The 144,179-nt window shown below is 43.7% G+C and overlaps 3 protein-coding genes across 5 annotated transcripts; 2 read left to right on the top strand and 1 right to left on the bottom strand.

The window, feature by feature from the left end:
- Positions 1-41,871: 41,871 nt before the first annotated feature.
- Positions 41,872-50,326, bottom strand: LOC129864891 (transmembrane protein 178B-like). Of its 2 annotated transcripts, none has more exons than XM_055937197.1 (2): positions 49,938-50,326; positions 41,872-49,301 (listed from the first exon to the last, which is right to left on the bottom strand). In XM_055937197.1, the coding sequence occupies exon 2, from the start codon at positions 47,975-47,977 to the stop codon at positions 46,142-46,144; it is 1,836 nt and encodes a 611-aa protein (XP_055793172.1). In that variant the 5' UTR covers positions 47,978-49,301; positions 49,938-50,326; the 3' UTR covers positions 41,872-46,141. The 2 variants fall into 2 exon arrangements, with proteins under 2 accessions (XP_055793172.1, XP_055793173.1); XM_055937198.1 differs by having other exon boundaries at positions 47,974-49,301; positions 49,938-50,310.
- Positions 50,327-62,909: 12,583 nt separating this feature from the next.
- LOC129864897 (globoside alpha-1,3-N-acetylgalactosaminyltransferase 1-like) lies at positions 62,910-93,916 on the top strand. Its single transcript, XM_055937211.1, has 7 exons — positions 62,910-63,387; positions 69,853-69,891; positions 69,976-70,035; positions 74,343-74,396; positions 78,630-78,662; positions 78,989-79,123; positions 92,909-93,916. Exons 1-7 carry the CDS (start codon positions 63,320-63,322, stop codon positions 93,597-93,599), a joined length of 1,080 nt encoding a protein of 359 aa, XP_055793186.1. The 5' UTR covers positions 62,910-63,319; the 3' UTR covers positions 93,600-93,916.
- A 17,622-nt stretch (positions 93,917-111,538) lies between these two features.
- On the top strand, positions 111,539-124,061 carry LOC129864895 (uncharacterized). Of its 2 annotated transcripts, none has more exons than XM_055937205.1 (13): positions 111,539-111,710; positions 112,100-112,149; positions 112,796-112,938; positions 113,128-113,256; positions 113,406-113,517; positions 113,699-113,765; positions 113,863-113,909; positions 115,283-115,464; positions 115,599-115,712; positions 120,502-120,788; positions 120,914-121,012; positions 122,739-122,817; positions 123,645-124,061. In XM_055937205.1, the coding sequence occupies exons 2-13, from the start codon at positions 112,101-112,103 to the stop codon at positions 123,654-123,656; spliced, it is 1,320 nt and encodes a 439-aa protein (XP_055793180.1). In that variant the 5' UTR covers positions 111,539-111,710; position 112,100; the 3' UTR covers positions 123,657-124,061. The 2 variants fall into 2 exon arrangements, with proteins under 2 accessions (XP_055793180.1, XP_055793179.1); XM_055937204.1 differs by having other exon boundaries at positions 111,540-111,710; positions 120,914-121,018; positions 123,645-124,060.
- Positions 124,062-144,179: the final 20,118 nt, after the last annotated feature.

The following is a 144,179-nucleotide window of genomic DNA, read 5'->3' as shown; positions in this document are numbered from 1 at the left end:
CCCCTTAATACACTATAAATACAGGACACCCCTTAATACACTATATATATACAGCAGTATGTGGACACCCCTTCATACACTATATATACAGCAGTATGAGGACACCCCTTCATACACTATATATACAGCAGTATGTGGACATCCCTTCATTCACTATATATACAGCAGTATGAGGACACCCCTTCATACACTATATATACAGGACACCCCTTCATCCACTATATATACAGGACACCCCTTCATACACTATATATACAGGACACCCCTTCATACACTATATATACAGCAGTATGTGGACACCCCTTCATCCACTATATATACAGGACACCCCTTCATACACTATATATACAGCAGTGGACACCCCTTCATACACTATATATACAGCAGTATGAGGACACCCCTTCATACACTATATATACAGGACACCCCTTCATACACTATATATACAGGACACCCCTTCATACACTATATATACAGCAGTATGAGGACACCCCTTTATACACTATATATACAGCAGCATGAGGACACCCCTTCATACACTATATATACAGCAGTATGAGGACACCCCTTCATATACTATATATACAGTAGTATGAGGACACCCCTTCATACACTATATATACAGCAGTATGAGGACACCCCTTCATTCACTATATATACAGGACACCCCTTCATACACTATATATACAGCAGTGGACACCCCTTCATACACTATATATACAGCAGAATGAGGACACCCCTTCATTCACTATATATACAGGACACCCCTTCATTCACTATATATACAGCAGTATGAGGACACCCCTTCATACACTATATATACAGCAGAATGAGGACACCCCTTCATACACTATATATACAGCAGTATGTGGACACCCCTTCATACACTATATATACAGCAGTATGAGGACACCCCTTCATTCACTATATATACAGGACACCCCTTCATTCACTATATATACAGCAGTATGAGGACACCCCTTCATACACTATATATACAGCAGAATGAGGACACCCCTTCATACACTATATATACAGCAGTATGTGGACACCCCTTCATACACTATATATACAGCAGTATGAGGACACCCCTTCATACACTATATATACAGCAGTATGTGGACACCCCTTCATTCACTATATATACAGCAGTATGAGGACACCCCTTCATTCACTATATATACAGCAGTATGAGGACACCCCTTCATACACTATATATACAGCAGAATGAGGACACCCCTTCATTCACTATATATACAGCAGTATGAGGACACCCCTTCATACACTATATATACAGCCAGCAGTATGAGGACACCCCTTCATACACTATATATACAGCAGTATGTGGACACCCCTTCATACACTATATATACAGCAGTATGAGGACACCCCTTCATACACTATATATACAGCAGTATGAGGACACCCCTTCATATACTATATATACAGGACACCCCTTCATACACTATATATACAGCAGTGGACACCCCTTCATCCACTATATATACAGCAGTATGAGGACACCCCTTCATACACTATATATACAGCAGTATGAGGACACCCCTTCATATACTATATATACAGCAGTATGTGGACACCCCTTCATATACTATATATACAGGACACCCCTTCATACACTATATATACAGGACACCCCTTCATACACTATATATACAGGACACCCCTTCATACACTATATATACAGGACACCCCTTCATACACTATATATACAGCCAGCAGTATGAGGACACCCCTTCATTCACTATATATACAGCAGTATGAGGACACCCCTTCATATACTATATATACAGCAGTATGAGGACACCCCTTCATTCACTATATATACAGCAGTATGAGGACACCCCTTCATACACTATATATACAGGACACCCCTTCATATACTATATATACAGCAGTATGAGGACACCCCTTCATACACTATATATACAGCAGTATGTGGACACCCCTTCATACACTATATATACAGCAGTATGTGGACACCCCTTCATACACTATATATACAGGACACCCCTTCATACACTATATATACAGCAGTATCATTATGTGGACACCCCTTCATTCACTATATATACAGCAGTATCATTATGTGGACACCCCTTCATACACTATATATACAGCAGTATGAGGACACCCCTTCATACACTATATATACAGCAGTATGAGGACACCCCTTCATACACTATATATACAGGACACCCCTTCATTCACTATATATACAGGACACCCCTTCATTCACTATATATACAGGACACCCCTTCATTCACTATATATACAGCAGTATGTGGACACCCCTTAATACACTATAAATACAGGACACCCCTTAATACACTATATATATACAGCAGTATGTGGACACCCCTTCATACACTATATATACAGCAGTATGAGGACACCCCTTCATACACTATATATACAGCAGTATGTGGACATCCCTTCATTCACTATATATACAGCAGTATGAGGACACCCCTTCATACACTATATATACAGGACACCCCTTCATCCACTATATATACAGGACACCCCTTCATACACTATATATACAGGACACCCCTTCATACACTATATATACAGCAGTATGTGGACACCCCTTCATCCACTATATATACAGGACACCCCTTCATACACTATATATACAGCAGTGGACACCCCTTCATACACTATATATACAGCAGTATGAGGACACCCCTTCATATACTATATATACAGTAGTATGAGGACACCCCTTCATACACTATATATACAGCAGTATGAGGACACCCCTTCATTCACTATATATACAGGACACCCCTTCATACACTATATATACAGCAGTGGACACCCCTTCATACACTATATATACAGCAGAATGAGGACACCCCTTCATTCACTATATATACAGGACACCCCTTCATTCACTATATATACAGCAGTATGAGGACACCCCTTCATACACTATATATACAGCAGAATGAGGACACCCCTTCATACACTATATATACAGCAGTATGTGGACACCCCTTCATACACTATATATACAGCAGTATGAGGACACCCCTTCATTCACTATATATACAGGACACCCCTTCATTCACTATATATACAGCAGTATGAGGACACCCCTTCATACACTATATATACAGCAGAATGAGGACACCCCTTCATACACTATATATACAGCAGTATGTGGACACCCCTTCATACACTATATATACAGCAGTATGAGGACACCCCTTCATACACTATATATACAGCAGTATGTGGACACCCCTTCATTCACTATATATACAGCAGTATGAGGACACCCCTTCATACACTATATATACAGCCAGCAGTATGAGGACACCCCTTCATACACTATATATACAGCAGTATGTGGACACCCCTTCATACACTATATATACAGCAGTATGAGGACACCCCTTCATACACTATATATACAGCAGTATGAGGACACCCCTTCATACACTATATATACAGCAGTATGAGGACACCCCTTCATACACTATATACACAGCAGTATGAGGACACCCCTTCATACACTATATATACAGCAGTATGAGGACACCCCTTCATACACTATATATACAGCAGTATGAGGACACCCCTTCATACACTATATATACAGGACACCCCTTCATTCACTATATATACAGCAGTATGAGGACACCCCTTCATACACTATATATACAGCAGTATGAGGACACCCCTTCATACACTATATATACAGCAGTATGAGGACACCCCTTCATACACTATATATACAGCAGTATGAGGACACCCCTTCATACACTATATATACAGCAGTATGAGGACACCCCTTCATACACTATATATACAGGACACCCCTTCATACACTATATACAGCAGTATGAGGACACCCCTTCATACACTATATATACAGCAGTATGAGGACACCCCTTCATACACTATATATACAGCAGTATGAGGACACCCCTTCATATACTATATATACAGCAGTATGAGGACACCCCTTCATATACTATATATACAGCAGTATGTGGACACCCCTTCATTCACTATATATACAGCAGTATGAGGACACCCCTTCATACACTATATATACAGCAGTATGTGGACACCCCTTCATACACTATATATACAGGACACCCCTTCATACACTATATATACAGCAGTATGAGGACACCCCTTCATACACTATATATACAGCAGTATGAGGACACCCCTTCATATACTATATATACAGCAGTATCATTATGTGGACACCCCTTCATCCACTATATATACAGCAGTATGAGGACACCCCTTCATACACTATATATACAGGACACCCCTTCATACACTATATATACAGCAGTATGAGGACACCCCTTCATACACTATATATACAGGACACCCCTTCATACACTATATATACAGCAGTATGAGGACACCCCTTCATCCACTATATATACAGCAGTATGTGGACACCCCTTCATACACTATATATACAGCAGTATGTGGACACCCCTTCATACACTATATATACAGCAGTATGAGGACACCCCTTCATATACTATATATACAGCAGAATGAGGACACCCCTTCATTCACTATATATACAGCAGTATGAGGACACCCCTTCATACACTATATATACAGCAGTATGTGGACACCCCTTCATTCACTATATATACAGCAGTATGAGGACACCCCTTCATACACTATATATACAGCAGTATGAGGACACCCCTTCATATACTATATATACAGCAGTATGTGGACACCCCTTCATACACTATATATACAGCAGTGGACACCCCTTCATACACTATATATACAGGACACCCCTTCATACACTATATATACAGCAGTATGTGGACACCCCTTCATACACTATATATACAGCAGTATGTGGACACCCCTTCATACACTATATATACAGCAGTATGAGGACACCCCTTCATACACTATATATACAGCAGTATGAGGACAACCCTTCATACACTATATATACAGCAGTATGAGGACACCCCTTCATATACTATATATACAGCAGTATGTGGACACCCCTTCATATACTATATATACAGGACACCCCTTCATACACTATATATACAGCAGTATGAGGACACCCCTTCATCCACTATATATACAGCAGTATGAGGACACCCCTTCATACACTATATATACAGCAGTATGTGGACACCCCTTCATACACTATATATACAGCAGTATGAGGACACCCCTTCATACACTATATATACAGCAGTATGTGGACACCCCTTCATTCACTATATATACAGCAGTATGAGGACACCCCTTCATTCACTATATATACAGCAGTGGACACCCCTTCATACACTATATATACAGCAGTATGAGGGACACCCCTTCATTCACTATATATACAGCAGTGGACACCCCTTCATACACTATATATACAGCAGTGGACACCCCTTCATACACTATATATACAGCAGTGGACACCCCTTCATACACTATATATACAGCAGTGGACACCCCTTCATTCACTATATATACAGCAGTGGACACCCCTTCATACACTATATATACAGCAGTATGTGGACACCCCTTCATACACTATATATACAGCAGTATGTGGACACCCCTTCATATACTATATATGCAGCAGTGGACACCCCTTCAAGTTAGTGGATACGGCTCTTTCATCCACACCCGTTGCTGACAGGTGAAAACAATCGAGGACACCGCCATGCAATCTCCATAGACAAACATCAGCAGTAGAATGGCCTTACAGAAGAGCTCAGTGACTTTCAACGTGGCACAGTCATAGGATGCCATCTTTCCAACAAGTCAGTTCGTTAAATTTCTGCCCTGCTTTAGCTGCCCCCGGTCAACTGTAAGTGCTGTTATTGTGAAGTGGAAACGTCTAGGAGCAACAACGGCTCAGCAGCGAAGTGGTAGGCCACACAAGCTCACAGAACGGGACCGCCGAGTGCTGAAGCGCGTAGACATCTTCTGTCCTCGGTTGCAACACTCACTACTGAGTTCCAAACTGCCTCTGGAAGCAACGTCAGCACCAGAACTGGTTGTTGGGAGCTTCATGAAATGGGTTTCCATGGCCGAGCAGCAAGCCTAAGATCACCATGCGCAATGCAAAGCGTCAGCTGGAGGGTGTAAAGCTCGCTGCCATTGAACTCTGGAGCAACATCTGGTAATCCGAAGAACTAATCTGGGTTTGGCGAATGCCAGGAGAACGCAACCTGCCCCAATGCATAGTGCCAACTGTAAAGTTTGGTGGAGGAGGAATAATGGTCTGGGGCTGTTTTTAGTGGTTCGGGCCCCTTAGTTCCAGTGAAGGGAAATCTTAACCCTGCAGCATACAATGACATTCTAGACGATTCTGTGCTTCCAATTTTGTGGCAACAGTTGGGGAAGGTCCTTTCCTGTTTCAGCATGACAGTGCCACCGTGCACAAAGCGAGTTCCATCCAGAAATCGTTTGTCGAGATCGGTGTGGAAGAACATGACTGGCCTGCACAGAGCCCTGACCTCAACCCCATCAAACACCTTTGGGATGAATTGGAACGCCGACTGCAAGCCAGGACTAATCGCCCAACATCAGTGCTCGCCCTCCCTAATGTTCCTGTGGCTGAATGGAAGCAAGTCCCCCTGCAGCAATGTTCCAACATCTAGTGGAAAGTCTTCCCAGAAGAGTGGAGGCTGTTATAGCAACAATGTTCCAACGTCTAGTGGAAAGCCTTCCCAGAAGAGTGGAGGCTGTTACAGCAGCAATGTTCCAACATCTAGTGGAAATCCTTCCCAGAAGAGTGGAGGCTGTTACAGCAGCAATGTTCCAACATCTAGTGGAAAGCCTTTCCAGAAGAGTGGAGGCTGTTACAGCAGCAATGTTCCAACATCTAGTGGAAAGCGTTCCCAGAAGAGTGGAGGCTGTTATAGCAGCAGTGTTCCAACATCTAGTGGAAAGCCTTCCCAGAAAAGTGGAGGCTGTTATAGCAACAATGTTCCAACATCTAGTGGAAAGCCTTCCCAGAAGAGTGGAGGCTGTTATAGCAGCAATGTTCCAACATCTAGTGGAAAGCCTTCCCAGAAGAGTGGAGGCTGTTATAGCAGCAATGTTCCAACATCTAGTGGAAAGCCTTCCCAGAAGAGTGGAGGCTGTTATAGCAGCAATGTTCCAACATCTAGTGGAAAGCCTTCCCAGAAGAGTGGAGGCTGTTATAGCAGCAATGTTCCAACATCTAGTGGAAAGCCTTCCCAGAAGAGTGGAGGCTGTTACAGCAGCAATGTTCCAACATCTAGTGGAAAGCCTTCCCAGAAGAGTGGAGGCTGTTATAGCAGCAATGTTCCAACATCTAGTGGAAAGCCTTCCCAGAAGAGTGGAGGCTGTTATAGCAGCAAAGTTCCAACATCTAGTGGAAAGCCTTCCCAGAAGAGTGGAGGCTGTTATAGCAGCAATGTTCCAACATCTAGTGGAAAGCCTTCCCAGAAGAGTGGAGGCTGTTATAACAGCAAGGGGGGACCAACTCCATATTAATGCCCATGATTTTTGGAATGAGATGTTCAACAAGCAGGTGTCTACATCCTGTTGGTCATGTGGTGTTTGACCATGTCGTAGTGCTCATGCAATGTGGATCTATAGTGAAACACGAAGGTCAATGAGTCAAACTTAAAAAATAAATAAAAAATTAACCTTTATTTAACCAAGTAGGCCATTTGAGAAGAAGTTCTCATTTACAACTGCGACCTGACAAACGGGGGAATTGAACAACATCTGCATATTAATAAAGGTCACCTTAAGACCACAGGTAATGAACAAAAGATGATCGTAGGAAACTTTCAGGATACTCCAGCCCATAAAGTGTCAGCTAGGAGCTCTACCTGTAAAGTCTGTAACAATACGACGTATAGCACCAGTCAGTCAGCCAGTCAGTCAGCCAGTCAGCCAGTCAGTCAGTCAGCCAGTCAGCCAGTCAGTCAGTCAGCCAGTCAGCCAGTCAGTCAGTCAGTCAGCCAGCCAGCCAGTCAGCCAGTCAGTCAGCTAGGAGCTCTACCTGTAAAGTCTGTAACAATACGACTCCTGTCAAGAGGGTTTCAACATGAGCTCATAGTCACACCAAAACACACGTATAGCACCAGACAGTCAGCTAGTCAGTCAGCTAGTCAGCAAGACAGTCAGACAGCCAGTCAGACAGCAAGCCAGTAAGTCAGCCAGCCAGTCAGACAGCCAGCCAATTAAGTTTGTAGAAAAGTTTAAATAATGTAGGAGACTATAACACAATAGATATGGTAGGAGAAAATCCATAGAAAAACCAACCAAATATAAAAAAATTTGAGAGCCCGTGCTCTTACAATGGAACGTATAGGCCACGTATTGGTCCACCCACACAGACAGCGTTGTGAATAAGCCTCAGGAGGCTGAAGAAATTCGGCTTGTCACCAAAAGCACTCACAAACTTCTACAGATGCACAATCGAGAGCATCCTGTCGGGCTGTATCACCGCCTGGTACGGCAACTGCTCCGCCCACAACCGGAAGGCTCTCCAGAGAGTAGTGAGGTCTGCACAACGCATCATCGGGGGCAAACTACCTGCCCTCCAAGACACCTACACCACCCGATGTCACAGGAAGGCCATAAAAAAGATCATCAAGGACAACAACCACCCGAGCCACTGCCTGTTCACCCCGCTATCATCCAGAAGGCGAGGTCAGTACAGGTGCATCAAAGCTGGGACCGAGAGACTGAAAAACAGCTTCTAGCTCAAGGCCATCAGACTGTTAAACAGCCACCACTAACATTGAGTGGCTGCTGCCAACATACTGACTCAACTCCAGCTCACTTTAATAATGGAAATTGATGGGAATAGATCAAAAATGTATCACTAGCCACTTTAAACATTGCCACTTAATATAATGTATATGTATATACTGTACTCTATATCATCTACTGCATCTTGCCATCTTTATGTAATACATGTATCACTAGCCACTTTAAACTATGCCACTTTTATGTTTACATAACCTACATTACTCATCTCATATGTATATACTGTACTCGATACCATCTACTGCATCTTGCCTATGCCGTTCTGTACCATCACTTATTCATATATCTTTATGTACATATTCTTCATCCCTTTACACTTGTGTGTATAAGGTAGTAGTTGTGGAATTGTTAGGTTAGATTACTCGTTGGTTATTACTGCATTGTCAGAACTAGAAGCACAAGCATTTCGCTACACTCGCAATAACATCTGCTAACCTTGTGTATGTGACAAATACAATTTGATTTGATTTGATTTGATTTGAATTTGTATAGGGAAATAATTCAATCCAGCTCCCAGTATGCAATTCCTATGGCTTCCACTGGGTGTCAGAGCTCAATGTTCAAGGTTTCAGACTAGTTTCTTCCAAAACGAGTAAGAATAATGAGTTTTAGTACAGGGACACAGTCTTGGAAATGCGTGTGTGCGCGCCATGAAGACAACGTGCACCTGCTAATATCGGTTTCCTAATGAACATACTTCTTTCCGTATGAAATATTATAGTTTCATTACATTTTAGGGAATCTGAGGATTAAATAGAAACGTATTTTGACTTGTTGAAACAAAGTTTAGGGGTAGATTTTCGGATTCCTATCTTGGCATGTTGAACGAGTGTATTACTCAAATCGATGGTGCCAACTAAACTGACTTTTTGGGATATAAAGATGGATTTTATCTAACAAAACGACATGTTGTAGCTGGGACCCTTTGGATGACAAATCAGAGGACGATTTTCAAAAAGTAAGTGAATAATCGCTATTTGTGAATTTATGAAACCTGTGCCGGTGGAAAAATATTTTGGGGGCGCCGTCCTCAAACAATCGTATGGCATGCTTTCGCTGTAATAGCTACTGTAAACCGGACAGTGCAGTTAATTTAACAGGAATTTAAGCTTTCAGCCGATATAAGACACTTGTATGTACCTAAATGTTTAATATTCGTAATTTTTATGATTATTTATTTGAATTGCGTGCCCTGCGTGCCCTCCAGTTTCACCGGACGTTGTCCCACTAGCGGGACGCCTAGCCTGAAGTTAAGACAGTCAACACAGAGAGATAAAGAAAGTGAAGGGGGGATGAAGTGAAAATGTAGCTGGTGCTTGTATCAGGGAAGAAACATTTCAGCTCAATGCCTGTTTCAGGGCATTTCAGTGATCAGATCGACACCCATTTCCAGCCTGAAATGGGTGTCGATCTGCTCACTGACATGCCCTGAAACAGCTCCACTGCTTCCAGCCTGAAATGGGTGTGGATCTGCTCACTGAAATGCCCTGAAACAGCTCCACTGCTTACAGCCTGAAATGGGTGTCGATCTGCTCACTGACATGCCCTGAAACAGCTCCACTGCTTACAGGCTGAAATGGGTGTCGATCTGCTCACTGACATGCCCTGAAACAGCTCCACTGCTTACAGGCTGAAATGGGTGTCGATCTGCTCACTGACATGCCCTGAAACAGCTCCACTGCTTACAGGCTGAAATGGGTGTCGATCTGCTCACTGACATGCCCTGAAACAGCTCCACAGCTTACAGGCTGAAGCGGTGTAGCTGTTTCAGGGCATTTCAGTGAGCAGATCGACACCTATTACCGGCTGTCAGAGACTAACCCTGATCCAACGGATGTTTCAAATGTCAAAGCCATTTCTCTGACCTGTCAGTCTCAGCCTGCATACCAATGGCACCATATTCCCCTAGGGCACTACTTCTGCTCAGAGCCCTGATAGAGACGAGGGTGTCGTTTGGGACGCGGCTGCAGTCTCAGCCACATGCCACACCTTTCGTTAAAGCTGTCTCACAGGCAGACAGCATCAATCACAATGTTGTGTGTCTTAAAAATGCATGTGTGTTCTATGTGGCTGTGTGTAGTTGTAGATGTGTGTGATGTGTGTAGTTGTAGATGTGTGTAGTTGTAGATGTGTGTAGTTGTAGATGTGTGTAGCTGTAGATGTGTGTAGTTGTAGATGTGTGTAGATGTGTGTAGTTGTAGATGTGTGTAGTTGTAGATGTGTGTAGTTGTAGATGTGTGTAGTTGTAGATGTGTGTAGCTGTGTGTAGTTGTAGATGTGTGTAGTTGTAGATGTGTGTAGCTGTAGATGTGTGTAGATGTGTGTAGTTGTAGATGTGTGTAGTTGTAGATGTGTGTAGTTGTAGATGTGTGTAGCTGTGTGTAGATGTGTGTAGTTGTAGATGTGTGTAGTTGTAGATGTGTGTAGCTGTAGATGTGTGTAGTTGTAGATGTGTGTAGATGTGTGTAGATGTAGATGTGTGTAGTTGTAGATGTGTGTAGTTGTAGATGTGTGTAGTTGTAGATGTGTGTAGTTGTAGATGTGTGTAGTTGTAGATGTGTGTAGATGTGTGTAGATGTAGATGTGTGTAGCTGTGTGTAGTTGTAGATGTGTGTAGTTGTAGATGTGTGTAGTTGTAGATGTGTGTAGTTGTAGATGTGTGTAGTTGTAGATGTGTGTAGTTGTAGATGTGTGTATTTGTAGATGTGTGTAGATGTGTGTAGATGTGTGTAGTTGTAGAAGTGTGTAGCTGTAGATGTGTGTAGATGTGTGTAGTTGTAGATGTGTGTAGATGTGTGTAGTTGTAGCTGTGTGTAGCTGTAGATGTGTGTAGCTGTAGATGTGTGTAGATGTGTGTAGTTGTAGATGTGTGTAGATGTAGAAGTGTGTAGCTGTAGATGTGTGTAGTTGTAGATGTGTGTAGTTGTAGATGTGTGTAGTTGTGTGTAGTTGTAGCTGTGTGTAGTTGTAGATGTGTGTAGCTGTAGATGTGTGTAGATGTGTGTAGTTGTAGATGTGTGTAGATGTGTGTAGTTGTAGATGTGTGTAGTTGTAGATGTGTGTAGTTGTGTGTAGCTGTGTGTAGTTGTAGATGTGTGTAGCTGTAGATGTGTGTAGATGTGTGTAGTTGTAGATGTGTGTAGATGTGTGTAGTTGTAGCTGTGTGTAGTTGTAGATGTGTGTAGCTGTAGATGTGTGTAGATGTGTGTAGTTGTAGATGTGTGTAGATGTGTGTAGTTGTAGATGTGTGTAGATGTGTGTAGTTGTAGCTGTGTGTAGTTGTAGATGTGTGTAGATGTGTGTAGATGTGTGTAGTTGTAGATGTGTGTAGTTGTAGAAGTGTGTAGTTGTAGATGTGTGTAGCTGTAGATGTGTGTAGTTGTAGATGTGTGTAGTTGTAGATGTGTGTAGATGTGTGTAGTTGTAGATGTGTGTAGTTGTAGAAGTGTGTAGTTGTAGATGTGTGTAGATGTGTGTAGATGTAGATGTGTGTAGATGTAGAAGTGTGTAGATGTGTGTAGCTGTAGATGTGTGTAGATGTAGATGTGTGTAGTTGTAGATGTGTGTAGATGTGTGTAGATGTAGATGTGTGTAGTTGTAGATGTGTGTAGTTGTAGATGTGTGTAGATGTGTGTAGATGTAGATGTGTGTAGATGTAGAAGTGTGTAGTTGTGTGTAGATGTAGATGTGTGTAGTTGTAGATGTGTGTAGTTGTAGATGTGTGTAGATGTAGATGTGTGTAGATGTGTGTAGTTGTAGATGTGTGTAGATGTGTGTAGTTGTAGATGTGTGTAGATGTAGAAGTGTGTAGATGTAGATGTGTGTAGATGTAGATGTGTGTAGATGTGTGTAGTTGTAGATGTGTGTAGATGTGTGTAGTTGTAGATGTGTGTAGATGTGTGTAGTTGTAGATGTGTGTAGTTGTAGATGTGTGTAGATGTAGAAGTGTGTAGTTGTAATGTGTGTAGATGTGTGTAGTTGTAGATGTGTGTAGTTGTAGATGTGTGTAGATGTGTGTAGTTGTAGCTGTGTGTAGTTGTAGATGTGTGTAGATGTGTGTAGTTGTGGCTGTGTGTAGTTGTAGATGTGTGTAGATGTGTGTAGTTGTAGATGTGTGTAGTTGTAGATGTGTGTAGTTGTAGATGTGTGTAGCTGTGTGTAGTTGTAGATGTGTGTAGATGTGTGTAGATGTAGATGTGTGTAGCTGTGTGTAGTTGTAGATGTGTGTAGTTGTAGATGTGTGTAGTTGTAGATGTGTGTAGTTGTAGATGTGTGTAGATGTGTGTAGTTGTAGATGTGTGTAGATGTGTGTAGTTGTAGATGTGTGTAGTTGTAGATGTGTGTAGATGTGTGTAGTTGTAGCTGTGTGTAGCTGTAGAAGTGTGTAGCTGTGTGTAGTTGTAGATGTGTGTAGTTGTAGATGTGTGTAGATGTGTGTAGTTGTAGATGTGTGTAGTTGTAGATGTGTGTAGTTGTAGATGTGTGTAGCTGTGTGTAGTTGTAGATGTGTGTAGTTGTAGATGTGTGTAGATGTGTGTAGTTGTAGATGTGTGTAGTTGTAGATGTGTGTAGTTGTAGTTGTGTGTAGCTGTAGATGTGTGTAGATGTGTGTAGATGTGTGTAGTTGTAGAAGTGTGTAGCTGTAGATGTGTGTAGATGTGTGTAGTTGTAGATGTGTGTAGATGTGTGTAGTTGTAGCTGTGTGTAGCTGTAGAAGTGTGTAGCTGTAGATGTGTGTAGATGTGTGTAGTTGTAGATGTGTGTAGCTGTAGATGTGTGTAGTTGTAGATGTGTGTAGTTGTAGATGTGTGTAGTTGTAGATGTGTGTAGTTGTAGTTGTGTGTAGATGTGTGTAGTTGTAGATGTGTGTAGCTGTACATGTGTGTAGTTGTAGATGTGTGTAGTTGTAGATGTGTGTAGTTGTAGATGTGTGTAGTTGTAGATGTGTGTAGTTGTAGATGTGTGTAGATGTGTGTAGATGTGTGTAGTTGTAGAAGTGTGTAGCTGTAGATGTGTGTAGATGTGTGTAGTTGTAGATGTGTGTAGATGTGTGTAGTTGTAGCTGTGTGTAGCTGTAGATGTGTGTAGCTGTAGATGTGTGTAGATGTGTGTAGTTGTAGATGTGTGTAGATGTAGAAGTGTGTAGCTGTAGATGTGTGTAGTTGTAGATGTGTGTAGTTGTAGATGTGTGTAGTTGTGTGTAGTTGTAGCTGTGTGTAGTTGTAGATGTGTGTAGCTGTAGATGTGTGTAGATGTGTGTAGTTGTAGATGTGTGTAGATGTGTGTAGTTGTAGATGTGTGTAGTTGTAGATGTGTGTAGTTGTGTGTAGCTGTGTGTAGTTGTAGATGTGTGTAGCTGTAGATGTGTGTAGATGTGTGTAGTTGTAGATGTGTGTAGATGTGTGTAGTTGTAGCTGTGTGTAGTTGTAGATGTGTGTAGCTGTAGATGTGTGTAGATGTGTGTAGTTGTAGATGTGTGTAGATGTGTGTAGTTGTAGATGTGTGTAGATGTGTGTAGTTGTAGCTGTGTGTAGTTGTAGATGTGTGTAGATGTGTGTAGATGTGTGTAGTTGTAGATGTGTGTAGTTGTAGAAGTGTGTAGTTGTAGATGTGTGTAGCTGTAGATGTGTGTAGTTGTAGATGTGTGTAGTTGTAGATGTGTGTAGATGTGTGTAGTTGTAGATGTGTGTAGTTGTAGAAGTGTGTAGTTGTAGATGTGTGTAGATGTGTGTAGATGTAGATGTGTGTAGATGTAGAAGTGTGTAGATGTGTGTAGCTGTAGATGTGTGTAGATGTAGATGTGTGTAGTTGTAGATGTGTGTAGATGTGTGTAGATGTAGATGTGTGTAGTTGTAGATGTGTGTAGTTGTAGATGTGTGTAGATGTGTGTAGATGTAGATGTGTGTAGATGTAGAAGTGTGTAGTTGTGTGTAGATGTAGATGTGTGTAGTTGTAGATGTGTGTAGTTGTAGATGTGTGTAGATGTAGATGTGTGTAGATGTGTGTAGTTGTAGATGTGTGTAGATGTGTGTAGTTGTAGATGTGTGTAGATGTAGAAGTGTGTAGATGTAGATGTGTGTAGATGTAGATGTGTGTAGATGTGTGTAGTTGTAGATGTGTGTAGATGTGTGTAGTTGTAGATGTGTGTAGATGTGTGTAGTTGTAGATGTGTGTAGTTGTAGATGTGTGTAGATGTAGAAGTGTGTAGTTGTAATGTGTGTAGATGTGTGTAGTTGTAGATGTGTGTAGTTGTAGATGTGTGTAGATGTGTGTAGTTGTAGCTGTGTGTAGTTGTAGATGTGTGTAGATGTGTGTAGTTGTGGCTGTGTGTAGTTGTAGATGTGTGTAGATGTGTGTAGTTGTAGATGTGTGTAGTTGTAGATGTGTGTAGTTGTAGATGTGTGTAGATGTAGATGTGTGTAGTTGTAGATGTGTGTAGTTGTAGATGTGTGTAGTTGTAGATGTGTGTAGATGTGTGTAGTTGTAGATGTGTGTAGATGTAGATGTGTGTAGATGTGTGTAGTTGTAGATGTGTGTAGCTGTAGATGTGTGTAGATGTGTGTAGTTGTAGATGTGTGTAGTTGTAGATGTGTGTAGATGTGTGTAGTTGTAGATGTGTGTAGTTGTAGATGTGTGTAGATGTGTGTAGTTGTAGATGTGTGTAGATGTGTGTAGTTGTAGATGTGTGTAGATGTGTGTAGTTGTAGATGTGTGTAGTTGTAGATGTGTGTAGTTGTAGATGTGTGTAGATGTGTGTAGTTGTCGATGTGTGTAGTTGTAGATGTGTGTAGTTGTAGATGTGTGTAGTTGTAGATGTGTGTAGATGTGTGTAGTTGTAGATGTGTGTAGTTGTAGATGTGTGTAGTTGTAGATGTGTGTAGTTGTAGATGTGTGTAGATGTAGATGTGTGTAGATGTGTGTAGTTGTCGATGTGTGTAGTTGTAGATGTGTGTAGTTGTATATGTGTGTAGTTGTAGATGTGTGTAGCTGTAGATGTGTGTAGTTGTCGATGTGTGTAGTTGTAGATGTGTGTAGATGTGTGTAGTTGTAGATGTGTGTAGTTGTGGATGTGTGTAGTTGTAGATGTGTGTAGTTGGGTTTGTGTGTAGTTGTAGATGTGTGTAGTTGTAGATGTGTGTAGTTGCAGATGTGTGTAGCTGTAGATGTGTGTAGCTGTAGATGTGTGTAGTTGTAGATGTGTGTAGTTGGGTTTGTGTGTAGTTGTAGATGTGTGTAGTTGCAGATGTGTGTAGTTGTAGATGTGTGTAGCTGTAGATGTGTGTAGCTGTAGATGTGTGTAGCTGTAGATGTGTGTAGCTGGGTTTGTGTGTAGTTGGGTTTGTGTGTTTGCCTATGTGCCATCAGTATGTGTGTGAGTAGGGGGATTTATGTGCGCGCATCAATTTTTGTGTGTTTGTGTCTACAATATGAGTACTGCCTGTGTGTATGTGTGTGTCTGTGTTTTTGACAGTTGGAGAAGACAGTGTGTGTGTCTGTGTTTTTGACAGTTGGAGAAGACAGTGTGTGTGTCTGTGTTTTTGACAGTTGGAGAATACAGTGTGTGTCCACTGGCAGGTAGTCCTATTTAACCTCCACTTTGCAGCTCATCTCTCCTCTCCTCTCCTCTCCTCTCTTCCTGTTCCTCTGTCCTCTCCTCCCTCATCTCTTCCTCTGTCCTCTGTCCTCTCCTCCCTCATCTCTTCATCTGTCCTCTGTCCTCTCCTCCCTCATCTCTTCCTCTGTCCTCTGTCCTCCCCCTCTCTTCTACTCCCTCTCCTCTCTTCTCTCTCCTCTCTGTCCTCTGCTCTCCTCCTCCTCTCATCCCTCTCTCCGCTGTCCTCCCCTTCATCTGTCCTCTCCTCTCCTCTCTGTCCTCTCCTCTCCCTCCTCTCTCCTCTCTTCATCTGTCCCTTCCTTCCCCTCTCCTCCCCCTCTTCCCTCTCTCCTCTCTTCCGCTGTCCCCTCCTCCCCCTCTCCTCTCTTCCTCTGTCCTCTCCTCCCTCTGTCCTCTCCTCTCTGTCCTCTCTCTTCTCGTCCTCTGTCCTCTCATCCTCTGTCCTCCCCCTCCTCTCCTCCTCGGTCCCTTTCTCTCTCCTCTCTTCCTCTGTCCTCTCCTCCCTCTCTCCCTCTCCTCTCTTCCTCTGTCCTCTCCTCTCACCCTGTCTCCTCTCTTCCTCTGTCCTCTCCTCTCACCCTGTCTCCTCTCTTCCTCTGTCCTCTCCTCTCCTCTCCTCCCTCTCTCCTCTCTTCCTCAGCCCCCTCCTGCCCCTCTACTCTCTTCCTTTGCCCTCTCCTCTCCTCCCTCTCTCCTCTCTTCCTCAGCCCCCTCCTGCCCCTCTACTCTCTTCCTTTGCCCTCTCCTCCCTCTGTCCTCTCCTCTCTGTCCTCTCTCTTCTCATCCTCTGTCCTCTCATCCTCTGTCCTCCCCCTCCTCTCCTCCTCGGTCCCTTTCTCTCTCCTCTCTTCCTCTGTCCTCTCCTCCCTCTCTCCCTCTCCTCTCTTCCTCTGTCCTCTCCTCTCACCCTGTCTCCTCTCTTCCTCTGTCCTCTCCTCTCACCCTCTGTCCTCTCTTCCTCTGTCCTCTCCTCTCCTCCCTCTCTCCTCTCTTCCTCAGCCCCCTCCTGCCCCTCTACTCTCTTCCTTTTCCCTCTCCTCCCTCTCCCATCTCTTCCTCTCTTCCTTCTTCTGTCCTCCCCCTCTCCTCTCTTCCTCCGTCCTCTCCCTCTCCTCCCTCGTTCATCTCTCTTTTCCTGTTAATTCCCTCTGAACAGCCAGTCCCGAGAGAGAGAGGTGCAGCTGTGAGAGGAATCCGCTAGCGAGAGCAGAAGATGGAGGGAGAGTAGAGGAGAGAGGGATGAGAGGAGGAGGAACTGTGTCAGGTTGCATGTCTAATTGACTGGGTTGCTAGGGAAATCCTTTTTACGGTTTAGATAAAGGGGTTTATTCCTATGTTGATTGTTGATCTGAAGATCCCATCTGGGTAGAGAAGAAGATGATCCCACTGCTAGAACAGCAGGCCTGTGTCTCCTGTCGAACACACAGACAGAAGCACCTGACTATAGAAGTCAGAGGGAATGGCCTGTGACATGCCAACAGAACCTTTCGTATGACGGGACTGTAACACGGTGGTCTGCCCACTTCTGTCATCATCTCCAGAAGGGGATTTTGATTGCTTGTTTGAGACACACACACACACACACATACACACACACACACACACACACACACACACACACACACACACGCACACACACACACACCGTGACTCCCTCCTCTGCCTCTGTGCGGCCCGGCCCCTGACAACACAATACTCCAACATAACATCTGTCAAACAGCAGATCAGAGTTACCATGACAACGCAAACCAGGAATGAGGATATTTTCTCTTCACCCCCCCCCTCCCTGTTCATATCTCCCCCTCTCTATCTATATCTCTCCCTCTCTCCCTGTCCATATCTCTCCCTGTCCATATCTCTCCCTGTCCATATCTCTCCCTCTCTCCCTGTCCATATATCTCCCTCTCTCTCTGTCCATATCTCTCCCTGTCCATATCTCTCCCTCTCTCTCTGTCCATATCTCTCCCTCTCTCCCTGTCCATATCTCTCCCTCTCTCTCTGTCCATATCTCTCTCTGTCCATATCTCTCCCTCTCTCTCTGTCCATATCTCTCCCTCTCTCCCTGTCCATATCTCTCCCTCTCTCTCTGTCCATATCTCTCCCTGTCCATATCTCTCCCTCTCTCCCTGTCCATATCTCTCCCTCTCTCTCTGTCCATATCTCTCCCTGTCCATATCTCTCCCTCTCTCCCTGTCCATATCTCTCCCTCTCTCTCTGTCCATATCTCTCCCTCTCTCTCTATCCATATCTCTCCCTCTCTCCCTGTCCATATCTCTCCCTCTCTCCCTGTCCATATCTCTCCCTCTCTCTCTATCCATATCTCTCCCTCTCTCCCTGTCCATATCTCTCACTCTCTCCCTGTCCATATCTCTCCCTCTCTCCCTGTCCATATCTCTCCCTCTCTCCCTGTCCATATCTCTCCCTCTCTCCCTGTCCATATCTCTCCCTCTCTCTCTGTCCATATCTCTCCCTGTCCATATCTCTCCCTCTCTCTCTGTCCATATCTCTCCCTCTCTCTCTGTCCATATCTCACCCTCTCTCTCTGTCCATATCTCTCCCTCTCTCTCTGTCCATATCTCTCCCTCTCTCTCTCCATATCTCTCCCTCTCTCTCTGTCCATATCTCTCCCTCTCTCTCTGTCCATATCTCTCCCTCTCTCTCTATCCATATCTCTCCCTGTCCATATCTCTCCCTCTCTCTATGTCCATATCTCTCCCTCTCTCTCTGTCCATATCTTTCCCTCTCTCTCTGTCCATATCTTTCCCTCTCTCTCTGTCCATATCTCTCCCTCTCTCTCTGTCCATATCTCTCCCTGTCCATATCTCTCCCTCTCTCTATGTCCATATCTCTCCCTCTCTCTCTGTCCATATCTTTCCCTCTCTCTCTGTCCATATCTCTCCCTCTCCTCTCTCTCTGTTCATATCTCTCCCTCCCTCTCTCTCCCTCCCTCTCTCTCTGTTCATCTCTCCTTCTCTCTCTCTCACCCCCTAGCAGAAAATGCCATCACCCACCACCTCTCACTCAACCAGATAGTTAATTTAAATCTGCTGGTTACAGATGGGGGATCTTTCAGTGGGATATTTGCTAGGGAGAAACAGAAGCCTGTCTTATGAGGAAGACCTACGCTAGGTAATGCTCCTCTGTAGGACATCATTCATAATGTGAGAGAGAGGAGCAGAAGCTAGACTCAGAAGAGGTCTAACCTGAGCTAACGTTAGCTTCCTATCAGCTATACTATAATTATCACTAAGGCTAGGTCTGATCTGAACTGAGCTAACGTTAGCTTCCTATCAGCTATACTATAATCATCACTGAGGCTAGGTCTGGTCTAAACTGAGCCAACGTTAGCTTCCTATCAGCTATACTATAACCATCACTGAGGCTAGGTCTGGTCTAAACTGAGCTAACGTTAGCTTCCTATCAGCTATACTATGATCACCATCACTAAGGCTAGGTCTGGTCTAAACTGAGCTAACGTTAGCTTCCTATCAGCTATACTATGATCACCATCACTAAGGCTAGGTCTGGTCTAAACTGAGCTAACGTTAGCTTCCTATCAGCTATACTATAATCATCACTAAGGCTAGGTCTGGTCTAAACTGAGCTAACGTTAGCTTCCTATCAGCTATACTATAACCATCACTGAGGCTAGGTCTGGTCCAACACATGTTAAAGGTAATACCTAGTCAGTTGCACAAGTGAAAACATTAATCTGCTCTGTAGGACATCCTTTATGTATTTTATGACTAGTCTATGTCACTCCCCAGGCTTTAAGAGGTCTATCTATCCAATGAGACAGCTGCACTCCTCACAAAGTCTTCTTCATTCAAATAAACCGTCCTCCTCTCTCTCTCTCTCTCTCTTCCTTTCAGTCTTTTTCTCCTTCTATATCTGTCTCTCTTTAACAAGAAGGTCAGTCAGTCTTTGGGCTAGTTCAATCAGGGCTTGATCTCTCTCTCTCTCTCTCTCTCTCTCTCTCTCTCTCTCTCTCTCTCTCTCTCTCTCTCTCTCTCTCTCTCTCTCTCTCTCTCTCTCTCTCTCTCTCTCTCTCTCGTGTGATCCAAGCTCTCTGATGAGCCATTGATCAAAGCAGAGGAAGAGGAGGAGGAGGAAGGTGGAATAAACAGGGTCTTGGCATGGACAGAGGGTCATCTGATGACAGAGGTGGACTGTTATGTTAAATAAACTGTCTTTTATCCGAAAGAGCTCAATTAGCCCCTGACTGTGTAGCCCATCAATACACTGAAACTGGCTGAAACGGGATACTGTTTGTAACCCGTTAACATTTAATCTCAATTAGGTAAAGACTTAGGCTGATGGGCCATAGACAGAGTAGTGAAGGTAGAGGCTGATGGGCCCTAGACAGAGTAGTGAAGGTAGAGGCTGATGGGCCCTAGACAGAGTAGTGAAGGTAGAGGCTGATGGGCCCTAGACAGAGTAGTGAAGGTAGAGGCTGATGGGCCCTAGACAGAGTAGTGAAGGTAGAGACTGATGGGCCCTAGACAGAGTAGTGAAGGTAGGCTGATGGGCCCTAGACAGAGTAGTGAAGGTAGAGGCTGATGGGCCCTAGACAGAGTAGTGAAGGTAGAGGCTGATGGGCCCTAGACAGAGTAGTGAAGGTAGAGACTGATGGGCCCTAGACAGAGTAGTGAAGGTAGGCTGATGGGCCGTAGACAGAGTAGTGAAGGTAGAGACTGATGGGCCCTAGACAGAGTAGTGAAGGTAGACTGATGGGTCCTAGACAGAGTAGTGAAGGTAGAGACTGAAGGGCCCTAGACAGAGTAGTGAAGGTAGACTGATGGGTCCTAGACAGAGTAGTGAAGGTAGAGACTGATGGGCCCTAGACAGAGTAGTGAAGGTAGACTGATGGGTCCTAGACAGAGTAGTGTAGATAGAGACTGATGGGCCCTAGACAGAGTAGTGTAGGTAGAGACTGATGGGCCCTAGACAGAGTAGTGAAGGTAGAGACTGATGGGCCCTAGACAGAGTAGTGAAGGTAGAGACTGATGGGCCCTAGACAGAGCAGTGAAGGTAGAGACTGATGGGCCCTAGACAGAGTAGTGAAGGTAGAGACTGATGGGCCCTAGACAGAGTAGTGTAGGTAGAGACTGATGGGCCCTAGACAGAGTAGTGAAGGTAGAGACTGATGGGCCCTAGACAGAGCAGTGAAGGTAGAGACTGATGGGCCCTAGACAGAGTAGTGAAGGTAGAGACTGATGGGCCCTAGACAGAGTAGTGAAGGTAGAGACTGATGGGCCCTAGACAGAGTAGTGAAGGTAGAGACTGATGGGCCCTAGACAGAGTAGTGTAGGTAGAGACTGATGGGCCCTAGACAGAGTAGTGAAGGTAGAGACTGTTGGGCCCTAGACAGAGTAGTGAAAGTAGAGGCTGATGGGCCCTAGACAGAGTAGTGTAGGTAGAGGCTGATGGGCTCTAGACAGAGTAGTGAAGGTAGAGACTGATGGGCCCTATACAGAGTAGTGAAGGTAGACTGATGGGCCCTAGACAGAGTAGTGAAAGAGAGACTGATGGGCCCTAGACAGAGTAGTGAAGGTAGAGACTGATGGGCCCTAGACAGAGTAGTGAAGGTAGAGACTGATGGGCCCTAGAAGGAGTAGTGAAGGTAGAGACTGATGGGCCCTAGACAGAGTAGTGAAGGTAGGCTGATGGGCCCTAGACAGAGTAGTGAAAGAGAGACTGATGGGCCCTAGACAGAGTAGTGAAGGTAGAGACTGATGGGCCCTAGACAGAGTAGTGAAGGTAGAGACTGATGGGCCCTAGACAGAGTAGTGAAGGTAGAGACTGATGGGCCCTAGACAGAGTAGTGAAGGTAGAGACTGATGGGCCCTAGACAGAGTAGTGAAGGTAGAGACTGATGGCCCTAGACAGAGTAGTGAAGGTAGGCTGATGGGCCCTAGACAGAGTAGTGAAGGTAGAGGCTGATGGGCCCTAGACAGAGTAGTGAAGGTAGAGGCTGATGGGCCCTAGACAGAGTAGTGAAGGTAGAGACTGATGGGCCCTAGACAGAGTAGTGAAGGTAGGCTGATGGGCCGTAGACAGAGTAGTGAAGGTAGAGACTGATGGGCCCTAGACAGAGTAGTGAAGGTAGAGACTGATGGGCCCTAGACAGAGTAGTGAAGGTAGAGACTGATGGGCCCTAGACAGAGTAGTGAAGGTAGACTGATGGGTCCTAGACAGAGTAGTGAAGGTAGAGACTGAAGGGCCCTAGACAGAGTAGTGAAGGTAGACTGATGGGTCCTAGACAGAGTAGTGTAGGTAGAGACTGATGGGCCCTAGACAGAGTAGTGTAGGTAGAGACTGATGGGCCCTAGACAGAGTAGTGAAGGTAGACTGATGGGTCCTAGACAGAGTAGTGTAGGTAGAGACTGATGGGCCCTAGACAGAGTAGTGTAGGTAGAGACTGATGGGCCCTAGACAGAGTAGTGAAGGTAGACTGATGGGTCCTAGACAGAGTAGTGTAGGTAGAGACTGATGGGCCCTAGACAGAGTAGTGAAGGTAGAGACTGATGGGCCCTAGACAGAGTAGTGAAGGTAGACTGATGGGTCCTAGACAGAGTAGTGAAGGTAGAGACTGATGGGCCCTAGACAGAGTAGTGAAGGTAGAGACTGATGGGCCCTAGACAGAGCAGTGAAGGTAGAGACTGATGGGCCCTAGACAGAGCAGTGAAGGTAGAGACTGATGGGCCCTAGACAGAGTAGTGAAGGTAGAGACTGATGGGCCCTAGACAGAGTAGTGAAGGTAGAGACTGATCAGCCCTAGACAGAGTAGTGAAGGTAGAGACTGATGGGCCCTAGACAGAGTAGTGTAGGTAGAGACTGATGGGCCCTAGACAGAGTAGTGAAGGTAGAGACTGTTGGGCCCTAGACAGAGTAGTGAAAGTAGAGGCTGATGGGCCCTAGACAGAGTAGTGTAGGTAGAGGCTGATGGGCTCTAGACAGAGTAGTGAAGGTAGAGACTGATGGGCCCTATACAGAGTAGTGAAGGTAGACTGATGGGCCCTAGACAGAGTAGTGAAAGAGAGACTGATGGGCCCTAGACAGAGTAGTGAAGGTAGAGACTGATGGGCCCTAGACAGAGTAGTGAAGGTAGAGACTGATGGGCCCTAGACAGAGTAGTGAAGGTAGACTGATGGGCCCTAGACAGAGTAGTGAAGGTAGAGACTGATGGGCCCTAGACATAGTAGTGAAGGTAGAGACTGATGGCCCTAGACAGAGTAGTGAAGGTAGACTGATGGGCCCTAGACAGAGTAGTGAAGGTAGAGACTGATGGGCCCTAGACAGAGTAGTGAAGGTAGAGACTGATGGGCCCTAGACAGAGTAGTGAAGGTAGAGACTGATGGGCCCTAGACAGAGTAGTGAAGGTAGACTGATGGGTCCTAGACAGAGTAGTGAAGGTAGAGACTGATGGGCCCTAGACAGAGTAGTGAAGGTAGAGACTGATGGGCCCTAGACAGAGTAGTGTAGGTAGAGACTGATGGGCCCTAGACAGAGTAGTGTAGGTAGAGACTGATGGGCCCTAGACAGAGTAGTGAAGGTAGAGACTGATGGGCCCTAGACAGAGTAGTGAAAGTAGAGGCTGATGGGTCCTAGACAGAGTAGTGTAGGTAGAGACTGATGGGCCCTAGACAGAGTAGTGAAGGTAGAGACTGATGGGCCCTAGACAGAGTAGTGAAGGTAGAGACTGATGGGCCCTAGACAGAGTAGTGTAGGTAGAGACTGATGGGCCCTAGACAGAGTAGTGTAGGTAGAGACTGATGGGCCCTAGACAGAGTAGTGTAGGTAGAGACTGATGGGCCCTAGACAGAGTAGTGAAGGTAGAGACTGATGGGCCCTAGACAGAGTAGTGTAGGTAGACTGATGGGCCCTAGACAGAGAGGTGAAGGTAGAGACTGATGGGCCCTAGACAGAGTAGTGTAGTTAGAGACTGATGGGCCCTAGACAGAGTACTGTAGGTAGAGACTGATGGGCCCTAGACAGAGCAGTGTAGGTAGAGACTGATGGGCCATAGACAGAGTAGTGAAGGTAGAGACTGATGGGCCCTAGACAGAGTAGTGAAGGTAGAGACTGATGGGCCCTAGACAGAGTAGTGAAGGTAGAGACTGATGGGCCCTAGACAGAGCAGTGAAGGTAGAAACTGATGGGCCCTAGACAGAGTAGTGAAGGTAGACTGATGGGCCCTAGACAGAGTAGTGAAGGTAGAGACTGATGGGCCCTAGACAGAGTAGTGAAGGTAGAGACTGATGGGCCCTAGACAGAGTAGTGAAGGTAGAGACTGATGGGCCCTAGACAGAGTAGTGAAGGTAGAGGCTGATGGGCTCTAGACAGAGTAGTGAAGGTAGAGACTGATGGGCCCTATACAGAGTAGTGAAGGTAGACTGATGGGCCCTAGACAGAGTAGTGAAAGAGAGACTGATGGGCCCTAGACAGAGTAGTGAAGGTAGAGACTGATGGGCCCTAGACAGAGTAGTGAAGGTAGAGACTGATGGGCCCTAGACAGAGTAGTGAAGGTAGAGACTGATGGGCCCTAGACAGAGTAGTGAAGGTAGGCTGATGGGCCCTAGACAGAGTAGTGAAAGAGAGACTGATGGGCCCTAGACAGAGTAGTGAAGGTAGAGACTGATGGGCCCTAGACAGAGTAGTGAAGGTAGAGACTGATGGGCCCTAGACAGAGTAGTGAAGGTAGAGACTGATGGGCCCTAGACAGAGTAGTGAAGGTAGAGACTGATGGGCCCTAGACAGAGTAGTGAAGGTAGAGACTGATGGCCCTAGACAGAGTAGTGAAGGTAGGCTGATGGGCCCTAGACAGAGTAGTGAAGGTAGAGGCTGATGGGCCCTAGACAGAGTAGTGAAGGTAGAGGCTGATGGGCCCTAGACAGAGTAGTGAAGGTAGAGACTGATGGGCCCTAGACAGAGTAGTGAAGGTAGGCTGATGGGCCGTAGACAGAGTAGTGAAGGTAGAGACTGATGGGCCCTAGACAGAGTAGTGAAGGTAGAGACTGATGGGCCCTAGACAGAGTAGTGAAGGTAGAGACTGATGGGCCCTAGACAGAGTAGTGAAGGTAGACTGATGGGTCCTAGACAGAGTAGTGAAGGTAGAGACTGAAGGGCCCTAGACAGAGTAGTGAAGGTAGACTGATGGGTCCTAGACAGAGTAGTGTAGGTAGAGACTGATGGGCCCTAGACAGAGTAGTGTAGGTAGAGACTGATGGGCCCTAGACAGAGTAGTGAAGGTAGACTGATGGGTCCTAGACAGAGTAGTGTAGGTAGAGACTGATGGGCCCTAGACAGAGTAGTGTAGGTAGAGACTGATGGGCCCTAGACAGAGTAGTGAAGGTAGACTGATGGGTCCTAGACAGAGTAGTGTAGGTAGAGACTGATGGGCCCTAGACAGAGTAGTGAAGGTAGAGACTGATGGGCCCTAGACAGAGTAGTGAAGGTAGACTGATGGGTCCTAGACAGAGTAGTGAAGGTAGAGACTGATGGGCCCTAGACAGAGTAGTGAAGGTAGAGACTGATGGGCCCTAGACAGAGCAGTGAAGGTAGAGACTGATGGGCCCTAGACAGAGCAGTGAAGGTAGAGACTGATGGGCCCTAGACAGAGTAGTGAAGGTAGAGACTGATGGGCCCTAGACAGAGTAGTGAAGGTAGAGACTGATCGGCCCTAGACAGAGTAGTGAAGGTAGAGACTGATGGGCCCTAGACAGAGTAGTGTAGGTAGAGACTGATGGGCCCTAGACAGAGTAGTGAAGGTAGAGACTGTTGGGCCCTAGACAGAGTAGTGAAAGTAGAGGCTGATGGGCCCTAGACAGAGTAGTGTAGGTAGAGGCTGATGGGCTCTAGACAGAGTAGTGAAGGTAGAGACTGATGGGCCCTATACAGAGTAGTGAAGGTAGACTGATGGGCCCTAGACAGAGTAGTGAAAGAGAGACTGATGGGCCCTAGACAGAGTAGTGAAGGTAGAGACTGATGGGCCCTAGACAGAGTAGTGAAGGTAGAGACTGATGGGCCCTAGACAGAGTAGTGAAGGTAGACTGATGGGCCCTAGACAGAGTAGTGAAGGTAGAGACTGATGGGCCCTAGACATAGTAGTGAAGGTAGAGACTGATGGCCCTAGACAGAGTAGTGAAGGTAGACTGATGGGCCCTAGACAGAGTAGTGAAGGTAGAGACTGATGGGCCCTAGACAGAGTAGTGAAGGTAGAGACTGATGGGCCCTAGACAGAGTAGTGAAGGTAGAGACTGATGGGCCCTAGACAGAGTAGTGAAGGTAGACTGATGGGTCCTAGACAGAGTAGTGAAGGTAGAGACTGATGGGCCCTAGACAGAGTAGTGAAGGTAGAGACTGATGGGCCCTAGACAGAGTAGTGTAGGTAGAGACTGATGGGCCCTAGACAGAGTAGTGTAGGTAGAGACTGATGGGCCCTAGACAGAGTAGTGAAGGTAGAGACTGATGGGCCCTAGACAGAGTAGTGAAAGTAGAGGCTGATGGGTCCTAGACAGAGTAGTGTAGGTAGAGACTGATGGGCCCTAGACAGAGTAGTGAAGGTAGAGACTGATGGGCCCTAGACAGAGTAGTGAAGGTAGAGACTGATGGGCCCTAGACAGAGTAGTGTAGGTAGAGACTGATGGGCCCTAGACAGAGTAGTGTAGGTAGAGACTGATGGGCCCTAGACAGAGTAGTGTAGGTAGAGACTGATGGGCCCTAGACAGAGTAGTGAAGGTAGAGACTGATGGGCCCTAGACAGAGTAGTGTAGGTAGACTGATGGGCCCTAGACAGAGAGGTGAAGGTAGAGACTGATGGGCCCTAGACAGAGTAGTGTAGTTAGAGACTGATGGGCCCTAGACAGAGTAGTGTAGGTAGAGACTGATGGGCCCTAGACAGAGCAGTGTAGGTAGAGACTGATGGGCCATAGACAGAGTAGTGAAGGTAGAGACTGATGGGCCCTAGACAGAGTAGTGAAGGTAGAGACTGATGGGCCCTAGACAGAGTAGTGAAGGTAGAGACTGATGGGCCCTAGACAGAGCAGTGAAGGTAGAAACTGATGGGCCCTAGACAGAGTAGTGAAGGTAGACTGATGGGCCCTAGACAGAGTAGTGAAGGTAGAGACTGATGGGCCCTAGACAGAGTAGTGAAGGTAGAGACTGATGGGCCCTAGACAGAGTAGTGAAGGTAGAGACTGATGGGCCCTAGACAGAGTAGTGAAGGTAGAGGCTGATGGGCTCTAGACAGAGTAGTGAAGGTAGAGACTGATGGGCCCTATACAGAGTAGTGAAGGTAGACTGATGGGCCCTAGACAGAGTAGTGAAAGAGAGACTGATGGGCCCTAGACAGAGTAGTGAAGGTAGAGACTGATGGGCCCTAGACAGAGTAGTGAAGGTAGAGACTGATGGGCCCTAGACAGAGTAGTGAAGGTAGACTGATGGGCCCTAGACAGAGTAGTGAAGGTAGAGACTGATGGGCCCTAGACATAGTAGTGAAGGTAGAGACTGATGGCCCTAGACAGAGTAGTGAAGGTAGACTGATGGGCCCTAGACAGAGTAGTGAAGGTAGAGACTGATGGGCCCTAGACAGAGTAGTGAAGGTAGAGACTGATGGGCCCTAGACAGAGTAGTGAAGGTAGAGACTGATGGGCCCTAGACAGAGTAGTGAAGGCAGACTGATGGGTCCTAGACAGAGTAGTGAAGGTAGAGACTGATGGGCCCTAGACAGAGTAGTGAAGGTAGAGACTGATGGGCCCTAGACAGAGTAGTGTAGGTAGAGACTGATGGGCCCTAGACAGAGTAGTGTAGGTAGAGACTGATGGGCCCTAGACAGAGTAGTGAAGGTAGAGACTGATGGGCCCTAGACAGAGTAGTGAAAGTAGAGGCTGATGGGTCCTAGACAGAGTAGTGTAGGTAGAGACTGATGGGCCCTAGACAGAGTAGTGAAGGTAGAGACTGATGGGCCCTAGACAGAGTAGTGAAGGTAGAGACTGATGGGCCCTAGACAGAGTAGTGTAGGTAGAGACTGATGGGCCCTAGACAGAGTAGTGTAGGTAGAGACTGATGGGCCCTAGACAGAGTAGTGTAGGTAGAGACTGATGGGTCCTAGACAGAGTAGTGTAGGTAGAGACTGATGGGCTCTAGACAGAGCAGTGTAGGTAGAGACTGATGGGCCCTAGACAGAGTAGTGTAGGTAGACTGATGGGCCCTAGACAGAGAGGTGAAGGTAGAGACTGATGGGCCCTAGACAGAGTAGTGTAGTTAGAGACTGATGGGCCCTAGACAGAGTAGTGTAGGTAGAGACTGATGGGCCCTAGACAGAGCAGTGTAGGTAGAGACTGATGGGCCATAGACAGAGTAGTGAAGGTAGAGACTGATGGGCCCTAGACAGAGTAGTGAAGGTAGAGACTGATGGGCCCTAGACAGAGTAGTGAAGGTAGAGACTGATGGGCCCTAGACAGAGCAGTGAAGGTAGAAACTGATGGGCCCTAGACAGAGTAGTGAAGGTAGACTGATGGGCCCTAGACAGAGTAGTGAAGGTAGAGACTGATCGGCCCTAGACAGAGTAGTGAAGGTAGAGACTGATGGGCCCTAGACAGAGTAGTGTAGGTAGAGACTGATGGGCCCTAGACAGAGTAGTGAAGGTAGAGACTGTTGGGCCCTAGACAGAGTAGTGAAAGTAGAGGCTGATGGGCCCTAGACAGAGTAGTGTAGGTAGAGGCTGATGGGCTCTAGACAGAGTAGTGAAGGTAGAGACTGATGGGCCCTATACAGAGTAGTGAAGGTAGACTGATGGGCCCTAGACAGAGTAGTGAAAGAGAGACTGATGGGCCCTAGACAGAGTAGTGAAGGTAGAGACTGATGGGCCCTAGACAGAGTAGTGAAGGTAGAGACTGATGGGCCCTAGACAGAGTAGTGAAGGTAGACTGATGGGCCCTAGACAGAGTAGTGAAGGTAGAGACTGATGGGCCCTAGACATAGTAGTGAAGGTAGAGACTGATGGCCCTAGACAGAGTAGTGAAGGTAGACTGATGGGCCCTAGACAGAGAGGTGAAGGTAGAGACTGATGGGCCCTAGACAGAGTAGTGTAGTTAGAGACTGATGGGCCCTAGACAGAGTAGTGTAGGTAGAGACTGATGGGCCCTAGACAGAGCAGTGTAGGTAGAGACTGATGGGCCATAGACAGAGTAGTGAAGGTAGAGACTGATGGGCCCTAGACAGAGTAGTGAAGGTAGAGACTGATGGGCCCTAGACAGAGTAGTGAAGGTAGAGACTGATGGGCCCTAGACAGAGCAGTGAAGGTAGAAACTGATGGGCCCTAGACAGAGTAGTGAAGGTAGACTGATGGGCCCTAGACAGAGTAGTGAAGGTAGAGACTGATGGGCCCTAGACAGAGTAGTGTAGGTAGAGACTGATGGGCCCTAGACAGAGTAGTGAAGGTAGAGACTGATGGGCCCTAGACAGAGTAGTGTAGGTAGAGACTGATGGGCCCTAGCCAGAGTAGTGTAGGTAGAGACTGATGGGCCCTAGACAGAGTAGTGAAGGTAGAGACTGATGGGCCCTAGACAGAGTAGTGAAAGTAGAGGCTGATGGGTCCTAGACAGAGTAGTGTAGGTAGAGACTGATGGGCCCTAGACAGAGTAGTGAAGGTAGAGACTGATGGGCCCTAGACAGAGTAGTGAAGGTAGATACTGATGGGCCCTAGACAGAGTAGTGTAGGTAGAGACTGATGGGCCCTAGACAGAGTAGTGTAGGTAGAGACTGATGGGCCCTAGACAGAGTAGTGTAGGTAGAGACTGATGGGTCCTAGACAGAGTAGTGTAGGTAGAGACTGATGGGCCCTAGACAGAGCAGTGTAGGTAGAGACTGATGGGCCCTAGACAGAGTAGTGTAGGTAGACTGATGGGCCCTAGACAGAGAGGTGAAGGTAGAGACTGATGGGCCCTAGACAGAGTAGTGTAGTCAGAGACTGATGGGCCCTAGACAGAGTAGTGTAGGTAGAGACTGATGGGCCCTAGACAGAGCAGTGTAGGTAGAGACTGATGGGCCATAGACAGAGTAGTGAAGGTAGAGACTGATGGGCCCTAGACAGAGTAGTGAAGGTAGAGACTGATGGGCCCTAGACAGAGTAGTGAAGGTAGAGACTGATGGGCCCTAGACAGAGCAGTGAAGGTAGAAACTGATGGGCCCTAGACAGAGTAGTGAAGGTAGACTGATGGGCCCTAGACAGAGTAGTGAAGGTAGAGACTGATCGGCCCTAGACAGAGTAGTGAAGGTAGAGACTGATGGGCCCTAGACAGAGTAGTGTAGGTAGAGACTGATGGGCCCTAGACAGAGTAGTGAAGGTAGAGACTGTTGGGCCCTAGACAGAGTAGTGAAAGTAGAGGCTGATGGGCCCTAGACAGAGTAGTGTAGGTAGAGGCTGATGGGCTCTAGACAGAGTAGTGAAGGTAGAGACTGATGGGCCCTAGACAGAGTAGTGAAGGTAGACTGATGGGCCCTAGACAGAGTAGTGAAAGAGAGACTGATGGGCCCTAGACAGAGTAGTGAAGGTAGAGACTGATGGGCCCTAGACAGAGTAGTGAAGGTAGAGACTGATGGGCCCTAGACAGAGTAGTGAAGGTAGACTGATGGGCCCTAGACAGAGTAGTGAAGGTAGAGACTGATGGGCCCTAGACATAGTAGTGAAGGTAGAGACTGATGGCCCTAGACAGAGTAGTGAAGGTAGACTGATGGGCCCTAGACAGAGAGGTGAAGGTAGAGACTGATGGGCCCTAGACAGAGTAGTGTAGTTAGAGACTGATGGGCCCTAGACAGAGTAGTGTAGGTAGAGACTGATGGGCCCTAGACAGAGCAGTGTAGGTAGAGACTGATGGGCCATAGACAGAGTAGTGAAGGTAGAGACTGATGGGCCCTAGACAGAGTAGTGAAGGTAGAGACTGATGGGCCCTAGACAGAGTAGTGAAGGTAGAGACTGATGGGCCCTAGACAGAGCAGTGAAGGTAGAAACTGATGGGCCCTAGACAGAGTAGTGAAGGTAGACTGATGGGCCCTAGACAGAGTAGTGAAGGTAGAGACTGATCGGCCCTAGACAGAGTAGTGAAGGTAGAGACTGATGGGCCCTAGACAGAGTAGTGTAGGTAGAGACTGATGGGCCCTAGACAGAGTAGTGAAGGTAGAGACTGTTGGGCCCTAGACAGAGTAGTGAAAGTAGAGGCTGATGGGCCCTAGACAGAGTAGTGTAGGTAGATGCTGATGGGCTCTAGACAGAGTAGTGAAGGTAGAGACTGATGGGCCCTATACAGAGTAGTGAAGGTAGACTGATGGGCCCTAGACAGAGTAGTGAAAGAGAGACTGATGGGCCCTAGACAGAGTAGTGAAGGTAGAGACTGATGGGCCCTAGACAGAGTAGTGAAGGTAGAGACTGATGGGCCCTAGACAGAGTAGTGAAGGTAGACTGATGGGCCCTAGACAGAGTAGTGAAGGTAGAGACTGATGGGCCCTAGACATAGTAGTGAAGGTAGAGACTGATGGCCCTAGACAGAGTAGTGAAGGTAGACTGATGGGCCCTAGACAGAGTAGTGAAGGTAGAGACAGATGGGCCCTAGACAGAGTAGTGAAGGTAGAGACTGATAGGCCCTAGACAGAGTAGTGAAGGTAGAGACTGATGGGCCCTAGACAGAGTAGTGAAGGTAGAGACTGATGGGCCCTAGACAGAGTAGTGAAGGTAGAGACTGATGGGCCCTAGACAGAGTAGTGAAGGTAGAGACTGATGGGTCCTAGACAGAGTAGTGAAGGTAGAGACTGATGGGCCCTAGACAGAGTAGTGAAGGTAGAGACTGATGGGCCCTAGACAGAGTAGTGTAGGTAGAGACTGATGGGCCCTAGACAGAGTAGTGTAGGTAGAGACTGATGGGCCCTAGACAGAGTAGTGAAGGTAGAGACTGATGGGCCCTAGACAGAGTAGTGAAAGTAGAGGCTGATGGGTCCTAGACAGAGTAGTGTAGGTAGAGACTGATGGGCCCTAGACAGAGTAGTGAAGGTAGAGACTGATGGGCCCTAGACAGAGTAGTGAAGGTAGAGACTGATGGGCCCTAGACAGAGTAGTGTAGGTAGAGACTGATGGGCCCTAGACAGAGTAGTGTAGGTAGAGACTGATGGGCCCTAGACAGAGTAGTGTAGGTAGAGACTGATGGGCCCTAGACAGAGTAGTGAAGGTAGAGACTGATGGGCCCTAGACAGAGTAGTGTAGGTAGACTGATGGGCCCTAGACAGAGAGGTGAAGGTAGAGACTGATGGGCCCTAGACAGAGTAGTGTAGTTAGAGACTGATGGGCCCTAGACAGAGTAGTGTAGGTAGAGACTGATGGGCCCTAGACAGAGCAGTGTAGGTAGAGACTGATGGGCCATAGACAGAGTAGTGAAGGTAGAGACTGATGGGCCCTAGACAGAGTAGTGAAGGTAGAGACTGATGGGCCCTAGACAGAGTAGTGAAGGTAGAGACTGATGGGCCCTAGACAGAGTAGTGTAGGTAGACTGATGGGCCCTAGACAGAGAGATGAAGGTAGAGACTGATGGGCCCTAGACAGAGTAGTGTAGTTAGAGACTGATGGGCCCTAGACAGAGTAGTGAAGGTAGAGACTGATGGGCCCTAGACAGAGTAGTGAAGGTAGAGACTGATGGGCCCTAGACAGAGTAGTGAAGGTAGAGGCTGATGGGCTCTAGACAGAGTAGTGAAGGTAGAGACTGATGGGCCCTATACAGAGTAGTGAAGGTAGACTGATGGGCCCTAGACAGAGTAGTGAAAGAGAGACTGATGGGCCCTAGACAGAGTAGTGAAGGTAGAGACTGATGGGCCCTAGACAGAGTAGTGAAGGTAGAGACTGATGGGCCCTAGACAGAGTAGTGAAGGTAGACTGATGGGCCCTAGACAGAGTAGTGAAGGTAGAGACTGATGGGCCCTAGACATAGTAGTGAAGGTAGAGACTGATGGCCCTAGACAGAGTAGTGAAGGTAGACTGATGGGCCCTAGACAGAGTAGTGAAGGTAGAGACTGATGGGCCCTAGACAGAGTAGTGAAGGTAGAGACTGATGGGCCCTAGACAGAGTAGTGAAGGTAGAGACTGATGGGCCCTAGACAGAGTAGTGAAGGTAGACTGATGGGTCCTAGACAGAGTAGTGAAGGTAGAGACTGATGGGCCCTAGACAGAGTAGTGAAGGTAGAGACTGATGGGCCCTAGACAGAGTAGTGTAGGTAGAGACTGATGGGCCCTAGACAGAGTAGTGTAGGTAGAGACTGATGGGCCCTAGACAGAGTAGTGAAGGTAGAGACTGATGGGCCCTAGACAGAGTAGTGAAAGTAGAGGCTGATGGGTCCTAGACAGAGTAGTGTAGGTAGAGACTGATGGGCCCTAGACAGAGTAGTGAAGGTAGAGACTGATGGGCCCTAGACAGAGTAGTGAAGGTAGAGACTGATGGGCCCTAGACAGAGTAGTGTAGGTAGAGACTGATGGGCCCTAGACAGAGTAGTGTAGGTAGAGACTGATGGGCCCTAGACAGAGTAGTGTAGGTAGAGACTGATGGGTCCTAGACAGAGTAGTGTAGGTAGAGACTGATGGGCCCTAGACAGAGCAGTGTAGGTAGAGACTGATGGGCCATAGACAGAGTAGTGTAGGTAGACTGATGGGCCCTAGACAGAGAGGTGAAGGTAGAGACTGATGGGCCCTAGACAGAGTAGTGTAGTTAGAGACTGATGGGCCCTAGACAGAGTAGTGTAGGTAGAGACTGATGGGCCCTAGACAGAGCAGTGTAGGTAGAGACTGATGGGCCATAGACAGAGTAGTGAAGGTAGAGACTGATGGGCCCTAGACAGAGTAGTGAAGGTAGAGACTGATGGGCCCTAGACAGAGTAGTGAAGGTAGAGACTGATGGGCCCTAGACAGAGTAGTGTAGGTAGAGACTGATGGGCCCTAGACAGAGCAGTGAAGGTAGAGACTGATGGGCCCTAGACAGAGTAGTGAAGGTAGAGGCTGATGGGCTCTAGACAGAGTAGTGAAGGTAGAGACTGATGGGCCCTAGACAGAGTAGTGTAGGTAGAGACTGATGGGCCATAGACAGAGTAGTGTAGGTAGAGACTGATGGGCCCTAGACAGAGTAGTGTAGGTAGAGACTGATGGGCCCTAGACAGAGTAGTGTAGGTAGAGACTGATGGGCCATAGACAGAGTAGTGAAGGTAGACTGATGGGCCCTAGACAGAGTAGTGAAGGTAGAGACTGATGGGCCCTAGACAGAGTAGTGAAGGTAGAGACTGATGGGCCCTAGACAGAGTAGTGAAGGTAGAGGCTGATGGGCCCTAGACAGAGTAGTGAAGGTAGAGGCTGATGGGCCCTAGACAGAGTAGTGTAGGTAGAGACTGATGGGTCCTAGACAGAGCAGTGAAGGTAGAAACTGATGGGCCCTAGACAGAGTAGTGAAGGTAGACTGATGGGCCCTAGACAGAGTAGTGAAGGTGGAGACTGATGGGCACTAGACAGAGTAGTGAAGGTAGAGACTGATGGGCCCTAGAGGGGTGGTACACTATATATCCGTTTGCTAATACTAAAATAACATCTGATACTACTAATATAACATCTGATACTACTAATATAACATCTGATACTACTAATATAACATCTGATACTACTAATATAACATCTGATACTACTAATATAACATCTTATAACACTAATATAACATCTGATACTACTAATATAACATCTGATACTACTAATATAACATATGATACTACTAATATAACATCTGATACTACTAATAAAACATATGATACTACTAATAAAACATATGATACTACTAATATAACATCTGATACTACTAATATAACATCTGATAGTACTAATATAACATCTGATACTACTAATATAACATCTGATAGTACTAATATAACATCTTATAACACTAATATAACATCTTATAACACTAATAAAACATATGATACTACTAATATAACATCTGATACTACTAATATAACATCTGATACTACTAATATAACATCTGATACTACTAATATAACATCTGATACTACTAATATAACATCTGATACTACTAATATAACATCTGATACTACTAATATAACATCTGATACTACTAATATAACATCTTATAACACTAATATAACATCTGATACTACTAATATAACATCTTATAACACTAATATAACATCTGATACTACTAATATAACATCTGATACTACTAATATAACATCTTATAACACTAATATAACATCTTATAACACTAATATAACATCTGATACTACTAATATAACATCTGATACTACTAATATAACATCTTATAACACTAATATAACATCTTATAACACTAATAAAACATATGATACTACTAATATAACATCTGATACTACTAATATAACATCTGATACTACTAATATAACATCTGATACTACTAATATAACATCTTATAACACTAATATAACATCTTATAACACTAATATAACATCTTATAACACTAATATAACATCTGATACTACTAATATAACATCTGATACTACTAATATAACATATGATACTACTAATATAACATCTGATACTACTAATAAAACATATGATACTACTAATAAAACATATGATACTACTAATATAACATCTGATACTACTAATATAACATCTGATAGTACTAATATAACATCTGATACTACTAATATAACATCTGATACTACTAATATAACATCTGATACTACTAATATAACATCTTACAGTACAATGAAAACATGATGAAGACAGGCCTTTACAGCTCCAACCAACCAACCAACCAACACATCACAATTCTCTCTAGAACTCCTCAACCAACAATCAGACAGCCAGGAAATCCTGTCACCATGGCAACATCATGCTCACATGACACTTTAGCTTGAGAGGTGGAGAGGTGGAAACAGTTGGAGAGAGGTGGAGAGAGCGGGGGAGAGGTGGAGAGATGGAGAAAGCAAGGGAGAGTGAATGTGTCTACAGAGTCTATTAAAGGGTAGGTGGGAATCAGAGGAAGAAAGTAGGAGAGGAGAAAAGGAGAGAGAGAGCACGATACAGTCTGAAAGACACAGAAAGACAATGACAGCATGAGAGGAAGACAAGGGACTATATAAGAAGTGGATAAGATAAAGAAAGAGAGAGAGTCATTTCCCCCCCTTGCAGCTGGTGCTGTCTTCTCCCTCCCTCTCTCTCTCTCCCTCTCTCTCTCCCCCTTCTCTTTCACTCTCAATCTCTCTCTCCCTCCCCCTTCTCTCTCTCAATCTCTCTCTATCTCTCTCTCTCACTCTTTATCTCTCTCTCACACTCATTATCTCTCGCTCTATCTCACTCTTTATCTCTCTCTCTCTCTCTCACTTTATCTCTCACTCTTTATCTCTCTCTCTCTATATATCTCTCTCTCTCAGTATTTCTCTCTCTCCTCTCACACTCTTTATCTCTCGCTCTCTCTCTCAGTATTTATCTCTCTCACTCTCTCACACTCTTTATATCTCTCTCTCTCTCTCTCACTCTTTATCTCTCTATCTCACTCTTTATCTCTTGCTCTATCTCACTCTTTATCTCTATATCTCACGTTTTATCTCTCTCTCTAGCTCACTCTTTATCTCTCTCGTTATCTCTCTCTTTCTCACTCTTTATCTCTCTCGCTCTATCTCACTTTTTATCTCTCTCTCTCTCAGTATTTATCTTTCTCGCCCTCTCTCACTCTTTATCTCTCTCTTTATCTCACTCTTTATCTCTCTCACTCTCTCTCGCTCTTTATCTCTCTCTCTCTCTCACACTCTTTATCTCTCTCTCTCTCACTCTTTATCTCTCTCTATCTCACTCTTTTTCTCTATCTCGCTCTCTCTCACTCTTTATCTCTCGCTCTATCTCACACTTTATCTCTCTCTCTCTATCTCACTCTTTAGCTCTCTCTCACTCTTTATCTATATCTCTCCATCTCACTCTTTATCTCTCTCTCACTCTCTCTCTCACTCTTTATCTCTCTCTCTCACTCTTTCTCTCTCTCACTCTTTATCTCTCTCTCTCACTCTTTATCAGTATTTATCTCTCTCACTCTGTCTCTCCCTCTCTCCTTCTCCCTCTCTCTCTACTTGTACACTGTGTGACCTCTTAGAGCCAGAGATGGAGTGTAGAAATGTATTTGATTTGATTTAACTAGGCAAGTCAGTTAAAAACCAAAAACAGACTTATTTTTTAAAAAAAGTTAAGGACGTGACTTTAAAAATGTCAGAGGCATTAGACTTGTCAGTCAAAATGAGTCCCGCTGCTCTTCTAGTGTTTAACATAAATCATTTACGTTCAACACATTCTATCTACAGGATCGGTTGGAGACGTACTGTCAGAAGCTAACAACAGAACTCACTCATAGCACTCAGGTCAAAACATGGCTGTCTTTGATTGAAAATGCCCTTTGATCTCTATCATGCTGTGTGTATCTGGAGGGTTATGTGTTGATGTTGGGCAGGTGATGAGGTAGAGAACAGAGGAAAACAGAAAGAGAAGACCGGGTGCCAGTGCTGTGGCCATAGACACCAGTATTCATCTTTATATCATTGGCTGGGGCCATACACACCAGTATTCATCTTTATATCATTGGCTGGGGCCATACACACCAGTATTCATCTTTATATCATTGGCTGGGGCCATGTCTTGGTTGAGGTTGCTGGGTGCAACAGGCAGGGCCAGGAACCAGGTACAGCAGGGCCAGGAACCAGGTACAACAGGGCCAGGAACCAGGTACAACAGGGCCAGGAACCAGGTATAACACGGCCAGGAACAAGGTAGAACAGGGCCAGGTACAAGGTACAACAGGGCCAGGAACCAGGTACAACAGGGCCAGGAACCAGGTACAACAGGGCCAGGAACCAGGTACAACAGGGCCAGGAACCAGGTACAACAGGGCCAGGAACCAGGTACAACAGGGCCAGGAACAAGGTATAACACGGCCAGGAACCAGGTACAACAGGGCCAGGAACCAGGTACAACAGGGCCAGGAACCAGGTACAACAGGGCCAGGAACAAGGTACAACAGGGCCAGGAACAAGGTAGAACAGGGCTAGGAACAAGGTAGAACAGGGCTAGGAACAAGGTAGAACAGGGCCAGGAACCAGGTACAACAGGGCCAGGAACCAGGTACAACAGGGCCAGGAACCAGGTACAACAGGGCCAGGAACAAGGTACAACAGGGCCAGGTACCAGGTACAACAGGGCCAGGAACCAGGTACAACAGGGCCAGGATCAAGGTACAACAGGGCCAGGAACAAGGTACAACAGGGCCAGGAACAAGGTACAGCAGGGCCAGGAACAAGGTACAACAGGGCCAGGAACCAGGTACAACAGGGCCAGGAACAAGGTACAACAGGGCCAGGAACAAGGTACAACAGGGCCAGGAACCAGGTACAACAGGGCCAGGAACCAGGTACAACAGGGCCAGGAACAAGGTACAACAGGGCCAGGAACAAGGTACAACAGGGCCAGGAACCAGGTACAACAGGGCCAGGAACAAGGTACAACAGGGCCAGGAACAAGGTACAACAGGGCCAGGAACCAGGTACAACAGGGCCAGGAACAAGGTACAACAGGGCCAGGAACCAGGTACAACAGGGCCAGGAACCAGGTACAACAGGGCCAGGAACAAGGTACAACAGGGCCAGGAACAAGGTAGAACAGGGCCAGGAACCAGGTACAACAGGGCCAGGAACCAGGTACAACAGGGCCAGGAACCAGGTACAACAGGGCCAGGAACTAGGTATAACACGGCCAGGAACAAGGTAGAACAGGGCCAGGTACAAGGTACAACAGGGCCAGGAACCAGGTACAACAGGGCCAGGAACAAGGTATAACACGGCCAGGAACCAGGTACAACAGGGCCAGGAACCAGGTACAACAGGGCCAGGAACAAGGTACAACACGGCCAGGAACAAGGTACAACAGGGCCAGGAACAAGGTACAACAGGGCCAGGAACAAGGTACAACAGGGCCAGGAACAAGGTACAACAGGGCCAGGAACAAGGTAGAACAGGGCCAGGAACCAGGTACAACAGGGCCAGGAACCAGGTACAACAGGGCCAGGAACCAGGTACAACAGGGCCAGGAACCAGGTACAACAGGACCAGGAACAAGGTACAACAGGGCCAGTAATGAGATAAATAATTCACAGTGTCCAGCTCCAGTTCTAGTGAAGGGAAGATACCTATGTCCACTAGGCTTCACACTACATCTCCAGTAAGAACAACACAGAGCCACAAATCCATCTGAAACACAGGCAACAGTCAGTGTCTGTAACTACAACGAGGAATGTGATAGGGTGAGGGGAAGGGAAAGGGAGGAATCACCCAAAGCCCACAATGCACTGCCCCACGATCACGATCAAAACAAAATTAGAATTAAATTACTATCAATAAATCCATGAACGATTAACCCTAATCCCCACTAGTGGGTGCCTCTTAGATCACCTCAAGCACGGGAGTCTCAGTAGTAGCAGGCTGTGGAGGGTTGCCCCCCCCCCCCCCCCCCCTCACAGGGTGTCCAATTTAACTCCACCAGTGGAGACATGGGTTCCCTAGGGAGGATGGTAATCCAATCCCAGGCTTCGCCTTAGGCCTCAGATGGGAGGCTCCTGGGCAGACTCTCTCTGTCTCTCTGTAACTAGCTAGGATAGAAGGATAGAATGCCATTTAGAGTCTGACTCAGTTCTACAACAGCTCTATATATCACAACATGGCTTGACAAAGACTCAAGAGTATGAAGCAGTCCATGGCTATGGAGGATGGGAGAACGGATGAAAGGATGGTGAAGGCTGGGGAGGATGGAGCGATAGAGGGAGGAGGATGTAGGATCCCAGATACTCTTCTTCCCTTCACCAGGGTGTCTGCTTCAGAATCAATAACAGCTGGAGCTTCCTTTATAGACAGCAACTACAGTGAACTACTCCTCTGACATACTGACATCATTACCAAGCCTGTGAAGTAGTCTACAAAGCACAGGGATCTGACCGTACACATAGGATATAACGAGCCTCTCCATTCAATGGTGGCATAATGGGTGGACTGGCTAGCAGCCACGGTGAGTCTACCCATACGTTTCCAGTCAAACTACCCGGGTTAGAGGTTCCAGGTTCCAGTCAAACTGCCCGGGTTAGAGGTTCCAGGTTCCAGTCAAACTGCCAGGGTTAGAGGTTCCAGGTTCCAGTCAAACTGCCCGGGTTAGTGGTTCCAGTTTCCAGTTTCCAGTCAAACTGCCCGGGTTAGAGGTTCCAGGTTCCAGTCAAACTGCCCGGGTTAGTGGTTCCAGTTTCCAGTTTCCAGTCAAACTGCCCGGGTTAGAGGTTCCAGGTTCCAGTCAAACTGCCAGGGTTAGAGGTTCCAGGTTCCAGTCAAACTGCCCGGGTTAGTGGTTCCAGGTTCCAGTCAAACTGCCCGGGTTAGTGGTTCCAGTTTCCAGTTTCCAGTCAAACTGCCCGGTTTAGAGGTTCCAGGTTCCAGTTAAACTGCCCGGGTTAGAGGTTCCAGTTTCCAGTCAAACTGCCCGGGTTAGAGGTCCAGGTTCCAGTCAAACTGCCCGGGTTAGAGGTTCCAGACAAACTGCCCGGGTTAGAGGTTCCAGTCAAACTGCCCGGGTTAGAGGTTCCAGGTTCCAGTCAAACTGCCCGGGTTAGAGGTTCCAGGTTCCAGTCAAACTGCCCGGGTTAGAGGTTCCAGGTTCCAGTCAAACTGCCCGGGTTAGAGGTTCCAGTTTCCAGTCAAACTGCCCGGGTTAGAGGTTCCAGACAAACTGCCCGGGTTAGAGGTTCCAGTTTCCAGTCAAACTGCCCGGGTTAGAGGTTCCAGGTTCCAGTTTCCAGCCAAACTGCCCGGGTTAGAGGTTCCAGGTTCCAGTCACACGGTCTGGGACATTAGGTTGGATCAGGGCTGTACTGTGTGAGTCCTCCATTCATTAGCTTGCTAAGCACAGCAAGGTCTGAGGCCTGGTGCCCATTACTGCAGATGGCAGGTCATCAAGACTATGGAAGCTGCCTGAAAGGGCCACATATATGAAAGCTTCACTCCCCATCCCACACAAACACAGTCCCTCTAGCAGCCTGTATAGGGTCACATATCTGAAAGCTTCACTCCCCATCCCACACAAACACAGTCCCTCTAGCAGCCTGTATAGGGTCACATATCTGAAAGCTTCACTCCCCATCCCACACAAACACAGTCCCTCTAGCAGCCTGTATAGGGTCACATATCTGAAAGCTTCACTCCCCATCCCACAAAACACAGTCCCTCTAGCAGCCTGTATAGGGTCACATATCTGAAAGCTTCACTCCCCATCCCACACAAACACAGTCCCTCTAGCAGCCTGTATAGGGTCACATATCTGAAAGCTTCACTCCCCATTCCACCACACAAACACAGTCCCTCTAGCAGTCTGTATAGGGTCACATATCTGAAAGCTTCACTCCCCATTCCACCACACAAACACAGTCCCTCTAGCAGCCTGGATAGGGACACACACTCATTTTCACTGACACACAGATGCTGAGATGGGCACACACTGCGCGCACACACACACACACACACACACACACACACACACACACACACACACACACACACACACACACACACACACACACACACACACACACACACACACACACACACACACACACACACACACACACACACACACACACACACACACACACTAATGGTGGACAGTAACCTCCGTCAGAAGCCGACCAATGCCAGGTGACTGCATAGCAACCACACATCACACGCTATAGAACAGAGACTAGCTTCTTCTCCAGAGAAGAGTTTACTCATGATTGATCAACACAACGATGAATAAACATTTGGACATTGGGAATGAACGGTTCTACTCAAGGGTTCTACTCAATGGTTCTAGTCAATGGTTCTACTCAATGGTTCTACTCAATGGTTCTACGCAATGGTTCTGCTCAATGGTTCTACTCAATGGTTCTACCCAATGGTTCTACTCAATGGTTCTACTCAATGGTTCTGCTTAATGGTTCTACTCAATGGTTCTACTCAATGGTTCTACTCAATGGTTCTGCTTAATGGTTCTACTCAATGGTTCTGCTCAATGGTTCTACTCAATGGTTCTACTCAATGGTTATACTCAGTGGTTCTACTCAATGGTTCTACTCAATGGTTCTACTCAACGGTTCTACTCAATGGTTCTACTCAATGGTTCTACTCAATGGTTCTACTCATATAGAACAGTCAACTCTGCACACAGCCTGTATGAATAGCACATATGTTGATGAGTATCCTAGTCTATGGATGAGACATGGTACCTTACTGTCTTTATAGTGCACTGCTGTAGACCAGGTCTCTATAGCTGTATCCTAGTCTATGGATGAGACATGGTACCTTACTGTCTTTATAGTGCACTACTGTAGGTCTCTATAGCTGTATCCTAGTCTATGGATGAGACACGTTACCTTACTGTCTTTATAGTGCACTACTGTAGACCAGGTCTCTATAGCTGTAGCCTAGTCTATAGATGAGACATGGTACCTTATTGTATTTATAGTGCACTGCTGTAGACCAGGTCTCTATAGCTGTATCCTAGTCTATGGATGAGACACGGTACCTTACTGTCTTTATAGTGCACTACTGTAGGTCTCTATAGCTGTATCCTAGTCTATGGATTAGTCTACACTCTTTGAAAAAAAAGAGTATATATTGTGACGGCCCTGACTTTTTCTGAACCGTCTCAGTGCTTCTCCTTCCAATAGGGAGCTTCCCCTTTATTTCCCAATTAAATAGTGCTTCTCCTTCCAATAGGGAGCCTCCCCTTTAATTCCCAATTAAATAGTGCTTCTCCTTCCAATAGGGCGCTTCCCCTTTAATTCCCAATTAAATAGCGCTTCTCCTTCCAATAGGGAGCTTCCCCTTTAATTCCCAATTAAATAGCGCTTCTCCTTCCAATAGGGAGCCTCCCCTTTAATTCCCAATTAAATAGTGCTTCTCCTTCCAATAGGGCGCTTCCCCTTTAATTCCCAATTAAATAGCGCTTCTCTTTCCAATAGGGAGCCTCCCCTTTAATTCCCAATTAAATAGTGCTTCTCTTTCCAATAGGGCGCTTCCCCTTTAATTCCCAATTAAATAGTGCTTCTCCTTCCAATAGGGAGCCTCCCCTTTAATTCCCAATTAAATAGTGCTTCTCCTTCCAATAGGGCGCTTCCCCTTTAATTCCCAATTAAATAGCGCTTCTCTTTCCAATAGGGAGCCTCCCCTTTAATTCCCAATTAAATAGTGCTTCTCTTTCCAATAGGGCGCTTCCCCTTTAATTCCCAATTAAATAGCGCTTCTCTTTCCAATAGGGAGCCTCCCCTTTAATTCCCAATTAAATAGTGCTTCTCTTTCCAATAGGGCGCTTCCCCTTTAATTCCCAATTAAATAGTGCTTCTCCTTCCAATAGGGAGCCTCCCCTTTAATTCCCAATTAAATAGTGCTTCTCCTTCCAATAGGGCGCTTCCCCTTTAATTCCCAATTAAATAGCGCTTCTCTTTCCAATAGGGAGCCTCCCCTTTAATTCCCAATTAAATAGTGCTTCTCTTTCCAATAGGGCGCTTCCCCTTTAATTCCCAATTAAATAGCGCTTCTCTTTCCAATAGGGAGCCTCCCCTTTAATTCCCAATTAAATAGTGCTTCTCTTTCCAATAGGGCGCTTCCCCTTTAATTCCCAATTAAATAGCAAGCATCAGCTACGCAAAAGTGGGGTTGTGATGGAGACGTGAATGAGGACGTGGTCAACCCTCAGTTCCTGAAGCGTCTCACCTCCGTTTGTTGGGTTGCCATTAAAAGTGTGTTTTGTAGCCTAATAGCGAGTTTACCCAGGATTGGATCCACTCTGTGCGTCTGTGGAATACACCTCTACGTTTTTCTTCGTGGCCTTTTCTCCGCCCGGAGATCTGTTAGCGGATTGGTTTGTCTGACTGACTGACTACAACCTTTTTGTACACGGTATTTCATTTGTTTTGGCGTGACGTATACCGTGATGATTTATGTAGTTAGTTGTAGTTGAGGACTTATTAATAAGAGTTGATACTCTTGATGGTTGTGTGGTAAAATAAATTGTTATTTTTGATTGTATGATTTGATACTGGGTTTACGCTACACTTGAAAGAACGGACAAACATTGCGTGACTAAGGTCACTTCAGTTCCATGAACTCCTTTACCGGGCTGGACTCTTTTTAGGCCCGAGGTACAGGAAGTTTCTGGAGGAACCAGAACTCATTATTTGTTATATTGTTATATGTGTGTGTGATCCTTTATGTTGGTAATACAACCCACACAAAAGAATACAGTTTTTGAAGTTCTTTCCAATGTTTTTAAGGGTTTATGAAAAGTGTATTTCCCCATCCTGACTTTTACATAAGCCCTTCGTATTGGTGTAGACTTGACGGACCAGATGGGACTCATTCCCTCCCAAACCAAAAGGAGAAACCAATGTTTTCTCTGGTAGGCACAACCTACCTGGCACCCCTATAAACAATAACATCAAGTCAAAACCTTTACAATATGTATGTGTAATTTATTGTCATAAATAATAACATTTTAAAGACTAAAGAGGCTGGTGAAACCTTTCATAAAGGGGTTTAGGTAGAAGCATACAGGAGGATCTTTGAAGAACCCTAAATAGAGGGTTTTAGGTAAACCCCTCTGCAAAGGGTTCTACCCACATTAGCACCAAAATGGGTTCCCCTATGAGGTCATACCGAAAAAACACTGGATGGTTCTACTTCGCACCTTCTTTTCTCTAAGAGTGTACGGATGAGACTTTATCTAAGTCAAAGGATGAGGTCTGAGTGAGTGTCCCTCTCTTCATAGTGAGGTAGATCTACAGGCTAGGGTGTAACAGTCTCTCTTCATAATGAGGTAGACCTACAGGCTAGGGTGTAACAGTCTACTCTCTTCATAATGAGGTAGACCTACAGGCTAGGGTGTAAGTCTCTCTTCATAATGAGGTAGACCTACAGGCTAGGGTGTAACAGTCTACTCTCTTCATAATGAGGTAGACCTACAGGCTAGGGTGTAACAGTCTCTCTTCATAATGAGGTAGACCAACAGGCTAGGGTGTAACAGTCTCTTCATAATGAGGTAGACCCACAGGCTAGGGTGTAAGTCTCTCTTCATAGTGAGGTAGACCCACAGGCTAGGGTGTAACAGTTTCTCTTCATAATGAGGTAGACCTACAGGCTAGGGTGTAACAGTTTCTCTTCATAATGAGGTAGACCTACAGGCTAGGGTGTAACAGTCTCTCTTCATAATGAGGCAGACCTACAGGCTAGGGTGTAACAGTCTCTATTCATAATGAGGTAGGCCTATAGGCTAGGGTGTAACAGTTTCTCTTCATAATGAGGTAGACCTACAGGCTAGGGTGTAACAGTTTCTCTTCATAATGAGGTAGACCTACAGGCTAGGGTGTAACAGTCTCTCTTCATAATGAGGTAGAGCTACAGGCTAGGGTGTAACAGTCTCTCTTGATAATGAGAAAGACCTACAGGCTAGGGTGTAACATGATACAACCCCAGGTCTACACGTGAGAACCACAGCTTCCTTTATATATTGTGGATAGGGGAGTCATGTTTTAAGAGGTCTGAGTCTCCCTCCTCATAGTGTGGTAGGACTGGCCTAGCCCACAAGACAGGAAGTGGTGACATCATCATTATTTACAGTGTGAGGGTCAGGAGGATATAGCATCCCACAGAATCACACGTGGAGGAGGGTAGACACACACACACACACACACACAAACAGAGAGAGGTAGAGACACAGAGAGATAGCGGCAGAGACACAGAGAGATAGCGGCAGAGACACAGAGAGATAGCGGCAGAGACACAGAGAGATAGCGGTAGAGACACAGAGAGATAGCGGTAGAGACACAGAGAGATAGCGGTAGAGACACAGAGAGATAGCGGTAGAGACACAGAGAGATAGCGGTAGAGACACCGAGAGATAGCGGTAGAGACACAGAGAGATAGCGGTAGAGACACAGAGAGAGACACACAGAGAGAGAGACACACAGAGAGATAGCGGTATAGACACAGAGAGATAGCGGTAGAGACACAGAGAGATAGCGGTAGAGACACCGAGAGATAGCGGTAGAGACACCGAGAGATAGCGGTAGAGACACAGAGAGAGAGAGAGGTAGAGACACAGAGAGATAGAGAGGTAGAGACACAGAGAGATAGAGAGGTAGAGACACAGAGAGAGAGAGAGGTAGAGACACAGAGAGAGAGAGAGGTAGAGACACAGAGAGAGAGGTAAAGACACACAGAGAGAGAGGTAGAGACACAGAGAGAGAGAGAGGTAGAGACACAGAGAGAGAGAGAGGTAGAGACACAGAGAGAGAGAGCAAAGACACAGAGAGAGAGAGGTAGAGACACAGAGAGATAGCGGAAGAGACACAGAGAGAGAGAGGTAGAGATACAGAGAGAGAGGTAGAGACACAGAGAGAGAGAGAGAGGTAGAGACACAGAGAGAGAGAGGTAGAGACACAGAGAGAGAGAGGTAGAGACACAGAGAGAGAGAGGTAGAGACACAGAGAGAGAGAGGTAGAGACACAGAGAGAGAGAGAGAGAGAGAGGTAGAGACACACAGAGATAGAGGCAGAGGTAGAGACACACAGAGAGAGAAAGGTAGAGACACAGAGAGGTAGAGACACATAGAGGGAGGTAGAGAGAGGTAGAGACACAGAGAGAGAGCGGTAGAGACACAGAGAGAGAGACACAGAGAGAGAGGTAGAGACACAGAGAGAGAGGTAGAGACACAGAGAGAGAGAGGTAGAGAGACAGAGAGAGAGAGGTAGAGAGACAGAGAGAGAGAGCGGTAGAGAGAGAGAGACACAGAGAGAGGTAGAGACACAGAGAGAGCGAGAGAGAGACACAGAGAGAGGTAGAGTGACAGAGAGAGAGAGGTAGAGAGACAGAGAGAGAGGTAGAGAGACAGAGAGAGAGAGGCAGAGAGAGAGAAGTAGAGAGACAGAGAGAGAGGTAGAGAGACAGAGACAGAGAGACAGAGAGAGAGAGGTAGAGAGACAGAGAGAGAGAGGTAGAGAGACAGAGAGACAGAGGTAGAGAGACAGAGAGAGAGAGGTAGAGAGACAGAGAGAGAGAGGTAGAGAGACAGAGAGAGAGGTAGAGACACAGAGAGAGCGAGAGAGACACAGAGAGAGCGAGAGAGAGAGAGGTAGAGAGACAGAGAGAGAGAGGTAGAGAGACAGAGAGAGAGAGGTAGAGAGACAGAGAGAGGTAGAGCGACAGAGAGAGAGAGGTAGAGAGACAGAGAAAGAGAGGTAGAGAGACAGAGGTAGAGACACAGAGAGAGGTAGAGACACAGAGGTAGAGAGACAGCGAGAGGTAGAGACACACAGAGAGAGAGAGAGAGAGAGGTAGAGACACAGAGAGAGAGACACAGAGAGAGAGGTAGAGACACAGAGGGAGAGAGATAGCGAGAGGTAGATGTGAGAATGGAGCCGTAGTTACAGCAAGCAGCAGGCCTACCATCTACTGGATCAGAGCTGTGTGTTGCCATGGTGCATCAGCCTCAAATGATAGCCTGTACTCTCCTCCTACAACATGACACACACGACTCAGCTGAAGGCCATTTGGATCCAGCATTACAGAGGTGGTGGTGACGTCTCTCTATCTGACCACGCTCTCTCTGAGAGAGATGCATAACAACGTGAATAATAGGATTCTTCTGGAGCCTAATTGTCCAGCCAAGGGGCTTGTGAAGATGCACAACTAACCACGGTCAACCAAGACAGACTATTTCATCATTTCCCCAATATGAGCGACATTCATAGTGGCTTGATGGTTGGTTAGGTAAACACATAGACTATACACATGTAGACTCCCATAATGTAACAGTAGACTTACTGTCTTATTGTAAACAATTCTGTACTATATTATACGTTTCCTCTCTCTTACCTTTGCGAATGAGGTCTTCTACGTCCTGGTCGAAGTCCAGTCGGTGGCATTTGCTCCACAGTCCCATGTTGGTAGAGTTGTACTGCCTGCTACATTCGTCCGCGGCGGACATAGCGAACAGCTGCCTTCTGTTCCGGGCTAGGAGCAGCTTGTCCTCCCAGCGGTCCAGTCTGGAGCGGCTAGCCCGCAGAGGGAGGCTGTTGTTGGGGATGTAGATAAAGCCTGGGTTCTTACGGCTGGAGAAGCTCCGACAGCGCTCCCGGTACCTCCGCGCGTCAGTCTCGTACCAGTGGTCGGAACAGATTGCCACTGCTAGCATTCCTAGGGCGCACAGAGAGAGGGACAGGCCGGCGTAGAGCAGTAACTTCCCAGCAGCCATGCTCGGTTTCTCTGCTTTTCTCAGAGCCGCCGCATCAGCACCACCAGCCTATGGACAGCTCCTCTGCTCTCCTCGCTCTGTCGGTCTGTCGCTTTGTCAGTCAGCACAGCGCTGCTACGGCTACAACCCACCTCCAACGAATCAGCTTACATCTCCCCTTGGCGCCGATAGTAAGACCATCATCGAGGTTACAACCATGCAAATGGAATTTAATAAGGCTAAGTTGCAAATCATAAAATTCGTTGAATCTACCGAATTTAAGGAAGGTCCTTGCTGTAAAAATTAAGTGTTCCGTTCCGTTCTTTCCTGCGTACGGGAGAGAGTGAGATGGAGAGAGGGAGCGAGCGAGCTCCTGCAGCTGTTCGGATGCTGCCTCGACGAGTCAAAAGATGCGTATCTCATTCCCCGGGTCTCAGCAACCCTCCATCTGCTGCGATTTAGGCGGAATGGGGACGAGACAGGAACACACGTCCACGCAGAACACAGAGTTTTCAAAAGTGTTTCATTTCGAGTCGAACCCTACAGAAAACCAGAAGAACAAGGAATATTATTATTAACCTGAACAATTGCGTGACCCCTCTTTTAGCATGATCTAGGATGTTTACAAGAGCATGCCATTTGCTCTTGTAGGCTATTTTGTAACAGGACACGCTACAATGTAATCTCCCCCCAAAATTAAACGTTGTGCTGCTGGGTGTTCAGTGATGTTGTCGTGCGAATGTGCACATTTAAAAGGTCATGTTTTGTTGTCAGTCAAAAAATCCCTTGGCATGCGGTCACCCCACCCCTGCCATCCCATCTGGACGAAAAGGCTGGCGATACATGAATGTAGAGCCGCCAAATGATCTTCATTTTCACTCGGCCTAAATAATAGGGACATGACCTCATCTAGGACACACAATGTAACATGACTCATTGTCAAATTATTCAATAAAACCGCACGGTCAAAGGGAACGTCCCCAAGATATTTAAGAAATACGTTGCCTCATTACCATAATATATGTACATGAGGTAATTCTACATGAATATCCAAATGACCATGACAAATCAATTAGATGCGTTTGAATACGTCTCTATTTCCATCAGGCTCAACTCAAATAGCTAGCTACATCACATCAGTGTGTGACTAGAGGGGTTGGACGCGCATCAACTCACCGGAACGATGCGACTTTCGGCGTAGCTTTATGTTCCAATGGGATTATTTCAACGCTACGTTCCAAATGTCTTCAAACGTTCCAGTAACCGGAAGAGGCTAAAGTTTCGCCTTCAAATATTAATTGCACGGAGAGACTCTGATCCCTTGCTGCACTAGGCGACATTGACAGGCGCCAGGAAGCGTTGCGTAAAGATGTTATTTGACGCGGCAGATGTCGCCGCTGGGATTAATTCCTCAGAGAGATATATATGTAGGCTAAAACAGTATGCGTTATCGTTACTGTCGGGTTTAAAACCCCTCTGGCAGTTAGGCTCCTAACCCATATAGACTAGTGTGTACACTCCTTTTCGGGTGCACATAGTCTACAGCGGTGACGTCATGGTGTCTAAATTCATTGTTTATTAACAAAAACACCTTATTAAAGAAATAGTACCCCCCCCAACCCCTCTCTACTTGTAAGGCGAGGAGAGGATTTAGGTTTCCAAACATATTACGCCTCTATAGAAAAAATGGCCTGTGCTTTTTGTTTTGTTTTTGACGGAATAGCCTCATAAGAACAAAGTCTACAACCCAACATAGCACCTGCCCAGTCTTCAGTCAGAAATGAAAGGAGTCATTGATCCAAGGGGACCATTTGATATCCATGACTACGTAGTTGTCCACGAAGAAGACAGGGGGCGCTGCTGCATAATTGATGACGAGGCTGAAAGCCAGCTGTCACACCAGTGGAGATGACGGACGGAGAGTCATCTATCTACTGTGACTGACAGTGTGCTACGACAGATATGCCAATACAAAACGGGCTGCACTGATGTAGTGGTACATGTTTTAAAGCTTAATGAAAAACTATATTACTACACTCCATTTCTTCACTGGACTAAAACCTGTTTATTATATCTCATGGGTGCACCCCCCCCCCCCCCCCCCCCCCCACAGGAACAATACTGACTGGTCTGGAGGGACAACATAACAGGAACAATACTGACTGGTCTGGAGGGACAACATAACAGGAACAATACTGACTGGTCTGGAGGGACAACATAACAGGCAGCATACTGACTGGTCTGGAGGGACAACATAACAGGAACAATACTGACTGGTCTGGAGGGACAACATAACAGGAACAATACTGACTGGTCTGGAGGGACAACATAACAGGAACAATACTGACTGGTCTGGAGGGACAACATAACAGGGACAATACTGACTGGTCTGGAGGGACAACATAACAGGAACAATACTGACTGGTCTGGAGGGACAACATAACAGGAACAATACTGACTGGTCTGGAGGGACAACATAACAGACTGACTGGTCTGGAGGGACAACATAACAGGAACAATACTGACTGGTCTGGAGGGACAACATAACAGGGACAATACTGACTGGTCTGGAGGGACAACATAACAGTAATGTCTATGACAGTAATGTCCCTCTGCTTTGACTATGACAATAGTAATGTCCCTCTGCTTTGACTATAACAGTAGTAATGTCCCTCTGCTTTGACTATAACATTAGTAATGTCCCTCTGCTTTGACTATGACAGTAGTAATGTTCCTCTGCTTTGACTATGACAGTAGTAATGTTCCTCTGCTTTGACTATGACAGTAATGTCCCTCTGCTTTGACTATGACAGTAATGTCCCTCTGCTTTGATTATGACATTAATGTCCCTCTGCTTTGACTATGACAGTAATGTCCCTCTGCTTTGATTATGATAGTAATGTCCTTCTGCTTTGACTATGACATTAAAGTTCCTCTGTTTTGACTATGACATTAATGTCCCTCTGCTTTGACTATGACATTAATGTTCCTCTGCTTTGACTATGACATTAATGTCCCTCTGCTTTGACTATGACATTAATGTCCCTCTGCTTTGACTATGACAGTAGTAATGTTCCTCTGCTTTGACTATAACAGTAATGTCCCTCTGCTTTGATTATGACATTAATGTCCCTCTGCTTTGACTATGACAACATGTCTTCTTCCAAGACGGCGTAGCAGTGTAGACGTCTTTGTCCTGTCGTGTCCCGTGTCCCTTGTATATATCTTTTTACATCTTTTTCTTCGCATATCTTTTAAAAATACTTTCTTAAACCTCAACTTCTAAATACTCTCCTGCAACCCGCCTCACCCAATGTGGCGTGGATCTGCTTTTTTCTAAAGTATTTCTATTTACTTCTGATCTGGAATCCATCTACTGAAGATAGCCAGCTAACTGCCTACCAGCTATCAGTTAGCAAACCATTGCTAGCGGTCATCAGCTAACCTTTAGCTCGGAAAGCTCTCGCTAGTTCGAACAACGTGACTAAAACCAGAGCATAACGGACCTATTTCTCTCCATATCCCCGGATTCCTACCGCAAACTCTGAACATTTTCATCTGGATCTTCGCAACTAGCTAACCACAATCCCGGGTGACCACTCCTGGCTAGCGTTTCCATCCCGGAGCAGGCACCGGAGCAGGCCCCAATTAGCCTGAAGCTAATTGGCTAGGGCTCCTGTGCTACCACTGAAGCCCACTCCTGGGCTACAAGACCCGGACCCATTTATTGCCGGTACGGAGCACGGAACCCCGCCTATCCTCTACGACTGGAATACCGACATAATCTGCCCGGGGACTCCAACAGGCCCCTCAGGCGTGACGCCCGCTGAAGGCCCATTCTGCTAACCTACTAGGCCTGTTAGCTACCTAGAGCTACCTGGAACCCTACTAATTCCACGACTGGTCTATCGACGTCACCGCACGAAGAGGCAAAAACAGACTTCCCCCCCATCGCGACGTCCCCAAAGGCTAACTTGCCTGCCCCGGTCTGCTAACTGCTAGCTTATCTTGCAGCTAGCGCAGCCAGGAAGCTAGCACCAGTTAGCAAACACAATTCTACAATTCACAACCTCTCTTTCGCCATCGCTATCCGGCTTGGATTCTCTGTCGACACGACCACGTCTGGTTTGCAGACGTGCCCTCAACCGGTGCCCTCAACCGGCCTCCGTCTGAGCAGACCCCCTCCGTCTGAGCAGACCACCCCCCCGGGCTACTAACTTTAAACGCGTGCTAGCTTAGTGGAGGCCTCACTACTCCATCTACGGCTGCCCCCTGGACACTATGATCACTTGGCTACATAGCTGATGCCTGCTTGACTGTCCATTAATTCACGGTACTCCATTCTGTTTATTTGTGTTTTATCTGTCGGCTCTGTGCCTTAACTCAGGATCAGTGTGTAGTTAATCCGACCCTCTCTGCCCAGTCGTCGCCATTTTTACCTTCTGTTGCTGTGTTAGCTGACTAGCTGCTGTTATTTCACCTGCTGTTTTAGCTAGCTCTCCCAATCATGACCTGCAATCACTTTATGCCTTATTGTATGTCTCTCTCTAATATCAATATGCCTTACATACTGTTGTTCAGGCTAGTTATCATTGTTTTGGTTTGCAATGGACCCCGTAGTTCCACTCTCCGTACCTCTGATACCTCCTTTGTCCCACCCCCCACACATGCGGTGACCTCACCCATTGAGACCAGCATGTCCAGAGATACAACCTCTCTTATCATCACCCAGTGCCTGGGCTTGCCTCCGCTGTACCCGTGCCCCACCATACCCTGGTCTGCACATTATGCCCAGAATCTATTCTACCAGGCCCATAAATCTGCTCCTTTTATTCCTTGTCCCCAACGCTCTAGGCGACCAGTTTTGATAGCCTTTAGCCGCACCCTCATCCTACTACTCCTCTGTTCCTCGGGTGATGTGGAGGTAAACCCAGGCCCTGCATGTCCCCAGTCACCCTCATTTGTTGACTTCTGTGATCGAAAAAGCCTTGGCCTCATGCATGTCAACATCAGAAGCCTCCTCCCCAAGTTTGCCTTACTCACCGCTTTAGCACACTCTGCCAACCCTGATGTCCTTGCCGTGTCTGAATCCTGGCTTAGGAAGGCCACCAAAAACTCTGAGATTTCCATACCCAACTATAACACTTTCCGTCAAGATAGAACTGCCAAAGGGAGAGGAGTTGCAATCTACTGCAGAGATAGCCTGCAAAGTTCTGTCATACTTTCCAAGTCTATGTCCAAACAGTTCGAACTTCTAATTTTAAAAATTAATCTCTCCAGAAATAAGTCTCTCACTGTTGCCGCCTGCTACCGACCCCCCTCAGCTCCCAGCTGTGCCCTGGACACCATCTGTGAATTGATCGCTCCCCATCTAGCTTCAGAGTTTGTTCTGTTAGGTGACCTAAACTGGGATATGCTTAACACCCCGGCAGTCCTACAATCTAAGCTTGATGCCCTCAATCTCACACAAATCATCAAGGAACCCACCAGGTACAACCCTAAATCCGTAACCATGGGCACCCTAATAGACATTATCCTGACCAACTTGCCCTCCAAATACACCTCTGCTGTCTTCAATCAAGATCTCAACGATCACTGCCTCATTGCCTGTATCCGCCACGGGTCCACGGTCAAACGACCACCCCTCATCACTGTCAAACGCTCCCTGAAACACTTCTGCGAGCAGGCCTTTCTAATCGACCTGGCCCGGGTACCCTGGAAGGATATTGACCTCATCCCGTCAGTTGAGGATGCCTGGTCATTCTTTAAAAGTTACTTCCTCACCATATTAGACAAGCATGCTCCGTTCAAAAAATGCAGAACCAAGAACAGATATAGCCCCTGGTTCACTCCAGACCTGACTGCCCTCGACCAGCACAAAAACATCCTGTGGCGAACTGCAATAGCATCGAAGAGCCCCCGTGATATGCAACTGTTCAGGGAAGTCAGGAACCAATACACGCAGTCAGTCAGGAAAGCAAAGGCCAGCTTTTTCAAGCAGAAATTTGCATCCTGTAGCTCTAACTCCAAAAAGTTCTGGGATTACATTTACATTTACATTTAAGTCATTTAGCAGACGCTCTTATCCAGAGCGACTTACAAATTGGTGCATTCACCTTATGACATCCAGTGGAACAGCCACTTTACAATAGTGCATCAGATCTTTTAAGGGAGGGGGGGGGGGGGGGGGGGGCAGAAGGATTGCTTTATCCTAGGTATTCCTTGAAGAGGTGGGGTTTCAGGTGTCTCCGGAAGGTGGTGATTGACTCCGCTGTCCTGGCGTCGTGAGGGAGTTTGTTCCACCATTGGGGGGCCAGAGCAGCGAACAGTTTTGACTGGGCTGAGCGGGAACTGTACTTCCTCAGTGGTAGGGAGGCGAGCAGGCCAGAGGTGGATGAACGCAGTGCCCTTGTTTGGGTGTAGGGCCTGATCAGAGCCTGAAGGTACTGAGGTGCCGTTCCCCTCACAGCTCCGTGGGATACTGTAAAGTCCATGGAAAACAAGAGCACCTCCTCCCAGCTGCCCACTGCACTGAGGCTAGATAACACGGTCACCACTGATAAGTCCGTGATAATCGAAAACTTCAACAAACATTTCTCAATGGCTGGCCATGCCTTCCACCTGGCGACTCCAACCTTGGCCAACAGCCCCGCCCCCCCCCGCTGCTACTCGCCCAAGCCTCCCCAGCTTCTCCTTTACCCATATCCAGATAGCAGATGTTCTGAAAGAGCTGGAAAACCTGGACCCATACAAATCAGCTGGGCTTGACAATCTGGGCCCCCTATTTCTGAAACTGTCCGCTGCCATTGTCGCACCCCCTATTACCAGCCTGTTCAACCTCTCCTTCGTATCATCTGAGATCCCCAAGGATTGGAAAGCTGCCGCTGTCATCCCCCTCTTCAAAGGGGGAGACACCCTGGACCCAAACTGTTACAGACCTATATCCATCCTGCCCTGCCTAGCTAAGGTCTTCGAAAGCCAGGTCAACAAACAGATCACTGACCATCTCGAATCCCACCGTACCTTCTCCGCTGTGCAATCCGGTTTCCGAGCCGGTCACGGGTGCACCTCAGCCACGCTCAAGGTACTAAACGATATCATAACCGCCATCAATAAAAGACATTACTGTGCAGCCGTCTTCATCGACCTGGCCAAGGCTTTCGACTCTGTCAATCACCATATTCTTATCGGCAGACTCAATAGCCTCGGTTTTTCTAATGACTGCCTTGCCTGGTTCACCAACTACTTTGCAGACAGAGTTCAGTGTGTCAAATCGGAGGGCATGTTGTCCGGTCCTCTGGCAGTCTCTATGGGGGTACCTCAGGGTTCAATTCTCGGGCCGACTCTTTTCTCTGTATACATCAATGATGTTGCTCTTGCTGCGGGCGATTCCCTGATCCACCTCTACGCAGACGACACCATTCTGTATACTTCCGGCCCTTCCCTGGACACTGTGCTATCTAACCTCCAAACGAGCTTCAATGCCATACAACACTCCTTCCGTGGCCTCCAACTGCTCTTAAACGCTAGTAAAACCAAATGCATGCTTTTCAACCGTTCGATGCCTGCACCCGCACGCCCGACTAGCATCACCACCCTGGACGGTTCCGACCTAGAATATGTGGACATCTTTAATTATGTACCTAGGTGTCTGGCTAGACTGCAAACTCTCCTTCCAGACTCATATCAAACATCTCCAATCCAAAATCAAATCTAGAGTCGGCTTTCTATTCCGGAACAAAGCCTCCTTCACTCACGCCGCCAAACTTACCCTAGTAAAACTGACTATCCTACCGATCCTCGACTTCGGCGATGTCATCTACAAAATAGCCTCCAATACTCTACTCAGCAAACTGGATGCAGTTTATCACAGTGCCATCCGTTTTGTTACTAAAGCACCTTATACGACCCACCACTGCGACCTGTATGCCCTAGTCGGCTGGCCCTCGCTACATGTTCGTCGTCAGACCCACTGGCTCCAGGTCATCTACAAGGCTATGCTAGGCAAAGTGCCGCATTATCTCAGTTCACTGGTCACGATGGCTACACCCACCCGTAGCACGCGCTCCAGCAGGTGTATCTCACTGATCATCCCTAAAGCCAAAACCTCATTTGGACGCCTTTCCTTCCAGTTCTCTGCTGCCTGCGACTGGAACGAATTGCAAAAATCTCTGAAGTTGGAGACTTTTATCTCCCTCAACAACTTTAAAAATCTGCTATCCGAGCAGCTAACCGATCGCTGCAGCTGTACATAGTCCATCTGTAAACTACCTACCCAATTTACCTACCTCACCCCCATACTGCTTTTATTTATTTACTTTTCTGCACTTTTGCACACCAGTATCTCTTCTTGCACATGATCATCTGATGATTTATCACTCCAGTGTTAATCTGCTAAATTGTAATTATTCGATTTATTGCCTACCTCATGCCTTTTGCACACATTGTATATAGATTCCCTTTTTTCTACCATGTTATTGATCTATTGTTTACTCCATGTGTAACTCTGTGTTGTTGTCTGTTCACACTGCTATGCTTTATCTTGGCCAGGTCGCAGTTGCAAATGAGAACTTGTTCTCAACTAGCCTACCTGGTTAAATAAAGGTGAAATAAAAAAAATAAAAAAAATGTCCCTCTGCTTTGACTATGACAGTAATGTTCCATCCCACAGCCTGAGTGACAGTTTAGCAGTTAAATTTTAATGTCATTTCTGAAATCAAAAGCCCAGACAGGCTGGAGATTCATCTCAAATGGCACCCTATTCCCTAAATGGAGTAGTACTGTTGATCAGTCATAGTGCACTACATAGGAAATAGGGTTCTATTTGTGCTCGGGTCAAAAGCAGTGCACTATATAGGAAATAGGGTTCTATTTGCGCTCGGGTCAAAAGCAGTGCACTATATATTGGGCTCCTGAGTGGCGCAGAGGTCTAAGGCACTGCATCTCAGTGCAAGAGGCGTCACTACAGTACCTGGTTCGATTCCAGGCTGTATCACATCCGGCCCCGGTGATTGGGAGTCCCATAGGGGCGTGTCCTACCGTGGGTAGGCCGTCATTGTAAATAAGAATTTGTTCTTAACTGCCGAGTTAAATAAACAAACAGGGAACATGCTGCCATATGGGTCACCTTCTGGCTCTGCTTGTTGTGAGCTTGTTAGCTGCTCCCCCATTACACCCTTCCTGTCATCTATCTCCACTTGTTTACTTCATACAATATAGCCCATTTGCGGCTAGCTATTGGCTTATGTGTTTACCTTGTCTCATTCTTTATCCCTGGCACTGTCTTTTAAATGGATACATCCTCAGCTGGAGAAGAGGGGACATGACTGTACTACTAATGCTAGTGTGTGTCCTGAATGGCTCCGGGGCCCTGGTCAAAAGTAGGCCTCTGTATAGGGAATAGAGTGCTATTTTGGAGACAGTCCTGTTTATCAGCTGACTCTATCAGCTTCCTGTCTATCAGCTTCCTGTCTATTAGCTGACCTCCACCCTTCTCAAGAAATACATTCATTATTCAATTATTCATTATTTACTGTCATAGTCAAAGCAGACATTGATGACAGCTTTGCACACTCTTGACATTCTCTCAACCAGCTTCATGAGGTAGTCACCTGGATTGGAGGTGTGCTTTCTTTAAGGTTAATTTGTGTAATGTATTTCCTTCTTAATGCGTTTGAGCAAATCAGTTGTGTTGTGACAAGGTAGGGGTGTTATACAGAATATAGCACTATTTGGAAAATGACCAAGTCCATATTATAGCAAGGACAACTCAAATATGCAAAGAGAAACGACAGTCCATCATTACTTTAAGACATGAAGGTCAGTCAATCCGGAAAATGTCAAGAACCTTGAAAGTGCAGTCGCAAAAAACATCAAGTGCTATGATGAAACTGGTTCTCATGAGGACCGCCAGAGGAAAGGATGACCCAGAGTTACCTCTGCTGCAGAGGATAAGATCATTAGAGTTACCAGCCTCAGAAATTGCAGGCCAAATAAATGCTTCAGAGAGTTCAAGTAACAGACACATCTCAACTTCAACTGTTCAGAGGAGACTATGTGAATCTGGCCTTCATGGTCAAATTGCTGCAAAGAAACCACTACTAAAGGACACCAATAAGAAGAAGACACTTGATGGGCCAAGAAACATGAGCAATGGACATTAGACCGGTGGAAATCTCTCCTTTGGTCTGATGAGTCCAAAAGTGAGATTTTTGTATCCAACCGCCGTGTCTTTGTGAGATGCAGAGTAGATGAACTGATGATCTCCGCATGTGTGATTTCCACCGTGAAGCATGAAGGAGGAGGTAAGATGTTGTGGGTGTGCTTTGCTGGTGCCTGTGATTTATTTACAATTCAGGGCACACTTAACCAGCATGGCTACCACAGCATTCTGCAGCGAAACGCCATCCCATCTGGTTTGCGCTTAGTGAGATTATCATTTGTTTTTGAAAAGGACAATGACCCAACACACCTGCAGGCTGTGTAAGGGCTATTTGATCAAGAAGGAGAGTGATGGAGTGCTGCATCAGATGACCTGACCTCAACCCAGTTGAGATGGTTTGGGATGAGTCGGACCGCAGAGTGAAGGAAAAGCAGCCAAAAGGTGCTGAGCATATGTGGGAACTCCTTTAAGACTGTTGGAAAAGCATTCCAGGTGAAGCTGGTTGAGAGAATGCCAAGAGTGTGCAAAGCTTTCATCAAGGAAAAGGGTGGCTACTTTGAAGAATCTAAAATCTAAAATACATTTTTATTTGTTTAACACTTTTTTGGTTACTACATGATTCCATATGTGTTATTTCATAGTTTTGATGTCTTCACTATTATTCTACAATGTAGAAAATAGTAAAAAAATAAAGAAAAACCCTTGAATGAGTAGGTGTTCTAAAACGTTTGACCGGTAGTGTATATATATATAATATTAGTATATTTATTTAATACAGTCTAGCTAAAAAAATAAGTGAAATTATGATAATTTTCTGATCATGATAATGAAAAATGTCAAAGACATAAGTCTGCCCCTCCCTTTTTTAAATTTGTTTCCATGGATCAGACGGCCAAGTGGACACAAGGCTGTTTTGGCTCATCTCATTTGCAAAGATGAATAACTTTACAGATATTTCTGACTGATAAACAATGACATACTGGTGGGAGGTAACATTCAAATAAAACCCAGCCTTGAAACCAAACGTAGGATGACAATAATTTGTATGTCATATAATTGGAAATGACACCGCATTCACATGGTCTTTGCATGGAATGGACAGTTAGAATTTGTCACTGCAAGTCCATATATGTTACACTGCCTAAAAAAGATGACTTATTGACATAAATCGTGGTGCAACATCATGGGTAAGTTCTGGCCGTTATCTTTCTGCTCAGAAAAAAAAGTGGATTTCTACTGGTGTGGGCATTATTAAGGATTAGCTCACGAAAGCTTGAATATTGGAGATGTTGTCTCCAACAGCATTGTGCCCCTCCTGAAGGTCTGAAAATAAAGAAAAATAAAGAAAAATAAGTCCCTGTGGGACTCCCAAAATAAAGAAAACCCCTGGAATGAGTAGGGGTTCTAAAACGTTAACAGAGTAGCCCGCCTTGCCGCCCTTAGGACTAAACCAAGTCAGTATAAAAACAGGGGAGGACTTCACTTTACACACAATTACACACAATTAATACACGACATGAATAACCAACACTCAGGCACTGTGAGTATATCCAACATTATCGAAATACAATAACTACAATACAATACAAAACCCCTTTTAGTTTACATAACTAACACCAAAACAATTCAAATATTCCTGTGTACATTGACGTTTTACACAGAACCTGGCGAAGTCACGTTCCCTATAATCACTGCATCTAACTGGCGGCCCTCCGGTTAATATGCACAGTGGAGGTGAACCAGGAAGTGTACAGTGGGGAGAACAAGTATTTGATACACTGCCGATTTTGCAGGTTTTCCTACTTACAAAGCATGTAGAGGTCTGTAATTTTTATCATAGGTACACTTCAACTGTGAGAGACGGAATCTAAAACACTATGTGTTTGTTTATGCAAGTACTTTGGCTGTAAGCTTCCACAAAATAATAAATATGTCTGCGTGATTCTGTAACTGTGGTTAATCAATAGTTTGAGTAGGATGTAACATTGTTGACAAACTATGACTAACAAACCTAGCATGGTTCATGTCAAATCTAGCAACGTTAACACAAGCAAACAGCATGGAGCAAGTTAACCCAAGAGACGGAGGAAATACAGTAAATCACCAACCGTGGCTTTGTACCTGTTCAAACAACACCCCCCTCAGTGGCAGTGTTCACCCTTTCAGTTTGTTTACCAACTCATAGAATTAAAAGAAGAACAAAATGGAGACTTCCTCAATGGCGCTGCCCGTGCTCTCACAGACACCATAATGGGGCCAGTAAAATGATGCAATGTCTATCTAAGTCTCTGTTTCAAACACATGCATTAGAAAGCAGCTGAGCAGGAAATGCTGTGGGAATCAGAGAGGAAACCCCAGTTGAAGTTGGCAAGCCAGCGTGGTTTGTAGAGCTTGTGATGAGGATTTTTATAGTCACACTCATTCATTGGTCAATACCCTCAAAGACTGAGCCACACATTTCAACAATGGAGCAAATGACATCACATCCCATGACATGTAGGGGCGGCAGGTAGCCTAGTGGTTAGAGCATAGGGGCGGCAGGTAGCCTAGTGGTTAGAGTGTAGGGGCGGCAGGTAGCCTTAGTGGTTAGAGTGTAGGGGCGGCAGGTAGCCTAGTGGTTAGCGTGTAGGGGCGGCAGGTAGCCTAGTGGTTAGAGTGTAGGGGCGGCAGGTAGCCTAGTGGTTAGAGTGTAGGGGCGGCAGGTAGCCTAGTGGTTAGAGTGTAGGGGCGGCAGGTAGCCTAGTGGTTAGAGTGTAGGGGCGGCAGGTAGCCTTAGTGGTTAGAGTGTAGGGGCGGCAGGTAGCCTAGTGGTTAGCGTGTAGGGGCGGCAGGTAGCCTAGTGGTTAGAGTGTAGGGGCGGCAGGTAGCCTAGTGGTTAGAGCATAGGGGCGGCAGGTAGCCTAGTGGTTAGAGTGTAGGGGCGGCAGGTAGCCTAGTGGTTAGAGTGTAGGGGCGGCAGGTAACCTAGTGGTTAGAGTGTAGGGGCGGCAGGTAGCCTAGTGGTTAGAGTGTAGGGGCGGCAGGTAGCCTAGTGGTTAGAGTGTAGGGGCGGCAGGTAGCCTAGTGGTTAGAGCATAGGGGCGGCAGGTAGCCTAGTGGTTAGAGTGTAGGGGCGGTAGGTAGCCTAGTGGTTAGAGCGTTGGACCAGTAACCGAAAGGTAGCCTAGTAGTTAGAGCGTTGCACCGGTAACCGAAAGGTAGCCTAGTGGTTAGAGCGTTGCACCGGTAACCGAAAGGTAGCCTAGTGGTTAGAGCGTTGGGCCAGTAACCGAAAGGTAGCCTAGTGGTTAGAGCGTTGGGCCAGTAACCGAAAGGTAGCCTAGTGGTTAGAGCGTTGGGCCAGTAACCGAAAGGTAGCCTAGTGGTTAGAGCGTTGGACCAGTAACCGAAAGGTTGCTGGATTGAATCCCAGAATCCCTGTTCTGCCTCTGAACAAGACGATTCACCGGCTGTTCCTAGGCCGCCATTGTAAATAAGAATTAGTTCTTAACTGACTTGCCTTGTTAAATAAATGTTAAATATCAAGCAAATAGCACTTAATTTACCTGATGCATCTGTAGTACTGAAGTCATGATGACTCAGTGACAAAATGGGAGTTCATCAGTGCAGCCAGAAGGCTCACTCTGTATCACTCTGACTGGTGTGTGCACCCTTAAATTATTATTATTACTGCTGTTGAACAAATGTCCAAGTTGTTTTGTTTTTGAGAAGTTAGGAGGCATGTTCATGTTAAATGGGTGTCTGCCCCTTTAAGAGCCCCTGAGACTGGGTTAAGGGAGAGCTGACCAGATAGAGAAACTGTATTTGCAAAAGAAGGACAGAATGTAAACTTGACATCTGACTTAAAACCAGAAGAACCAGTTTTAACTGACAACTAACAACTTTAACTGGGTCCTAAGTTCTCACCAAGGATTTACTTACTGGTGAAATAGTTCTTTAATATTATACTTGTGACCAATCAATGGGAGCGTCTGCTAAATGACTACATTGTAATATAAATGTACTGCCACGTATATGTATGTATATTATGTATGTTATGTATTTGCTGTGATGTTTCCTGTTTGGTACCCAAGAAGAGTAGCTAATTACGAATCCTAATTAATACTAAATCTGTGGCCTTATTTGACCTTATTTGGTCATATTTGACCTTATGTGACTCTACTGTCTTACTTGGATGGACACTACATGTACAACTGGTTAGGGTGTGGGTTACCATGGTGATGTGTGTATAAGTCCATGGAGGTACAGATCAAAGGGCCGAGACTCCTCCTCCTCCTCATTTGACTAGGCTTTGCTGAAGAGATCCACTGGTTTCATTGGAGAGATCTTCATTTGATTGGATATTACTTCTAGTGTAGGATAAACTAAATACTTTGCTGACACTATTGGAGGAACAATGCGTTTCAGTTCAAATGTAAAGCAGTTGGTTCTCCTTCTCATTGTTGGAATCTTCTTGCTTCTGGGGTATGTATATGTCTATATTTTATGTAATTACTATACGTGTACTATGTGTGTATGTAAATGGTGTTATTTTGGAACAACTAAATCTGTACTAAATAAATTGAAGTTGAATTAAAGTGATGTTATAGTACTATTTCATGTCAACTAAGTGTACTAAGGAAAGTATACTGACCCACCTACAAGTGTTTGTAATACCCACCTTATCTACCCACCTTAAACTGTACTTGTCAGATTATATTTGAGTGTTCTCTATACACATTCAGTGTACTTGTAGTGACACTGAAAGATAATTGCAAATAGTAACATCACTAGCATATCCCATGTACACTAAAGGTGCGCTTGATCTAGCTTTGGTGTACTTTTTACATTTCACTCATTTAGCAGACGCTCTTACCTAGAGAGACTTACAGTTATTACATTCATCTTCAGATAGCTAGGTGGGAAAACTACATATCACAGTCAGTACATTCATCTTCAGATAGCTAGGTTGGACAACCACATATCACAGTCATAGTCAGTACATTCATCTCCAGATAGCTAGGTGGGACAACCACATATCACAGTCATAGTCAGTACATTCATCTTCAGATAACTAGGTGGGACAACCACATATCACAGTCATAGTCAGTACATTCATCTTCAGATAGCTAGGTGGGACAACCACATATCATAGTCATAGTCAGTACATTCATCTCCAGATAGCTAGGTGGGACAACCACATATCACAGTCAGTACATTCATCTCCAGATAGCTAGGTGGGACAACCACATATCACAGTCATAGTCAGTACATTCATCTCCAGATAGCTAGGTGGGACAACCACATATCATAGTCAGTACATTCATCTTCAGATAGCTAGGTGAGACAACCACATATCATTGTAATAGTCAGTACATTCATCTTCAGATAGCTAGGTGGGACAACCACATATCACAGTCATAGTCAGTACATTCATCTCCAGATAGCTAGGTGGGACAACCTCATATCACAGTCATAGTCAGTACATTCATCTCCAGATAACTAGGTGGGACAACCACATATCACAGTCATAGTCAGTACATTCATCTCCAGATAGCTAGGTGGGACAACCACATATCACAGTCAGTACATTCATCTCCAGATAGCTAGGTGGGACAACCTCATATCACAGTCATAGTCAGCACATTCATCTCCAGATAGCTAGGTGGGACAACCTCATAGTCATAGTCAGTACATTCATCTTCAGATAGCTAGGTGGGACAACCACATATCACAGTCATAGTCAGTACATTCATCTCCAGATAGCTAGGTGGGACAACCACATATCACAGTCATAGTCAGTACATTCATCTCCAGATAGCTAGGTGAGACAACCACATATCACAGTCATAGTCAGTACATTCATCTTCAGATAGCTAGGTGGGACAACCACATATCACAGTCATAGTCAGTACATTCATCTCCAGATAACTAGGTGGGACAACCACATATCTCAGGCATAGAAAGAACATTGTTTCCTCAATAACGTAGCTGTTTGAAGAGGGAGGGTTTCAGATGTTTTCAGAAGATGGGCAGGGACTCTGTTGTCCTAGCTTCAGGGGGAAGATGGTTCCACCATTGGGGTGACAGGACAGAGAAGAGTTTGGACTGGGCTGAGAGGGAGGACCAAGAGACCTGAGGTGGTAGAATGGAGTACTTGTGTTGGAGTGTAGGGTTTGAGCATAGCCTGAAGGTAGGGAGGGGCAAGAGACCAGAGTTGGCAGAACGGAGTGCTCAGGTTGGGGTGTAGTGTTTGATCAGAGCCTGAAGGTAGGGAGGACCAAGAGACCAGAGGTGGCAGAACGGATTGCTCAGGTTGGGGTGTAGTGTTTGATCAGAGCCTGAAGGTAGGGAGGACCAAGAGACCAGAGGTGGCAGAACGGAGTGCTCAGGTTCGGGTGTAGTGTTTCATAGCCTGAAGGTAGGGAGGACCAAGAGACCAGAGGTGGCAGAACGGAGTGCTCCGGTTGGGGTGTAGTGTTTGATCAGAGACTGAAGGTAGGGAGGACCAAGAGACCAGAGGTGGCAGAACGGAGTGCTCAGGTTGGGGTGTAGTGTTTGATCAGAGCCTGAAGGTAGGGAGGACCAAGAGACCAGAGGTGGCAGAACGGAGTACTCAGGTTGGGGTGTAGTGTTTGATCAGAGCCTGAATGTAGGGAGGACCAAGAGACCAGAGGTGGCAGAACGGAGTGCTCAGGTTCGGGTGTAGTGTTTCATAGCCTGAAGGTAGGGAGGACCAAGACACCAGAGGTGGCAGAACGGAGTGCTCAGGTTCGGGTGTAGTGTTTCATAGCCTGAAGGTAGGGAGGGGCAAGAGACCAGAGGTGGCAGAACGGAGTGCTCAGGTTCGGGTCTAGTGTTTCATAGCCTGAAGGTAGGGAAGACCAAGAGACCAGAGGTGGCAGAACGGAGTGCTCAGGTTCGGGTCTAGTGTTTCATAGCCTGAAGGTAGGGAGGACCAATAGACCAGAGGTGGCAGAACGGAGTGCTCAGGTTCGGGTCTAGTGTTTCATAGCCTGAAGGTAGGGAAGACCAAGAGACCAGAGGTGGCAGAACGGAGTGCTCAGGTTTGGGTGTAGTGTTTCATAGCCTGAAGGTAGGGAGGGGCAAGAGACCAGAGGTGGCAGAACGGAGTGCTCCGGTTGGGGTGTAGTGTTTGATCAGAGCCTGAGGGAAGGGAGGGGCATTTCCTCTTGCTGTTCCGTAGGTAAACACCACAGTCTTGTAGTGGAGCTTCAACTGGAAGCCAGTGGAGTGTGTGGAGGAGCAGGGTGACATGAGAATACTTGGGAAGGTTGGAAGCCAGTGGAGTGTGTGGAGGAGCGGGGTGACATGAGAGAACTTGGGAAGGTTGGAAGCCAGTGGAGTGTGTGGAGGAGCGGGGTGACATGAGAGAACTTGGGAAGGTTGGAAGCCAGTGGAGTGTGTGGAGGAGCGGGGTGACATGAGAGAACTTGGGAAGGTTGGAAGCAAGTGGAGTGTGTGGAGGAGCAGGGTGACATGGGAGAACTTGGGAAGGTTGGAAGCCAGTGGAGTGTGTGGAGGAGTGGGGTGACATGAGAGAACTTGGGAATTTTGAAAACCACGCGGGCTGCAGTGTTCTGGATTGCAAGGGGTTTGATGGCCCAAGCGGGGAGCCCAGCCAACAGCGAGTTACAGTAGTCCAGACGGGAGATGACAAGTGGCCTGGATTAGGACCTGCGCCGCTTCCAGTGTGAGGGTCGTATTCTACTGGTGTTGTAGAGCAGGGCGGCCCAGACTTTAGTTACATACGATATACTTTTTCCACACTCTTCCTAATGCGGTGTACCCCCCCCCCCCCCCCCCGCCAATATTAAATAAAATGTCACCCTATTGATTGTATTGTTTGCACTGCATGCTGTCAGCTAGCTTAGCATGGTCTGGGTTGTAGCTAGTGATTGCTAGCCTCAAGTAGGTGTCCAGGTGATCATCTGCTATTTTGACCTGATCTTCATGTCTGAAAGTGTTGACTCACAAAGCTAGTTAGATCCAAAATATGCTGTCAAGTACATGGCAACTTTTCTCATGTTTGGATATTTCTCCTCCACGATAAGGTTACAAAAGTGTTCCCCCTGATGCTCTCGATTTGATTTGGAGGTCGCTTTGCAGTGTCAAATTTTCACTCTCGACGGCTGATGTTTCCTAATGAAACAATTATGCAATTTTTTGTTGCAATTTCGACAACATCAACTTCCACATCAAACGGAAAGAACAATAAATGTTGCCAGAGGTTCCAGGATCGCAAAGTCTTGAAAGCATCAGTCAAAGTCTGCGATAATGTTGTTCACCTGTTCAACGTATCAACCACAGTCACAAATTGCAGGTGCTTTTCCCTGTCTTTCGAGCTCTGACATCATATATATTTTTTGAAATTCCTCAGTTCACATCGCTGCAAGTGGGAGGGTGTGACACTGTGGCGTTGTCAACCATGATGGAGAGGTCTTTGAGAGTGCTATACCTCACCCTCGTCTAACTAGGACTCCCCTCCCCGAAGGCCCTACTTCCTGGGAGGAAGAACTCCTCCGCCTTGCCGAGGTTGAGCTTGAAGTGGTGGGCCGACATCCAAGTTGAGATCAGATCCTCTCCAGGAAGCAGGGCCTTCGGGGAGGGGAGTCCTAGCTAGACGAGGGTGAGGTATAGTCTTTTGACCATAACATACAGACATACATACAAAAGGGTTATATTATGCATTTTTCACATCAAGTAATCTGCTTTAAGATGAATAATTTTTTGTTAGATAGAAGAAGAATGAACCTTTTTGTTGCACCATATCCCTGGATCTCATTGAATGTTTTGGCCGTTTGGGAACTTCGAATGTGGACCGTATGTGTGCGAAACAACCCCGCTTCAGGCTTGGGCAGTGGCTACGGTCAATTGGTAAGGAAGCCACTACAATCAAGTCAAAAGACTCCGTGAAGGATTACTATCGGAAGGAAAGCTCTGGGACGGACACACGCTGGATATTGTTCTATTTGTCACTGCATTCGGACCGCAAGGACAGCTCGCTTGGAAGGACTTGAAATCCTATAATTCGCCTGCCGTGTGTAACCACTGCGAATGAATGAGCAGCCTTGTTCTATGCAATCGTACGGAAGCGCAAATGTGCTTATAATTGTAACGTTTGATAAACTCGAGAATGGAATTCAAAACACAGCGCTGTGAAAACAATTAAGAAGTTTGAGTTTGGGAAACACTGAGATCCTTTGCACAATGTAGCCTAGTCAGATCTCTAATATTTGGCCTAACGTGGAAATGCAAAGCATCAACACAACGAATGCAACTAAAGGATCTAAAGATACTGCGTGTTTAAACTTTATTAAAGGGGACAAAACTTAGAACGGGAAGAAATGTTTAAAACGCATCTAAAATGCCAAACTTGCTCAATGACTTTCAGAATGCTCATGAATCTGTGCTAGAGCTGGTCACACAGAAGGAACAGGAAAATGACTTTCAGAATGCTCATGAATCTGTGCTAGAGCTGGTCACAGAGAAGGAACAGGAAAATGACTTTCAGAATGCTCATGAATCTGTACTAGAGCTGGTCACAGAGGAGGAACAGGAAAATGACTTTCAGAATGCTCATGAATCTGTACTAGAGCTGGTCACAGAGGAGGAACAGGAAAATGACTATCAAAATGCTCATGAATCTATACTAGAGCTGGTCACAGAGGAGGAACAGGAAAATGACTATCAGAATGCTCATGAATCTATACTAGAGCTTGTCACAGACGAGGAACAGGAAAATGACTATCAGAATGCTCATGAATCTATACTAGAGCTGGTCACAGAGGAGGAACAGGAAAATGACTATCAGAATGCTCATGAATCTATACTAGAGCTGGTCACAGAGGAGGAACAGGAAAATGACTATCAGAATGCTCATGAATCTGTACTAGAGCTGGTCACAGAGGAGGAACAGGAAAATGACTTTCAGAATGCTCATGAATCTGTACTAGAGCTGGTCACAGAGGAGGAACAGGAAAATGACTTTCAGAATGCTCATGAATCTGTACTAGAGCTGGTCACAGAGGAGGAACAGGAAAATGACTTTCAGAATGCGCATGAATCTGTGCTCGAGCTGGTCACAGAGGAGGAACAGGAAAATGACTTTCAGAATGCTCATGAATCTGTACTAGAGCTGGTCACAGAGGAGGAACAGGAAAATGACTTTCAGAATGCTCATGAATCTGTACTAGAGCTGGTCACAGAGGTGGAACAGGATAATGACTTTCAGAATGCTCATGAATCTGTACTAGAGCTGGTCACAGAGGAGGAACAGGAGAATGACTTTCAGAATGCTCATGAATCTGTACTAGAGCTAGTCACAGAGGATGAACAGGAAAATTACTTTCAGAATGCTCATGAATCTGTACTAGAGCTGGTCACAGAGGAGGAACAGGAAAATGACTTTCAGAATGCTCATGAATCTCTACTAGAGCTGGTTACAGAGGAGGAACAGGGAAATGACTATCAGAATGCTCATGAATCTGTGCTAGAGCTGGTCACAGAGGAGGAACAGGAAAATGAGAGCATGAAATTCTGCTACGCACAATGGGGCAGGAGAGTCCTACCATGAGCTTTGAGATATCTGGATTAGAAATTGGTAACGTGGAAGGTGACACATTTCTTACATTACCAAGGGTCTACACCCAGAGTAACATCCCAGTGACAAGAGAGAAGGTAATGTAAGGATAGTGTAAGCAAACTTGTGCAGCCCATAATTTGTAACTGGACTCAACTACGCTGGATCACCATTTTCAGTAGCTAACTGCATTACTGCGCTGCCTAATTGTGTAGGATTTAAATTAGGCTTCAAAGACAAGCTGCAAATCTGATGCGGATGAAAAGCAGCGTCAGCAGCACGTGTTGTGTAATAAATTAAATGTTTTCTTGACAGACTTGAACTGATTCTCTCCTCTCTTCCGATAGGTATGTTCACTACAGCTTCTTCAATGAAAGGCTCAATGGGTAAGCCCAAGTTTCTGTTCATTTATTACACCTTAATGATGCTATACTGTGCTATGGATTTTCTGATTCGATTCTTATTCACAGGGTTTGGTTTGAGGCTTCCAACAGAGATATCCCAGTTGATGAGGACCAGAGGAACACCAGGTTAGTTGATATAAACTGAGAAATTCTCACAACAAGTCATGATACTTGGTACTTCTAAACACTCTTTCCTATTTCCTTAATGTTTCCCGTTAAATAATTGACAGAGATGTACTGTACACAGTTACTAGTGGTTCTAATGGCCTATTATGGGATTACATTCAGTCATTCAACACCTTAATGCGCTCCTCAACACTATAGACCTGACAGGACAAGCTGAGAAACTAATATTTAGAACTTCACAGTCTAACCTATCATTTATCTCAAGTGTATTATTGGCTGTTGATAGATGGAGGCTAACATCTTCATGGCACCAATAAGGATGTGAACAAGTCATATTGTGATGTTGGTTCATCGTTGCTGTTACCCTACACTATTATTAAGAAGAGCATACGACTAATCCTGGAGGATCAAAACCCTCTCGTAGGCCTTCAACGTAGCAAACTTAACGGCCCGCTGATGGGCCATCAACAAGCTTCCCCTTGTATTCAAACTGGTTCGGAGGTACAATTAGATAAAACCAACTAATTATAGTCCCACTAAGAGCAAACCAACAACCATCAGCTTTGGTTCCAACAAACCCAGACCCATCAGAAATACCCAACCCCAGACCCATCAGAAATACCCAACCCCATGACCCATCAGAAATACCCAACCCCATGACCCATCAGAAATACCCAACCCCAGACCCATCAGAAATACCCAACCCCAGACCCATCAGAAATACCCAACCCCATGACCCATCAGAAATACCCAACCCCATGACCCATCAGAAATACCCAACCCCATGACCCATCAGAAATACCCAAACCCATCACCCATCAGAAATACCCAACCCCATGACCCATCAGAAATACCCAACCCCAGACCCTTCAGAAAAACCCAACCCCATGACCCATCAGAAATACCCGACCCCACGACCCGACTAGCAATGTCAATCAGTCTGATGTTGTCCCGATGGCATGCAAAGTGTCTGGGGGGCATTTTCTCTCAGATTGTTTGCTATAGTTGAATCAGGGTTTGATTATTTGTTACAATGTATTTTTCCATTTGGTTGTTTTCACGTTGTCAAAAATTGTCAAACAAACTACAATACTTGAACAAAACCATGTGTGTATCGGATGTCACACCGCTTGCTCAGTGAATACCAGCTCCTCCTAATTCGGCTCACACCGAGGCTGGAGCCTGTTGGACGTACTGCCAGATTCTCTAAAAGGACGTTGGAGGCGGCTTATGGTAGAGAAATTAACATTAAATTATCTGGCGGCAGCTCTTGTTGACATTCCTGCAGTCAGCATGTAAATTGCACACTCCCTCAAAACTTGAGACCTCTGTGGTATTGTGTTGTGTGACAAAACTTCACATTTTAGGGTGGCCTTTTAGTGTCCCCAGCACAAGGTGCACCTGTGTAATGATCATGTTGTTTAATCAGCTTCTTGATATGCCACACCTGTCAGGTGGCTGGAATATCTTGGCAAATGAGAAATTATCACCAACAGGGATGTAAATACATTTGAAATAAATAAGCTTTTTGTGCGTTTGGATCATTTCTGGGGGGAAAAATTTGGCTCATGAAACATGGGACCAACACTTAACATGTTGCATTTCCACACTGAGTGTACAAACATTAAGGACACCGTGTCTTTCCATGACATAAACTGACAGGTGTATCCAGGTGACACCTATGATCCCTTATTGATGTCACTTGTTAAATCCACTTCAATCAATGTAGATGAAGGAGAGGAGACGGGTTAAAGAAGGATTTTTAAGCCTTGAGACAATTGTACATGTATTGCATATGACAGCTTGATGAAAACCAGTCAATATTCAGGTCCCCAAGAAAGTAGATTCTCTGTTTACCGTCACATATACTATCAAGCATTTCACACACATTGTCTAGATACTGACTGTTAGCACTTGGTGACCTATATAAATACCCCTAAAAGGCTTTAGATGAGGCAAGGTAAACCTGCCACCTCTTCAATAACACTTGACATGAGATCTTATCTCAGCATTACAGGGAAATGGCTCTGAATATATACAGCAACACCTCCCCCATAAGCATTCCTGTCTCTTCTGTAGAAGTTATTTCCTTGTTGCTACTGCTGTATCATTAAAGGAATTATCTTAGTGAGTCTCATAAATGGCTAATATACAGAATGTTATCTGATAAAAGTTATGCTGCCAGAAAATTCACAGTTGTCCTAATGGGGAATCAGCAGACAGTTGTCCTAATGGGGAATCAGCAGACAGTTGTCCTAATGGGGAATCAGCAGACAGTTGTCCTAATGGGGAATCAGCAGACAGTTGTCCTAATGGGGAATCAGCAGACAGTTGTCCTAATGGGGAATCAGCAGACAGTTGTCCTAATGGGGAATCAGCAGACAGTTGTCCTAATGGGCAATCAGCAGACAGTTGTCCTAATGGGGAATCAGCAGACAGTTGTCCTAATGGGGAATCAGCAGACAGTTGTCCTAATGGGGAATCAGCAGACAGTTGTCCTAATGGGGAATCAGCAGACAGTTGTCCTAATGGGCAATCAGCAGACAGTTGTCCTAATGGGGAATCAGCAGACAGTTGTCCTAATGGGGAATCAGCAGACAGTTGTCCTAATGGGCAATCAGCAGACAGTTGTCCTAATGGGGAATCAGCAGACAGTTGTCTGGACTTCCCAAAGCCATGGAAGTGAACAAACAATGAAACATTGACACAGTTGCAATGTTATTCCCAACGGAACGAAAACATCGGACTCCTCTTCCTGGTGAAAATGGCTGTGCTATGAGTCTGTAGTCATTTAGACAGGTTGCCTTCGTGTTCTTGGGCACAGTGGTCTGCTTGAAGCATGTTGGTATTACAGACTCAATCAGGGACATGTTGAAAATGTCAGTGAAGAAACCTTCCAGTTGGTCAGCACATGCCCGGAGCACACGTCCTGGTAATCCGTCTGGCCCTGCAGCCTTGTGTATTTTGATCTGTTTGAAGGTCTTACTCACGTCGGCTCGGAGAGCCTGATCACACAGCCGTCCGGAACAGAGAGCTAAGTGTTCAGGATTAATTTCGTTTTATAATTTTTTAGATACAATGTTTTTACTATTATAATTATCATAAAGGCTGCTATTCTACTTGGAATGAAGAAAAAAAAAACTTGAAAGGAAAACATTTGTCAACGACAGGCTTTGATCTTGTCTCTGTAACATCATTTGTTGTTTAGCTCCAGGGAAAAGGCTTCCGATTCGCTATCACAGCCTCAGGTTATTCATAAAACCAATATGATATTTAAATTGGTTATTCATAAAACCAATATGATATATAAATAGGTTATTCATAAAACCAATATGATATATAAATTGGTTATTCATAAAACCAATATGATATATAAATTGGTTATTTCTAAAACCAATATGATATATAAATAGGTTATTCATAAAACCAATATGATATTTAAATTGGTTATTCATAAAACCAATATGATATATAAATAGGTTATTCATAAAACCAATATGATATTTAAATTGGTTATTCATAAAACCAATATGATATTTAAATAGGTTATTCATAAAACCAATATGATATTTAAATTGGTTATTCATAAAACCATTATGATATTTAAATAGGTTATTCATAAAACCATTATGATATTTAAATAGGTAATTCATAAAACCAATATGATATATAAATTGGTTATTCATAAAACCAATATGATATTTAAATTGGTTATTCATAAAACCAATATGATATTGGTATCAGCTTGAAAAAAATGTAGCTGACATCGATAAAGAGTTTCAATATCGGTGCCCATCACTAATAATCAAATCAAATGTTATTGGTCACAAACACATATTTAGCAGACGTTATTGCGGGTCTAGTGAAATGCTTGTGTTCCTAGCTCCAGCAGTGCAGTAATATCTAACAATTCACAACAATACACAAATCTAAAAGTAAAAGAATGGAATTAGGAAATATATGAATATTATAATTAGCATTATCAGTGGCATTGACTAAAATACAGTAGAATATAATACAGTATATACATATGAGACGAGTAAAGCAGAATATAAACATTATTCAAGTGACTAGTGTTCCATTATTAAAGTGGCCAGTGATTCCATGTCTATGTATATAGGGCAGCAGCCTCTAAGGTGCAGGGTTGAGTAACCGGGTGGTAGCTGGCTAGTGATGGCTATTTAACAGTCTGATGGTCTATGTAGCTGGCATAGATAATAGTTACAATAGATTCAGTATGTGTACTATGTATACTGTATAGCCATAGTTGTCATTAATCATTTTACTATGTCTTTCTATTCATACAGCTTGAATAAGCCCATATTCAGGAGCAGAGTACAGAACATCATCTCTCCAGAAAGGTGGGTATATGTATTTTACTGTGCCATCATTCACCATTTGACTGGCTGTCCAAACTCCATGCTCCTGGCCAAACGCTACGCCACGCCCATGGACGTTCGTTTCTTCACCACAATGAATCTGTCTCTGAGTACATCAGCAACAATTTCTAGAACAAAACAATTAATGTCCACGTACATACACATATGCACACATATACACATACCTATATAGACATACTGTCACGCCCTGGCCATGGAGAGGCTTTTATTCTCTGTTTTGGTTAGGCCAGGGTGTGACAGGATGGGTGGGGTAGGGTGGGCATTCTAGTTTCTTTATTTCTATGTTGTCTATTTCTTTGTGTTTGGCCGGGTGAGTTCTCAATCAGGGACAGCTGTCTATCGTTGTTTCTGATTGAGAACCATACTTAGGTAGCCCTTTTTTCCACCTGTCTTGGTGGGAAGCTGACTTTGTTTAGGGCACATTAGCCCTTTTTTCCAACTGTCTTGGTGGGAAGGTGACTTTGTTTGGGGCACATTAGCCCTTTTTTCCACCTGTCTTGGTGGGAAGGTGACTTTGTTTAGGGCACATTAGCCCTTTTTTCCACCTGTCTTGGTGGGAAGGTTACTTTGTTTAGGGCACATTAGCCCTTTTTTCCACCTGTCTTGGTGGGAAGCTGACTTTGTTTAGGGCACATTAGCCCTTTTTTCCACCTGTCTTGGTGGGAAGGTTACTTTGTTTAGGGCACATTAGCCCTTTTTTCCACCTGTCTTGGTGGGAAGGTTACTTTGTTTAGGGCACATTAGCCCTTTTTTCCACCTGTCTTGGTGGGAAGGTGACTTTGTTTAGGGCACATTAGCCCTTTTTTCCACCTGTCTTGGTGGGAAGGTGACTTTGTTTAGGGCACATTAGCCCTTTTTTCCACCTGTCCTGGTGGGAAGGTGACTTTGTTTAGGGCACATTAGCCCTTTTTTCCACCTGTCTTGGTGGGAAGCTGACTTTGTTTAGGGCACATTAGCCCTTTTTTCCACCTGTCTTGGTGGAAAGGTGACTTTGTTTAGGGCACATTAGCCCTTTTTTCCACCTGTCTTGGTGGGAAGCTGACTTTGTTTAGGGCACATTAGCCATTTTTTTCCACCTGTCTTGGTGGGAAGGTGACTTTGTTTAGGGCACATTAGCCCTTTTTTCCACCTGTCTTGGTGGGAAGCTGACTTTGTTTAGGGCACATTATCCCTTTTTTCCACCTGTCTTGGTGGGAAGGTGACTTTGTTTAGGGCACATTAGCCCTTTTTTCCACCTGTCTTGGTGGGAAGGTGACTTTGTTTAGGGCACATTAGCCCTTTTTTCCACCTGTCTTGGAGGGAAGGTGACTTTGTTTAGGGCACATTAGCCCTTTTTTCCACCTGTCTTGGTGGGAAGCTGACTTTGTTTAGGGCACATTAGCCCTTTTTCCACCTGTCTTGGTGGGAAGGTGACTTTGTTTAGGGCACATTAGCCCTTTAGCTTCACGGTTTGTTTTTGTTTTGTTCAGCGTCATTTTTATTAATAAAATACATACTATAGTTCTGTATGAACTGCCTACATTAGACATTGTGGAAAATAATAAAGATTTGCAATACTTTTTATATATACAGTATATACAGTATATATACACAGTACATGTCAAAGTTTGGACACACCTACTCATTCAAGGGTTTTTATTTTAAAACGTTGTAAAGATAAATAATATAATTGTTACGTGCCTCCTAACGGAGGGAGGTGCAGGAATCAGGAATCAGGACCAGGAGAGCAAGGAAATCCCTGTGGCAAAATAATGTTTATTGAGCAGTCCAACCTCAACTACAACATGGGACTGAAACACGCCCCAAACGAGGTTGCCACACACACAGGGAATAAAATGCTACACATGGAGGAGAAACCTCTACTCCTAAACTCACTACCAAACGGCACATCTGCCACAAGAAAATAACCCCCGTGGTGCAGACACGCACCCCTACTAACACAGAAAACAATCCCGCACAAAGACTAACAGTGCTTCTACACCTGCATTGCTTGCTGTTTGGGGTTTTAGGCTGGGTTTCTGTACAGCACTTCGAGATATTAGCTGATGTACGGCTATATAAAATAAACTTGATTGATTGATTGATTGAAAAGGCAGCGGAGGTAAATATACCCACCGAAATCAACTAATAACACACAGGTGTAAACAATACAGACAGACACAAACGAAAAGAAAAAAAATGGATTGGTGGCAGCTTGTAGGCCTGCGACGACGACCCCCGAGCACCGCCCGAACAAGGAGAGGAGCCACCTTTGGTGAAAGTCGAGACAATAATATCTATTGTTTACTTTTCAACCTGTTTTATCTTGGTCAGAATTATTCTGTAACCAATGACGTCATATCTTGTATATAAACTGTTGTTCATGGTTAAATGGGAGCGTGCTCCGAGAATAAATACTATTATGTAATTTTAATAAGACTGTATCCTGTCAATTTTATGTTAATAAGTATCTTACAAATTCTTATAAATAGACAGATTGATTTTAATTAATGAGTACATAAAGGAATTATTAAATTCCCGTAACAACAACAGAATACCATGAAAGTCATAGCTGACTTTGAAAGGGCTTTTGATAAAGTACGCCTGTAGTTTAGATATAAATGCCTGGAATATTTCAATTTTGGAGAATCTCTAATACAATAGGTTAAAGTTATGTTATAGTGACCTTAGGTGGAAAATAGTAAATAACGGCTACTTCTCAGGAAGTATTAAACTGTCAAGAGGAGTAAAACAAGGGTGTCCACTATCGGCATATCTATTTATTTTTGCCATCAAAATTTTTGCTGAAAATCAGATCCAACAATAATATCAAGGGCTGAAAACCAAAGGTGTCATTGTCCGCTGACGATTAATGTTTTCTTATAAATCCTACACAGCCTCATAGAGTATCTAGACAATTATTCAAACCAATTATTCAAACCAAATTTAAACAAGTGTACTACTATATTACGTATTGGATCACTAAAAAAAATGCAATTACCCGTGTAGTTTACCAATAAAATGGTCTGACAGCGAAGTTGACATACTCTGTATTCATATCCCGAAAGAAAGACATTTTCTCGCTCCAATATATTTTAATAGAAAGTTAACAAAAATAGATGAGATCTTGCTACAATGGAAAGGAAAATATCTGTCTATTTGTGTAAAAATCCCCCTGATTAACTCTTTAGTCATACCCCAGTTTACCTATTTCCTTATGGCCTTGACTACACCTACCAACTAGTTTTTTTTTAATTACAGGAGCAAAAAATATTACATTTTACTTGGAACGTTATGCCAGAAAAAATTAAATGGGCCTATTTATACACTAAAGCATTAGACCTCTCACTAAAGGCTTCAGTAATACAAAAGCTATACTTAAATCCAAACTAGTTCTCTAGCAGATTTATAAGAATAGCTCACTCCATGTTCACTGTGAAACCAGATAAGTTCCGTGAACTCAAATGTTTTTAAGAAACAGATTACCTCGAAAAATGTTAGTTAAAGTAAAAAGTAAGGTTACACCTAAATATTTTTTGAATTACATGTACTTATACGAACTTTTTTTTTTATGTACTTATCATAAAAATACGTTTAAATAATGTAATTGCTGCATATTTAATTGCTATGCTTTATCTTTACTCAACTTCATTGAGTAGTGCAATAGTTGTACCATCTCAAAATATTAACTTCAATGAAACTCAAATTCTCAGGACCTTACTCAAACCATTTTTGGAAACTGATTACCTTGATTTAGTTAGGTACTATTAACTAAAAACTTACCAAACCATACTATATTCTTAGTACGCACAACAAAGTCAGTATATTTTTTATTCTAAGGCTTGAATAATATAAAATAAATAATATAGATTACTATAAATATACTGTACAAAAATACAATTGGGAATCCAATAAAGTAAACAATTTAAAATGTTCTTGACAACTCAAACCAGACTTTAATATTCATATTCTACCTGACATTTCATCGTTTAACATTGTTTAGAACAAACAATCACAGAAAACACACACACAAACCTCAGCAGTTCTAAAAATAGTTAAATAAAGGATTATCCAAAGAACCAATATAAAAAAGGTTTCCACTACAGTAGAAAAGATGAAAACCCTTTTTGGCACTAGCAACTATTTATGAGAGTGTAATACATCTCGTCATTACAATGACGCAGTTAACTAATGAATTACATTTTGTTCTCCCAGGCTATTGTACAAGCAGCCCAGTGTCTTGGTGGGGTGAGTAGTGTTGTTATCTTCTGTTAGTTACATATCATTGTTATCGTCCACATCAGCGTGTAGCCTGGTATACCACACATCTTTTCATGGACCTTAAATTGCAAAAATATTAAGATAATAATCAGTACAACACAGTCAGGATTGATCTGTATATCTGTAAACATTGAGGTAATAATCATTACAATACAGCCAGGATTGATCTGTATATCTGTAAACATTGAGGTAATAATCAGTACAATACAGTCAGGCTTGATCTGTATATCTGTAAACATTGAGGTAATAATCAGTACAATACAGCCAGGCTTGATCTTGTTTTGTTTCTTTAGTCGTACTGATGTGATGGCAGTCACCCCATGGTCGGCACCCATCATCTGGGAAGGAACCTTTGACCCTGACCTCATCGACATAATCTACAAGTCCATGAACCTCACCATAGCAACCACAGTGTTTGCCGTTGGAAAGTGAGTAGCCTACAACTTTTCCCAAATGTTCAAAAGGGAAGTTAAATTATCAATATTTTGACAACATTGAAACTACACTGAGTGTACAAAACAGTATGAACACCTGCTTTCTCCATAACAGACTGACCAGGTGAATCCAGGTGGAAGCTATGATCCCTTATTGATGTCACTTGTTAAATCCACTTCCATCAGTTGTAGACAAAGGGGAGGAGACAGGTTAAAGAAGGATTGTTAAGCCTCGACACATTTAAGACATGGATTGTGTATGTGTGCCATTCCGATTGGTGAATGGGCAAGACAAAAAAAACACTCTGTGTATGAGGACATAACCAGCTATGGGAAGCATTGGAGTCAACATGGGCCAGCATCCCTGTGGAACACTTCAGGTGAAGCAACTCAATATTAAGGTGTTGTTCATGTTTTGTACACTCAGTGTATAAGGACATAACTAGCTCATGTCACACGGCAGGTAATACAATATCATGATGTCATGATTCATGGCTTGGCTAAGATTTGAATACCTGTACTGCTTTGTATATTTTCTGGTAGACTGTAATTTCTGGTCAGAAACTGTTGAGAATGTTCTATACAGTCCTATGAGAATGACCATACAGTTACAGAGGGTTGCTGGCATCAGAATCTCAGGTGCCTGATACCGCCGCTGTGCCCTTGAGCAAGGCACCTTAAACCCTTATGTTATGTACAGGTAACTGACAAAATAATGGAAAACACTAGTAAATGAGGGATACAAAGTATATTGGATGCAGGTTCTTCCACACAGGTGTGGTTTCAGGTGTGAGTTAATTAAGCAATTAGCATCCAATTATGCTAACGGTCATGTAAAAAAAGGCTGGGATGGCCATTATTTCGGTCATTCTTTTTGCTACCACAGCTATGCCCCCAGAACAACAATGCCCCCCATCCATAGGACACAAGTGGTCAGTATATGGTTTGATGAGCATGAAAACGATGTAAACCATATGACATAGCCATCTCAGTCACCAGATCTCAATCCAAATGAAGCGGTGCCTGAGATAGCGTTTTCTACCACTCGTGGCCCAGCACTCTGTTCAGACACTTTAACAAATTAGCAAAATCATCCTCGATAACACTTGTGGCTGCAGCCGCTGCACACTACAACAGAAGCTAGCTAGACCCTGGGGAAATTAGGTTACTGCTCTTCGCACTCAGGAGTGACGTGTCTAGGACTTCAAGAAGACAGAAGTTAGATTTTGTGACTAGTTGATTTACCAGTCACTCCAACATTTTGCCACAATACAGTTGCCTTCTGTCTTGCTTCTGAGGGCCTAGTCAATGGCTGACTTAGCTAGCTAGATTTCTCTCCCTGGAGACCACCCAAAGAAAATCCTGATTGGATCTTTTTTTTCTCTTCAGTGTTAACCCTTCCCCTTCTTTTCCTTTCCTATAAATATACAGTACCAGTCAAAAGTTTGGACACACCCACTCATTCAAGTTTTTTTCTTTATTTATACTAAGCTGTCATCAAGGTGAAGGGTGGCTACTTTGAAGAATTTCAAATATAAAATATATTTTGATTTGTTTAACACTTTTTTGGTTACTACATGATTCCATATGTGTTTTTTCATAGTTTTGATGTCTACACTATTATTCTACAACATAGAAAATAGTACAAATTATAGAAAAACCCTTGAATGAGTAGGTGTGTCCAGGCTTTTGACTGGTACTGTATGTTTTTGGTTGTTGTAGTTTTTCCCCCATTTTTTTTTACCTTGTCTCATCGCTGCTACTCCTTAACGGGCAGAGGCGAAGGTCCCATGACGTCCTCCGAAACATGACCCGCCTAGCCGCAGTACTTCTTAACACACTGGCAGCAGTGTTGTGGTGGAAACCCCGTTCGACTGATGACCGAAGTCAGCTTGCAGGCACCTGGTCCGCCAGAAGTAGTTGCTAGAGTGTGATAAGCATAGGAAAAGCCCCGACCAAACCCTCCCCTAACCCGGATGGTGCTGGGCCAATTGTGCGCTACCCTATGTGGCTCCTGGTTAAGGCAGAAAAAAAATGTAACCCCAGGCAATAAGACCACTTCGCCACTTAGAACCAATTCAATACGATCTGAAGAGATTTAATCAGAATATCATTTAAAATTATAGAAGAGATTCAATAAAAATGTTAATGAATATAGAATATTGTATTTTTAATAAAGGTGTAGAAGGCCCTTAACAGGATGGGTGTCCCCCACCACGGGACGGTTGAGCTAACGTGCGCTAATGTGATTAGCATGACATTGTAAGTAACAGGAACATTTCCCAGGACATAGACATGTCTTATATGGGCATAACGCTTAAATTCTTGTTAATCTAACTACACTGTCCAATTTATAGAAGCTATTACAGTAGTTTGAGGAGCACAACAATAACAAAAATGTATCACGGCAACTGGTTTGATACATTCACCTCTGAAGGTAAATAATGTACTTACAGTCAGTAATCTGGCTCTGATTTGTCATCCTGAAGGTCCCAGAGATAAAAATGTAGCATAGTTTTGTTTGATAAAATCAATTTTTATATTCAAAAGTAGGAACTAGGTTCTACAGTTTAACCCCACTGCTGTCTCTGGCTCCCCACCCATCCCACCCGCCCACCTAGATGTGTGGTTCGTGTATTTTATTTTCTGTAGGGAAGCTAATTATCCATCATTTATGACATTACAGGGAGTGTGTAAACTAAACATTTTTATTACATTATCATTTTTGTATGTTCTCTACAGTTATGTACTTGAACATGTATCAATTTAACAATTTGGCACATTTGGGCAGATTTTATACAATCAATCAATCAATCAAATGTATTTATAAAGCCCTTCTTACATCAGCTGATGTCACAAAGTGCTGTACAGAAACCCAGCCTAAAACTCCAAACAGCAAGCAATGCAGGTGTAGAAACACGGTGGCTAGGAAAAACTCCCTAGAAAGGCCAGAACCTAGGAAGAAACCTAGAGAGGAACCAGGCTATGAGGGGTGGCCAGTCCTCTTCTTGTTGTGCCGGGTGGAGATTATAACAGAACATGGCCAAGATGTTCACATGTTCATAAATGACCAGCAAGGTCAAATAATAGTAAAGTAAACAGGTCAGGGTTCCATAGCCGCAGGCAGAACAGTTGAAACTGGAGCAGCAGCACGACCAGGTGGAATGGGGACAACAAGGAGTCATCAAGGAGTCCTAGGGCTCAGGTCCTCTGAGAGAGAGAGAAAGAAAAAAAGAAAGAAAGAAAGAAAGAAAGAAAGAAAGAGAGAAAGAGAGAATTAGAGAGAGCATACTTAAATTCACACAGGACACCGGATAAGACAGGAGAAATACTCCAGATATAACAGACTGACCTTAGCCCCCCGACACATAAGCTATTGCAGCGTAAATACTGGAAGCTGAGACAGGAGAGGTCGGAAGACACTGTGGCCTGGTGCGATGATACCCCCGGACAGGGCCAAACAGGCAGGAAATAACCCCACCCACTTTGCCAAAGCACAGCCCCCACACCACTAGAGGGATACCTTCAACCACCAACTTACTATCCTGAGACAAGGCCGAGTATAGCCCACGAAGATCTCCCCCACTGCACAAACCCAAGAGGTGGGATCCAACCCGGACAGGAAGATCACGTCAGTGACTCAACCCACTCAAGTGATGCACCCCTCCTAGAGACGGCATGGAAGAGCACCAGTGACCCAGTGACTCAGCCCCTGTAATAGGGTTTGAGGCAGAGAATCCCAGTGGAGAGAGGGGAACCGGCCAGACAGAGACAGCAAGGCGGTTCGTTGCTCCAGTGCCTTTCCGTTCACCTCCACACTCCTGGGCCAGACTACACTCAATCATAGGACCTATTGAAGAGATGAGTCTTCAATAAAGACTTAAAGGTCGAGACCGAGTCTGCGTCTCTGACATGGGTAGGCAGACCAATCCATAAAAATGGAGCTCTATAGGAGCCCTGCCTCCAGCTGTTTGCTTAGAAATTCTAGGGACAGTAAGGAGACCTGCGTCTTGACCGTAGCGTACGTGTAGGTATATACGGCAGGACCAAATTGGAAAGATAGGAAGGAGCAAGCCCATGTAATGCTTTGTAGGTTAGCAGTAACACCTTGTAATCAGCCCTTGTCTTAACAGGAAGCCAGAAGCCATGAGGCTAGCATTGGAGTAATAGGATCAAATTTTTTTGGTTCTAGTCAAGATTCTAGCGTCCGTATTTAACACTAACTGAAGTTTATTTAGTCCTTTATCCGGGTAGCCGGAAAGTAGAGCATTGCAGTAGTCTAACCTAGAAGTAACAAAAGCATGGATACATTTTTCTGCATCATTTTTGGACAGAGAGTTTCTGAATTTTGAAATGTTACCTAGATGGAAAAAAGCTGTCCTTGAAATAGTCTTGATATGTTCGTCAAAAGAGAGATCAGGGTCCAGAGTAATACCAAGGTCCTTCACAGTTTTATTTGAGACGACTCTACAAACATCAAGATTACTTGTCAGAATCAACAGACAATCTCTTTGTTTCTTGGGACCTAGAACAAGCATCTCTGTTTTGTCCGAGTTTAAAAGTAGAACGTTTTCAGCCATCCACTTCCTTATGTCTGAAACACAGGTTTCCAGGGAGGGCAATTTTGGGGCTTCACCATGTTTCATCGAAATGTACAGCTGTGTGTCGTCCGCATAGCAGAGAAAGTTAACATTATGTTTCCGAATGACATCACCAAGAGGTAAAATACTTAGTGAAAACAATAGTGTTCCTAAAACGGAGCCTTCAGGAACACGGAAATGTACAGTTGATTTGTCAGAAGACAAACCATCTACAGAGACAAACTGATATCTTCCCGACAGATACGATCTGAACCAGGTCAGATCTTGTCTGTGTCGACCAATTTGGGTTTCCAATCTCTACAAAAGAATGCGGTGATCGATGGTATCAAAAGCAGCACTAAGGTCTAGGAGCACGAGGACAGATGCAGAGCCTCGGTCTGACGCCATTAAAAGGTCATTTTCCACATTCACAAGTGCAGTCTCAATGCTATGATGGGGTCTAAAACCAGAGTGAAGCATTTCGTATACATTGTTTGTCTTCAGGAAGGCAGTGAGTTGCTACGCAACAGCTTTTTCAATTTTCTTTGGGAGGAATTCGAGATTCGATATAGATCGATAGTTTTTTATATTTTCTGGGTCAAGGTTTGGCTTTTTCAAGAGAGGCTTTATTACTGCCAGTTTTACTGAGTTTAGTACACTTCCGGTGGATAGAGAGCCGTTTATTATGTTCAACATAGGAGGGCCAAGCACATGAAGCAGCTCTTTCAGTAGTTTAGTTGGAATAGGGTCCAGTATGCAGCAAGGAGGTTTAGAGGCCATGATTATTTTCATCAATGTGTCAAGACATATAGCATTAAAAAACTTGAGTGTCTCCCTTGATCCTAGATCCTGGCAGAGTTGTGCAGACTCAGGAAAACTGAGCTTTGGAGGAATACGCAGATTTAAAGAGGAGTCCGTAATTTGCTTTATAATGATCATGATCTTTTCCTCAAAGAAGTTGATGAATTTAACACTGCTGAAGTGAAAGCCATCCTCTCTTGGGGAATGATTATTTTTAGTACACTTTGAGACAGTATCAAAAATAAATTTCTGATTGTTCTTATTTTCCTCAATTAAGAAAATAGGATGATCAAGCAGCAGTGAGGGCTCTTCGATACTGCACGGTACTGTCTTTCCAAGCTAGTCGGAAGACTTCCAGTTTGGTGTAGCGCCATGTCCGTTCAAATTTTCTGGAAGCTTGCTTCAGAGCTCGGGTATTTTACAACATTTTAAACAGTAATGCAATGGTTCATTGGATCAGTCTAAAACTTTGCAAATGTTTTATATTTAAATTGTTTATTTATTTAACTTCTTGCTTCACGGATCCCTTTAGCGGGATCATTTTTGTAAACAACCGCTGAATTGCAGAGCGCCAAATTTAAAAAAAAATTAAAAAATATTTATAATCATGAAATCACAAGTGAAATATACCAAAACACAGCTTAGCTTGTTGTTAATCCACCTATCGTGTCAGATTTTGAAAATATGCTTTACAGCGAAAGCAATCCGAGAGTTTGTGAGTTTATCAATCACTAGACAAAACAGTAAGAACAGCTAGCCGCAAATTAGCTTGGTCACGAAAGTCAGAAAAGCAATAAAATTAATCGCTTACCTTTGATAATCTTCAGATGTTTGCACTCACGAGACTCCCCGTTAAAAGTATCCGTAATGTTCGTAGAAACATGTCAAAGGTTTTTTATAATCAATCCTCAGGTTGTTTTTAACATACATAATCGATAATATTTCAACCGGACGGTAAACTATTCAATACTAGTTTTGTGTCTGTGATGTTCATCTCTGTATTAATGTCTCTGTGCTGTTCATCTCTGTATTAATGTTAATGTCTCTATGATATTCATCTCTGGCAGCATATTATCACTGTGGTCATATGGGGCGGCAGGGTAGCCTAGTGGTTAGAGCGTTGGTCTAGTAACTGAAAGGTTGCAAGTTCAAATCCCCGAGCTGACAAGGTACAAATCTGTCGTTCTGCCCCTGAACAAGGCAGTTAACCCACTGTTCCTAGGCCGTCATTGTAAATAAGAATTTGTTCTTAACTGACTTGTCCAATTTGTAAGTTGCTCTGGATAAGAGCGTCTGCTAAATGATGTAAATGTACAGAGAAAGAAAATGTCGAGCTACATCTCTCGCGCGCAGGAACTAATCAAATGACACCTGACGCGTTTTGAAAAATATTGCTCATTTTTCAAAATAAAATCTTGAAACTATGTCTAAAACATGGTCACAGCCTGAGGAAGCCATTGGAAAATGAATCTGGTTGATACCACTTTTAATGGAGGAGGGGCAGGCAACGGAACAGGGATTTTTCCAAATAAAAGGCACTTCCGGGTTGGATTTCCTCAGGTTTTCGCCTGCACAATCAGTTCTGTTATACTCACAGACAATATTTTGACAGTTTTGGAAACTTTAGAGTGTTTTCTATCCTAATCTGTCAATTATATGCATATTCTAGCATTTGGACCTGAGACATAGTCTGTTTACCTTGGGAACGTTATTTTTCCAAACATAAACATTCTGCCCCTTAGCTAAAAGAAGTTAACCTTTATTTAGGTAGGCAAGTCAGTTAAGAATAAATTATTTTTTACAATGACGGCCTACACCGGCCAAGCCCGAACAACGCTGGGCCAATTGTGCGCCGCACTTTGGGACTCCCAATCACGGCCGGTTGTGATACAGCCTTAATTCGAACCAGGGTGTCTCCTGGCATCCGCCAAACCCAGATTCGTCCGTCGGACTGCCAGATGGTAAAGTGTGATTCATCACTACAGAGAACAATATTTTTATGCGCTACGCGCTTCAGTACTCAGCGATCCCGTCCTGTGAGCTTGAAAGTCACTGTAATGCTCTGGGTGTAGTGGGTGCGGAGTCAGGCGCAGGAGGCAGAAAGTTCAGGATAGCGTTTATTACGCACAGGGAAAAAATATTTAGATTTAGACCAGACCAGACCAGGCACAACATGTAGATACCACCTCAATAAGATTTAGACCCAACCAGACACAACATGTAGATAACACCTCAATAAGATTTAGACCAGACCAGACACAACATGTAGATAACACCTCAATAAGATTTAGACCAGACCAGACATGTAGATAACACCTCAATAAGATTTAGACCAGACACAACATGTAGATAACACCTCAATAAGATTTAGACCAGACCAGACACAACATGTAGATAACACCTCAATAAGATTTAGACCAGACCAGACCAGACATGTAGATAACACCTCAATAAGATTTAGACCAGACCAGACCAGACACATCATGTAGATAACACCTCAATAAGATTTAGACCAGACCAGACACAACATGTAGATAGCACCTCAATAAGATTTAGACCAGACCAGACCAGACACAACATGTAGATAACACCTCAATAAGATTTAGACCAGACCAGACACAACATGTAGATAACACCTCAATAAGATTTAGACCAGACCAGACCAGACACAACATGTAGATAACACCTCAATAAGATTTAGACCAGACCAGACCAGACCAGACATGTAGATAATACCTCAATAAGATTTAGACCAGACCAGACCAGACACAACATGTAGATAACACCTCAATAAGATTTAGACCAGACCAGACATGTAGATAACACCTCAATAACATTTAGACCAGACCAGACCAGACACAACATGTAGATAAAACCCCAATAAGATTTAGACCAGACCAGACCAGACACAACATGTAGATAACACCTAAATAAGATTTAGACCAGACCAGACCAGACATGTAGATAAAACCTCAATAAGATTTATACCAGACCAGACCAGACACATGTAGATAACACCTCAATAAGATTTAGACCAGACCAGGCACAACATGTAGATACCACCTCAATAAGATTTAGACCAGACCAGACACAACATGTAGATACCACCTCAATAAGATTTAGACCAGACCAGACACAACATGTAGATAATACCTCAATAAGATTTAGACCAGACCAGACACAACATGTAGATAACACCTCAATAAGATTTAGACCAGACACAACATGTAGATAACGCCTCAATAAGATTTAGACCAGACCAGACCAGACACAACATGTAGATAACACCCCAATAAGATTTAGACCAGACCAGACACAACATGTAGATAACACCTCAATAAGATTTAGACCAGACCAGACATGTAGATAACACCTCAATAAGATTTAGACCAGACCAGACATGTAGATAACACCTCAATAAGATTTAGACCAGACCAGACATGTAGATAACACCTCAATAAGATTTAGACCAGACCAGACCAGACATGTAGATACCACCTCAATAAGATTTAGACCAGACCAGACATGTAGATAACACCTCAATAAGATTTAGACCAGACCAGACACAACATGTAGATAACACCTCAATAAGATTTAGACCAGACCAGACCAGACACAACATGTAGATAACACCCCAATAAGATTTAGACCAGACCAGACACAACATGTAGATAACACCTCAATAAGATTTAGACCAGACCAGACCAGACACAACATGTAGATAACACCTCAATAAGATTTAGACCAGACCAGACACAACATGTAGATAACACCTCAATAAGATTTAGACCAGACCAGACCAGACACAACATGTAGGTAACACCTCAATAAGATTTAGACCAGACCAGACACAACATGTAGATAACACCTCAATAAGATTTAGACCAGACCAGACATATAGATAACACCTCAATAAGATTTAGACCAGACCAGACCAGACACAACATGTAGATAACATCTCAATAAGATTTAGACCAGACCAGACCAGACACAACATGTAGATAACATCTCAATAAGATTTAGACCAGACCAGACCAGACACAACATGTAGATAACACCTCAATAAGATTTAGACCAGACCAGACACAACATGTAGATAACACCTCAATAAGATTTAGACCAGACCAGACCAGACACAACATGTAGATAACACCTCAATAAGATTTAGACCAGACCAGACACAACATGTAGATAACACCTCAATAAGATTTAGACCAGACCAGACCAGACACATCATGTAGATAACACCTCAATCAGATTTAGACCAGACCAGACACAACATGTAGATAACACCTCAATAAGATTTAGACCAGACACAACATGTAGATAACACCTCAATAAGATTTAGACCAGACCAGACCAGACACAACATGTAGATAACACCTCAATAAGATTTAGACCAGACACAACATGTAGATAACACCTCAATAAGATTTAGACCAGACCAGACCAGACACAACATGTAGATACCACCTCAATAAGATTTAGACCAGACACAACATGTAGATAACACCTCAATAAGATTTAGACCAGACCAGACACAACATGTAGATAACGCCTCAATAAGATTTAGACCAGACCAGACCAGACACAACATGTAGAAATAGTACCATACTGAAACCAGCAACTAAAAGTAAAAACATGACTTCTCAAAACAGATGTTTAAACATTAATTAACGATAGGCACTACAAATGATTCAAAAATCACGGTAGAAAATAGTGCAACATCTATGTTGCACAGGAATATAACTAACATATCTCGTGGTTAATTTTAGGAATGAGTAGACTGTTTGTTTTTATTTAATAAAAGGGAGTTAAGAAATCTGAAGACACGTTATGTTATCCGAGACACATTAAACCGATCAAATTCACTGTTGCTGTGCTGCACAGGCATGTTAATCATCTTTCTTTGCATTTTTAGTGCAATAAACTTTTTAACCTCTAAAAAAATCCCAGGACATAGACATATCTGATATGGGCAGAAATTTTTAATTATTCTTAATCTAACTGTCCAATTTACAGTAGCTATTACAGTGAAAGAATACCATGCTATTGTTTGAGGAGAGTGCACAATTATGAACTTGACAATTTATTAATAAACCAATTAGGCACATTTTGGCAGTCTTAATACATCTATTTGAACAGAAATGCAATGGTTCATTTGATCAGTCTAAAACTTTGCACATACACTGCTGTCATCTAGTGGCCAAAATCAAAATTGCACTTGGGCTGAAATAATGCTTTACGGCTTTTCTCTTGCATTTCAAAGATAATGGTACAAAAGATACAAAAAATAAAACAGATGTTTATCTTTTACCAGATCTAATGTGTTATATTATCCTATATTAATTTCACATTTCCACAAACTTCAAAGTGTTTCCTTTGAAAGGGTATCAAGAATATGCATATCCTTGCTTCAGGTCCTGAGCTACAGGCAGTTAGATTTGTGTATGTCATTTTAAGTGAACATTTAAAAAAAGGGTCGCTGTTATGCCTGAATTGAACCCAAAACCATTGAGGAAGTCTGCAGTGTTGAGAGCAGTTGTATTGAACCAAATTGGTATTTCAATACAAGCTCTAAACCATGCCAGCCCGCTCTTGATTTCTATTCATTTCGACGTCTGAGCTCTGTGTAAGATTTCACATGCTCTACGTTTTTCTCCAGTGGTAAAAAAAATAGAAGTTTCGAAAAGTTGAGAGCGAAGGTAGTTGATTGGTTGAAGATATTTCTGTTCTGATTTTTTGAGTAGCAGTTATGTAGACTAAAATGTAATACGCTCTATGTGTTTGTCTAACTTGTTGGCGAAATATTTGTGTTGCATTAATTAACAGTAAATAGAATGTTGGAAGTCATGAGAGTTTTAAGTAATTGTCCAGTGAAAATCTCACTTTTAAAAGTTAATATTGTGTTAACTCATACCCAAGGAATGTTGTAGACTCATCCTATACTCGCACAGTATTCGTGACCAAAGCATAAATGGGAGTGGATGAGGGTTTTTTAGAAGGTAAAAAAGTGTAATTGTTTAAAAAGTACACAGTAAATACCTGTGGTAACATGATACAGTGGTTCTTCCTTTAAAAGTTGCATCGTACTGCAGTACAGTTTGCGGGCTAGTGCAAAATTCAATGGCACATTATTTAAGTGTCAGCCATTGTTGCCATTAATGGTAGTTAGTGCTAGTTTGACCACCAGAGGGCATTTTGAGAAGCTACGTTATTGAAATGACATGGAGCTGTAGGCCTAAGAGTTAAAGGGAGCCCTGAATAGAACGGACTATGCAGTATGTGATAGATTGTTAGAAATGTAGCTTAATTAACTTGATTAATAGTATCGTTTTTCTATAGTGTAACTTAATTATTGGCATAAAGGCCTACTTAAATATACACTACATCAATCACTCATTAATTTGTGCATGTCATCACACTGTCACGTTTGAGGTATGACCCAGATACAGACAGAGTTGAATAAACAGTTTACTGCTAACAACAGGAGCAGGCAAATGACAGGTCAGGGGTCAATAATCCAGAACGGTGGGGTAAGGTACAAAACGGCGGCAGTCTCAGGGTCAGGGAAGGTAGAGGTCAATAATCCAGAACGGTGGGGTAAGGTACAAAACGGGCAGGCAGTCTCAGGGTCAGGGCAGGCAGAGGTCAATAATCCAGAACGGTGGGGTAAGGTACAAAACGGGCAGGCAGTCTCAGGGTCAGGGCAGGCAGAGGTCAATAATCCAGAACGGTGGGGTAAGGTACAAAACGGCGGCAGTCTCAGGGTCAGGGAAGGTACAGGTCAATAATCCAGAACGGTGGGGTAAGGTACAGAACGGGCAGGCAGTCTAAGGGTCAGGGCAGGCAGTCTCAGGGTCAGGGAAGGCAGTCTAAGGGTCAGGGAAGGTAGAACGGTGAGGTAAGGTACAAAACGGGTAGGCAGTCTCAGGGTCAGGGCAGGCAGTCTAAGGGTCAGGGAAGGTAGAACGGTGAGGTAAGGTACAAAACGGGCAGGCAGTCTCAGGGTCAGGGCAGGCAGTCTAAGGGTCAGGGAAGGTAGAACGGTGAGGTAAGGTACAGAACGGGCAGGCAGTCTCAGGGTCAGGGCAGGCAGAGGTCAATAATCCAGAACGGTGGGGTAAGGTACAAAACGGGCAGGCAGTCTCAGGGTCAGGGCAGGCAGAGGTCAATAATCCAGAACGGTGGGGTAAGGTACAAAACGGGCAGGCAGTCTCAGGGTCAGGGCAGGCAGAGGTCAATAATCCAGAACGGTGGGGTAAGGTACAAAACGGGCAGGCAGTCTAAGGGTCAGGGAAGGTAGAACGGTGAGGTAAGGTACAAAACGGGCAGGCAGTCTCAGGGTCAGGGCAGGCAGTCTAAGGGTCAGGGAAGGTAGAACGGTGGGGTAAGGTACAAAACGGGCAGGCAGTCTCAGGGTCAGGGCAGGCAGAGGTCAATAATCCAGAACGGTGGGGTAAGGTACAAAACGGGCAGGCAGTCTCAGGGTCAGGGCAGGCAGTCTAAGGGTCAGGGAAGGTAGAACGGTGGGGTAAGGTACAAAACGGGCAGGCAGTCTAAGGGTCAGGGAAGGCAGAGGTCAATAATCCAGAACGGTGGGGTAAGGTACAAAACGGGCAGGCAGTCTCAGGGTCAGGGCAGGCAGTCTCAGGGTCAGGGAAGGCAGTCTAAGGGTCAGGGCAGGCAGTCTCAGGGTCAGGGAAGGCAGTCTAAGGGTCAGGGCAGGCAGTCTCATGGTCAGGGCAGGCAGTCTAAGGGTCAGGGCAGGTAGAACGGTCAACACCAGGAAGGACTAGAAAACAGGAACAGGAAAACAGGCAGGAGCAAACAAACCCTGGTCGCTTTGACAAACAAAAATGGCACTAGATAGTTTAAATTTTGAATTATTTATTTATGTTTTTAGAGGGAGAGAAACCAAAAGCCCCACCGTGCCTATTTTTTAGAAAATCGTCAGTCCACATGTCAAGTGTAATTCCCCCATTTTGTATTTACCGTCGTTCTCTCTTAACTCCAGGACCACCGACAGTTGTCCTTGCTGTTACCTGACGCAGGACTCTACTGCCAGAGAACAGAGACTCTCAGACTGAAAACACCTCCATTAATTTACAAGAAAGACAGTCAATTTGTGCCACAGTTTAGACTACTGATAGATCAGCACCCCCTTGTGTTAGTATGGTGCAATGACTGAATGACACCATCTACCACTAACGGTCGCGACGTAACTTTTAAAGGAAGAACAACTGTAGGTCATAAAAGCTCAGGATTCTGTCCCACTAAAAAGGATGCAGTCGGGAGGGTTTCTGGCATCAGAATCTCAGGTGTCACCGACTGCCGTTGTGTCCTTGGGCGAGGAACTTAATCACCGTTCTCTTTTGTGTGTCTTAAATTCTGACAGATACGTCCTCTTTCTCCGAGATTTCCTGGAGACAGCAGAGAAGCACTTCATGGTCGACTTCAACGTGCGCTACTATGTTTTCACAGATCGTCCCGACGATGTTCCATCAGTCAACATGTCCCAGGGGAGACATTTGAGTGTGATCCAGGTCCCAGGTTCAAACCGCTGGCAGGAGATATCAGCCCGGAGGATGGAGATCATCCAGACAGCCATCGAACGTCACATCAGCAGGGAGGCTGACTACATCTTCTGTCTGGACGTGGACAGCAAGTTCCACGCTCGCTGGGGGGCCGAGTCTCTGGGCAGGCTGGTTGCTGTGATTCACCCATGGTTTTACCAGGCGACCCGAGACCACTTCACATACGAACGGCGTCCAGCCTCGACAGCCTACATCCCCATGGATGAGGGAGACTACTACTACGCCGGGGCTGTGTTCGGAGGGTTCGTGGAGGATGTGTACACACTAACAAAGGTATGTCGTAACCAGCTTGAAGAGGACGCGAGGAATTCCATCGAGGCTGCCTGGCAGGAGGAGAGTCACCTCAACAGGTACCTGCTTTACAACAAACCCAGCAAGCTGTTGTCTCCAGAGTACCAGTGGGACGACAAGAAGACCAACACCAACGAGGTCAAAGTCATTCGCTTCTCTTCTGTCATTAAAAACTATGCTGAAATTCGTCCCAATGTATAGGACTAGGAATTGGATATTCGACCGGCAGAAGAAAAACTTAATTGGTTATGGTTAATGTTAGGTTAAGTTCAGGTATAGCTTCACTGATGTTTGAGTTAAGGTTAGGGAAAGGCATAAAAGGTCACATTGGGTATACAGCTGTCCGGCGCCGTTCATTTTCTGTTGGTGAAATATATACACTGACATAAAACACATTTTAAATGTACTGTATATCAGTCACTGCTGTAGTTTGGGGATCATAACGTTCTTCACTTAGAGGAAAATATAATTGTTTCATCCTGTATTCTGTAGCCTATCTACTGTGTATGTTGATTACTGGGAACAATCTCAATAAATATGTTTAAAAAAATATTACGATTATGTGTATTTTTCTTGAAATAAATATTTAACCACTTTCAGAATGTTTGTGTTATTTCACTACTTGTTATATTTTCTAAAGTCTAACTAAAAACAACATCTACTCTGTGACAATTATATGCTGTGTATGAGTAACAAACCAGTGGTTTAGTTGAGAGATGGAGAAATAGGGAATATTGCACCGGTTCCATCTATTGATGTGTAGATCAGACTAGACCCAGTGGTGGACTGAATTTCCATTAAGAATAACATTGGCAGAAGGTCTACGTGGAGCTGGCATTCCTGTCCAGAAACAACCTCTGACCACTAGACATATACTGTAAACAGCATGAAAACAACATTGGCAGAAGGTCAACGTGGAGCTGGAATTCCTGTCCAGAAACAACCTCTGACCACTAGACATATACTGTAAACAGCATGAAAACAAACATGAAGACAAACATGAAAACAAACATGAAAACAAAGGAAAATACCCCTTTAAATAAGGTATTATGGAGGATTCACTTCCTTGTGTAAAAGCATCCTGCCAATGGCAAGGCAAAAGGGGAAATCCTTCAATTCAAGTTGTACCATCTAATCAATATTATGTAAGGAATAATCAATGTTACGTAAGGGATAATCAATGTTACATAAGAGATAATCAATGTTATGTAAGGGATAATCAATGTTATGTAAGGGATAATCAATATTATGTAAGAGATAATCAATGATATGTAAGGGATAATCAATGTTATGTAAGGGATAATCAATGTTATGTAAGAGATAATCAATGTTATGTAAGGGATAATCAATATTATGTAAGGGATAATCAATGTTATGTAAGGGATAATCAATATTATGTAAGGGATAATCAATGTTATGTAAGGGATAATCAATGTTATGTAAGGGATAATCAATATTATGTAAGAGATAATCAATGTTATGTAAGGGATAATCAATGTTATGTAAGATAATCAATATTATGTAAGAGATAATCAATGTTATGTAAGGGATAATCAATGTTATGTAAGGGATAATCAATGTTATGTAAGGGATAATCAATGTTATGTAAGGGATAATCAATGTTACGTAAGGGATAATCAATATTATGTAAGGGATAATCAATGTTATGTAAGGGATAATCAATGTTATCTAAGGGATAATCAATGTTATGTAAGAGATAATCAATGTTATGTAAGGGATAATCAATGTTATGTAAGGGATAACCAATGTTACGTAAGGGATAATCAATGTTATGTAAGGGATAATCAATGTTATGTAAGGGATAATCAATGATATGTAAGGGATAATCAATGTTATGTAAGAGATAATCAATGTTATGTAAGGGATAATCAATGTTACGTAAGGGATAATCAATGAGGGGCTATGGGTTCAATGGAAAACAGAACAGAAACAACCCTTGACCACTAGACATATAATGTAAACTGTGGGGCACTCTGTTCACAACGTTGACATCATCAAACCTCTTGCCCCCACGACACTGTATACGCTGTCTGCCATCTGTCCGGGAAACCAGGATTCATCCGTGAAGAGCACACTTCTCCAGCGTGCCATTGACCATCAAAAGTGAGCATTTGCCCAATGAAGTCAGTTACAACGGTGAACTGCAGTCAGGTGAAGATGCTGGCGTGGACGACAAGCATGCAGATGAGCTCCCGTGAGACAGTTTCTGACAGTTTGAGCACAAATTGTTTGGTTGTACAAACCCACAGTTTCATCAGCTGTCCGGGTGGCTGGTCTCAGATGATCCAGCATGTGAAGAAGCCGGAAGTGGAGCTACTGGGCAGGTGTGGTCATACATGGTCTAGTGTTGTGAGGCCGGTTGGATGTACTGCCAAATTCTCTAAAATGGCATTGGAGGCGGCTTATGGTAGAGAAATGAACATGTAATGATCTGGCCACAGCACTGGTGGACATTCCTGCAGTCACCGTGCCAACTGCATGCTCCCTCAAAACTTAAGACGTCTGTGGCTTCACGCTGTGTGACAAATCTGCACATTTTAAAGTGGCCCTTTTATTGTCCCCAGCACAAGGTGCACCTGTGTAATGATCATGCTGTTTAATCAGCTTCTTGATATGCCACACCTGTCAGGTGGATGGATTATCTTGTCAAAGGAGAAATGCTCACTAACAGGGATGGAAACAAATTTGTTCCCAACATGTTGAGAGAAATAAGCTTTTTGTGTGTATGGAACATTTCTGGGATCTTTGACTTTACATGTCGTGTTTCTATTATTGTTCAGTATATTATACTTTCTCTTAGCATGTTCTGTTTAAAACATTTAGTACCATTTGTTAAGGACTTAACTCATTAGCGTAGGCACGCATTTGATTTGGTACACAACTCCATTCCTCTGCACCAGTGTTAAGGAAATAGCTTTTTCCAGCCAGGCTCCTATAGCGCAGCGGTCTGATATGAGCAACTCTGGTGTGATGGCTACGAGAGTCTGTAATGAAATGTAAATTACCAGACAGGTAACTGAATGTCGTGTACTACTTTAAAACACCATGAACAGATTGATCTGCACCAACCAGAGATCAAATGGAAGCCAGTTCAGTTCCCTGAAAGGATTATGATCAGATGGTTCTGGGTCGTTGCTGAGTCACTATTTCCCCTGTTTAGCCTGTTTTCTATTGTCACTCTAAGCAGTGTGTTCCAGTTTGTGGAATTTAAACATGGTTGACATGGTATTCAAACAATGGTGTAATCCATCTTATTTGGTTCCAGACAGCAATGAAGTGGAGGGTAAATGCACTTAAAAGCCGTTTATCCACTTTTCATCATTTTGCCTGTGTGTTTCCTCACCTTTTGTAGAAACATTTAGTTAAAGTAGAGGGAGCTTTACTTTAGTCATTGTGAATGGCGATCAGCCTTTCCCCACTATTTTAACTGGTTTCAGACTACCCTAAGAACACATGTTGTTTTTGGTTTCTAATTTTGTTGGTTTCTCAGTGTCTTGGCAGAGAACACGCTGTAGACCTAACATGGTATTTACGATTGATGCTCTAGACCAGAACTCACTCTAGGACAGGTACTCTGTCTGATTCGCCTTTTCTTGGACACTAGCAAATAAAAAGTGTAATTCAATATGATTATTAATGAAAGTTCTGAGGGACTGTTGTCAGAAAAGGGAACATACAAAAGTCAACGCACATAGTCACTAACTGCTATCTCTGTGAATTCCTTTTATGAAAGTAGTGCCTCAGAGGGTTGGCTACTGCGGCAGTGAAAATGCTCAACTTATATCTTTTCAATGCGGACCCCTATTTTGAAAACTCATTATGAATGATGTTGACTAAATGTGTTGTGAAGATTGTTGTGAATGATACTGCAGCTAGCCAATTAGGTTAGATTGTTATGAATTATACTGCAGCTAGCCAATTAGGTTAGATTGTTATGAATGATACTGCAGCTAGCCAATTAGGTTAGATTGTTATGAATGATACTGCAGCTAGCCAATTAGGTTAGATTGTTATGAATGATACTGCCGCTAGCCAATTAGGTTAGATTGTTATGAATGATACTGCCGCTAGCCAATTAGGTTAGATTGTTATGAATGATACTGCAGCTAGCCAATTAGGTTAGATTGTTATGAATGATACTGCCGCTAGCCAATTAGGTTAGATTGTTATGAATGATACTGCAGCTAGCCAATTAGGTTAGATTGTTATGAATGATACTGCCGCTAGCCAATTAGGTTAGATTGTTATGAATGATACTGCAGCTAGCCAATTAGGTTAGATTGTTATGAATGATACTGCAGCTAGCCAATTAGGTTAGATTGTTATGAATGATACTGCAGCTAGCCAATTAGGTTAGATTGTTATGAATGATACTGCAGCTAGCCAATTAGGTTAGATTGTTATGAATGATACTGCAGCTAGCCAATTAGGTTAGATTGTTATGAATGATACTGCAGCTAGCCAATTAGGTTAGATTGTTATGAATGATACTGCAGCTAGCCAATTAGGTTAGATTGTTATGAATTATACTGCAGCTAGCCAATTAGGTAATTAGCTAGCCAATTAGGTAATTAGCTAGCCAATTAGGTAATTAGCTAGCCAATTAGGTAACGTGAACAAAGTGTAAACAAACGGTTAACAGCCTCGACGCGCGAGTCGTTTTAAAACGGCCTTTGACGTGGTTTATGAATGTAAAATTCGGTCCTGGCAGTCCACTTCTGTAAGATAAAAAATGTTGCTCCTGCAATATGGGGAAGTTCTTTTGACCAGGTTGGGCGAGAAGCAAGCACTTTTAACTGTAGCAAATGGCAAAACCATTCCCACTGTCAGTCTGAGCAGTGTGTGCTCCTGTTATTCAAACATGGTTTCCGTTTTCCTCTCCCATAATCCCCATATTTGTTTTTGTAAATATGTACAGTACAAGTCAAAAGTTTGGACACAACTTCTCATTCAAGGGTTTTTCTTAATTTTTACTATTTTCTACGTTGGAGAATAATAGTGAAGGCATCAAAACTATGAAATAACTCATATGGCATCGTGTAGTAAAAAAAAGTGTTAAACAAATCAAAATATATTTGTGATTTTGGATTCTTCAAAGTAGCCACCCTTTGTCTTGATGACAGATTTACATACTCTTGGGATTCTCTCAACCAGCTTCACCTGGAATGATTTTCCAACAGTCTTGGGTTCCCACATATACTGAGCTCTTGTTGGCTGCTTTTCCTTCACTCTGCGGTCCAACTCATCCCAAACCATCTCAATTGGGTTGAGGTTGGGTGATTGCGGAGACCAGGTCATCTGATGCAGCACTCCATTACTCTCATTCTTGGTCAAATAGTCCTTACACAGCCTGGAGGTGTGTCGAGTCATTGTCCTGTTGAAAACAAATTATAGTCCCACTAAAAGCAAACCAGATGGGATGGTGTATTGCTGCAGAATGCTGTGGTAGCCATGCTGGTCAAGTGTATCTCAAATTCTAAATAAATCACTAACAGTGTCACAGCAAAGCACCACCACACCACCTCCTCCATGCTTCACGGTGGGAACCACACATGCGGATGTCATTCATTCACCTACTCTGCGTCTCACAAAGAAACAGCGGTTGGAACCAAAAATCTCAAATTTGGACACAGAACAAAGGACAGATTTCCACCGGTTTAATGTCCAATGCTTGTGTTTCTTGGCCCAAGCAAGTCTCTTCTTCTTCTTGGTGTCCTTTAGTAGTGGTTGCTTTGTAGCAATTTGATCATGAAGGCCTGATTCATGCAGTCTCCTCTGAACACTTTATGTTGAGATGTGTCTGTTACTTGAAATCTGTGAAGCATTTATTTGGGCTGCAATATCTGAGGCTGGTAACTCTAATGAACTTATCTTCTGCAGCAGAGGCAACTCTGGGTCTTCCTTTCCTGTGGCGGTCCTCATGAGAGACAGTTTCATCATGGAGCTTGATGGTTTTTGCAACTGCATTTGAAAAAACTTCAAAGTTCTTGAAATGTTCCGTATTGACTGACATTCATGTCTGTTGAGGACAGAGGGCGCTGTTTTCACTTTGGGGGAAAATCGTGCCCAATTTAACTTCTACTTACACACAATCCCGGATCCGGGAGCACCCCCATCAGTAAAAAAGCTGACTAGCATAGCCTAGCATAGCGTCACAAGTAAATACTAGCATCTAAATATCATTAAATCACAAGTCCAAGACACCAGATGACCATCATTTCTGATTTTTAAAATGTTTTACAGGGAAGACACAATATGTATTTCTATTAGCTAACCACGATAGCAAAAGACACAACTTTTTTTTCTCCACCATTTTTTTCCTGCATAGGTAGCTATCACAATTTCGACCAAATAAAGATATAAATAGTCACTAACCAAGAAACAACTTCATCAGATGACAGTCTGATAACATATTTATTGTATAGCATATGTTTTGTTAGAAAAATGTGCATATTTCAGGTATAAATCATAGTTTTACATTGCAGCCACCATCACAACTCTCACCAAAGCAACTAGAATAACTACAGAGACCAACGTGAATTACCTAAATACTCATCATAAAACATTTATGAAAAATACACAGCGTACAGCAAATGAAAGACAAAGATCTTGTGAATCCAGCCAATATTTCAGATTTTTTAAGTGTTTTACAGCGAAAACACAATATAGCATTATATTAGCTTACTACAATAGCCAACCACACAACAGCATTGATTCAAGCCAACAATAGCGATAACGAATAAACCAGCAAAAGATATTAATTTTTTCACTAACCTTCTCAAACTTCTTCAGATGACAGTCCTATAACATCATATTACACAATACATATAGAGTTTGTTCGAAAATGTGCATATTTAGCGGCACAAATCGTGGTTATACAATGAGAATAGTAGCCAAGCTGCCAACAAAATGTCGGGAGAAATCTTGGGAGAGGCACCTAATCTAATCCTTAACTAATCATAAACTTGACTAAAAAATACAGGTTGGACAGCAAATGAAAGATACATTAGTTCTTAATGCAACCGCTGTGTTAGATTTTTAAAATTAACGTTACTACGACATACAGCGTGCGTTAAAGCGAGACCGCACCGAAATTAATGGCGGAATAGGAGTTTTACATTTTTCAACAGAACAACGAATTAACATCATAAATAGTTCTTACTTTTTGATGAGCTTTCATCAGAATCTTGGGCAAGGTGTCCTTTGTCCAGAAGAATCGTTGCTCGGTTATAGATTGTCGCCTTCAACTTTGGAATTAGCAGTGAACATTAGCCATGTGGCGAAGACGTGCCCAACTCACTATAACGCAGCACAAAGAAAATTCCATAAATCGCAATATACTGATATAAAAAAATATAACTCGGTTTAAAATAACTACATTATGACGTTCTTAACACCTATATCGAATAAAATCAGAGCCGGATATATCTAAGGCCTATAACGGGAGCTTTCCAGAACGCCATCCTGAGGTCTGTCTTGCGTCATGGCGAATGTTGAAAAGAGTGCACCCCGGGTTCCAAGAGCCCTTATATGGCCTCAGATCTGCCTAGCAACTCCATTCCAATTCTCACTATTTGCTGCCATCTAGGGGAAGGCGTATGCAGTGCATGTCGACCAATAGAAGACATGCAAATTAATAAACTGACCCTAGAACAGCCTGCCTGATTTCAGATTTCTCACTTCCTCACAGGAAGTTTGCTCCAACTTGAGTTCTGTTTTACTCACAGATATAATTCAAACGGTTTTAGAAACTGGAGAGTGTTTTCTATCCAATAGTAATAATAATATGCATATTGTACGAGCAAGAATTGAGTACGATGCAGTTTAATTTGGGAATGAAATTTTTACAAAGTGAAAACAGCACCCCCTATTGAGAAAAGGTTAAACGGCCTCGTACTCAATTCTTGCTCGTACAATATGCATATTATTATTACTATTGGATAGAAAACACTCTCTAGTTTCTAAAACCGTTTGAATTATATCTGTGAGTAAAACAGAACTCAAGTTGGAGCAAACTTCCGTCGTTGACTTAACCTGTTGAGGACAGAGGGCGCTGTTTTCACTTTGGGGGAAAATCGTGCCCAATTTAAACGGCCTCGTACTCAATTCTTGCTCGTACAATATGCATATTATTATTACTATTGGATAGAAAACACTCTCTAGTTTCTAAAACCGTTTGAATTATATCTGTGAGTAAAACAGAACTCAAGTTGGAGCAAACTTCCTGACAGGAAGTGGAAAATCTGAAATCGATGCTCTGTTCTAGGGCCTGCCTATAAATGGGCTTCATATATATCAGTATACATTACATTTTACATTTTTTACATTTAAGTCATTTAGCAGACGCTCTTATCCAGAGCGACTTACAAATTGGAAAGTTCATACATATTCATCCTGGTCCCCCCGTGGGAATTGAACCCTGGTCCCCCCGTGGGAATTGAACCCACAACCCTGGCGTTGCAAGCGCCATGCTCTACCAACTGAGCCACACGGGACCACATGCACTTCATACGTACATGCACTTCATACGTCTTCCACTAGATGTCGACAGGCAGTGAGAGAAGAAATGGAGTGTATAACTTGATCTGGGGTCGAATAAAAGCTCTCGGCATGACGTGTCATCAGTTTCCTGTTTTCTGGAGAGCGCGTGAAGGGACCTGGTTTTGCCTTCTGAAATGCTGCCGTTATAGACGACTAATATCTCCGGCTTTGATTTTATTTGATACATGTGACAATATCATCGTAAAGTATGTTTTTTCACTATAGTTTTATTAGATTATTGAAATTTATTCGGGACGTTAGGCGTGTTGCGTTGTGTGCCTTTGTTCAGGAAGAAGAGCTTCGCGCTACTTTGCTAGCTTTCCGTGCTAATTGCCGGGGGAAGAGGACATTCTAAATGCGAACAACGATTGTTCCCGACAAAGGACCCCTTGTACAACATTCTGATGAAAGATCATCAAAAGTAGGACCCATTTTATGATGCTATTTCATATATCTGTCGAACATGTGAAATAGTCGTTTGCGCCCAGATTTTGGGTACTCTCTCGCTATACCTAAGCTGGATGTCGTAATGAAGTTATTTTTTAGAATTCTAACACGGCGATTGCATTAAGAACTAGTGTATCTATCATTTCCTATACAACATGTATTTTTTAGTAACGTTTATGTATAGTTATTTGGTCAGAATAGTTGAGTGCCATAAAAATATCTGCACATTCTGGGAAAAAGATGCTACGTTAGCACAATGTATAACCACTGATTTCAGCTCTAAATATGCACATTTTCGAACAAAACATAAGTGTATGTATAACCTGATGTTATAGGACTGTCATCTGATGAAGCTTATCAAGGTTAGTCAAAAATTATATATCTTTTGCTGGTTTATTCGCTATCGCTAACGTGCCTATTGCTATCGCTAACGTGCCTTGATGAATGAATGCGGTAGTGTGGTAGGCTATTGTAGTAAGCTAATATAATGCTATATTGTGTTTTCGCTGTAAAACACTTAAAAAATCGGAAATATTGGCTGGATTCACAAGATGTTTGTCTTTAATTTGCTATACACCATCGATTTTTCAGAAATGTTTTATGATGAGTATTTAGGTATTTGACGTTGGTGTCTGTAATGACTCTGGCTGCTTCGGTCCTATTTGTGACGGTAGCTGTGATGGTAGCTGCAATGTAAAACTGATTTATACCTCAAATATGCAAATTCTTCGAACAAAACATAGATTTATTGTATAACATGTTATAAGACTGTCATCTGATGAAATTGTTTCTTGGTTAGTTTGGTTGGTTCTTGGTTAGTCAGGTTGGCTTTGTGCATGCTACCTGTGCTGTGAAAAATGTCTGTCCTTTTTTGTATTTGGTGGTGAGCTAACATAAATATATGTGGTGTTTTCGCTGTAAAACATTTTAAAAATCGGACATGTTGACTGGATTCACAAGATGTGTATCTTTCATTTGCTGTATTGGACTTGTTAATGTGTGAAAGTTAAATATTTCTAAAAAATATCTTTTGAATTTCGCGCTCTGCCTTTTCAGTGGAATGTGGGAGGAGTTCCGCATGCGGAACGCATGAGCCAGACAGGTCATCTCGGATCCGGGATATTTGTCATCAGAAACGCTGACTAGCATAGCCTAGCCTAGCGCTACAGGTATATAATAAAATATAATTTCTTGAAATCACAAGAGCAATATTGCAAAACACAGCTTAGCCTTTTGTTAACCTGTTTGGGCTGCAAGCTGAATATTGAAAAAACTGGAAAATGTGTGCACATTTTCAAACGGCCTCCTAAGAAACTTTTTATTTTCCAATATGCATATATTTACTACTGTTGGATAGATAACAGTCTATAGTTTCTAAAAAGGTTTGAATTGTTTCTCTAAGTCGAACAGAAATATTTTTACAGCCATTTTCCCAGCCGAATTGAGATTTCCAAAATGCGATGTGTCTCTTTAAGACCTTCTCTATAAAAGGCCCTTTGACTTGGGACCATAGGGACACATCACACGCCTTCGTCAGGCTGTAATGCGGAAGTGAGAATTGAAAGGAGTCGAATATCTCGTCCATGGACTGAATAACACACCTTCTTGTGAGACCTGCGCAGTTAAAAAAAAATTCCGGACGCGAAGCATAATTTGGTCTCGGCTTCTGGAACAAGGTAAATAACGGTGAATATGATGTCTGACTACGATATTATTTGATACATGTCACAAAATCATCCTAAAGTATGTTTTTTCAATATACTTTAATTACATTATTGCAATTTATTCTGGACTTTAGATGTGATACGACGGAAGAATTTTTTGAAGAAACGCTGTGTAGCGCCGCAATGCTATTGTGCATGCTAACCAAAGAGGGAAATAATTCGTTCTGGAACCCAACTAAAGACTCTACTGGACATTGGACCCCGTTACAACATTCTGATGGAATATCAACAAAGATAAGACCCAATTTGGGATGCTTTTTCATATATCTGTTGAGCTGTGCTGTGCTAAGTGGGCTAACTGTGCTAGGCTAGCGCTTGACCAATGCTAGTGCTGACTTATGCTAGCTTATGTTGTTAGCTAATATAACGATATATTGTGTTTTCGCTGTAAAACACTTCAAAAATCGGAAATGTTGGCTTTATTCACACGATATCTGTCTTTCATTAGCTATCCACCATATGTTTTTCTGAAATGTTTTATGAGGTGTAATTAGTAGCCGACGTTGGTGTATGTATTTTCTCTGGCTACTCCCGTCTGGATTCAGACTCTAGCTATGTGTTAGCATTTTTGGGTAGCATCAATGTAAAACTGATTTATAGCTAAAATATGCACTTTTTATGAACAAAACATAGATTTATTGTGTAACATGTTATATGACTGTCATCTGAGGTAGTTTTTTCTGGGCTCTTTAGGTTGGTTTTAGTTTATTTCGGTTGGCTTGTGCATGCTACTTGAACAATAATTCATACTTCATAATCATATCCATACGTGTCTGTCCACTTTTGTATTTGGTGGTGAGCTAACATAAATATATGTGGTGTTTTCTCTGTAAAACATTTAAAAAATCGGACATGTTGGCTGGATTGACAAGATGATTATCTTTCAAATGCTGTATTGGACTTGTTAATGTGTAAAAGTTAAATATTTTAAAAAAATAGATTTTGAATTTCGCGCCCTGCAGCTCTTGTCATTGTCGTACCGAATTCGGGCTTGCAGCCCAAACAAGTACCGGGTGGTATCTGGCTAGTGATGGCTATTTAACAGTCTGATGGTCTATGTAGCTGGCATAGATAATAGTTACAATAGATACAGTATGTGTATTATGTATACTGTATAGCCATAGTTGTCATTAATCATTTTACTATGTCTTTCTATTCATACAGTCTGAGTAAGCCCATATTCAGGAGCAGAGTACAGAACATCGTCTCTCCAGAAAGGTGGGTATCTGTATTTTACTGTACTATCATTCACCATTTGACTGGCTGTCCAAACGCCATGCTCCTGGCCAAAATCTACGCCACGCCCATGGACGTTAGTTTCTTCACTGCAATGAATCTGGCTCTGAGTACATCCGCGACGATTTCTCTAACAGAAACACATTTGAACTTTTTTAAATTAGTGGAATTTCCATGTCGGTTTTTTTATCCACGTGGTTTAACCCATGGATGTAAACATGAGGTTTGTGGAGAACTGATTTGGGGGGGGGGGGGGGGGGGGGGGGGGGGGGGGGGGTGATTAGGTAGGGGTGTGTCCTCCAGTGGCTGTGGGCTTTAGCAATGTAAATTAAGACTAAATTAGACAGATTTGATCTTATCACCGTAGATGTCTAATTACACATATGTAATGTTTATATTATTATTAAACCAGATGTTGTATAGATCATTGAAGATCTATTGCACGTATAAACATAATGATTTCCCCTGATGCTGCAGACATCAGTTTTATAAGAATGGAAAATGTCTGATGAGCAACGATACATCACAAACACAATCCATTCTCATTGTGGTCAGTGAAGATTACAAAGAAAAAGCCATATCTCAGACTGGCCAATAAAAATAAAAGATTAAGATGGGCAAAAGATCACAGACATTGGACAGAGGAACTCTGCCTAGAAGGCCAGCATCCTGGAGTCGCCTCTCCCGGAGTCTAGTCAATATGTTGTGAGGTTGCGTCAATTGTCGGATTCACGTGATTTCGGGTTAATGAGAGACGAAATGATCAGAGACAGACTTGTGATTGGCTGTAAAGATGAACAGACGCAGATACAATTAAAAAAAGACGAACACAGTCCCTGAACAGGCAGAATCTGTCAATTACGCCACTCAGAACAAAGACAGAGACCATGTTCGATAGAAAATGGAAACTTAATTCATCGGAAAATGATCTAAGGCAGAAAAACACTAAAGAAGGGTCCATGTACTGTGGATCAACACACGCAAGAACAAATTGTCCAGCATATGGGGTTATATGTGAATTCTGTGGGAAAAAAACTACAATTTTGCTAAAGTGTGCAGGCAAAGACAAAGTAAGCCTGTCAATCTCCTAGAGCAGGATACACGCAGTGATCACAATGATGGGGAAGAAGAGGACATGGCTATACATGACAGACGTTAATTCTGTTCAAAGTGGCAAAGATACATGGTTTACAAACTTAAAGCTGACCCCACTGACATGTGATAACTGTGATTATGATCCAAGCAGCACTATCAAATGCCAGTTAGACAGTGGTTCAACTGTCAATATACTCAGCTACAGAGACTTTATGCAAGTAATGCAGGAAGGAGATACAAAGCAACAACCAAGCAAGGCTAAGGCTGTACGATGTCTTGGTTATTACACCAGTAGGGGGAGTGTGAACTACAAGCCAACCATGATGGGGTAAACATATGTGCTAAAGTTCCAAGTGGGGAAAACCTTCCAGAAGCCTCTCCTTTCAGCAGAAACGTGTGAAAAAGCTCAAGTTGCCACAGCTCAATCACCAACGTGTCATTCATCACGTCAGCACTAAAGAAAAAACAAAAAGGTCCCGTCAGACTCGAACACCCCAGAGGCAATACTGAAAGAGTTTGAGGATGTTTTTGAAGGGATGGGAGCTCTGCCAGGTGAGCTTCACCTGGTGGTGGGTGAGCCGGTTAGACCAGTTCAACAGCTTCCCCATTCCACTGAAGGAAAAGATACCAAAGGCTGTTGATTCAATGCAGGAAAAAAATGTCAACAAACCGACTAAGTGGAGAAGCAACATGGTTGTGGTGGGAAAGCCTGGCAAAACAAGAGTCTGCCTTGATCCAAGTGCCCTGAACAAAGCCTTATGTAGAGATACTGCCAAGCCTGGCAAGAGCACAAATATTTTCGGTTATGGATGCAAAACAATGGGTACTGGCAGGTAAATTTAGACGAAAATAGTAGTTACCTCACCACATTTAGGATCCCCAATGGTAGATACCGGTGGACAAGGTTACCTTTTGGAGTGAAGCCAGCTGCAGAGGAATATCAGCGAAGGGAACACGATGCACTTCAGGGACTGCCAGGAATAAGCGCCACACCTGATGACATCACGCCTGTGGTGCAACAACGGAGGAACCGGTGGCAGGACCATGACCACAACCTGACTCCGCTCTTACAAAGAGCAAAGGGAGATGAATCTAAAGCTGGGTAAAGATTAAAGTTAAGCTCAGGCTCACAAGGCTACTCTGTACCAGTACTCCCTGTAAAAAGCCTCCACATTGACTCTGTACCGGTACCCCCTGTATATAACCTCCACATTGACTCTGTACCAGTACCCCCTGTATATAGCCTCCACATTGACTCTGTACCGGTACCCCCTGTATGTTGTCTCCACATTGACTCTGTACCGGTACCCCCTGTATATAGCCTCCACATTGACTCTGTACCGGTACCCCCTGTATATAGTCTCCACATTGACTCTGTACCGGTACCCCCTGTATATAGCCTCCACATTGACTCTGTACCGGTACCCCCTGTATATAGCCTCCACATTGACTCTGTACCGGTACCCCCTGTATATAGCCTCCACATTGACTCTGTACTGTAACACACTGTATATAGTCTCCACATTGACTCTGTACCGTAACACCCTGTATATAGCCTCCACATTGACTCTGTACTGTAACACCCTGTATATAGCCTCCACATTGACTCTGTACCGTAACACCCTGTATATAGCCTCCACATTGACTCTGTACTGTAACACCCTGTATATAGCCTCCACATTGACTCTGTACCGGTACCCCCTGTATATAGCCTCCACATTGACTCTGTACCGGTACACCCTGTATATAGTCTCCACATTGACTCTGTACTGGTACACCCTGTATATAGCCTCCACATTGACTCTGTACTGGTACACTCTGTATATAGCCTCCACATTGACTCTGTACTGTAACACCCTGTATATAGCCTCCACATTGACTCCGTACCGGTACCCCCTGTATATAGTCTCCACATTGACTCTGTACCGGTACACCCTGTATATAGTCTCCACATTGACTCTGTACTGGTACACCCTGTATATAGCCTCCACATTGACTCTGTACTGGTACACTCTGTATATAGCCTCCACATTGACTCTGTACTGTAACACCCTGTATATAGCCTCCACATTGACTCTGTACCGGTACCCCCTGTATATAGTCTCCACATTGACTCTGTACCGGTACCCCCTGTATATAGCCTCCACATTGACTCTGTACTGTAACACACTGTATAAAGCCTCCACATTGACTCTGTACCGTAACACCCTGTATATAGCCTCCACTTTGACTCTGTACCGTAACACCCTGTATATAGCCTCCACATTGACTCTGTACTGTAACACCCTGTATATAGTCTCCACATTGACTCTGTACCGGTACCCCCCTGTATATAGTCTCCACATTGACTCTGTACCGGTACCCCCTGTATATAGTCTCCACATTGACTCTGTACCGGTACCCCCTGTATATAGCCTCCACATTGACTCTGTACTGTAACACACTGTATATAGCCTCCACATTGACTCTGTACCGTAACACCCTGTATATAGCCTCCACATTGACTCTGTACCGTAACACCCTGTATATAGCCTCCACATTGACTCTGTACTGTAATTCCCTGTATATAGCCTCCACATTGACTCTGTACTGTAACACCCTGTATATAGTCTCCACATTGACTCTGTACCGGTACCCCCCTGTATATAGTCTCCACATTGACTCTGTACCGGTACCCCCTGTATATAGCCTCCACATTGACTCTGTACTGTAACACCCTGTATATAGCCTCCACATTGACTCTGTACCGTAACACCCTGTATATAGTCTCCACATTGACTCTGTACTGGTACCCCCTGTATATAGCCTCCACATTGACTCTGTACCGTAACACCCTGTATATAGTCTCCACATTGTGCATGGTGTATTTGGTGCATGGTGTATTTGGTGCAGGTTGTATTTGGTGCATGGTGTATTTGGTGCAGGTTGTATTTGGTGCAGGTTGTATTTGGTGCAGGTTGTATTTGGTGCAGGTTGTATTTGGTGCAGGTTGTATTTGGTGCAGGTTGTATTTGGTGCAGGTTGTATTTGGTGCAGGTTGTATTTGGTGCAGGTTGTATTTGGTGCAGGTTGTATTTGGTGCAGGTTGTATTTGGTGCAGGTTGTATTTGGTGCAGGTTGTATTTGGTGCAGGTTGTATTTGGTGCAGGTTGTATTTGGTGCAGGTTGTATTTGGTGCATGTTGTATTTGGTGCAGGTTGTATTTGGTGCAGGTTGTATTTGGTGCAGGTTGTATTTGGTGCATGTGATAAATAAAATTTGATTTGATTTGACGCATATCCCACGGTAGTTATTGGGGTCAAATTTATCTCCACTTTTGTGGATTGGGGTGATCAGTCCTTCGTTCCAAATATTGGGGAAGAGGCCAGAGCTGATGATGATGTTAAAGAGTTTAAGGATTGCCAATTAGAATTTGTGATCTGTGGATTTTATCATTTCATTCAGGATACCATCAACACCAAAGGCCTTTTTGGGTTGGAGGGTTTGTATTTTGTCCTGTAGCCTGAAGTCCTTTTTTAATCCTAAAAAGTAATTTGTTTGGATGCAAATATGTTTTGCAACCAAGAGTAATACAGAGAGAGAGTGTGAGTGTGTTAGAGAGCAAGTGTGTGACCTTACATCAGGTTAGTGAGTGTCTGAGGGGTATGCTCCGTGTCTTCTGTCAGAGCAGGAGATGTGTTGTTGATGTGATTCTAGTCTGTCAGAGCAGGAGATGTGTTGTTGATGTGATTCTAGTCTGTCAGAACAGGAGATGTGTTGTTGATGTGATTCTAGTCTGTCAGAACAGGAGATGTGTTGTTGATGTGATTCTAGTCTTTCAGAACAGGAGATGTGTTGTTGATGTGATTCTAGTCTGTCAGAACAGGAGATGTGTTGTTGATGTGATTCTAGTCTGTCAGAACAGGAGATGTGTTGTTGATGTGATTCTAGTCTGTCAGAGCAGGAGATGTGTTGTTGATGTGATTCTAGTCTGTCAGAACAGGAGATGTGTTGTTGATGTGATTCTAGTCTGTCAGAACAGGAGATGTGTTGTTGATGTGATTCTAGTCTGTCAGAACAGGAGATGTGTTGTTGATGTGATTCTAGTCTGTCAGAACAGGAGATGTGTTGTTGATGGGATTCTAGTCTGTCAGAACAGGAGATGTGTTGTTGATGTGGTTCTAGTCTGTCAGAACAGGAGATGTGTTGTTGATGTGATTCTAGTCTGGCAGAACAGGAGATGTGTTGTTGATGTGATTCTAGTCTGTCAGAACAGGAGATGTGTTGTTGATGTGATTCTAGTCTGTCAGAACAGGAGATGTGTTGTTGATGTGATTCTAGTCTGTCAGAACAGGAGATGTGTTGTTAGAACTAGCAGGTAGTTGATGTGATTCTAGTCTGTCAGAACAGGAGATGTGTTGTTGATGTGATTCTAGTCTGTCAGAACAGGAGATGTGTTGTTGATGTGATTCTAGTCTGTCAGAACAGGAGATGTGTTGTTAGAACTAGCAGGTTGTTGATGTGATTCTAGTCTGTCAGAGCAGGAGATGTGTTGTTGATGTGATTCTAGTCTGTCAGAACAGGAGATGTGTTGTTGATGTGATTCTAGTCTGTCAGAACAGGAGATGTGTTGTTGATGTGATTCTAGTCTGTCAGAGCAGGAGATGTGTTGTTGATGTGATTCTAGTCTGTCAGAACAGGAGATGTGTTGTTGATGTGATTCTAGTCTGTCAGAACAGGAGATGTGTTGTTGATGTGATTCTAGTCTGTCAGAACAGGAGATGTGTTGTTGATGTGATTCTAGTCTGGCAGAACAGGAGATGTGTTGTTGATGTGATTCTAGTCTGTCAGAACAGGAGATGTGTTGTTGATGTGATTCTAGTCTGTCAGAACAGGAGATGTGTTGTTGATGTGATTCTAGTCTGTCAGAACAGGAGATGTGTTGTTTGAACTGAGCAGGTTGTTGATGTGACTCTCATCTGACTGATAATGAGAGTGGGCAGGGCTGAGGCCTTTAGGACACACCCACTAGTGTAGAGAGGATGATATGGGCTGGTTGCTGTGCTGCAGTACCTTATCAGTTCCTCATCTCTTCCCCTCACTGCATCTCATTTCACTCCTCCTCCTCCTCAACAGTGACTAATCCAAGCCAGAAGCAGGTAGAAAAGAGCAGACGTTCTGAGCTATCCTACCCAGACCAAGTTACTACTCCTGTCACTGTGTTACTAGCCAGCTCAGGTACTCTCAACATTCTCTGATTCACGTACAGGTAATGTACTACGTTATAGATGGAGCTGCTCTGTTATGTCATGTTATGTCATGTTATGTCACGTTAACTTATGTCACTGAACTTGTTATGTTACGCAATGTAATTTTAAATTAAGTTATATTAAAGGGATAATGTACGATTCTAGCACAATGACTGAAAGTCCACAGGTACATTAGCAATGCCAGCGTACCTGGAGACTTCCAGTCGTTGTGCTAATGCTAGATGGCATTTGCTCGTGAAACAACCACTACCTTCCTTCATAATGCGCACAGAGACATTAAAATGGCATCCATGATCCCTTTAACACTATTAAAGGTTATTAAATGTGAAGTTAAGTTGTTATGTTATGTAATGTAATGTCATGGTTACCTCCGTATATCGGTTGGCAGAATGTCTCTGCTGCTTTGTTGGGCAGTGATGGCTCTGCACCTCGCAACAGGTAAATATAAAACTTGAAATCAAACTGTGTGTGTGTGTGTGTGTGTGTGTGTGTGTGTGTGTGTGTGTGTGTGTGTGTGTGTGTGTGTGTGTGTGTGTGTGTGTGTGTGTGTGTGTGTGTGTGTGTGTGTGTGTGTGTGTGTGTGTGTGTGTGTAAATAGTTTAATTCAATGATAAAGAACACCCTCTGTGTTCTGTAATAAAATTAAGTAATCTTAATGGCAGGACAGGTATCTCTTTATCAACAATATAGCAGGTGGTGTAAAGCCATAACACATAGGTTTTTCCAGCATCAGACTACGATTCATAATGTCAAAAGCCGCACTGAAGTCTGACAAAACAGCTCCAACAATCTTTTTATTATCAATTTCACTCAGCCAAAAATCTATCATTTGTGTTAGTGCCGTGCTTGTTGAATGTCCTTCCCTATGAGCGTGATGAAAGTCTGTCGTCAATTTGTTTACTGTAAAATTGCATTGTATCTGCTCAAACACAGCTCAAAATGCTATAAAGTATTTGAGGTGCTACTTGATCCAGCTTAGTTTGCACTTTCGGGATTATTCCATTAATTGCTTCCAATGTACCAGGTAAACTAAGTCAAGCACAGCTCTTGAACAGTACATACTGTCGGTGTGTTGTTGTTCCAGGGCTGGATGCTGCCTCGGGGGTGGTGAACACTACAGAGGATGAAGGGGTGGACTCCCAGTCACCATGCCCAGCCGGGTGGCATCAGAATGAACATCGCTGCTTCTCCTTCTACCCCGTCTGGGCCACCTGGGCCACTGCAGAGGTAACACTTGTAATTGGGAGAGACTAATTACTAATTACTACTACTATTTCACAACCATTGATACTTCAAGACTAGCAAGCAGACATTTACTTCAGGAAATGTCAATTTCTAGCTAGCATTGATCTTTGCTCCCTGAGGTACTGGGCTTTAGCTCAGCGGGCTAACAGTGTTCTCTGGCTGTCCCTCTAGTTGTACTGCTCCCAGCACAGAGGGAACCTGGTGTCGGTTCACAGCCCTGGTCAACAGGTGTTTGTCCAGGATCTGGTCAGGAGACACACAGACCAGCCGGTCTGGATAGGAGGCTACGATGCAGCTGAGGTAAACTGGGTCAAGAATTCATCAGTCAGTCAGTCTGTCAATCAATCTGTCAAATGTCTACAGGTTACAGAGGCAAAAGCTCAACGTACTTTCTGTTTAAAAACAATGAAGTGGTTTCAATCCATCAATCAATGTTTTTCTGTGAAAAGGAGGGGATGTGGCTGTGGAGTGACGGCTCAGCTATTGATGGTTTTTACTGGGAGGAGGAGGAGCCCAGTAACTCTGGACAGGGGGAGAACTGTATGGAGCTACACACTGGAGGTACACACACACACACACACACACACACACACACACACACACACACACACACACACACACACACACACACACACACACACACACACACACACACACACACACACACACACACACACACACACACACACACTCTGAGCACATTGAAATAACTGAAGTGTGATTGTTGTTGCCTTGACAACAGGTGGTCGGGGCTGGAATGACATGTCTTGTGGAGAGCTGAGGTTCTATGTGTGTTCTATGGAGACCAGGTAGCAGGCTAACACTGTCTTGTATCTGGACATGTTTATACAGAGACCATATTAACACTCAATTACATTCATGTATTTTTATTCCATTTTCTTGTAGATCTGGTTCAGCAGCCATGCCAAGTCATAATCAAACACACGAGAGAGGTAGGAACGTTTTGGCCCATTGCCTCGACTAGACAATAAGTTAATGTTGTTACAGGTGCAGCTTCTTGTTGAATGGGACTCTGATATTTAGAAGAAGACAGCTGTCTGATGATGGTGGCACTTGCGAACGCTATGCCATTTCAAAATTTAAAACATGTTGACCGGTCTGGAATTAAGCTTTTTGTCCTCCTAGAAAACCTCATCCTCTTGGATTCTCCCCTTTTTTTCAATTTCGCCTGTAATGACATACACAAATCTAACTGCCTGTAGCTCAGGCCCAAAAGCAATGTCAAACTCATCCCAAACCATCTCAACTGGGTTGAGGTCAGGTCATCTGATGCAGCACTCCATCACTCTCTTTCTTGGTCAAATAGCCCTTACACAGCCTGGAGGTGTGTTGGGTCATTATAGTCCCACTAAGTGCAAACCAGGGATGGCGTATCGCTGCAGAATGATGTGGTAGTATATGCTGGTTGAGTGTGCCTTGAATTCTAAATAAATCACTGACAGTGTCACCAGCAAAGCACCCCCACACCTTCACACCTCCTCCTCCATGCTTCACGGTGGGAACCACACATGCAGAGATCATCTGTTTACCTGCTCTGCGTCTCACAGATACACTGCGGTTGGAACCAAAAATCTCATATTTGAACTCATCAGACCAAAGGACAGATTTCCAAAGGTCCATTGCTCGTGTTTCCAAGCAAATCTCTTCTTATTGGTGTCCTTTAGTAGTGGTTTCTTTGCAGCAATTCGACCATGGAGGCCTGATTCACGCAGTCTCCTCTGTTACTTGAACTCTGTGAAATATTTATTTGGGCTTATTTGGCTCAAATCCATTAAGAAGGAAAGAAATTCCACAAATTAACTTTCCCGGTGACTAGCATTCCCGGTGACTACCTCATGAAGCTGAATGCCAAGAGTGTGAAAAACTGTCATCAAGACAAAGGGTGGCTTCTTTGAAGAATCTCAAATATAAAATATATTTTGATTTGTTTAACACTTTTTTGGTTACTACATGATTCAATATGTGTTATTTCTTAGTTTTGATGTCTTCACTATTATTATACAATGTATAAAAGAGTAAACATAAATAAAAACCCTTGAATGAGTAGGTGTGTCTAAAGGTTTGACTGGTACTGTAGTTCTGGATTGATGTCAATGCATGTCTCATCCATGGCCTGGGGGACGGCGGTATGCTCACGGGGATGGACTTCTTACATCTCCCACCTCTATTGGAATCATTACATCTATTTATGTATTGTAGTATCTTGTGTGGCTTAATTGGTATGAACATGGCACTAGCAACACCAGAGTTGTGAGTTTGATTCCCATTGGGGTCACATATGAAACTAACTCCCTCCCTCCCCCAGAGCTGGTTGAAGAGGTGAGTATTTATGACGTCCTGTGGGAGACCAGTGAGAAAGTAGCAGATGAGACCCTCGACTCAGCCTTCCTCAGAGGAATGTATTCCAGACGTCTGCCTGCCCACTGCTACGCTGACTTCTGCCACCAGGAGGTGCTATACCTGGACAGAGTCATCACCATGCTGCAGGTGAAAAGAAAATACATGAAATAAAACGAATACCGTAAAGTTTTACTTACTATGACTGTGATACGTGGTTGTCGTGCCTAGCTATCTTAAGATAAGTTGCTCTGTATAACAGTGTAAATGTGTGTGTGAAACAGGTGCTGATCAGAACAGTCCAGGGTCCTCCAGACATCATGCTGTTTCTCCAGAGAACACATCAACGCTACCAGGAGTCTCTGAAGGAGGCTCAGAACCAAACTCCACCACACCTGGTAAGAAGCTCTTACAACAATCACCCTTAAAATCCAATGTAAGATAATATATCTTAATATACAATTTAAGATAATATATATTAATATATAATTTAAGATAATATATCTTAATATACCATTAAAGATAATATATATTAATATATAATTTAAGATAATATATCTTAATATACCATTTAAGATAACATATATTAATATATAATTTAAGATACTATATCGTAATATACAATTTAAGGTAATATATCTTAATATATAATTTAAGATAATATATCTTAATATACCATTTAAGATAATATATATTAATATATAATTTAAGATAATATATATTAATATATAATTTAAGATAATATATGTTAATATATAATTTAAGATAATATATGTTAATATATAATTTAAGATAATATATATATTAATATATAATTTAAGATAATATATATATTAATATATAATTTAAGATAATATATGTTAATATATAATTTAAGATAATATATATATATATTAATATATAATTTAAGATAATATATATATTAATATATAATTTAAGATAATATATATATTAATATATAATTTAAGAGGACTTATAGCAAGAAAAAGCAACTGGAACGTAGTAGGTGATTTATCAATTCAAGAAACCTTCCATAAACCTTTTCAATTACCCTTTTTGAACCTTTAACAATAGGGGGTGCTGTTTGCACTTTGTAATAATTTCGTTCCCAAATTAAACTGCCTCGTACTCAATTCTTGCTCGTACAATATGCATATTATTATTACTATTGGATAGAATACACTCTCTAGTTTCTAAAACCGTTTGAATTATTTCTCTGAGTGAAACAGAACTCATTCTGCAGCACATTTCCTGTCAGGAAGTGAGATTTCTGAAATCGAGGTCCCTGTTCTAGGGTCAGTTTATAAGTCCCATGCAAGCTATGGGGCTACATGCACTGCATACGCCTTCCTCTACATGTCAGTAAGCGGTGAGAATTTGAATGGACTGGATTGCACCATCTGGGGCACTATAAAGGCTCATGGAACGGAAGTACCGTTCTTTTCAACGGGGCGCCTGGCGCAAGAGGGACATCACAATGGCATCCTGAAAAGCTTTCGTTTTAGCAGTTCTATATCTCCGGCTATGATTTAATTAGATTTTTGTCTTAAAAACTTCATAAGGTAGTTAATTTAAACCGACTTATAGCAGTTTATATCAGTTTATTGCGATTTTCTGGGATTTCTTTGTGTTGCTCTATCGCGAGTTGGACACCTCTCAGGTGGGTGGCTAGCGTTAGCTGATATTTCTACAGGAGAAGAGGACATCTTTCAACCAAAAGACGATTGTTCTGGAGAAAGGACACCTTGCCCAAGATTCTGATGGAAGCTCAGCAAATAGTAAGCAGTCTTTATGTTGTTAATTCATATTTATGTTGACAAATGTCAAATAATAATTCCGCCATGAATTTCGGTGTGGTCTCGCTTTAGCGCACGCTGTATGCGTAGTAACGTTAATTTTAAAAATGTAACACAGCGATTGCATTAAGAACTAATTTGTCTTTCATTTGCTGTCCAACCTGTATTTTTTAGTCAAGTTTAAATTTAGTTACTGATTAGATTAGGTGCCTCTCCAAAGATTTCTCCCGACATTTTCTGGGCAGCTTGGCTACTTTTCTCATTGTATAACCACGATTGTACCGCTAACTATGCACATTTTTGAACAAACTCTATATGCATTGTGTAATATGCTGTTATAGGACTGTCATCTGAAGAATTCTGAGCAAGTCAGTGAAAAAATTAATATATTTTGGTGGTTTATACGTTAGCGCTGTTTTTGGCTTGAATCAATGCTGTTGTGATGTTTGCTATTGTGGTAAGCTAATATAACGCTATATTGTGTTTTCGCTGTAAAACACTTAGAAAATCTGAAATATTGGCTGGATTCACAAGATGTTTGTCTTTCATTTGCTGTACGCTGTGTATTTTTAAGAAATGTTTTATGATGAGTAATTAGGTAATACACAATGGTCTCTGTAGTTATTCTAGTTGCTTTGGTGAGAGTTGTGATGGTGGCTGCAATGGTAAACTATGATTTATACCTGAAATATGCACATTTTCCTAACAAAACACATGCTATACAATAAATATGTTATCAGACTGTCATCTGATGAAGTTGTTTCTTGGTTAGTGGCTATTTATATCTTTATTTGGTCGAAATTGTGATAGCCACCTATGAGGGGAAAAATGGTGGACAAAAAAGTTGTGTCTTTTGCTATCGTGGTTAGCTAATAGATTTACATATTGTGTCTTCCCTGTAAAACATTTTAAAAATCTGAAATGATGGCTGGATTCAAAAGATGTGTATCTTTCATCTGGTGTCTTGGACTTGTGATTTAATGAAAAAAAAAAAAAAAAAACTCATCAGATGACAGTCTGATAACATATTTATGGCATAGGATAGGTTTTGTTAGAAAATTGTGCATATTTCAGGTAGATATCATAGTTTACAATTGCACCCACCGTCACAAATGGACTAGAATAAATACATAGAGCAACGTGTTTACCTAATTACTAATCATCAAACATTTCGTAAAAATACACAGCATACACTAATCGAAAGACACAGATCCTGTGAATACAGACAATATTTCAGATTTTCTAAGTGTCTTACAGCGAAAACACAATAAATCGTTATATTAGTATACCACATATGCAAACGTTACCAGAGCATTGATTCTAGCCAAAGAGAGCGATAACGTAAACATCGCCAAAATATATTAATTTTTTCACTAACCTTCTCAGAATTCTTCAGATGACACTCCTGTAACATCACATTACAACATACATATACAGTTTGTTCGAAAATGTGCATATTTAGCCACCAAAATCATGGTTAGACAATGACAAAAGTTGCCCAGCTGGTCAGACAATGTCGTGCGCCATATTAGACAGTGATCTAGTCGTATACATAAATACTCATAAACGTGACTAAAAAATATAGGGTGGACAACGATTGATAGACAATTTAATTCTTAATACAATCGCTGATTTACATTTTTTAAATTATCCTTACTTTTCAATACAGTTTGCGCCAAGCGAAGCTACGTCTAACAAGATGGCGTCATAAGCGATTAACATTTTTCGACAGAAACACGATTTATCATAATAAATTGTTCCTACTTTAAGCTGTTCTTCCATCAGAATCTTGGGCAAAGAATCCTTTCTTGGGTCTAATCGTCTTTTGGTCGAACGCTGTCCTCTTGCCATGTGGAAATGCCAACTGCGTTCGGCATGAACTGGAAACCTGCCCGGCGCTTCAAAGTGTCTCAGAAATAAATGACCCAAAATGCGCACTAACCGGATATAAATTGCTATAAAACGGTTTAAATGAACTACCTTATGATGTTTTTAACTCCTATAACGAGTAAAAACATGGCCTGAGAAATATTACTGGCTACACTAATGCTTGGAAAAAGAGCAGGTCGGTGTCCACCGCGCGTCCGGCGCATCTGGAAAAGAGTTCCTACCTACAGGTTTTTTTCATTTATAGTGGCTGTGATTGCGCAATCGATACCATTCAAAGCGTCATCACGTAAAGGCATCCAGGGGAAGACGTAAGCAGTGTCCGTATCCTGATAGCGTTCACAGTGGCCTTTAAACTGACTCCAGATCAGGGGCCAAAATGTGTGAAATCTGACTCCATGTCAGGGAAATTGCTGTAGAATGAGTTCTGTTCCACTCAGAGACAAAATTCCAACGCCTATAGAAACTAGAGTGTTTTCTATCCAATAATAGTAATAATATGCATATTGTACGAGCAAGAATTGAGTAGGAAGCCGTTTAATCTGTAATACAATTATGCTAATGAGAAAACAGCACCCCCTGTAGTCGCAAGAAGTTAAGTAATTATTTGCATTTGTTTGCGTATATCCCTGCATATAGCTGCACATTGATCTGGTACTGATACTCCCTGTATATAGCTCCACATTGATCTGGTACTGGTACTTCCTGTATATAGCTCCACATTGATTTGGTACTGGTACTTGCTGTATATAGCTCCACACTGATCTGGTACTGGTACTTCCTGTATATAGCTCCACACTGATCTGGTACAGGTACTTCCTGTATATAGCTCCACACTGATCTGGTACTGGTACTTCCTGTATATAGCTCCACATTGATCTGGTACTGGTACTTCCTGTATATAGCTCCACATTGATCTGGTACGGGTACTTCCTGTATATAGCTCCACATTGATCTGGTACTTCCTGTATATAGCTCCACACTGATCTGGTACTGGTACTTCCTGTATATAGATCCATTCTTGTGTATTGTATTTAAATCCTCCTGTTTTATTTGTTTTATTATGTTTTAACTGTGGATCGTTGGGAAGGGCTCGAAAGCATAAAGTCAACACCTGTTGAATTCAGAATATGTGACAAATAAAATGTAAATTAGATTTTGCTTCTCCTTTTACTCCTCCTCCTCCTCCATATCCTCCTAATCCTCATTCCTCTCCTCTACCTCCATCTCCTCCTCCTCTTCCTCCTCCTCTACCTTCATCTCCTGCGCCTACTCCTCTTCCTCCTCCTCCTCCTCCTCATTATTCTCCTCTACCTCCATCTCCTCCTCCTCTTCCTCCTCCTCTACCTCCATCTCCTGCTCCTCCTCTTCCTCCTCATTATTCTCCTCTATCTCCATTTCCTCTTCCTCCTCCTCCTCCTCCTCCTCCATATCCTCCTCCTCATTCTTCTCCTCTACCTTCATCACCTCCTCCTCTTCCTCCTCCTCCTCCTCCTGCCTACAGAACCTGTCCTCCATCCAGCCCTCTGCAGCCGTGCGTCAGTACCTCCAGAGCTTCCATGACATTGTGAATGAGGAGCCCATCTACTGGCTGGTGTCTCTGCTGCCCAGAGCCCTGCTCAGACCTTACCTGGCACAGAACCTGCCCCTGGTTGAGAGGACCAGACCAGGCCCCAGCCCCTGCCTCTACCCCTGGCTAAACCTCTTCCCCTGCCCCTGCTACCAGTGGGGGGGAGAGGACATGCAGTCAGACCAGAGAAACCAGAAGGATGAGTCAGGGACATCTTACAGGTATATTGTTGATATTGATTGCCTATGGAGGTTTATAGTGTCTCAAGTCCACATTGTTGTGTTTAATCTTGTCAAGTGTGGTGATATTGTGGAGTGACTCTTTTCTAACCTGTCTCTCTCTCCAGGCATCTACTGGAGAAGTACCAGGATGTGATGGACGTCTATAAGGCTGTCAACATCTTCAGAGTCCAGATGATCAACGAGAAGGCTCTCTTCACCTCCAGGTGCAGGTAGGTCTACAGTTAGCCTGACTTAGGTCTACAGTTACCCTGGTCTTGCTATCTAATTCTACAGTTAGCCTGGTCCTGCTATCTAATTCTACAGTTAGCCTGGTCCTGCTATCTAATTCTACAGTTAGCCTGACTTAGGTCTACAGTTACCCTGGTCCTGCTATCTAATTCTACAGTTAGCATGGTCCTGTTATCTAATTCTACAGTTAGCCAGGTCCTGCTATCTAATTCAACAGTTAGCCTGGTCCTGCTATCTAATTCTACAGTTAGCCAGGTCCTGCTATCTAATTCTACAGTTAGCCAGGTCCTGCTATCTAATTCTACAGTTAGCCTGGTCCTGCTATCTAATTCTACAGTTAGCCTGACTTAGGTCTACAGTTAGCCAGGTCCTGCTATCTAATTCTACAGTTACTCTGGTCCTGCTATCTAATTCAACAGTTAGCCTGGTCCTGCTATCTAATTCTACAGTTAGCCTGGTCCTGCTAACTAAGTTTACTGTTAGCCTGGTCCTGCTAACTAAGTTTACTGTTAGCCTGGTCCTGCTAACTAAGTCTACAGTTAGCTAGATCCTGCTAAACAAGTCTTGCCAGGTCTCCCTCGCAAAACAGGCTCTCAACCCTACGGATCTCTATAGCCTGGGTAACAGTCTATTTTGTGATAACATTCTACTCCTCGTCAACATAATTTGGCATATGACATGGAGTACAGGAAGTGGAATCCCAACTAGCAAATTTGGTTTGTTGAAAGTTGTGGGAATGTACATTTTTGGTTTACCATTGGTTCTGGGAAAACTTAGCCTGTTTTGGGAACCTTAAGTTTAAGGTAGCAGGGAGGTTCTGAGAACGTCTTACTATGGTTCCAGGGAGGTTCTGAGAACGTCTTACTATGGCTCCACGGAGGTTCTGAGAACGTCTTACTATGGTTCCAGGGAGGTTCTGAGAACGTCTTACTATGGCTCCACGGAGGTTCTGAGAACGTCTTACTATGGTTCCAGGAGGTTCTGAGAACGTCTTACTATGGCTCCACGGAGGTTCTGAGAACGTCTTACTATGGTTCCAGGAGGTTCTGAGAACGTCTTACTATGGTTCCCTGAAAGTTTTCCTGGGAGGTTTTATTAACGCTGAGAGAAACGAAATTATAGGTGATTTGGATTTTTTTTTTACTTCCTTAAAACGTTCACTGAATGTTTCAATAATTATTTTATTGAAAGTGTGAGGTTTTTTTGGCTTAACTCTGATCTCTGTACTAATGTTTAATGTGTCTGTGATGTTCATCTCTGTATTAATGTCTCTGTGTTGTCCATCTCTGTATTAATGTGTAATGTCTCTGTGATGTTCATCTCTGTATTAATGTCTCTGTGATGTTCATCTCTGTATTAATGTTTAATGTCTCTATGATATTCATCTCTGGCAGCATATAATCACTGTGGTCATATGGGGCGGCAGGGTAACCTAGTGGTTAGAGCGTTGGACTAGTAACCGAAAGGTTGCAAGTTCGAATCCCTGAGCTGACAAGGTACAAATCTGTCGTTCTGCCCCTGAACAAGGCAGTTCCAAGGATTTGTTCTTAACTGACTTGCCTAGTTAAATAAAGGTTAAAAAAAATGTAATGTTGTCTCTTGCTGCAGATAATAGTTTAAATATCAAATAAATATCAAATAAATTCATTAAATCAATGAATATCTGATGTAATCAAATCCGCCTGTGTAATATTATCCTAGTTGGTTTCCCACTGGTGACGAGGAGGAAGTGGAGGACCAACTCAGCCTGTGGTCTGTGGAGTCTGGACCTGACGTTAGGGTGAGTGATGTATTTATTTATGACACATTGACATCTTGTATTGAAATCAGTCGAGAATTGTGCACATTTAAAAAATATATATTTCACCTTTATTTAACCTGGTAGGCTAGCTGAGAACAAGTTCTCATTTACAACTGTGACCTAGCCAAGATAAAGCAAAGCCGTTCGACACATACAACAACACAGAGTTACACATGGAATAAACAAACATACAGTCAATAATACAGTAGAAAAGTCTATATACAGTGTGTGCAAATGAGGTAGGATAAGAGAGGTAAGGCAATAAATAGGCCATGGTGGCGAAGGAATTACAATATAGCAATTAAACACTGGAGTGATAGATTGGCAAAAGATGAATGTGCAAGTGGAGATACTGGGGTGGAAGGATCAAGATAAATAAATAAATACAGTATGGGGATGAGGTAGTTGGATGGGCTATTTACAGATGGGCTATGTACAGGTGCAGTGATCTGTGATGATTGATAATGTGACTGTTTTTCTTTTAAACAATTACATGTATTTTCTAACACACTGCCCCCCCCCCCCTCCCAAAACAGTTATTCTTTGCAAAACCCCCAATTTAGACCAGCCCACTGAGCTTAGAGATGGACCGGCCCACTGAGCTTAGAGATGGACCGGCCCACTGAGCTTAAAGATGGACCGGCCCATCTGGCCACAAACTGTCCTATGACCAGTCAGTTTCTGGTTTATAGTGACTCTATTGGGACAACTATGTCAGGAGAGTCTTACAGATAAAATGTGTTATCGTTCATTGGTCTTGTTTGTCCTGTCCCTTAAATCTGGTTGTTTCTGTCGCCCCTCTCTAGGTGAAGCTGTAGCAGTGCAGCTGTAGAATACAGGGAGCTGTGTGTGTTGGCTTTCACACTGGGCAGGACTGTTCCTCTTGTCAGACATATTCCAATATTCCACTTTTATGTTTGAAACTTCCTCCCCAACAACTACTGTTTAAACTGTTTTAATGCAATAACACAATGAATGTACACATCTAGTAATTGTCAACAAAGGATCTACAATTAAATTAAAAAAACATCAGAAAATCAATGATTCTAGAGTGAATACAGCAGCTCATACCTGCATTCCATACCAGGTCGGCGTCTGTGAGTCATTGTTGGTAGAACATGAGCTCTGAACTCGCTCCAATGATTTATTCTTAGTAGCGCAATCGCCAACTCCAAACGTGTGTGAGTGAGCGTGTGTAAGCATGTAAGGTTTATGTTTGAATTTTTGTGTGTGTGTGTGTGTGTGTGTGTGTGTGTGTGTGTGTGTGTGTGTGTGTAAGCATGTAAGGTTTATGTTTGAATTTCTGTGTGTGGCAATACCAGTGTCTTCTTACCTTAGCGCTGCTCTGCTCCTGTATTACTGAGTGATAGACAGTTCTCTCTGTTCCCCTCTCTCCCTCTCTCTATCCAGGACAGGTGATAGTTGGATATAATTATTATTTATTTTTAAATAATTTTAGTAAAAACATATTTATGAGTTCATTACACCTGTTCAGTGTTCATTACACCTGTTCAGTGTTCATTACACCTGTTCAGTGTTCATTAGACCTGTTCAGTGTTCATTACACCCGTTCAGTGTTCATTACACCTGTTCAGTATTCATTACACCTGTTCAGTATTCATTACACCTGTTCAGTGTTCATTACACCCGTTCAGTGTTCATTACACCCGTTCAGTGTGAATTTACAGGTGATATTAATGCTATAACTTGGAGACTCGGTCTAGTCTCCCTCCAGAGACAGGGGGGGCCGACCCCCGAGCACGGGGCCAATCCAGCCAGTTCTCTTCCCCAGGGATATGGGGGGAGGGGCCGGAGAGGGCTGAGGCTGACCCAGGGAGGGGGGCCCGACCTCCGGAGAGGGGTGCCTACCTCCGCTCACGGCCACCAGGGGGCACCAGTACATCCAGCCAGGTCCCTGCTCCAGGGAGATGAGGGGAGAGGGCTGAGGTCAAACAAGTGAGGGGGGGCCGTCCCCCAGAGAAGGGAACCAACCCCCGCCCACATCAACCAGGGGGCGCCAAAACAACCACCCAGCTCCCTTCCCCAGAGATCTGAGGCAGACCGAGGGAGGGGGGCGACCGCAGGAGAGAGGGCCCGGCCCCTGCCCGTGGCCACCAGGGGGTGCTACTAAATTCACCCAGAGAGGGCTGGGGCCAACCCAGGGAGCCGGAGCCAATCCCCGGACAGGTGGTCCGAACCACGCCCATAGCCCCTTCATCCAGCTCCCTGTTCCAGCTATAAAGGGAAATTGTAATGGCGTATTTTTGTAGGCACTAACTCCGCCATGGTTTGTTCCACAGCCTGTAATAAATGGTGTTTTTGTTATTGCCCGAAAAATACTTATATGTTAAATACATGCTTAGGAAATGTTCTACGTTTGGATCTATGAGAATCTTCATCAACGTCACATTTAGTGATTTTTAAAGCATTTATGCACATAAAGCACATTAAGGCGTCATAATTGATAAAGGTCATGTAAAATGTATTTGACCTTAATTTATTATTTATTTATAAATGACTGATATTATCTCATAGAAGCAAATGTATAAGATCTACTAAGCCCGTCTTAATCTATGCCCTGAGAAATCTATTCAGTTCCTCCACATTGAAATGAATGGCGGCCAACTTGAAAATGGGTTGCTGTGACTGATTTTACACTGAATCCATGACGACTCTATGAAACTTTTCCAATGGGTCTCCTTGTTCTGTGGGGAGTTTGTTGTAGTTATCATCTATGGTACGATGTGATAATAAAGCACATCCCAATGCTGCCCATTCTGTCTCATCAATATACCCCACAATGCCTATCGGTATTTAAAAAAAAAAATGTTTACCTTTATTTGACTTGGCAAGTCAGATAACAAATTCTTATTTACAATGACGGCCTAGGAACAGTGCGTTAACTGCCTTGTTCAGGGGCAGAGCGCCAGATTTTTACCTTGTCAGCTCAGGGATTTGATCTTGCAACCTTTCGGTTAAAAGTCCAACACTCTAACCATTAGGCTACCTGCCTTCGACCCCCCAAAGTGGACCCATAGAGATGCCATTAACATTCCAATTATTTTATACATTATTTCATACCTCAAGTTAATAACATATCAATTGCCTTATTTTGCAAAGATTGTTCCCTGATAATACAAAATGACATTGCATATCCTCAGTCCTGTTTGTTCAAATTACCAATGCCATTTAGCTACCTTCTACAAGTGGTTGTCAAACCAAAACATTACCCACAGACATGGACCTTAATGAATATTGTCATTAGACTTTGCCACACCAAAGTGGTTGTCAAACCAAAACATAACCCACAGACATGGACCTTAATGAATATTGTCATTAGACTTTGCCACACCAAAGTGGTTGTCAAACCAAAACATAACCCACAGACATGGACCTTAATGAATATTGTCATTAGACTTTGCCACACCAAAGTGGGAAAATGTGTGAAATGTGTCCCTCTGGGCCGTGGACTGATTTGGGATCCATACTGTGTCCTCAATCATTGTCCATATTTGGCTCTTATTGTTTATTATGCTGTTTTTGTGTTAATTCATAATGTATATATATATGTTTTACTGTGAGCAATAAAATCAGATTCTGTTGTCATTGATATCAGAAAAGGGTCAAACCGACTGACTGACTGACTGACGCTACACAGACTCTCTGTGATGACAAACAAATGTCATTCTTGAGCTCAATGCCACAAATACAGTTGGTCTTTTTTAATTTCTATACATCAACAATCCATACAATTTTGATGTATATAATTGTTTCTATGAGTCCATGTGAAAACAAATCCCTTTCGTCGTTTATTCACTATTTTATAGAAACAATATGTTCCTCCAGCCTTCGTCTTGAATAGTGATTTCCTACTCCTTGTAATGACACAATACATCCACTAGATGGGGGTGTTTTGACTAAAGTACCTACTTTTCCAAAACCCCATCTGTTTGATCGTTAGATTCATGTATTAATAGTCACTTCCCTTTTCCAAGACACAAAGCACGGATGAAAATATTGTTTCTACAAAGAATTAATAAACTGTTAAGGAAGCTGCAGTGGAGGAAGAACCTGGGTCATTCCAAAGGCAATTTATTCTGGAACAGAGTAATAAATCAAATCAAGCTTTATTTAAATAGCACATTTCAGACAAGGAATGCAACACAATGCACTTCTTAGGAAAAAACAATGAAAATACAATTTTAAATATTTACTACTCTAGAATCATAAGAGGATAAAAAACAACAAAATAATTAACATTTTATAACTAAAAGAGTTAAAAAGCATCCTAAGGTAAATGCACACCTGTTCAGTGTTCATGTACAGGTGATTAGAATGCTTGTTATGGACATTTTTACACCTGTTCATTACACCCGTTCAGCCTGTTGGGTAAGGATTGGCAATTTTGGAGTTGTTTTTGGATTATTGCCAAAAACAATTTATTTCGTAGCTAATGTCACATTTTGTGATTTTTTTAAATAATTTATGTATCGAAAAAAAGCACATAGAGGTTCCATAATTCATAAAGGTATTTTCTTATTTTAATTAGCTATCCATCATTTTTCCTTGTCTGAAGTATCAAGCACTGTTACGGTGTTCTTCCATTGGTGAAGGAGAGGACCAAAATGCAGCGCGGCTAGTGTTCAACATGTCTAATAAACAAAGAGACGATAACGTGAACACTATACAAAATACAAAATAACAAACGTGAAAACCGAGACAGTCCTATCTGGTGCAGAACACAAAGACAGGAAACAACCACCCACAAACCCCAACACAAAACAAGCCACCTAAATATGATTCCCAATCAGGGACAACACAAAACACCTGCCTCTGATTGAGAACCATATTAGGCCAAACATAGAAACAGACACACTAGACACACAACATAGAATGCCCACCCAGCTCACGTCCTGACCAACACTAAAACAAGTAAAACACACAAAAACTATGGTCAGAACGTGACAAGCACTAAGTCCATGAACAATGATTACACTTCCCATCCACAGATGAGAAAAAGTACCTACTTTTCCAAAACCCCATTTGTTTGACAAATAAATTAAAGCAATAATAGTCACTATACTTTCCAAACCACAAAAGCTGAATTAAAATGTTTTCTAAAAAGGAATTTATAAACTGTTTAGGAGGCAGCTTGAGGAAGGACCAGGGTGCAACATTTGAGAGAAATAAGCTTTTTGTGTGCATTGTAAATGTCAGCCATCTCAGAATTTGTTCTTAACTGACTAGCCTGGTTAAATAAAGGTTATATAATATGCAAATAGCACTTAATTTACCTGATGCATCTGTAGTACTGAAGTCATGATGACTCAGTGGCACAATGAGAGTTCATCAGTGCAGCCAGAAGGCTCATTCTGTATCACTCTGACTGGTGTGTGCACCCTTAAATTATTAATATTATTATTATTACTGCTGTTGAACAAATGTCCAATGGTTTTGTCTTTGAGAAGTTAGGAGGGATGTTCATGTTAAATGGGTGTCTGCCCCTTTAAGAGCCCCTGAGACTGTGTTAAGGGAGAGCTGACCAGATAGAGAAACTGCATTTGCAAAAGAAGGACAGAATGTAAACTTGACATCTGACGTAAAACCAGAAGAACCAGTTTTAACTGACAACAAAAAAACTTTTACTGGGTCATAAGTTCTCAACAAGGATTTACTTACTGGCGAAAGACACTACCGTTCAAAAGTTTGATGTCACTTAGAAATGTCCTTGTTTTTGAAAGAAAAACTAATTTTTCGTCCATTAAAAGAACATCAAATTGGTCAGAAATACAATGTAGACACTGTTAATGTTGTAAATGACTATTGTAGCTGGAAACGGCAGATTTTGTATGGAATATTTCCTTTGGCGTACAGAGGCCCATTATAACCACCCATCACACCTGTGTTCCAATGGCACGTTGTGTTAGCTAATTCAAATGTATCATTTTAAACGGCTAATTGATCATTAGAAAACCCTTTTGTAATTATATTAGCACAGCTGAAAACTGTTGTGCTGATTTAAAGAAGCAATACATCTGTCCTTCTTTAGACTAGCATCAGCATTTGTGGGTTCGATTACATGCACAAAATGGCCAGAAACAAAGAACTTTCTTCTGAAACTCGTCAGTCTATTCTTGTTCTGAGAAATGAAAGCTATTAAATGCGAGAAATTGGCAAGAAACTGAAGATCTCGTACAACGCTGTGTACTACTCCCTTCACAGAACAGCTCAATCTGGCTCTAACCAGAATAGAAAGAGGATTGGGAGGCCCCGGTGCACAACTGAGCAAGAGGACAAGTACATTAGAGTGTCTAGTTTGAGAAACAGACGCCTCACAAGTCCTCAACTGGCAGCTTCATTAACATCTTATGGGCAGGTGGGACGGTAAAGATTAACTTCTTGTTAATCCAGCCTCCGTGTCAGATTATAGAAAGGCTTTACGGCAAAAGCAAACCATGCGATTATCTGAGGACAGCGCCCCGCATGCAAACACATGAAAAACATATTTCAACCAGGCAGGTGCGACACGAAAGTCAGAAATAGCGATATAATAAATGCCTTACCTTTGATGATCTTCTGTTGGCACTCCAAAAGGTCCCAGATATATCACAAATGGTTCTTTTGTTCGATAATGTCCTTCTTTATATCCATAAAAACTCAGTTTAGCTGGCGCGCTTCAGTCAATAATCCACCCAGTTTCCCTCCATCACAATGTATACAAAATGAATCCCAAACGTTACTAATAAACTTTTCCAAACAAGTCAAACGACGTTTATAATCAAACCTTAGGTACCCCAATACGTAAATAGATGCTACAATTTAACACGGAGAATCGTTATTGTCTTTACCAGAGAAAAATACCAAAGAAGGCGTACTCTTTCACGCGCTTCAAAACACTACAGCCAAAATGGGAGCCACATAGAAAAACTAGAATTTCTGGCTCATTTTTCCAAAAACCAGCCTGACACTCTTTCTAAAGACTGTTGACATCTAGTGGAAGCCCTAGGAACTACAATCTGGGAGGATTTGGCCTTATAATTAAAGTGATAGCCATTGAAAATAGGGGTAGGATTATTATTATTATTTTTGGATGGTTTGTCCTCGGTGTTTCGCCTGCCATATAAGTTATGTTATACTCACAGACATAATTTTAACAGCTTTAGAAACTTGAGATTGTTTCCTATCCTGAGTAACAGGTAGTTTACTTTGGGCACACTTTTCATCCGGACGTCAAAATACTGCTCACTACCCAAGAGAGGTTAACCTGTTAAAGGTATGTGCACTTCAACAACTTCCCTGAAATGCTCAACTGGTAAGCTCAAGTTTCTGTTAATTTATTACACCCTAATGATGCTATAATGTGATATGGATTTTCTGATTGATTCATATTCACAGGGTTTGGTTTGACACTTCCAAGAGAGATATCCCAGTTGATGAGGACCAGAGGAAGACCAGGTTAGTTGATATAAACTGAGAAATTCTCGCAACAAGTCATGGTACTTGGTACTTTTAATCAAAACCATGTGTGTGTATCGGACATCACACTGCTTGCTTAGTGAGTACCAGTTCCTCCTGATTTGGCTCACACTTGGAGCCTGTTGGACGTACTGCCAAATTCTTTAAAACAACGTTGGAGGCGGCTTATGGTAGAGAAATGAACATTACATTCTCTGGCAATAGCTCTTGTGGACAGTCATGCAGTCAGCATGCCAATTGCACGCTCCCTCAAAACATGAGACATCTGTAGCATTGTATTGTGTGAAAAAACGACACATTTTTGAGTGGCTTTTTATTGTCCCCAGCACAAGGTGCACCTGTGTAATGATCATGCTCTTTAATCAGCTTCTTGATATACCACACCTGTCAGGTGGATGGATTATCTTGGCAAAGGAGAAATGCTCACCAACAGGGATGTAAACAAATATGTGCACAACATTTGAGAGAAATACAATTTCAGAGATTTTTTATTTCAGCTCATGAAACATGGGACCATGGTCATGGCCAGGAGGTTATAAAACCAACATGTCTTGTTATTCTCATTGTGTATGGGAGTAGGCTATCCATGTAATAGGAGGTTATAAACCAGTAGGCTATCCATGGTATAGGAGGTTATAAACCAGTAGACTATCCATGGTATAGGAGGTTATAAACCAGTAGACTATCCATGGTATAGGAGGTTATAAACCAGTAGGCTATCCATGGTATAGGAGGTTATAAACCAGTAGACTATCCATGTTATAGGAGGTTATAAACCAGTAGACTATCCATGGTATAGGAGGTTATAAACCAGTAGGCTATCCATGTTATAGGAGGTTATAAACCAGTAGACTATCCATGTAATAGGAGGTTATAAACCAGTAGACTATCCATGTTATAGGAGGTTATAAACCAGTAGACTATCCATGGTATAGGAGGTTATAAACCAGTAGGCTATCCATGGTATAGGAGGTTATAAACCAGTAGACTATCCATGGTATAGGAGGTTATAAACCAGTAGGCTATCCATGTTATAGGAGGTTATAAACCAGTAGGCTATCCATGGTATGGGAGGTTATAAACCAATGAATCTGTCTCTGAGTACATCAGCAGCAATTTCTAGAACAAAACAATTAATTGGAATTTCCATGTAGTGTTTAATCCACGTGGTTTAACCGATGGATGTAAACATGAGGTTTGTGGAGAATTGATTTGGGGGGGATTGGTAATTAGGTAGGGGTGTGTCCTCCAGTGGCTGTGGGCTTTAGTTATGTTAATAAAGACTAAGTTAGAGGTTAAAACATTGTCAGGTAAAACATTACACAGAGGTGAAATCTGTGATTAGGGGGTGATTTCTGTAAGGGGGGTTACATACTTATTGGAAATGTATTTTATCTCATTGGGTACAGTAGATCCCACCTCTCCCCCAACACAAGGACACAGACCAACTACAAATGCCATCTCCATCCAACAACAGCCAGCCCAGACCCAACCCCTTCCCCTTCCCCAAAACAAGGAAACAGACAAACAGTTAACTATTCCACCAGACCCAACCCCTTCCCCAACACAAGGACACAGACAGTTAACTATTCCACCAGACCCAACCCCTTCCCCTTCCCCAACACAAGGAAACAGACAAACAGTTAACTATTCCACCAGACCCAACCCCTTCCCCAACACAAGGACACAGACAGTTAACTATTCCACCAGACCCAACCCCTTCCCCTTCCCCAACACAAGGACACAGACAGTTAACTATTCCACCAGACCCAACCCCTTCCCCAACACAAGGACACAGACAAACAGTTAACTATTCCACCAGACCCAACCCCTTCCCCAACACAAGGACACAGACAGTTAACTATTCCCCCAGACCCTTCCCCTTCCCCAACACAAAGAAACAGACAGTTAACTATTCCACCAGACCCTTCCCCTTCCCCAACACAAGGACACAGACAGTTAACTATTCCACCAGACCCTTCCCCTTCCCCAACACAAGGACACAGACAGTCAACTATTCCACTAGACCCTTCCCCTTCCCCAACACAAGGACACAGACAGTTAACTATTCCACCAGACCCAACCCCTTCCCCAACACAAGGACACAGACAAACAGTTAACTATTCCACCAGACCCAACCCCTTCCCCAACACAAGGACACAGACAGTTAACTATTCCACCAGACCCTTCCCCTTCCCCAACACAAGGACACAGACAGTTAACTATTCCACTAGACCCTTCCCCTTCCCCTTCCCCAACACAAGGACACAGACAGTTAACTATTCCACCAGACCCAACCCCTTCCCCAACACAAGGACACAGACAAACAGTTAACTATTCCACCAGACCCAACCCCTTCCCCAACACAAGGACACAGACAGTTAACTATTCCACCAGACCCTTCCCCTTCCCCAACACAAGGACACAGACGGTTAACTATTCCACCAGACCCAACCCCTTCCCCAACACAAGGACACAGACAGTTAACTATTCCACCAGACCCAACCCCTTCCCCAACACAAGGACACAGACAAACAGTTAACTATTCCACCAGACCCTTCCCCTTCCCCAACACAAGGACACAGACAGTTAACTATTCCACCAGACCCAACCCCTTCCCCTTCCCCAACACAAGGACACAGACAGTTAACTATTCCACCAGACCCAACCCCTTCCCCAACACAAGGACACAGACAGTTAACTATTCCACTATACCCTTCCCCTTCCCCAACACAAGGACACAGACAGTTAACTATTCCACCAGACCCTTCCCCTTCCCCAACACAAGGACACAGACAGTTAACTATTCCACCAGACCCTTCCCCTTCCCCAACACAAGGACACAGACAGTTAACTATTCCACTAGACCCTTCCCCTTCCCCAACACAAGGACACAGACAAACAGTTAACTATTCCACCAGACCAGCCATCAAACCGCAGACTCCAATCTCAAGCAGACAAAATCCATTTATCAACAGACAACATGCAAAAAAAACTCTAGATCACCTCTATTCTACATTCCGAGACACATACTAAGCTCTCCATCACCCTACTTTGGGCAAATCTGTCCATAACGCCATCTTTTTAATTTCTGTTTACAAGCAAAAACTCAAAACAGGAAGTACCAGCGATGTGCTCAATACGGAAGTGTGCCGATGAAGCAGACACTAAGTTTCAGGACTGTTTTGCTAGCACCGATTGGAATATGCATCAACGACGTAGTCCCCACAGTGACTGTACGTCATATCCTAAACGAAAGCCATGAATTACAGGCAACATCTGCACTGAGCTAAAGGCTAGAACTGCCGCTTTCAAGGAGCGGAACACAAATGCAGACACCTATAAGAAGTCTCACGAAGCCCTTCAACGAACCATCAAACAGACAGAGCATCAATACAGGACTCTTATGGATAGGGGAAGCATTTTCACGTTTGGATGAAAAGCGTGCCCAGAGTAAACTGCCTGCTACTCAGTCCCAGTTGCTAATATATGCAAATTATTAGTAGATTTGGATAGAAAACACTCTGATGTTTCTAATACTGTTTGAATGATGTCTGTGAGTATAACAGAACTCATATGGCAGGTGAAAACTTAAGAAAACCAGGAAGTGGGAAATCTGAGGTTTGTAGGTTTTCACTCTTGGCTTATCGAATACACAGTGTCTATGGGGTCATTTTGCACTTCCTAAGGCTTCCACCTGATGTCAACAGTCTTTAGAACCTTGTCTGATGCTTCTACTGTGAAGTGGGGCCGAATGAGAGGGGATTGAGTCAGAGGTCAGCCATGAGCTGAACATGCGCTGACCATGTGCTGACCACGTGAGAGCGAGCTCTGTTCCATCGCACTTCTGAAGACAAAGGAATTCTCCGGTTGGAACATTATTGAAGATTTATATTAAAAACATCCTAAAGATTGATTCTATACTTAGTTTGACATGTTTCTACGGACTGTAATATGACTTTTCGTCTGAACTTTTGCCTGGACCTGCCCGCGCGTCGTGAGTTTAGATTGTGTACTGAACGCGCGAACCAAAAGGAGTAATTTGGACATAAATGATGGACTTTATGGAACAAATCAAACATTTATTGTGGAAATGGGATTCCTGGGAGTGCATTCTGATGAAGATCATCAAAGGTAAGTGAATATTTATAACGCTATTTCTGACTTATGTTGACTCCAACATGGCGGATATCGTCTTGGGTTGTGTTGGTCTCTGAGCGCCGTACTCAGATTATTGCATGGTTTGCTTTTTCCATTAAGTTTTTTTTAAATCTGACACAGCGGTTGCATTAAGAAGAAGTATATCTTTAAATCTGCGAATAACACTTGTATCTTTTATCAATGTTTATTATGAGTATTTCTGTGATTTGATGTGGCTCTGTGCAAATTCACGAGATGTTTCGAGGCAAAGACAAACGTAAACTGGGGTTTTTGGATATAAATATGCACATTATCGAACAAAACATATGTACGTATGCTTTCTGTGACTAGTTGCTGACCTAACTTAAAAAAGTTATATTACAAGTCGAATAAACTGGTCAAACTTAGTAGAGAATCAATCTTCAGGATGTTGTTATCATTTATATCCAATAAGGTTCAAACCGGAGAATTCTTTTCAGTCTCTATAAGTAATGGAACGCATGGCGATATCATGAGGAATGCGCGTGACCAAGAACTGGCAATCTGCCAGACCACTGACTCAATCACCTCCCATCCGGTCCCACATCACAGTATAGGCTTCATTCAGCGTTCTACCGACTGTTGACATCTAGTGGAAGGCGTAGGAAGTGCAAACAGATCCATATATTACAGGGAATTGAATAGGCGATGAGTTTAACAATGACCAGTCTCAGAATTCTCACTTCCTGTTTGGATTTTTTCTCAGGTTTTTGCCTGCCATATGAGTTCTGTTATACTCACAGACATCATTCAAACAGTTTTAGAAACGTCAGAGTGTTTTATTTCCAATAGTAATAATAATATGCATATATTAGTATCTGGGACAGAGTAGGAGACAGTTCACTATGGGCACGCAATTCATCCAAATGTGAAAATGCTGCCCCCTATATCAAAGAAGTTAAACAGGTTAACATTCACAAGGCTGCAGGGCCCGGAAGGATTACCACGACGTGTACTCGGAGCATGCGCTGACCAGCTAGCAAGTATCGTCACTGACAGTTTCAACCTCTCTCTTCAACCTCTCTCTCTGTAATATCCAGATGTCTCAAGCAGACCACCATACCCTAGAACGCCAAGTTAACCTGTCTGTCGTTCTGCCCCTGAGCAAGGCAGTTCCCCAGGTGCCGATGATGTGGATGTTGATTAAGGCAGCGCCCCGCACCGCTCTGATTCAGAGGGGTTGGGTTACATGCGGAAGACACATTTCAGTTGAATGCATTCAGTTGTAAACCAACTTTCCTACTAAATAACTATGGCACCATAGCACTCACATTTGTATCCATAAAATCGTTTGAAAGTCTGATCATGGCTCATATCAACACCATCATCCCAGACACGCTGGACCCACTCAAATTCGCATACCACCCAAACAGATCCACAGATGACGCAATCTCTATTGCACTCCACCCTGCCCTTTCCCTCCTGGACAAAGGAACACCTATGTGAGAATGCTGTTCAATGACTACAGCTCAGTGTTTAACACCATAGTGCCCTCCAAGTTCGTCACTAAGCTAAGGACCCTGGGAATAAGCACCTCCCTCTGCAATCGAATACTGGACTTCCTGAAGGGCCGCCCCTAGGTTGTGAGGTTTGGCAAAAACAAATACACATGCTGACCCTCAACACGAGAGCCCCTCAGGGGTGTGTGCTTAGCCCTCTCCTGTACTCCCTGTTCACCCAGTACTGCGTGGCTGCACATGACTCCAACACCATCATTAAGTTTTCCAATGACACGGCGGTGATCACCGACGACGATGAGACAGCTAAGAGACCTGGCAGTGTGGTGCCAGGACAAAAACCTCTCCCTCAACATCAGCAAGAAACAGGAAGTGATCGTAGATGACAGGAAACTGAGGGTCAAGATGAACTGGCTGAGAGGGGAGTGGAGCCAGGGCCTGCGGTAGGGGGGGGTAGTGGAAGAGGACTGGGGCCTTTGTGGAGGTTGAACCTTCAGTAGAGGCAGCATTAGAGACAGCAGTGGGGGGGACTCCTCATCTTCTCTGTGGGGAATAACATAAATGAATATAAAGAGATCAATATTGCTGTAAGATCATTACAGTTGACACATTTTACTCCATTACTGTAACGTAAAATAAATACACCATAAAATAACACTTTGATACAAATTCCCTGCTGGTGACATTTAGCACATCATCTAACAGCCCTCTCTCAGAGACAAACTGTGTAAATGTCATAACTTCTTCAGTGGGCTCCCTTCCCATACTGAACGTAGCAGGTCAAGGGCATTGTAAACTGGCCCTTCACAAGTGGCCCGTTGAGAGAGAGCAGCAGCAAGATGAACTCTGTCCACATCTCTGATTAGGACTGCTGATCTAGGAGCAGTTTTCCATCATAATGAAGAAGATTATTGGGACAATGTCTGGACAGTGCCTCACACAGAGGTGTGAAAAACACACACACACACGCACGCGCACACACACACGTATGCACACGCACACGCACACACACACACACACACACACACACACACACACACACACACACACACACACACACACACACACACACACACACACACACACACACACACACACACACACACACACACACACACACACACACTGCTAACAATGGGACACAGAGACAAAGGAGCCACAAGAGGGATCGCTTCCCAGTTGAAAACTACTTAAAAATATTGCACCAACAGGACACAGTTACATAGGCCTAAACCAGTACGTAAGCTATACATACAGTCCAAAACACAGTAGACCACAACTACCACAACATGACGTTACTGTCCAAAAGAGACAATACATTTATTTTAATAAAGAAATACTGGACAAATAAATGAGTCAAATTAATGAACTTGTCAAATGAAAATATTTGAATGTAGCTTTCAGAAATGATTGAAAATGTCATGATAATGTAAAAAAACACAAAATAAATGTAATATTAACACTCAAAATCATGAGTATATACGTCAGAACTCAATGTGAGATTTTCTTAACATATACCTTTGCCTGGCCACAGCTTCTTCTGCAACGAGGTAAGTAGACGGTTTCACATAGTACTTTGTCAGGTTGAAAGTGTGCTGTTCAACAGTTGACCAGTTCTACCAGTTGAGTTTCATTCTGCAGGTATTTCCCGTCTGTAAGTATCCTCACTGTCGAAAAGCTTTACTCCAGAGTTTTATGAGTTGACTTTGTGTCTGTATTCTGTTTGTACATTGTCTATTGCTACCAACACCTATTCATTAAGTTACATTACAGGTAAGGCCTATGTGCAAATGTACTTGTCAAATAAAGGGATTCTGATGCCAGAATGTATGTGTTTCCTGATGTGGAAGAGCCTGGGGGGGTCATTGTTCAGTTCCTCTTTTTCAACAATGGTTATTAGATTTTTACTTAGGTTGCCATTTACTTCAAATTCCTTTTTCATGTTACACTTCTTCAATCTTGGAAAGAAACACACATTTCGTGGTGGCAGGTAGCCTAGTGGTTAGAGCGTTGGGCCAGTACCCGAAAATGTTGCTAGATCGGATCCCTGAGCTGACAATGTAAAGTTTAGTCAATCTGCCCCTGAACAAGGCAGTTAACCCACTGTTCCTAGGCCGTTTTTGTAAATAAGAATTTGTTCTTAACTGATTTGCCTAGTAAAATAAAGGTTAAATAAAAAATATAAAAAATTGTCTTACGTGACATTAGATAGTGTGACGGCCGTTTGCGCTTATCTGTCTATTCTGTCGAGATACATAATCAAACTGTTGAGTTACATAGAGTACCAGTTTGGACACACCTAATCATTCTAGGATTTTTCTTTATTTTTACTAGACATCACAACTATGAAATAACAGATATGGAATCAGTTAAGAACAAATGCTTATTTACAAGGACAGCCTACTGTAACGGCTGTCGTCCTCTTCTTCCTCTGAAGAGGTGTAGCAAGGATCGGACCAATACGCAGCGTGGTAGGTGTCCATGTTTTAATAGGGAAAACTGAACATGAACACAAAAACAATAAACGTGAACAAACCGAAACAGTCCCGTGTGGCACAAACACCGACACAGGAAACAATCACCCACAAAATACCCAAAGAACATGGCTGCCTAAATATGGTTCCCAAATCAGAGACAACGATAAACACCTGCCTCTAATTGAGAACCAATCTAGGCAACCATAGACTTACATAAACACCTATAATGAACACAACCCCATAAATCTACAACAAACCCCTAGACGAGACAAAAACATACAAACCACCCTCGTCACACCCTGACCTAACCAAAATAATAAAAAGAACAAAGATAACCCTAACCCTTACTTTCACACATTAACAAGTCCAATACTGTCACGTTCCTGAACTGTTTTCTGTTGTTTTGTATGTGTGTGATGGTCAGGGCGTGAGTTTTGGGTGGGCAGTCTATGTTTTCTGTTTCTATGTTGGTTTTGGGTTGCCTGGTATGGCTCTTAATTAGAGGCAGGTGTTTTGCGTTTTCCTCTAATTGAGAGTCATATTAAGGTAGGGTGTTCTCACTGTTTGTTTGTGGGTGATTGTCTTCCGTGTCAGTGTATGTGCGCACCATACGGGACTGTTTCATTGTCGTTGGGTATTTGTAGTCTGTTCCTGTTCGTGCGTTCTTCACGTTGTATGTAAGTTCGTGTCCAGGTCTGTTTACTTCGTTTTGTTGTTTTGTAAAGTATCAAGTGTTCTTCGTGTGTTTAGTTTCGTCTTGTTTATTGAAATTCATTATGTATTCACAACCCGCTGCATTTTGGTCTTTCGATCCTTCTCTCCTCTCCTCGTTTGAGGAGGAGGATTACGACACCCGTTACAGAATCACCCACCAAACCCAGATCAAGCAGCGGGTTAACGGACAGCAACGACAGCAGCAGTGGGAAAAGGAGGATTGGACATGGGAAGAGATCCTGGACGGTAAAGGACCCTGGGCAGAGCCAGTGGAGTGTCGCCGCCCCAAAGCGGAGCTGGAGGCAGCGAAAGCGGAGAGGCAACGTTATGAGGAGGCAGCACGGAAGCAAGGCTGGAAGCCCGCAAGTACTACCCAAAAATTTCTTGGGGGGGGGGATAAGAGGTAGTGGGCCGAGGGCAGGTAGGAGACCTGCGCCCACTTCCCAGGCTAACCGTGGAGAGCGGGAGTACGGGCAGACACCATGTTACGCAGTAGAGCGTACGGTGTCTCCTGTACGGGTGCATAGCCCAGTGCGGGTTATTCCACCTCCCCGCACTGGTAGGGCTAGATTGGGCATTGAGCCAAATGTCATGAGGCCGGCCCTACATATCTGGCCACCAGTACGTCTCCTTGGGCCGGCTTACATGGCACCAGCCTTACGCATGGTGTCCCCGGTTCACCAACACAGCCCAGTGCGGGTTATTCCACCTCCCCGCACTGGACGGGCTACGGGGAGCATGCAACCAGGTAAGGTTGGGCAGGCTCAGTGCTCAAGGGAGCCAGTACGCCTACACGGTCAGGTATTTCCGGCGCTACCTCCTCGCCCCAGCCCAGTACCACCAGTGCCTACACCACGCACCAGGCTTCCAGTGCGTTTTAAGAGCCCTGTTCCTCCTCCACGCACTCTCCCTATGGTGCGTGTCTCCAGCCCAGTGCCTCCAGTTCCGGCACCACGCACTAAGCCATCTGTGCGTCTCCAGAGCCCTGTACGCACTGTTCCTTCTCCCCGCACTCGCCCGGAGGTGCGTGCCCTCAGCCCGGTACCTCCAGTTCCGGTACCACGCACCAGGCCTATAGTGCGCTTCGAGAAGTCAGTGTGCCCTGTCCCTGCTCCCCGCATTAGCCTTGAAGTGCGTGCCGTCATCCCGGTACCTCCAGTTCCGGCACCACGCACCAGGCCTACTGTGCGCCTCAGCAGGGCAGAGTCGGCCGTCTGCCCAACGCCTTCTGCACTGCCTGTCTGCCCAGCGCCGTCTGAGCCATCTGTCTGCCCAGCGCCGTCTGAGCCGTCTGTCTGCCCAGCGCCGTCTGAGCCGTCTGTCTGCCCAGCGCCGTCTGAGCCGTCTGTCTGCCCAGCGCCGTCTGAGCCGTCTGTCTGCCCAGCGCCGTCTGAGCCGTCTGTCTGCCCAGCGCCGTCTGAGCCGTCTGTCTGCCCAGCGCCGTCTGAGCCGTCTGTCTGCCCAGCGCCGTCTGAGCCGTCTGTCTGCCCAGCGCCGTCTGAGCCGTCTGTCTGCCCAGCGCCGTCTGAGCCGTCTGTCTGCCCAGCGCCGTCTGAGCCGTCTGTCTGCCCAGCGCCGTCTGAGCCGTCTGTCTGCCCAGCGCCGTCTGAGCCGTCTGTCTGCCCAGCGCCGTCTGAGCCGTCTGTCTGCCCAGCGCCGTCTGAGCCGTCTGTCTGCCCAGCGCCGTCTGAGCCGTCTGTCTGCCCAGCGCCGTCTGAGCCGTCTGTCTGCCCAGCGCCGTCTGAGCCGTCTGTCTGCCCAGCGCCGTCTGAGCCGTCCGTCTGACACGAGCCGATAGAGCCGTCCGTCAGTCAGGAGCCGCCAGAGCCGTCCGTCAGTCAGGAGCCGCCAGAGCCGCCAGCCAGTCAGGAGCCGCCAGAGCCGCCAGCCAGTCAGGAGCCGCCAGAGCCGCCAGCCAGTCAGGAGCCGCCAGAGCCGCCAGCCAGTCAGGAGCCGCCAGAGCCGCCAGCCAGTCAGGAGCCGCCAGAGCCGCCAGCCAGTCAGGAGCCGCCAGAGCCGCCAGCCAGTCAGGAGCCGCCAGAGCCGCCAGCCAGTCAGGAGCCGCCAGAGCCGCCAGCCAGTCAGGAGCTGCCAGAGACGCCAGCCAGTCAGGAGCTGTCAGAGCTGCCCTTCAGTCATGAGCTGCCCTACAGTCATGAGCTGCCCTACAGTCATGAGCTGCCTTACAGTCATGAGCTGCCCTACAGTCATGAGCTGCCCTACAGTCATGAGCTGCCCTACAGTCATGAGCTGCCCTACAGTCATGAGCTGCCCTACAGTCATGAGCTGTCCTACAGTCATGAGCTGCCCTACAGTCATGAGCTGTCCTAAAGTCATGAGCTGCCACTCAGCCCGAACCTGCCAGAGTCCCTCAGCCCGGACCTGCCAGAGTCCCTCAGCCCGGACCTGCCAGAGTCCCTCAGCCCGGACCTGCCAGAGTCCCTCAGCCCGGACCTGCCAGAGTCCCTCAGCCCGGACCTGCCAGAGTCCCTCAGCCCGGTGCTGCCCCTTATCCCGGTGCTGCCCCTTATCCCGGTGCTGCCCCTTCATGTAGGTGGTTTTAGTTGGAGGGTGGTCATTGGGAGGGGGATACAGAAGCGGGGAGTGACTATGGTGGTGTGGGGACAGCGTCCGGAGCCTGAGCCACCACCGTGGTCAGATGCCCACCCAGACCCTCCCCTGGACTTTGTGCTGGTGCGCCCGGCGTTCGCACCTTGAGGGGGGGGTTCTGTCACGTTCCTGACCTGTTTTCTGTTGTTTTGTATGTGTGTGATGGTCAGGGCGTGAGTTTTGGGTGGGCAGTCTATGTTTTCTGTTTCTATGTTGGTTTTGGGTTGCCTGGTATGGCTCTTAATTAGAGGCAGGTGTTTTGCGTTTTCCTCTAATTGAGAGTCATATTAAGGTAGGGTGTTCTCACTGTTTGTTTGTGGGTGATTGTCTTCCGTGTCAGTGTATGTGCGCACCATACGGGACTGTTTCATTGTCGTTAGGTATTTGTAGTCTGTTCCTGTTCGTGCGTTCTTCACGTTGTATGTAAGTTCGTGTCCAGGTCTGTTTACTTCGTTTTGTTGTTTTGTAAAGTATCAAGTGTTCTTCGTGTGTTTAGTTTCGTCTTGTTTATTGAAATTCATTATGTATTCACAACCCGCTGCATTTTGGTCTTTCGATCCTTCTCTCCTCTCCTCGTTTGAGGAGGAGGATTACGACACCCGTTACAAATACAGCTAATGAAAGATACAGATCGTGTGAATCCAGCCAACATGTCCGATTTTTTTGATTTTTTACAGGGAAGACACAATATGTAAATCTATTAGCTAACCACCTTAGCAAAAGACACCATTTTTTCTTTGTCCACCAACACCACTAGCTATCACCAATTCGGCCAAATAAAGATATTGATAGCCAATAACCAAGAAAAAACCTCATCAGATGACAGTCTGATAACATATTTATTGTATAGCATATGTTTTGTTAGAAAAATGTGCATATTTCAGGTATAAATCATAGTTTACATTGCAGCTACAGTCAGAAATTGCACCGAAAGCAGACAGAAAAATTACAGACACCAACACCAAATAACTAAATACTCATCATAAAACATTTCTGAAAAATACATAGTGTACAGCAATTGAAAGACAGGCATCTTGTGATTCCAGACAATATTTCAGATTTATCAAGTGTTTTACAGCGAAAACACAATATAGCGTTATATTAGCTTAGCACAATAGCAAACATAACAACAGCATTGATTCAAGGCAAAAATAGCTATAACGTAGAAACCGCCAAAATATATTAATTGTTTCACTAACCTTCTCAGAATTCTTCAGATGACAGTCCTGTAACATCATATTACACAATGCATATAGAGTTTGTTCGAAAATGTGCATATTTAGCGGCACAAATTGTGCTTATACAATGAGAATAGTGTCCATAACATCAAGCAATCTGTCCAGCGCCATCTTGGAAAGCCACCTACTCTTATCGAAAACTATTCATAAACTTGACTAAAAAAATACAGGTTGGATAGCAATTGAAAGACAAATTAGTTCTTAATGCAATCGCCAAATTACATTTTTAAAATTAACCTTACTGCGCAATACAGGCTGCGATAACACAATGCTACACTGCAAGCAATGGCGTTTCATGCATTTGACATTTTTCAACAGAACAATGAATTATCAGCATAAAGACTGCTTACTATTAGCTGAGCTTCCATCAGAATCTTGGGCAAGGTGTCCTTTCTTCAAAACAATCGTCTTTGGGTTGAAAGATGTCCTCTTGTCCGGTCGAATTAGCCGCTAAACGTTAGCTGCCAACTGGAGTGGTGTCCAACTCGTGAAAGCGCATGACAAAGAAATCACAGAAAATCGCAATAAACTGCTATAAGTCAGTTTAAATTAACTACCTTATGATGTCTTTAACACCTATAATGAATAAAAACATGACCGGAGATATAGAAATACTAAAACGAAAGCGTTTGCAGGACGCCATTCTGATGTCTTCATGCGTCAAGCGCACTGTTGAAAAGAACGGTACTTCCTGTTCCACGGTATAATATAAGGTCCCAGATTGCGCAATCGACTCCATTCAAAGTCTCACCGCTTACTGACATCTAGAGGAAGGCGTATGCAGTGCATGTACCCTCATAGCTTGCATGGGGACTTATAAACTGATCTCAGAACAATGACCTGGATTTCTGAAATCTCACTCCCTGACAGGAAAAGTGCTGCAGAATGAGTTCTGTTTCACTCAGAGAAATAATTCAAACGGTTTTAGAAACTAGAGAGTGTTTTCTATCCAATAGTAATAATAATATGCATATTGTACGAGCAAGAATTGAGTACGAGGCCTTTTTGAAAGGGGCACCTTTTATCTGGCTACTCAATACTGCCCCTTGAGCCCAAAGAAGTTAAACAGGTTCTCAGAGCATGCACAGACCAGCTGGCAAGTGTCTTCACGTTTTACTGACTGCCAGGCTCAGACCACTTGGAAAACCCTGTGTGATAGAGTTCTCAAACACTTCTAGTATAATACGTCA

Source organism: Salvelinus fontinalis, chromosome 11 (genome assembly GCF_029448725.1).
Source record: "Salvelinus fontinalis isolate EN_2023a chromosome 11, ASM2944872v1, whole genome shotgun sequence".
NCBI classification, from domain to species: domain Eukaryota; kingdom Metazoa; phylum Chordata; class Actinopteri; order Salmoniformes; family Salmonidae; genus Salvelinus; species Salvelinus fontinalis.
Note: the sequence above shows the minus strand (reverse complement) of the source record. Positions and strands in the feature narration are given on the sequence as shown.

What these genes read in the sequence shown, in the direction of transcription:
- LOC129864891 (XM_055937197.1), bottom strand. Translation starts at nt 47,977, where the DNA reads ATGGTAGGCCTGCTGCTTGCTGTAACTACGGCTCCATTCTCACATCTA.
- LOC129864897 (XM_055937211.1), top strand. Translation starts at nt 63,320, where the DNA reads ATGCGTTTCAGTTCAAATGTAAAGCAGTTGGTTCTCCTTCTCATTGTT. An exon ending in TTCAATGAAAGGCTCAATGG is followed by an intron (nt 69,892 to 69,975) that starts GTAAGCCCAAGT and finishes TCTTATTCACAG; the next exon opens with GGTTTGGTTTGAGGCTTCCA. An exon ending in AACATCATCTCTCCAGAAAG is followed by an intron (nt 74,397 to 78,629) that starts GTGGGTATATGT and finishes TTGTTCTCCCAG; the next exon opens with GCTATTGTACAAGCAGCCCA.
- LOC129864895 (XM_055937204.1), top strand. Translation starts at nt 112,101, where the DNA reads ATGTCTCTGCTGCTTTGTTGGGCAGTGATGGCTCTGCACCTCGCAACA. An exon ending in GAGGCTACGATGCAGCTGAG is followed by an intron (nt 113,257 to 113,405) that starts GTAAACTGGGTC and finishes TTCTGTGAAAAG; the next exon opens with GAGGGGATGTGGCTGTGGAG. An exon ending in GAGTCAGGGACATCTTACAG is followed by an intron (nt 120,789 to 120,913) that starts GTATATTGTTGA and finishes CTCTCTCTCCAG; the next exon opens with GCATCTACTGGAGAAGTACC.